The 115,725-nt window shown below is 40.5% G+C and overlaps 2 protein-coding genes across 3 annotated transcripts; one reads left to right on the forward strand and one right to left on the reverse strand.

The window, feature by feature from the left end:
* The first annotated feature begins 2,975 nt into the window (after positions 1–2,975).
* Positions 2,976–22,705, forward strand: nipal1 (NIPA-like domain containing 1). The gene is made up of 6 exons (XM_002933460.5): positions 2,976–3,105; positions 12,990–13,268; positions 13,732–13,788; positions 15,317–15,407; positions 16,118–16,278; positions 19,157–22,705. Exons 1-6 carry the CDS (start codon positions 3,057–3,059, stop codon positions 19,783–19,785), a joined length of 1,266 nt encoding a protein of 421 aa, XP_002933506.3. The 5' UTR covers positions 2,976–3,056; the 3' UTR covers positions 19,786–22,705.
* A 1,946-nt stretch (positions 22,706–24,651) lies between these two features.
* On the reverse strand, positions 24,652–89,941 carry tec (tec protein tyrosine kinase). Of its 2 annotated transcripts, none has more exons than XM_031895401.1 (18): positions 65,746–65,833; positions 65,356–65,545; positions 42,766–42,870; positions 39,666–39,747; positions 39,191–39,319; positions 37,632–37,672; positions 35,781–35,962; positions 34,750–34,815; positions 34,095–34,149; positions 33,257–33,336; positions 32,092–32,222; positions 30,495–30,569; positions 30,075–30,246; positions 27,818–28,034; positions 27,426–27,490; positions 27,182–27,300; positions 25,458–25,615; positions 24,652–25,068 (listed from the first exon to the last, which is right to left on the reverse strand). In XM_031895401.1, exons 1-18 carry the CDS (start codon positions 65,751–65,753, stop codon positions 24,997–24,999), a joined length of 1,947 nt encoding a protein of 648 aa, XP_031751261.1. In that variant the 5' UTR covers positions 65,754–65,833; the 3' UTR covers positions 24,652–24,996. The 2 variants fall into 2 exon arrangements, with proteins under 2 accessions (XP_031751261.1, XP_002933505.2); XM_002933459.5 differs by lacking the exon at positions 65,746–65,833 and adding an exon at positions 89,711–89,941 and having other exon boundaries at positions 24,654–25,068.
* Between the last annotated feature and the right edge of the window lie 25,784 nt (positions 89,942–115,725).

Raw genomic sequence — 115,725 nt, forward strand, 5'->3', positions numbered from 1 at the left:
CAGTTACCCCCATGTGAAAGCTGGAAGGATGTAGACAACAAAGGTGAATAATTCAATAACTATAAAAAAATCAACAATTAAGACCAATTGCAAAGTTGCTAGCAATAGTACATTCTATAACATACCAATGTGCGGGAACATTTACTTTACCACCACTAGGAAACAAAGTGCAAATCAGAAGTCATGTAGTTAGAAGTGAGTAGAAAGCAATAGAAGAAGCTGTTTGTATTCTGTTCCTGGAAAACAATTCTGAGGAGCGCAGAGGGCCTTGTTACTGAACAGATGGAGAAGTCAAGCCTAGAGGTTTCTGGACCAAAAGGGAGCAAGGGGACTAATTAGGAAACAAAGCCACATGGTAACTGATAGGCGGCAGTTTTACATGCTAATTATTATAGCAATCTGTGCTTACAGCACACGCTAGCACAGTAGCACAATAATAATGCTCACTAATTATGGGCTGTAGCAGGGCACTGAGCGCATCGTTTGTATGCCTGGGGACTTGGTACATGAAGTCATAAAAAATAGTATAAACTAATGCTGCACTCAATCCAGGATTCGGTTCCGTATTCAGTCAGGATTCAGCCTTTTTCGGCAGGGTTCGGATTCAGGCAATTCCACAGTCCTGGCCCAACCGAATCCTAACTAGCATATGCTAATTAGGATTTGAAAGGGTTAATATTGCCGCATAAACACAGAAGTGTAAAATTTTTCGCTGCACACTTCACACATTTAACCCTTCCAAATCCTGATTAGCATATGGTAATTCGGATTCGGTTCGTTATTCGGCCGAATCACTTAACATGGATTCGGGGGTTTGGCTGAACCCAAAAAACTGGGTTTGGTGCATCCCTAGTATAAACATGATTCTCTTTACATAAAATGTCACAAATAGTTTATTAATTTGGTCGATAAAGTAAATATATTTAATCTGATACACTGGGGCTGACACCTGGGTGAAGCTTCCTATTATTATACATGTTGGTGTACTGCTCAATCTATTGCCTCGTGTTATTGTACTAAAGAATGTGCCCTGTTTGTGTTCATTTAACACCAAGTTCATGGTGAAGAATCACTGGAGCCCTTTCTTTTGTCTAATACAGTATTAATGCTCTCATTCAACCACATCATCACCCTTTCCAAAGATACTTGCAGCTAGGGCTCCTGGTCAGCAGCCAAATTAAAGAAGGGATTTCACGTAAACACCCATTCTACCCATTACAACAGCATCACTTTAATGTAACAATCCTCCTGTACAACAATAAGTTGTCCTAAAATCACCAATTACCTTACTTTTTTATAGCCTTTTAACCAGGGAAGAAACTAGTGGCAGGAAGGTGCCTAGGGAGCAGTTTGAGGGTGGTGCAATTCGGGGTGAGGGGTCGGGGCACTACCCTGGCTACCTCTCTGCACAGAGCACTGGGGATGGGGGGAATAGCATGAGTGGCGGCAGCAAATAAAGAAGGAGGGCTCATTATATGTGAATGCCCTGCCCAGAACTCTGCCTTGAGGATGCCACTCTGTCCGTGCATAGATCAGATGGTCTGGAAGGCAAACTTGGAGATGGGGGCTAGGGCTGATATACATAGGAAAGTGTAAACACACAGAAATATATAACTTTTTTCTCTGAGCTTGCCACCCTTTCAAACACGGGTATGACAACTGCCACCATTTCTGAAATAAAATACGATTTTTGTTTACTATAAAAATATATTGTATCTTTCTTCCATATTCTTAACCTTGGCGTGAAGCATCATTTTTACCCTCCAGGTGCCAACCTAATGGCTAGCCAAATGGCAATTATTACTAGTACTGCTATTTTATAGCACAATGTGTTCTAAATTGCAGTTGCTCCTAGTAACTAATCAACAATAAGTTTCCATTGGTTTACTACCATAAGCTGGAAAATGAAAGTGAAGCCCTGATTGGTTGCTAGGGGCAACTGCACTAGTGCAATTTAGCACACTGTTAATCATCCCCAAGGAACACTGATTCCTAGCCATAGGTACATTAAAATATAGCTATGTGTCAGTTTTATAGTAAGACAGAGATGACTCTCAAGTGGAGAGGGACCACCTTGGCCCTGATTTACAAAGTTTTACTCCTCAGATTAGAATTAAACATAAAGTGATTATCACCATCATTTTTTAATATAGCACCAGCAAGTTACACAGCACTTTACATTTATTTGTAATAAACAGGGGGTCTTCCAATAATTACAAACACGGTTAGAGGGTAAAAATGGGATTAGAGGACCCTACTCAACTGGGGGCCACCATGCACCCACATCTCTCTCACTTACCTAGTCTCACTATTATGCCTTGTGACCCTGGAATCTTTTTAAAATTCCTTAGGTCACATGTTGCAGCTGGCTCCCCAATATGCTGAATAAGGAACTAATCATGTCAGAGAGAGCTCACTTTCATTATTTATTATTATTATTTATATAGTGCCATCAATGTACGCAGCGCTTTACAGAACAGAGTTTATGAACTACATCTCCCAGCTTCTTCAGATAGTAAAGGGTTTTCTGAGGATGCTGGGAGTTTTAAGGCACCCTAAAGCAACCTGAGCTTTAATATTTTATTAATTTCATTTTTATTTCATTTTTTATTTTCTCTGCTTGGGGTGTGGAGTTGTTCATTGTAAACGGGTATTTGATTGCTATATGGGCATACTGTGAAACAGCATTCGGGTATATGTCACAATGAAGAATGAAGGGGCGGCTTTGTGGTTGCTAGGCAGGATCACATACCTTAGCAACCTGATACCTTTTTAAGTATTTATGTCTGCTAAGAATCCTATAATGTCACTGCTTTCTACAGTCACTTGTTTCTTTTACATGAGTACAACGAACAGTATCACTAGAGGACCAGCAAGTACCCACACACCTAAACATGCCTGTGCTATGTAGTAAGCAGCCAGGCCCTCCCCACTGCTGGGACTTCAGGTGGGCGTTACCTGTCACTGACAGGAGAAAAGGGGCGGGGCTGCACGGAGCTCCCAGACAAGCACAGGGCGCTGCCGGACTCACACTGATACCTGTGCTGGGCACAAACATGGAAGCGCAGCCTTTACTGGTGCCAGCAGGAACCCTCTGCCATACAGGTGAGTAACAACTCTATCACTATAAATAACAGCAGGGATCTTGCCTGGGAGGGGGGAAGTTTTAGAAAGTTTATCCCTAATGATCTGGGAATCATTTTAAAACTCCAGAATTTGGAAATGTGCTAAGTAGGAATGAATATCCAGCGTGTGGCCCTTTAAAAGTCCTAGAACTACTGCTCCCAGCAGTACTGGGTAATCATGATAGTGGGGTGCTTGGAGTTCCAGTGTAACAGCTAGAGCCAGGTCAGACATTGCTGAGGGGCCCCTGAGAGAGAATAAAGCTAATGCATTTTCTGCTCTCCCCTTTAACCAGTCCTTGGCTGGACATCCATGGGTTAAATAGAAGGAATGCATTTGTTAGAGTGACTCTTTTACTCCCTGAGTAACCAGGTAGCAGCAGGCACAGCAGGGTGTTATGGTGCCCCCCTAGGGGATGGAGTTAAATATGGAGTTAGAGTGTGTTATTCTCAGGGGAATGTTACCTTTTGGAGTCTGTGCCTGTTGTGCATCTCCACCCCCAAATTAGTGACACAGCCTGTTATTTACATGGTTTCTGTGGGTGTCAGGGTCACTGTCAGCTGCTGAACTCTCAGCCGAGAGAGAAGGGATGTGAGGCTTGTGTGCTGTGGGAATCTGTTCTGTACCTCTCTTTTTTTACACAGTTGTACCCCTCTTATGCTCACTCACCTACAGTACCTTATAGCCCTTTATCCCCTGCACCTTTCCTACAGTCACCTCCATCACTACAGTACCCTACTGTACCGCCTTACACACAGTGCCCACTGTGCCCTGCCCTGTGATAGACACCTGTACCTCTCCTGCAGCCACCTACACTGCTTTGTACAGTCACCTCTATCACTACAGTCCCTACTGTACCGCCTTGCACACAGTGCCCCCTGTGCCCTGCCCGGTGATAGACACCTGTACCTCTCCTGCAGCCACCTACACTGCTTTGTACAGTCACCAGTCACACACATGTACCAGTGACTTTAAAAATCAGACCTGATGACTGTATAAAGCAGTGAAGGTGGCTGCTGGGGAGGTACAGGTGGCTAACATTATTGCAGGTCCCTGTCTATAGTGTGGTATAGTAGGTTATACGAGAGGGTGGAGGTGACTGTAGGAATAATGCAGGGGATGGAGAGCTTTAACATACTGACAGCAGAATAATATTATAAATGAGCAATTCTGTGTAAGAGAAAGAGGTACAGTGCACTATTTAAGGCATCTGAGTTACGTGATTCTGACTGTAGTGGAGCTTCAACTGACTAGAGAGGAGCAGGGGCTTCAGGAGGGGAAAAATGGCTTTATATAAATATTATTAATAGTGAAGAAAAGGTAGAGTAAATGATGAGAGTAGTGCTAATGAAAGTTAAAAAAGATTACAGGAGTCAAACACAGCAGGAGAATATGGGAGAGATGCAGGCAGGACAGTGATCAGCAGCTGTATGGAAGGCTGTGGGCAAGGTATGGGTGCCTGTAGCAGGGTGCAGGGAACCCCGGTAGATGTGCAGGGAAAGTAACAGCTATAGGAGTGGTGCTGGTTGCACAGAGAAATGTTGACATCATGAGCTGTGTGACTGTGTGTAATGTGTACACAGCTTAGATGTAGGCAGGGTGAGGCCAGGTGATTCACTGTGTGATCTGTAGGTGACTGATGGAAAGTACAACTTGCACAACTTCACAGACATTATTCAGAATATAATTTTTACTATAAAGACCCTTTGCAGTGCAGAAAACCCCTCTAGCAAAGCATACACAGGTGTCCCACAGTGCATTTTGGGAACATCTACCAGAATTCAACAGGTCTTGCTGTTTCTTAAATAACCCGCATGAAGCAAAATCTTGGCACATCAGCTATTCAAGAGTTTCTGCAGCAGTTGCTGTCGATTTTCAACACTCAAAAATGAGTGATTGTAGAATTTGGCTTCATTATGTGATTCTTAGCAGACATAAATACTTAAAAATGTATTGGGTTGCTAAGTTCTGTGACCCTAGCAACCAGACAGTCTCCTTTAGATTCTTTAGACATTTAACCAAATGTCTGGTTTCTAAGGTCTGTTAATCTTGCAACCAGCTCCCTGTCCATAGTAAAGGAAAATAATTAAAAATTAACAACAAATTAAAGCCCAACCTGTGGCTAGTCTCTCATCCTGCAACAAGGGGGACTGGTCACCATCCCTCTGTAGATCAAAAACATATTCAAAGTGTTGTTTATCCTTAAGCCATCCCTTACAGCTATTCGGTATTCATAAGCCCAATTCCAAGATGGCTTCTTGCCCAAGCAGCATTTCTAAGGATATAAATTATATTATATATATATATATATAAATTTTCCAACCGAGTCGCACTCCAAATTCGTTAAAAAGAATCCTTTATTAGCACATTTTTAAAAAGTTCCATATGATATCATCCAGTACAGCAAATATGAATAGTAGTTAGACATACCACCTAAGCGCAACGTTTCGGGAAACTTTGTACCCCCTTTCTCAAGCGCAGCGGCGTGGCCATCTTACTTTTTCAAAGCACGTCAACTTATCATTCCATACTTAAAGAGAAGACGGAAGTGACGTAGCGAGTCACCATGGAGACCAAATACAACAGAGCATTCAGCCTACATGGAAGTCGATACACCCATCCATCAAGACAGCTTATACATTAGCGAAACTAATACAAAATATTCCATTTGTGACATATATATCATAAGGGAAAGAGCTCAGCACTGTATACTCATTCAACCTCCATATTAGGGATCGCTTAAAGAGTAGCAAGATATAGTACATAATTAATTTAGGTAGAAAAAATCAAATAAATCACAAAAATAAATGTAGATCAAAATCTCTATTTAACCCCTTAGGGGCAAGTGTATTTAATCGATGTATCCATTCAACCTCAGTTCTTTTTAGAATAGAAACACGATCACCACCTCGTTTAGGTGGAGGGATATATTGTATAACACGAAATCTTAGGTCTTCTGATGTATGTCCCATCTCAAGACAATGTCGAGAGACGGGTAAAGTGGTGTTACCCGTATTAACAGTTGATCTGTGCTGGGAAAACCTATCCCGAACCTTTTGGGTGGTTTCACCAACATAGATCAAATTGCATGGACACACCAACATGTACACTACAAAGTTAGTGTCACAAGTATTGTGACTACGGATTTTATACACTTTCCCAGAAACAGGATTTGTGAAGTTGGCACCTACCAATACAAAACGACATTGGGCACAGCCTTTACATTTATACATGCCCTCTTTAGGCGGACCAAGAAAAGTGAATCTTTTTGGAGCAGGGGGGACCTCGGCACGTACCAACTTACTGCCTATAGTATATATATATATATATAATACACAGGGACCATTGATATTCTGTAAATTATATTATTATAAAGGTCCTTTGTAATCTCTTTAGTTATTATCTATGCTTAGTGATGTGATATCTGTCACATGACTCACTAAAACATGTGTAATAAAATAAATAATGTACCCCCTATTGTCAAATAGAGATATTACAAGTGGTCTCAGAGTAAAGCAATCGGGCTTGAGACTTGTACCTTTATATAGTCATGGAATTCCTCTGTGACCTATTATTGCCCTATATTTACAATAGGGGGTACATGAATCACTGTATCCTGTAAATCATACTTAGACGGGGCTTAGTAATGTCATAAGTTATAATCAGTGCTCAGTGATGTCATTTCAGCCACATGACTCACTGAAACATATGTATTATAATGTACCACCTGGTGTAAAATGTGAGTATGCTTATATGGTCATGGATCACCTTAGTAACTAAGAATGCACTTATATTTTACAGTTGGGGGTACATTATTAACTATTTAATACACAAGATCCATGAATATCCTATAAATTATATTCTTGGAAATGGTAATTATCAACCATAATCGGTTCTTAGTGATGTCGTTTCTGTCACATGACTCACTGAAACTTGTGTATTATAATAAATAAATACCCCCTGTTGGAAAATATGAAGATATTAAAAGTCACTTTGGAATACTATAACCTGTATAAAGCACTCAGTGACTTTGCATTGTATAGTGAGCAGAGCATAGGCTAACACACACCCAGGAAAGGGCTTCTCTGCAGAGCCTGGTTGCGCCCAATGATAAGGGCTTATCTCTAAGAGGCAGTTACTTTTGCTTGCAGATAAGGTCTCTTTTCCATGGGAGAGGCATGCCAGCTTGTGCCATAAGCATTACTCTTTGGGAGACGCCTTCCTTAGTGTTCTGTGGGGCAGTATGAAAGGCATTAGAGCGCTAAAGGAAAGCCTTGCTTCTCATTAACTGTTCCCTGTGGCCTCAGGCAACTCAGTCTCCCGGTTACAGAGGCACGACTCTGATCCTGGAAGATGTGAGGTTTCTGATGTGCATGGAATCTGGTTGTGTCACTGTAAGTTGCCATACACACCTACTTTGTGCAGCACAACCATCAGGCAGAACTAGCTCTGCAGGAACTAAGTCATCACTCCCGGCCCAGGGAACCAAAGCTAACCCTTTCAGTGTCATCACAACGCATTGATGTTACAGGAATGTGGCATCGGAATAACTTCAGAGTGAATCATGGTGACATTCAATACCAAAGCAGTGATTACATTTTTGAGGGGAAGGTGCCAATATAAATATTTTAAACGGAATTTACAGTTAGAAACATACTAACCGCATTGGAGTAAAGGTATAGGATCCGTTATCCAGAATGCTCAGGGCCAAGGGTTTTCCGGATAAGGGGTCTTTATGTAATTTGGATCTTCATACCTTACATCTACTAAAAAATCAAAAAACTTTAATTAAACCCAAAAGAATTGTTCTGCCCCCAATACGGATTAATTATCTTAGTTGGGATCAAATACAAGGTACTGTTTTATTTTCATGGAGAAAAAGGAAATCAATTATAAAAATCTGAATTATTTGATTACAATGGAGTCTATGGGAGACAGGCTTTCCGTAATTCGGAGCTTTCTGGATAATGGGTTTCCGGATAACGGATCCCATACGTATATGAGATGATATTCTCTAATATATACCATACTTCCCCTTCAACCCACTGCACAGGGCACATTTTATTTAATGACATGGCTGCTGATGTTTTTATTTGACATTTACCTTTTATAGTAATGAAGAGACCTTTGGTGCCAAAAAATGTTGGTCTCTTGGCGTACAATACATTTATTTAATTGTTGCCACATTCCAACATACTGTACATTCATTATTTGTTAATGCAATTGCTACTGAAAGCAGCAACTTTCTATTCTTTTCACTGCTAGTTCTGACTTTTAAAGCAATGTAGGTGAAGTAAGTTGAATCACAGGAGGGGAAACTAACTCAAAGAACAGACAGGGATAAACAAATACTGCTTTTACCCACAAACTACTTTACTCAAGCAAATAAAGGTTTTTAAATCTTTACAAGACTCCTCATGTCTTCTCACCAAAAAAGTTAACTATCAGTACAATTCTATTCTCTCAGGCTTATTTCCCTCTGTAAGCTTCAGTTATGGAGGCATTTAAAGGCACAATAGAAATGCAATAAGCATGACTATTAGTTACAGTATGTTAGGCACAGTGGGATTAATAATTACACAGAGTAATTAGTTGTGAAATATGGGGTTTGAGTTATTTAGTATAGTATTTTTGGGTTAAACTTGCTCTGACATGTGTGTGTATAACTGCCTGCCTACAAATTTGCACATACTGTATAAATATACTTTCCAGCTAATTGACCTGCATTGCATTCTTCTAGCCAGGGTGTGGTTTACGTTAAAGGCCAAGTAAGCCCTCAAAGTTTAGGCCACAGTGTCACTACAATGGTGCTTTTTTTACCCACTGGCAACAGGGTCTTCAGTCCAACTCCTATTGCACAGATAGTGCAGAGCTTAATCTGGAAGTGTCAGGGAGAGTTCCTTGTGGCACAATTCAAGTTCAAGGTTTGGCATTAAGTAATGATACAGTAATTACAGTCCAGTCACTAGAGGCCACTGTTTCAGTAAAGTTGTTTCAGAGTGTAGAGAGGTAGCTCTGATATGGAATAATATGAATGCTCCCAGTAATGTTGAAGAAAAACATATTTTGTGGATTTGTGTAGAGAAATTAATGATATGAACGTTACTAAAAATGAAGGTAACCTTCTCAGTAAAATATGGCAAACCCCTGGTTAGAAGCTAGATACTGGCCAAGGACACGCTGGTCTCCCTCCCAGGCTTGAAGTGTTTGCTTTCATGGAGTTGCCCTTTTTACTCAGCAGCCACGTGCTGCTATCATTCTTTAATGTTTGAAAGGTTAATTGTACCTTATTCTCCTATTTATCAGTCACAAGGGAGAACTAATTATTTCCCGGACAGCAGCTACTGTTTCATAGTTTAATATTCACTGATTAGGTTGTTCAAAAAAAAAGAATGTTGCAACAAGGAACAAAGCAGCATCAAAGATATATATCATCTAATTATGAATAAGGACGCTATAGAATAGTTTGTCAAAAGCCTGAAAAAAATAGAATGATGATAATTCCACAAAGCTTTGAGTGCAATAAACAAATCAGAAAATCTAACCAACTGAATAATGCAATTATCTTATAGTCAGACTAGGTAAGTATGGACGAGAGGATGCTGGGAAGTGTAGTCCTGCAGGAATGTCAGTACACCCATGCCAGTACTCTTGTCATTCAGGTCTTTGAGCAAATTGACTTGTGATTCTCTATAATAGCTGTCACTTTGGCAACAGTCCATCACATCACCTGTTCTACCTGTCAGCATGTAAGTTACTACTGAGGCCTGATCAGGATAATTGGTGATTCTCGTCGCCCTATTGAAATTATGGCCAGGCCCTGTAACTATTAGAGCTCATTAATATGGCATTATAATCCACCAGTCCAGACACTTGATGGTACCCATGTGTCAGGTATATCTGACAAACAGAAAGTGTCTTTATATCTTCAGTGGGTAGCACCTCACAGCCTGGGATTCTGAGCCAGCCACTTCTCTGCACACGCAGCTTTAAAAAGAGTGCAGAAAGGATAATTTTTGTGCACACAGCCAATAATATATATTATTGTATGTATTTAAGACTTAAGTGGATTTCCCAGTCACACCCTGTACAAGTCAGACAAATTTAAGTTTCCACTTCTAAAGTATTTCATTAGTTAAAAAAAAAAAAGTGTATGTTAAGAACCCCTAACCCAGACCTTGGTTGTGTCCTTGAGGTCTGTATATAACCGTATTGTGTCCAGAAGGAACAACTGCAGTACAGACAGTTTTGACATGGCAATAAAGCGTATGTAATCTTTGGTCTTCAGGGCCCAGTTTAGCACAGAGCAATTCTGACTGCAATGGCAGCTAATATTTACATTGAAGGAAGAAGAGCATTCATCTGCAGACAGACACTAGGGCATAGTGATTGCTAACATAGGAAAGGTTCCCCCACATCAGTTATATGTGCACTAGGCATTCACCTGACACTCATGCAAAGAACAGTTGCATGTTATACCTGTTAGTCCTATGTTGTTTTCCCATACATAAGTGCATTAATGAAGGTTATACAGTTTGCATGTTATTCCAAGCAGAGATTATACTCGTTTGTTCTAAGAAAATAAGAGATTTAGCCCAAGGGAATGACAAACACGCACAGTGACGAGTATTTCAGGGTAGAAATAAGTCACTGTCAGGTCTCTTCTAGGGACAGGTGTTAGATTACTGCTCTGAATCTAGAAAAACTGGTAACAAATTGTCTGACGTTTTCTGTATCCCTCAACAAGAGGAATGCTTACTTAACATTATAGCCTACCCTAACCTTGAAAAATTGTAAAGTTTATTCAGTGCAAAGAAAGAGGTGTTTAAAGGGGGAAAAATGCTCCTATTTTCCTTTCATTGTGTACAACTTCTGAGTGACAGCTTATCTGTATTCAAAATATATCTTGTGTCTTGGGACACCATTAAGGTCAGTGACACACGAGGAGATTAGTCGCACCGCCACGAAGTTGACTTCGGCATATCACGGTGCCGCGTATGCCAGCCCACCGACGATTTACATTCTAGCCAGTGGGATGGCATTGCGGGGAGATTAGTCGTGTGCAACAACGGGGATTTGTTACAGATTTGTGCAGGTTTTAGGACACAGAGAATGCATTTGCCCTGGGCCCTCAACATTCAGTTGTCCCCTTATCATTATTTGATTATCTGGCATATGAAAGGCCTAGTTCAAATATTTGTCATATTTGGGGTTCAGTCCTCATCTGTTGATTTGGGGTGTCCTTTTCTAAAACCACATTTGGCACTACAGGCTTACGTCCTGTGTTGCCCTTACTTTCTTCATGACCCGTGATGGTTATCACTGGGGAGTGGGTTGGGAAGGGAAAGATACAGAGCTGGCTCAAGATATACAGTATGGATTTATGTATTCATAATGTTGTTCTTATTTCATTGTTTCGCACATTGTTGAAAGAGATGTCATACCCGATCCCTGGGATATGTTAAAAAAAGTATTGTGCTATCTTATTTCCAATATATAGAAAGTTGCATGGCCTTTGACTTTTGGTTAGCTTAAGAAGGAGTGCTATGGTATTGGTATGGCATAGGTGAGCAATGATATACTTGTCTTGAAAAGATACAGGAGCTAGAATATATATCAAGAAAACATACTGACTTGGTCATTGTTTGCGTGGATAAGTGGCTATTGGAACAACATTCTAGGTGGAATATTGCAATAGCACCTTATGCTTTAAGCATTCACCTGTATAAGCATCTAAGCTTAATCAAATCACAGACCCAATACATAATATGGTTATCTCCAAAAACTGGCTTTCGAGCAACATGTTGATCACCAACCTCTTGGCTGTTCCTCCCAGTGGCCCCAAAGCAGATGCTTATTTTTGGATTTCTGGCTTGGATGCAAGTTTTGGTTGCATAAAACCAGATGTACTGCCAAACAGAGCCTTATATAGGCTGCTAGTCCATATAGAGACTACCTAATCCCTTTAGATTAGAGGAACATAACTTTCATTTAAAGCGGTGTAGGTGGTTTTCACAGTGAGGGCAGTGAGGTTGGGGAATGCCCTTCCTAGTGATGTTGTAATGGCAGATTCTGTTAATGCCTTTAAGAGGGGCCTGGATGAGTTCTTGAACAAGCATAGTATCCAAGGCTATTGTGATACTAATATCTACAGTTAGTATTAATGTTTGTATATATAGTTTATGTATGTGAGTGGATAGATAGGTCAGTATGGGTTTGTGAGTGCTGGGTTTACTTGGAAGGGTTGAACTTGATGGACTCTGGTCTTTTTTCAACCTATGTATGTGTACGAAGCTCTGGAGCTAGCATACTGTAACCAGCACAATCCTTTAGCTTATATAATGCCCTAATTCTTGCTTGAACTTACTTGATGACAATTTAATGGCTAAAATGAACAGAGGCAGATAAAACTGGATACACCTGGAACTGAATATGAAAAAGCACAACTTGATGCATGCCATGGTCATGAGCTAATTAATAATACCAGCTCCAGTTAAATTATATTTTCCAATTATGCTAGTTTAGAAGAATGACGTAAGTCATACAAGTATCGTCTATGAAGTATTTAATTTCTTGCAGCAACACAGTTAAAGGAAAACTATACTTCTAGAATGATTAATGAACCAGCAGATAGTGTTTATCATATTAACTGGTCTATTTAAGAATGTTTCCAAACTGGAAGGTATATATATATATAGATAGATAGATAGATAGATAGATAGATAGATAGATAGATAGATAGATAGATAAATATTGCCCTTTTACATCCTTTCCCTTGAGCCACTGTTTTGTGATATGTGTGTTTACAGTTAAGCTTTAAGCCCATGTAGTATACTACTCAGGACTCTCTTCATCATTCTTTCTAGGAGCTGTTTTACCCATAATGTGTCCTCCAAACATTTCCCAAGCATGGTGCCAGATCTTGAACATTTCCCAGGATTCCCCATCCTACATTCCATTTACAAGAGACACAAGAGACTCCTCCAATGAAACAAATTTAGATGTTGCAAAGACTTTAGGAGCCAAGTATAATCTCTACATAGGCCTTATATTGGCCGTAAGTTCCAGCCTTTTCATCGGCTCCAGTTTCATCATGAAAAAGAAAGGGCTTTTACGGCTGGCAGAAAAAGGAAGCACCAGAGCTGGTAAGCCTACATTGCGTATTGACATAACATGTTAAGTTTGTGGGCAGTTTACCTTTAAATAACTGTAAGTGTGCCACAGGCAGTTCTGTTTCAAGGCTATTTGCAATTGGTATTCATTTCTTAATTGTTTTGGCTTTTAAATTATTTAACTTTTTGATCAACATCTCTCCAGTTTGGTATTGCAGCAGCTATGTGGTAACTAGGGTCATAAAAGGTAATAAAACGTAACAATATCAATAAAATTGTAGACTCACAGATCAATGGTTTTTTGGCTGCTGGGGTCAGTGACCAAGCTGCATAGAGTCAGGAGAAGAAAAAGATAGATGATACATAGATAGATAGATAGATAGATAGATAGATAGATAGCAAGCCAGTAAATACAAGCAGACTTTACCATCTATGGCCAAATTAATTAACGGATCTTATAATAAAATAACAAATATAATATGTGGTTGCTTTGCAGGGCAAGGTGGATTCTCATATCTCAAGGAATGGCTCTGGTGGGCAGGATTGCTCTCAAGTAAGTCTCACTCTGGGTACTAGTAAATGTTTATTTGTATTTAGCCTTTGTTTATGTATAGCACAAACACATTTAACCTAGCGCTTCACAAAGGGTATTTGCCATTAACATAATTTGTTGCCAAAACAATAAAAGTTCTCTATCACATTCACACACACATTAGGGTCAGTGGTTAAGAAGCCATTAAGCCTGCCTGTATGTTTATTGAATGTGGGAGGAAACCCAAGTGTTCACAGGCCAGTCCTTAAGGGTGAAGACACACAGATCTACTACAGTAGTAGCAGTTACTTGTCATGGCTACTAAAATAGACAATGCTGATCATTTACTGATAACTGTGTCTATGTGTGTTTAGAAGAGGCAATTCTCAGTATTGTCTATGGCAGTGTATTTTCTGGAGTTTAGTAGCCATAAATAATTAGTTGCTACTAGTAGCTCAGTGTGTCTTCACTCAGCTTCCATGTGCTTTGATGTCCAAATTGCATTGTGTTCCTTGGGATCTGAGAAATGTGGCCCTTGGGATCTTTAGCTGCCTGGTAATCTATTATATGCACCAATGGGAAGCACTGTCTGACAGGATTATGCCTGGCACAGGTTGTGTGTTTGGTATGTATCCACTACTCAGTCATTGCCCATCTTCCGTTTCACAGATTTATGGTACATGCACTGCATATAATAACGCAGCACAGCTTGAACACAGATAAACTAGATAACAAAGATAAATGGACAAGCCCATGTGTCTGTTATCTATGTATCTTAACAGGTTATGTAATATCTGTTGTATTGTCGGAACAGCTGTTTTATGAGATCACTTTTGGCTGTGCATAGTCTTACACTATAGCACGTTATACAGTATGGTGGAAAACCCCACAGTACTGAGCCATAAAATAAATGATAAGATAGACACATAGACACAGTCACATGCACTTGCTTAGTGATAACCTTGACTATCTATGGAAAGTGTTGCAATAAAGAGAGGTACAGAGCTCCAACCACTGCTATATTTCACTCTAGTGTAGCGCCAGGCTCTTAATCTGATTACCCTTACCTGCCATAGGGCCACAGTATACGTCTAATAACATCCAGTACATGTATGGGACCTGTTATTTAGAATGCATCCAGTAAGGATTAATTATATCTTAGTTGTTAATATCAACACAAGCCCTATTTAATGTATACTGTCCCTTTAATGCACTCAGTATGCAAACTATGTTTTGGTCCCTAAAGAAGCTAAAGCGAGTAGGGAACAGCCAGAGGGGCAATTGGCCTGCCTTCCTATATATATTTCTGCATCTATAGGTCCAGCAGCAGTTATATGTTAAACACATCCTGTTTCCACAATAATCTTATACACTGCAGTCTTGTAAACACTACAGTGCTGGATACTATACTAAAGCATAATAATAAGTATTAATATGATTATGAATAATGAGTAAAGTGTTAGACCCCGGCTTGCTGTGACCTGTGTCCCAGGGTCTACAAACTTTTCTTTCCTTCTTACATAATGTTCTTATATCTATTTTTGTTTAGTGGGAGCAGGAGAAGCCGCCAATTTCGCCGCCTATGCATTTGCTCCAGCGACGCTGGTAACACCACTTGGCGCATTGAGTGTGCTAGTATGGTGAGTCGGTTGCAAAAATAATTTTATACAAAAGTCGGGTCCTATTGGATTATTACTTTTTATTTATTTACTTTTTTATTGTTTATTATAAATGCATTGCAGTATTGGCCTTTTATACCACTGTATTGGTCACAGCAAGAGTACCTGCACTTATAGAAATGGGGTTTACTTGATACTTATACAATGGAGTTCTGTTGTTCCAACAAATATATGGACATCTAGCCTAGATTTGTACCAGTGATCCCCAACCAATGGCTCAGGAGTAACATGTTGCTCACCAACCCCTTGGATGTTGCTCCCAGTGGCAAGTTTTGGTTGCATATAACATAGTCTCCTGTAGCCAATCACAGCTCATATTTGGCACCGCTGGGAACTTTTTTGTGCTTGGGTTGCTCCCCAACTCTTTTTACATTTCAGTGTGGCTTATGGGTAAAAAAGGTTGGGGAAGCCTGATTTATATGTTCTTTCCAAGATGGAGGAGTATCCATAGCAATGTGTAGGCCTTGGCTTTTCTTAAGTGCTTATCTGCTCACATTGCTAAAATTTACAGAATTTGGCCAATGAGAGTGACAGGAATGTGATTGGTTGCTTGAACCTTGGTTAGATATTTTCAACATTTATTCTCCCATGTCAAAGAACACTGTGGATATTCCCACAAAAATCTTTTGAAGGTTGTTTTGCTAACTGAACATTTTGTTTTTCCTAAACAGCGCTGTGCTGTCATCACATTTCCTTAATGAGAAACTAAACATGCATGGGAAGCTGGGTTGTCTGTTGTGCATTTTGGGCTCCACAATGATGGTGATCCACGCTCCACAAGAGGAGGAAGTCACCTCTCTGCATGACATGGAAATGAAGTTGAGAAATCCAGGTTAGTCAATCTAAGCACTAGGAATACAAGTAAAGTCTACTATGCTGCGCTGGTACTGGGAATATTCCAAAGTGCTGGGTGCTGCTACAGTATAAAACATGTATTTCTGGTTTTGTGTTATTTTATCACCAGTCAGTTGCTCCTGGCTCACTTAACTATACCTTGCAAGTTGTAACTGCATGGCTGCATCACCCTGCCTTGTCATTGGATAGGCCAGTAGGATATTGAAACTTCTGCTGTCTCATCCAGTAGAGAGTAGTGAGAACATTAAAGGGTGAAGGATGAAGAGAGCTGCAAAAGAGCAGGGAGACCAGAAGAGAAACTGAGAGTTGTTGGAGGAAAAGGCTTGAGGTAGAAACTAGCTGCAGAAGTGTTGGAGGCTCTTGAGTCTAAAGCAGTAAAGCAGAGCCTTTGCAGAATGTCACTGCCTTAAGCCTTCTTCTATGCCTCTTGTTTGCTCTTTATTTAACTGGTTTATACATTTGGCACCCAGGGTGGTAGTACATGTGTCTGTGAGTACTGGCTTTTAGGACTTCACTTTACAATCAACCTCTCCTCTAGTTAAGAAAGTGTACAAGTGAGAGAAGGAGAAAAAAAAAGGAGAGGGAAGGAGACTACAGAAGAAAAAATGGAAGGGGTGAAAATGGAATAAGTAAGAAAGGGGAGAGAAAATAAGAGGGGCAAGGTGGGCAGAAAAGCAGAGAACAAGAAAGGGGGAGCAATGGAAAATTAGTAGGGGCTGTAAAAATGGAGAAAAGAAGAGATAAGCGAAAAACAGAAAAATAAAGGCGCAAATATGCCTCAGGTGTCTTCGGTTGCCTTGTAGACTCTGGAAGTCTCTTATGTCTTCCATCCCACCAATATTATCTCACTTGTGTCATGTTAGTTTATACAAAATAAAATAAAATGCATGTTAACAGAGATATAAATCAAACTTGTCAGAAGATGTTTGTAGCTGCAGTGGTTCAGCTGCTCCACTGCAAACTGTCTGCAGGCCCATATACGCTGTATCCTTCAGTAGGGTTAGCAGCAGGAAAATTGCCATAGGGTTAGCAGCAGGAAAGTGGCCTCTTCTTACAAATACTGTATTTATGTAATTAACTCCAGAAACTATATGCGTCAGTGGGTGTTACAAGTTCTTCTTTTACATCAATTTCTTAGAAATTTAAATGATTTAATACTTGCACGTTATCACAAACCAAACAGTTTCCTATCAGATATTTCTGTTTTACACCTTGAACTCTCTCTACTGCGAAAAACACAGCATTGATTTTGTACTATGTACTGTTACCAGGTAGCATGGAAATCCCACCAACACTTTCTATTATTCCACTAGCAGTACAGTTCTTAACTACTGTCTTTTTCCATACAGACTCAGTGAGCCGTATTTATATATTTATGCATTATTCCAATAGGAATATATATAAGGAACCAAGGCAGGCGACATAATGTATTAAAGTGAAAAACTGCTGATTATGTTTTCTGAGTGTTCGGCTGTATAGGGATAGAAGCAAGGGGGAACAGTGTAAATGCAGCATGCAATGTCTATTTATACAGTGTGTGTATTTTGGCAAAGGACACAAAGGCACAAATAGGTCATAGAAAAGGCTTTGCTTTAACCCATTATTGACTTATACAGTGATTGTATCTAGAGTATTGTTTTTATCATTTTAGGGCAATTTTCTAGTAATTAAATAAATAGCTAAAATATAGGTTTGTAGTAAATACTGACCTCTATTCGGGAGTCCTTGAGTCTTGTTTGGAAATATTTTGATAGTTTGTTGATGAAAATATACATTATTGTGTTATTTACTGTATTATACATGGCAGATTAAAGGAACAGCAATGTCAAAAAAGTATCAAAGTAACTAAAATATTATATACTGTTACTCTGCACTTTTAAAAGTTGTGTGTTTGCTTCATAAACATTACTATAGTTTATATAGTAAGCTGCTGGGTAACCATAGGGGCAGCTATTCAAATTTAAATAGGGCTAAATGGCACTGATTACATAGCAGGTAACAGATAATCTCTGTAAAACACCATTGTATTCTACAGAGATCTGTTATCTGCTATGTAACCTGGGCCTTTTTCTCCAGCTTGAATGGCTGCCTCCATTGCTACACAGCAGCTTATTTTTTTAAACTATAGTAGTCTTTCTGAAGAAAACACACAACTTTTAACAGCGCAGGGCAACAGTACATTATACTGTAATTACTGTTACTGTTCCTTTAAGTGCAAAGTGGTATCATAGCTGATTATTAAAAACCATCAGTAGGACCCCCCATCCCCCAAAAAAGGTGTAACTGAAATGTTCCATAGTGTAGACACACTTCATTGTTCTAGTTGAAGCTGATGAAGACAAGCTAATCACCGATTGGTTGCTATGAGTTACTGCCCAGGTGCAAATTTGCCCAGTGTTTATAAATAATCCCCACTAAATTTACCCAGTAGCAGTAACCCATAGAACTGCTTTTTGTATTTAAACAGGTGACTAGAAAATTCTACCTGCTGATTGGCAGTTATGGGTTACTGCAACTTACAGCCTTTTGTTACATAACCCCTATGTTGTGCAGTAGTTGCGTTTTCTTTCATAACATGGGCTGCTGTCTCATTTATACACCCTTGCCGTGTATAACGCAATACATTATTGTATAAGCATAGTTCCATTAATATATTTATATCCATTTCCTCTTTGGATGGAATGAGTTGCACTAAGTGGCGGCTGAGTCACGTCCTACAGCTCTGACATCAGTACTGGCTGGAGATGACAGGAGGAGGCTGCGTGGGTGCCTTATTTTACTACCATTTGATATCATCATGCAAGAGCTTTGCCCTGTGTTTTTAACTCATTATATGCTGTGTTTTCTACCCACAGGGTTCATCACATTTGCCACTCTGGTCGTTGTGGTCGCTCTGTTGCTCATTTTCTTCGTTGCCCCTAGCAAGGGCCCGTCCAACATTCTCGTCTACATCTCTATCTGCTCAGTCATTGGCGCTTTTTCCGTATCATCCGTGAAAGGCCTGGGGATCGCTATTCATGACTTTATAGAGAGTAAACCTGTTTACAAAGACCCACTCTTCTACATCTTGTTGGTGGTCTTGGTCGTGTCTGTGGGGACGCAGATTAATTACCTGAACAAAGCCCTGGATGTGTTCAATACGTCCATCGTGACGCCTATCTATTACGTGTTTTTCACCACCATGGTTGTGACCTGCTCTGTCATCTTGTTTAAGGAATGGAACAGCATGGATGCCAGCGATATGATCGGGACCCTGAGTGGGTTCCTAACAATCATCATAGGGATTTTCCTGCTGCACGCCTTCAAGAATACCAATATCACGTGGAGCCAAATAACCTCCAGCGTGCAGAAAGAAAAGCTCAGCCAGGCTAATGAGGCCAATGGGCAGGAGGATCAGCACAGTTTGCTGGGGAACCTGGAACATTCTTTGTTGGGGTACGAGGAAGAGAACACTGGTTTCAGCAGAGCAGTTCAGCATCACTAACACAAGTACATTGTTCCTACATGGAACGAAGGAGACCTGTATTTAATCTCATTACCAGAGTGTTGGTCCCATTGCGTTACTAAATATAGTATTGCAGCGGGGACACACTTCGAAAATGTTTATAAGCAATGTAAATAGGTAATACAGAGACAGATATTTTATTTAACATGTCATTTTTTTTATTTAGAAATATTTTTTTATTTAAGGGAAATATTTCACAATGAATCAGTAGTAAAGGCAAAGTACCCCTTATTTATAAGCAGGGTTTATCATCGTTTTGTTGGGTTCAGAAGCTTCATGTCTGGGAAGAACATTTCTACCTTGTATAATTAATGCTATATACATTAGGTGGGGGCTGCCATATCTTTTTTACCTTCTCCCTAGACAACATATAACAGCACCTCTAGTGGTTATAACATGATGGTGCTGCTGCTATTGCATTCTAGGTAGAATGCCTCTAGATGGGTACAAATATGGCAGCTTTCATTATAAAGGATAATTTCATACATATTGGTGTTATGCCCTCATACTTCACTTATATATATATAAATATTTGTAAGCATGGGGCATTTTCTTTTTTTTCTGCCACAGTAAATGTGGTTGTCTTGGGCCAAAGCAAGGTGGCAGTTTGTATTAACAGACATACAGGGGTCATTTTTTTACTTGCAGGGCAGGGTGCTAAGTCCATGTTTTTGCACTTTGCACCCTGACAAATTTTACCCCTGGACTCAAGTGATTTTATAATGAACACTAAGGGGCACAGGTTTGTGCCTTCATTTGTATCCGGGGTAATTGTTAATAATCCCGTTATGTGTTTGTATTTAAGGCATGCATTAGCTCCTGCAGTGATGCACCCCTTCCTTTTATTATATACTGTTAGTGCATGGGTGTTTGTAGGTCTGTAGTTGATGTTAATTCCTGGGGCAGAGAGAGGTGCACTTCACGTTCCTTAAACTTGCCTCTTTCCTTAATCCTAAAGCACAAATCACTTATTACTTCTCCATTTGGACAGTTTTGGAAAAACCCTGACATGGATTGCACTACTTCATACGGAGCTAAGGGCAGGCAGGGCATCCCAGGCACTGGGAACCAACTACCTCTATAAAATACACATGGGAATAATGCACTTCTTTAATTGTATTTTCAGTTTTATGTTGAGGATTGCTCTGCATATATTTATAGTGTGTGTGTGTCTGTTTTGAATCAGAAATCTATTTATTGATAAAGAGGAAATCATTGTATCAAAGCTGTATTTATATTTACCTGTTATAGGTCTGTAAGTGTTCTAATTGCAATGGGAAGCATCGGACACAACATCCCTTTCTAAGCCTGGCATTTGTGTACAAAAGCTATGGCATCCGTTATGGGCGCAACACAAGGGCAAAGGCAAAGCGCATGGTATTTTGTGCAAGTTTACACGCCATTCACAAAGGTACTTGTGTCATTACACTCTCCTCACACTTGGGCCTTGTGTCAGCTTGTTGGCTTATTGTCCTTTGATGAAGGTGCAAAGAGCAGGGCAGACAGACGCAAGTCAGCCTGCATAGATGGTACAGGGCTCACTTTGCATGTTGTACCTACTGTATACTCCCAACGGACTTCATTTCTAGCAATTGTTGCCCCAAACTACAGTAAAACCCCTATCCAGAAAACCCCAGCTTCTAAACTTTGAGGATAATAGATCCTACATGACAAACCATAAGATTCTCACAGGATTTTTTTCCTGCATGTGTATATATATATATATATAGAGAGAGAGAGAGAGAGAGAGAGAGAGAAAGAGAAATCATATGAAAGCTGCACTCCCTTAAAAAATGGGTGCCCAGAACCAAAAAATATAATACATACAATGAAAGTGGTCTGCACTCCAAATATCTGTGCTTTATTCCATTAATTTCACCATTTCGGCTCCTGCTTGGGGCTTTTTCAAGGTTAACCTCGAAGCAGTAGCCAACACATTGAAATTTATGGAATAAAGCACTTTGAGAAACATGGGTATTTGGAGAGCAGACCACTTTCATTGTATATATATATATCTGTAGGCATGGCAGTGGCATGTCCTTACTAGGTCCCTCTGCTCCCCTGTGTATATATCAGTGATACCCTACAACCATATGCCTTGAAAACTGCAGAATTCCCCAAAAGAGGAATACCTGCTTGATGTTCTTCACTTGGCTTGTGCTTATGGCAGAGAGAAGTCTTTCCCGTATCAGCATGAGGCCTTACAGTGATTTCATGCATTTTGCCTCTGCTGAGGGATATTCACACTAAAAACACACAGCGGAAGTGCTCAAAATTGCCTTTAATCACACCACACACAGCCCACTATGGGAACCTTGTGATTCATGGTTATCTCCTTGAGCTTTAATTGGGATAAAAAAGGGGGCAAAATCCCTAAATTGCTATGTGCTCCATAAGCCTTAACTGAGCAGATTATCCAGACCAAAATATTGAATGCAGTAGATGATTGCATTACAATCACTATATACTGTAAATACGTTTATGACATTTATTATGTACTATATACTGTATATATGTTTATCCTATGACTTTTATGGGGCAGTATAAGTGGAAAAATATGCACAATGCAAACACGTTTGCTTTGCCCGTATTCAGTTTACTGTAGCTTTTCCCAACCAGCCAAAGCATTTAGTGACCCATCCACAGTCATTTGGATTTTATTACATTCCCCCAGTGTAAATGATGTTCGCCCACGTTTTGTAGACTTTGCATGTACAGATGAGGAGAGGATATATTTTTGTACTCTGTCCTGTTGCTCTCTATAAATACATTTTATACTGTGAAAAGGCCGCAGGCTCTGTAAGAAATAATGGGTGAAGTTATAACCATAAGATCCATTCAGGTTGCCACACTGTGAAAGTATTGCAAACAAATGGCAATAAATTGTATTTGTATCAATCACTGTTTTCTGCCCATATTGTTTTATCATTGCGTGTAAATGTCAAGTGGTATGACTCTTCACGGAAGACCATGGATAAAGGGATGTCAAACTAAGCTCAGGGGGCTCCACCCAGTCTATTGTGATCAGTGGAACTTTATATAATGAATGTTTAACAATTGCCTGAAAATCAAAATAAGGAACCAGACAGAATATAATTAGTCACATTTGTATAATATGAATAAAATGTGACTATTCTAGTATGCATTACTAGAATCCAGGAATCATTACAGAGCACTTCACCTTTAGCGTGTGGAATGCAGGCAAGAAGCCAATGATGCTGTAAGATGCCATAGATAGTCACTATTTAGTGGGCTGATGGGGGCTATTTGGGCCTCTGTTTACTTGCAATGCCAGGGCCTATTTTGAATCCCAGGCCAGACTCGCACTACACTAGCCCTATCTATGTCCAGATTGTGCCACCACATTTAGCCTGTGCTTGATTTCTATAGAATTGGGGTCCAGCTTTGATTGACTTCCCTTCACCAGCCTTGTGCGAATTAAAGATCACTGTTCCCAGCTATTAGGATAGCATATCAGCAAGGGCAACAGAGCACCTGCACTTTACCTAGTACACAGGCTTTCTCAAATGCTTACTGGTCCCCTTAGTAAAACTGTATAAGATGGCCTAGATATTAAATAGGGCAGAGTCGCCACCTTGTGGTAATTTTTCATGATTGCCACTAAGCGTATGTTAAAAAGTGTCTGGCTGTATCCATATCTTTATTATTATTATTATTAACATTTATTTATAAAGCACCAACATATTCCGCAACACTGTACAACAAGTGGGTTACATACATTGGACATACAGAGTAACATATAAAGCAAACATAACCGATATCTTTGGGATCTCTCCCATGCATAGGCCAAGCTGGCACGTAACATTTAAATCAGCCCAGGTATGGCCAATTTAAGGCTGAAGTTTCAAAGCCATTACTTTCCCTTTGTTCACTATACTCACATGGTTGCAGGGTATATTAAATATACTACAAATATACATGAATTACATGACAGCTTCATATTCAGAATGACACAGAGTGCACTAGTTCTGCAATACCAGCAGCACGGCCATAACTAGAGGTAGGCAAAAGTATTTAGGATTCTGTCTGCCTACCCCTCTGTAGTTGTGTCGTCTTCCCCATCACTCCACCCCCCCCCCCGCACATCACAGCTATTTGCTTACAATAAGTTCCCCCCCTGCTTGACGATGCGCTGCAATAGGGACAGAACGTGGGGCAGTCAGGCAGAAAGCATATGTGTCCTACACCTCCTCACTGTTGGGCCCAGGGCCCTGCCCCCTTTCCCTACCCCTAGTTCCAGCCGGGATACTTTCCTGCCCTGTTGTTTAGGTACAAATTATGCACTGCCTATACCTAATTCACCCATCTGGGATATCCACCTATAAAAGGTGTCAGCCCTTCTCCCAAGGAAAGTGTTAAGAAGTAGTTTCAGGTCCGGACTGGCAATCTGTGGATTCTGGCACATGCCAGAGGAGCTGCTGTAAGATGCCATAGACAGTCACTATTTAGTGGACTACTGGGGGGCTGTTTGGGCCTCTGTGTACTTTAAATGCCAGGGACAATTTTGAATCCCAGTCCCAACCTGGGTCATTTAGACCCATCTCTCACTTACTCAGCCCATGCCAGATCCCTGACCAAAACATCCTGATTTTTTCAGGAACATTGCAAAAATACATACTTTCCTCTGCCCCTCTACTGCAGCCATCTGCTTAAACCAGAAACCCACAACATCCAGGTCCTCATAGTCTCCAGGACAGACGACTGTAACTTATTACTAGCTGGTCTCCCAGAATCACATCCCCCCCCCCCACTGCAACTGAGACTGAGAGTAGCCATTTATATATGGAGGTCTTGTGTTCATTAGGGCGCAGTAAGAAGGCATCACAGTAGTGACAATTTTTATTTTGTATAAATATATTAAATATATACAATTTACATATTAAATATACTTGGTTCATTAGATTTTAACAGCTTGGCAGTTTTTTTTGCCACTTGGATTTAAAAGATTTCTTTCAGCGAGCTGAAAATATGTTCAGAATGACTTTTAACCCTTACAAGTAACAGTGCTAAGGTTTCTCCTCCCAATACAGATCCATGGTCATTCAGCCTCTTTGAACCACCACTGGTTTGTTCTTAGTGTGCCAACACCATGTACTACTCTCAGTGGGCTAGACGTTCTGTTTGGAAATACTTGTTTCCGTTGTCATTAGAATGTCTGAAATGTTCTGTTCATATTTCTCCTTCTAATATTAATCCTATTTGTTTCATCAGATCAAAGAATTTTGGTCGTCCTTCAGGCTTCTAAAATTAAAAAAACACACATATATATATATGTATTACAATTAATGACCGTAATGTTTTCTTGAAAACATATTATCCATGGAAACCAATCAGCAATTAGCTTTGATCTGTCTAGTGTCCTGTTCAGCTCAAATAGGGTAGACCTAAATCCCACCCGCATATTAAACTTAAAACCCCACATTTTTACCCACTCAACCTTATTGCCCCAATCTGACTCCATTCCTAAACTTACTGTCATACAGTAACAATCGTATTACAATCAGGTGATCCCCATTGCAGAAATGCCACTTTCCCTTTACAGAGAGGTTGGGCAGCCATCTGCTTAACCATAAACACACAGCATTTTCCTTTAGGATACATTTTGCAAGTGAATAAGCAGCAAGCCATACCTCGTGCCAGCAGGCCACCATCACACTGTATATGATTTTGGTGGCCAGCTTTGGTCGATACAGGCGTTCTCCTCTTGTCACCATCTCTACCACTTCCACATTTGAATATGACTCAAATGGCATTTTGCCCTCAGTGAACACTTCCCACATTAACACACCTAAAAAAATTGAATGCAACCGTATTCAACCTTCTGAAAGTTTGTAATCATGGTTATTTTAAAGAGAGTTTTAGAACCAGTCCCCTTTACACCCCCCCCTCAACGCTACTAATGCCCACATACACCCATGCACAGGTATCTATTAGAGCAGCCATCATGTAACATTACATTACATAGTATTTTACAGAAAGTAATGCTTCCAGAGTTCAAGCCCTTGTTTTGGTACAACATTTAGTACAGCCCCCCAAGTCATAGGTACATGATCATAATGACAGCCCTGTTATATTATTGCAACTAATCCCTTTAAATAGCCATTGGATTGATACCTCTATCCTCTACAGCAGTGCTGTCCAACTTCTGTTGTACCGAGGGCCGGAATTTTTCCGACCTACGTGGTGGAGGGCCGATAATGGAAGCCAGTTTTGACCACTCCCCTTTTTGAAACCGCACCCACTTGAAACCACACCCATGTTATCACATGACCATACCCATATTAATGGTTGTAGGACAGCAAAAACCTGCCATACTCTGCCTGCCCTACCCTGCCTGTGTGCCATACTCTGCCTGCCCTACCCTGCCTGCGTGCCATACTTTCACTGTGTGTGCCATTCTTGGCTGGTTTGTGCCATACTTGGCCTGTGTGTGCCATACTCTGCCTGCCCTATCCTGCCTGTGTGTGCCATACTCTGCCTTCCCTACCCTGGCTGTGTGCGCCATACTCTGCCTTCCCTACCCTGCCTGCGTGTGCCATACTTTTACTGTGTGTGCCATTCTTGGCTGGTTTGTGCCAAACATGGCCTGTGTGTGCCATACTCTGCCTGCCCTACTCTACCTGTGTGTGCCATACTCTGCCTTCCCTACCCTGCCTGTGTGTGCCATACTCTGCTTGCCGTATGCTGCCTGTGTGTATGGCACACACAGGCAGCCTACAGTGACACAATGCTGGCACTGCTACAGTCTGCACAATAACTATATATTTAAAAACTTTTTAATTGCAGTACCACCTCAGTATATGTTCTTTTTGTAGTGTGTAGCGTTTATTTGTGGGTTTCTACTGCTCCTGAGGTGTGAACAGGGGAACAATGGGGGTGATTACAGCCTGAGCCTGAGGTGTGAACACTGCAGAGGGTGAACAATGCAGAGATTAAAAGGTGTGAACAGTACAGGGGATTACATATTTAAACAATACAGCCTGATTACAGCCTGAATCTGAGGTGAGAGCATGCAGGGGGGGGCAGTTAATCACAGTACTGATACCATTTAAAGCTTACACAAAGGTAAGCCATCAAAGCAGCCAGATAGGTGGGGGGCCACACAGAGGGGTTTGTGAACCTCTGGTTTACTCATTAACCTCAAGCCAAGAGGTGAGTTCGTGGACTTTGGAAGCAAAATAGAGCAGAAGAACCCCATACCCTGGTTGGAATCAAATCCAGGAGCCTAATCTCCGTGCCATAATGCTACAGCCTGGCTTTAGGTCAGATACCCCTAGACTATACAGGATTCTGTGTTACAAGAACAAAATTGCGTAATCACTGTTCCAAGTGTAAGAAATAAAGCTTGTCTTACCAAATGACCATACATCTGATTTACTGCTGAATCTGCTGTAGTTAAAGACCTCTGGAGGTGACCATTTTACTGGAAATTTTGCCCCGCAGGAGCTTGTGTACTGGTCATCAAGGACATACCTAGGAATGCAGAAAAGTGTAAAACTCAATGCGATCTGACAGGTTAGTGAATAGAAGCACATGCTTCATATATTGCCCACATCTCATCACACAAACAGATCGAACATACGTTAGTACAGCCGTACCTTGTCATTCCAAAATCAGATACTTTTACTACCCCAGCGTCATTTACTAAGCAGTTCCTTGCAGCCTGTAAAAGAAATGTTGTGTTTTAAGGTTCTGCATCTGACCAGCAAAAAAGGCAGTGGGATCAGTGATAAAGGCTAAGGAGATCCTGTTATTTCCTAATGTCATAATAAGCCCCTCAACTAGCTGTGTATACATACATCTATATGTACATACTCCCAAGCAACATCGTACGGGTCAGTGCTTCTCTACTTTCTTTCTATACTGCTAGTGTTTACAGAACAATTTCATTTAGGGTTCCTCAGACATAAGTATACAATAAGTCTGTCACCCCCATCATCACCCAATCATAAAATGCCAATCTGAAATATATTACATATAATATCCTTACCAAATCTCGATGAATGAAATTATTCTGCTCCAGGTAGCTCATGGCTTCACATACATCTTGGCACATACTGAGCAGAATATCTGGACTGAACTGCCCGTGCCTTTGGCGCAAGTAATTAAGCAGGCAGCCGTGTTCCATGAATTCCGTCACTATGTAAATTGGCCGCTGCTGTGTGCAAACACCATACAGCTGCACTAGTTTAAGGTGAGTCAGTTTCCTGCAAGAAAAACTCTCCAATCAGTATAATAGCAATAGGAATGGAAGAAAGAACTCCAATTTAAGGACCGCAACAGATTTTATGTGCAGCCATGCATCTAAATGGATTGCTTACTAGCCTTGCAGGATATGGATTCAATATGTGGCTGGTATTAAAGAGTTGGTGGAAACCCTAAACCCAGGAACACAAACTCTATGGTCAATTGGAAATCTAGTACCTTTACCAAGATCATTTTATTTGACCAGGTGGCCCCCTTGGTATTGAAGACCCACAGCACATTCCGTCTGTGCACAGTTATCCCTAGCGGACTTCTGTCAGACACATTTTATTTCCTGATTTCTACAAGCACAGTCAAACACATTAGCAGACAACTGAGAAGCCCTTTATATAAATAAATCCCTCCCTTTCCTCAACTGCAGCCTGTTATGCTTTCCGATAAGCAGCAGATTAAATGTGTTTTGCTGGTTTGTTTTTACTGTGTTCTTGTGAACAGGAAGTAGAATGTGACATTACTCTCAATTTCAGATGTTGCTCGGTTTAGTAAAAGAAAACAAAAATAATAGGCAAAAAGTATGTTCGGCACAAGCCCTATTCATTGGCCTAATGCTGAAAAGGGGGTGTACTGTTTAACTGTTTAACCAACAAAACCTAAAATGTATTTCTTTTATTTCCATAAAAAAATGTAAAATGAAATTCCTATATGTGGAGCTGCTGAGTTTATAAAAGTGCTTATTTACTTATCATACACTTCAATGGTCTTATCATACACTTCAATGGACATGGAGAAGTCTAGTGACGTATATGGGGAGAAACCTAAACAAGTCTATTCAAGTTTTAGAAACTGGTAAAATTGTGTGAGAAGTTATGTATGTTTTGATGTTTTGCATTGTTACTAGCACCACTGGTTTCCATACAAATTTACCAGCCCAACACCAGTTTCTGTGCAAGTTTTTGCTAGCAGTGTCACAGCAGCTGCCAAGCTTTCACACAACAATGAAAAGTGCTTTTCTGTGCTGCAATTCTATATATTTACTGTAAATAACAAGGGCCCTCCTCAAAACTCCTAATAAGCATGCCTCCGACAACCAGGGCATTACGGTTTCTACAGAAGCTGCCACATAAAGAATGAAGTAGGGGCAGTAATGGTTAGCACTACTGCCATGCAGCCCTGGGGTCCCAGGTTTCCTTCCAGCCTGGGCACTGTCTTTAAGGAGGTTTGTATTTTGTTCCCATACTTGTGTGGGTTTCCTTTGGGTACTCTGGGTTCCACTCATGCCCCAAAACATAGAGGAAGGTTAAGTAGCTCTTGATAAAACTGACCATACTGGTTGTGAATGTGATAGGGGCCTTAGATTGTAAGCTCCACTGGGGCAGGGACTAATGTGAATGGTGTGTAACTCTGCGTGCTGTGGAATATGGCTCATGAATAGAATATAACTTTAAAAGTTACAAGTTAACCATTTATGCAGCAGATTTAGATGTAGTGTTGCTAGAGCAGAGCCAACAGATAAAAAGCCAACTTTCCCTCCCAACATCCCAGCCCCACAGTCTATGACCCCCCAATCGTTGCCAGAGGGCTCAGTGTGGAGGGAGCAGTAGGAATCACCCCCCCCCCCCACACACAGTTTTGTACCCCTCTCAAGCATGTCTAAAGCATTGGAATACATCTAATTCCAGCCCCAAGTGTATAGTAGTATATACATAGTATAATACTGCATGAGTAATAGTGGTTTATATGTGGAACATTCTTCTGAATATAGTGCTTGACTCATATACAAGTATGCTGGAAGAGTTGCTAAGTGCTAAGCAACCTGCATATCTCATGATATTGTTGAATTACACTGGAAAGTTCAAAAACACCTTTATGGTAGCGGGGAGTCCATGCCTCCATCAACACACTTTCAGATAAATCTGCAGGAGAAATTCTCTCACAGAGGTGAACAAGATGAGAATCTTCCAGAAGACTAGACTGACAGTGGTTTGATTGCTAAAGCATTTCTTGGGAAACGTTAAATTTTTTTGTATTTGCTAAACACTCACATCATCACTTTTGCTTCCTCTATGAAATCCTCTTCAGACATTGCACCTTCTCGAATCGCTTTGATGGCCACTTTGTACTGGGCCCGCCATTTTCCAAGACGTACAACACCAAACAAGCCGCTTCCTAGTTCCTTCATGAAGGTGAGCTCAGAAGGGTTTATTTCCCATTTATCTGCATGGAAAGAAAGTGTTTAAGCCTTTAAAATAAACCAATGTAAACCTGATCAGCGTGCTGTTCCTAGCACCTTTATATTCATTTTTTAATTTAATATTTGAATATATTGAGAAAAAATGATATCAGTAAAATAATAAATTTCCAACTTTAAAGACAGTTTGATAGAAATTTCAGTTGACCATTATAATACATAATAATGTATAATTTTCTAGAACCGTTTATATATTTATTACTGATTGCCATACCATAGCTGAATCCTGCTGTTGTTGGTGCAGACTTGTTTTTTGAACATACTGGGTAACGTAGCCTGGTGACAAGACCTTGAGGAATAGAGACAGTATGTTTAATGAACATGGCTAAGGTTACATGGATTACCTTTTAGAATAGAGGTTATGAGCTACAATTTAGGATTGCCACAAATTAACCACCACGCTTTGCTTGCAATAAATTACATTTCCACTATAGCAGTGCTGTCCAACTTCTGCGGTGCTGAGGGACGGAATTTCTCTCGCATACATGGTGGAGGGCCGCTAATGAAAGCCAGTTTTGACCACTCCCCCTTTAAACCACACCCACTTTATCACAATGGTGGTAGTGCAGCAAAAACCCAAATGCTTCGTCCTCACTTACACCATCATTCATATGTGAAAGAATTATATTATGTCATATTAAGACACACCCTTAAATCCATATGCCTCCTCCCCTGTGGATAGCACAGCAACCCCCAGCACATAATTACACACCTTAGGGACCATTTCATCGCTATTTCCAACTGCTAACAAACTCCCAAAAACAAACCCCTGCCAGGTTCACCTCCCACAGGCAGCATAGGGTAGGCAGAGTTTGGCACACAAAGGCAGCACTCTGCCTGCCCTATGCTGCCTGTGTGTGCCATACTCTGCCCGCCCTATGATGCCTGTGTGTGCCATACTCAGCCCTACCCTGCTTGTGTGTGCTATGCTCTGCTAGCCCTATGCTGCATAGGCCAGGCAGTACATACAATGTCTGAGGTGTGAACAGGAGAACAATATGGGTGATTACATTCTGAGCCTGAGGTGTGAACACTGCAGGGGGTAAACAATGCAGAGATTAGAAGGTGTGAACAGTACAGGGGATTAAATTTTTAAACAATACAGAGGGATTACAGCCTGAATCTGAGGTGACAACCATGCAGGGGGCCAGTTAATCTCAGTACTGATACCATTTAAAGCTTACACAAAGGTAAGCCATCAAAGCAGCCAGACAGGTGGGGGGCCACACAGAGGGGGGGTCGCCAGTTGGACAGCACTGCATTATAGAAATGGCATAGAATGACAAAGAGAAGCACAGAAAATCAGAAGTCACCCTGTCCCCAAATCAAGCCTTTGCTAGTTTGGGCTCCATTAGTAAAAGCTGCAATGCCAACCAAAACAAAGAGGGTACAGTGTCAGAGCCCTCCTACTCACTCTATCCTTTGCCTTGTATACCTACACCATGGCCATTCCCTATTTCTAAATTCTAAATTGATGACCAATAGAAGGAATGGATGGAAGGATAGATAATAATATGTAAGGAAAAGTGATTAAGAGAAATAAAGTTAGTGAGATAGAAGGGAAAATAGTAGCAGCCCAGTCCTGGTCCGTTATTTGGCACTGATAAACAATATATATTTCCATAAGGGTGTGACCACTCAATCCAAACATTGTTCCAGACATTTTAGCAAGATAAGGGAGCATCAAAAGTCACTTTTATAAAGTAAAATCTGGATAGAATATTCCTGGGACTATTGCTAATGATGCTTACAATGGTACAGTTCTTCCTTTCCCACCCATACCTTTTCCACAGAGAGTTGGCCATGCTTACCAGCTGCATTGTGCTTATGGTACTCAATCATCTCTGGAATTGTGTTGAAGACATGTTTTTCTGCCAAGTAGTACTTTTTTGGATACTGTGTTTCTTTAATATGGTAGTGTCTTATGCACGTGGAGCCTTCTCTGTAAGCCAACATATAACAAAGTTATAGCCGAAGAAGAGTAACAGTATACTGTATATATATACATGAAATGGTATTTAGGTGATTATGCTTGAAAAGACAAAGAAATGTAATATTGGGACAAACACAATTTTTTGACTTCTCTATAACTGTCCCCAATATAATATAATACATTGAGAAGAATTCTAATAGCTTCTAGAAATTTCTGAAATAAGTAAATTTTGCTTTATCAGGCTTATGTAGACCTATACAAAAACAGTAAATACAGATAATCTATCCCACTGCAATAAACTAAGAAACCAATATTTGCCTTTAATTATTATTATTATCCCATTCAACCAATGAAATCTTATTGATGGTTAATGACTTTGAATGTCTGTGCTGGGACAGATTTCCATCATGTTCATAGTTAAGCCCATATATGCTATAGATATAAAAGATGCTGCGCAGTGTATCTTGTACTTGATCCAAAATAAGATATATATTAATCATTATTGGAGGCAAAACACTCCTATTGGGTTTATTTACTATTTAAATTATTTTTTTAGTAGACCTAAGGTATAGAGATCCAAATTACAGTAAGACTCCTTATCCAGAAAACCCCAGGTCCCGAGCATTCTGGATAACAGGTCCCATACCTGTACAACTAAACCAAATTTGTGAAAATAACCACATTTGTGCCTAACAGACACAACTGCCAAAGGTGAGTAACATTGTGGGCTAAATCATGATACACTGAACCTGTAACACTTTGCTCCCTATTAGTTGTTTTTGCACCTTGCTTCCTATCAGTAAATGAGCCTTATGTCTTTGTATTGTGAAACCATTCCTGCCTGTCTCTTTGTAGTAGTATGAGCCTCTCCTTGAGAGCAGTCAGTAATTTACTTAGTACAGTAATTAGCAAGCGTGAGTACATATTATTGCCTTAGTGTATTATTACAATTTATTTATGAACTAATAATTTATGTATAAGTAAATACTGCATTATGTATAGAGAACAATACTGTTTTCTCTAAAAGAAAATGACTAACTTACCCTCCGTATTTTGTATAAAGGGACACCGTATATAGTCCAGCTTGACTTGAGTTCCTTACAATAAAGCCCCCTTCTTTATCCTACAAGTTAGACACCTGAGATTAGTTATTATTCACACAATTTGAAGCATTTGCATCTGTATATCTGTGTACTGTTCATTAACCAGGCAGCTAATTACTGGCACACAGGCAACTGAATATGCAGAGCATCCCATCTTGCAGATTTTCCAAATAATTATTGTGCTATTGCAGAGACAGCGGCACTTTAATGGTGAAATATGATAAAAAGCAAATTTTTATACCTAAATTCTGCAAACAAATTAACGTAAAATTGCTCTGCTGAGTATTTTTGCATGAGTTTTCTCTTCTGTTTGTTTTCATGCTATAAGGAGTTTTACACAGCTAATACCATTCTTTTCCCCAGCAGCACTGAGCTGATACTGTATGCCTTATGGTCAGAGGGCCCACTGATTGATGTAGGTGGCCTCTCCCAACACTATTCTGCATAGGTCTCTCCCTCTATCATTTACATTTTAAGGTTGACATCCATAGATGCTGCTTGCTGTAGTGATTTAACCCTGTGGGGCTGGCTGGTAAGCATAGCACATCTGGGGCCTATACAATCACCAGTACAACCATGGTACTGCCCAATTAAGGTTAAAAAAAATCTAATCATCCATTAGTTGACTGATGTATTCTTTCTTTCTTCCTTCAACTTCTGCCTATTCTACCCCATTGTTGAATGGCCCTTCATCATGTTTTCCTCCTTTCCTTCCTTTCTTCTTCTGGGCTTTCCCACTTCCCCGCCATTACCACCCAAGTAATACCAGAATACATACCTCACTTTTAAGTAGCTGCTCTGCTTTACTTCGGTTCATATTTCTGCTGTACCATCTGAGCAAGACATATGGACATGGTTACTTTCAGGTTTCAAAGATGTACAAAGAGCCAAGCACTGGGCCCAGCACAATGCTCTTGTACATGAATTCATGTCATGCAACTTGATCATGGAAAGAATCCATCCAAGAAACCCACTAAGCTAATTGGTGTGGCTATATACAGTATTTTCTTCAATGCCAGACTAACCACTTCAGACTTGGCATAACTCATTAAAGTCAATAAGATAAATTCAGTTGGGAAAGATTTTCTGAAAAGTGGTGTAAAATGGGGTATAAATAGGGTAGTGGCACCAGTTATTTTGAGAGTGCAATTTACACCGACCTACACATTCATATAAAATCACTTTACAGCTTTATACATTTAAGTGATCTTACACTTTGTACCATGGCATTAAAATAAAGATTAATTGCATGGTTTAGATAACACTTGCTTTCTTAGTTGCCAGTGTGTAATTTTCCTAAAATATAGCCAATATATTAACATTATTCTCATCCACTTTTACTTCACTTTCTTTTGTAATAACATTATGTAACCACACTGCTGGTATTATTGCATATTATCATAGTGTTATGTTCTATATTAAAGCATACTCACTCATACTGATATAGATTGTCTAATTTTTTCTCTGTTACATAGTTGCTTGGAATATAGCCTTGTTGTCTGTAATGAGAAAACACACAAACGCCTTTTGGTTATACGTGTGCACTGTTTACACTGAGAATCATGGTCCCTCACATTGAGTAGCAGAGTCACTGATGCTGAGAAAGGAATTTACCTACAATAGGCAACTATGCATTCAGATGCTCATGCTAGGAAGTGCCAGGGTCCACAAAGTGCAGGAGAGCCTCGAATTACGGCCTGCCTGTGGGTATATATAATACGCTATGGGGTGTAGAGACCAGCCATTGCCTCCAAAGCATGTGCTTTCTGCATAAACACAATGAGGTGCAAATTTGCTCCCCTTAATGACCTTGCACTTTATTTGGGGCAATAATAAATGAGCTCTACAGTCACATACAATGAGAAGCACATTGAATCACATTAAGGGTAATGACACAAGGTACATTTCATCACCTTCTCTAAATCTCCTCCAGTGTAGGTGACAAAATGTCAAAAAATACCTTTGTAATAGTACTGTCAGCGGGAATCACCAATGGTAAAACATTTGAATGGTTTCTGCAGCTAAAAGTTAATATAAGAATAGCACTAACTTATAGCTTACACCAGCACTGCATTATAGCTAGATCACAGGTTTAGCAATAGTTAGTACTTTAGGAGTTTCTTCAGTGGCTGCACAGTATTTTCATTTAGCAGTTTTACATTAGATTCATGGATTGGTGTATTGTTAGGCCTATACCAATCATCGCACACACATGGAGTTCATTATCATACTAAAATAACTAGACACTCCTTAACAGCTACACATAATTGTGAGTTCCTGTACCATTTACTAATAAAATGCCAAGTGACTATAGAAAGCAATGGTTCCAGAGAATCTAATGTGCCTCTGTCTATCCTAGAGAATACAAACTGCAGGCCATAATGTATTAAAGTTTAGATAACTACATTATTAACCCAGTTTATAGTAACTGTGCTAAAACTGCACAAAATGCCACCCTACTTACCCATATGTATTCCTTGCTTTCCACCAGTGGGCATCCTTCTTTTCCAATACAAAATATTCTTCACCAGTTACTAGCCGGAGATCATGTGGCTCGACTGGATGGAAGTCAAACATTGCTATTACAGTTTCTTCTCCATTATCCTCAGGTTCTGGGTCTGGAGGACGTGGAGGTGGGGGTCTTGCCTAATGCCAAGAGACATGTAAAAAACAATGCTATGTTTTTGTTGGGCTAATGCAGATCCTTGTAACTCATTGCTAACTTTAGGATCAAAAAGTATCAAAATTGATTCCATATTAAAAAAGTACTTCACTTTTAAGGACTATTTACATCATAGTACAGATTTGGACTAGATAATGAAGTCTGACTTCAAACACTTCCCCTACTATCTATAAGAGTTCATTAGAACTGCCCCACCACTGACTGCAATTGTGCGTTTGTGATTGACACTCACAACCTATTACATATATATAGGGGCACATTTACTAACCCACGAACGGGCCGCATGCGTCCGATTGCGTTTTTTTCGTAATGATCGGTAATTTTGAGATTTTTTCGTATTTTTTGCGATTTTTTCGGCGTCTTTAAGATTTTTGCGTAAAATCGCAAGTTTTTCGTAGCCATTACGAAAGTTGCGCAAAGTCGCGATTTTTTCGTAGCGTTAACACTTGCGCGCAAAGTCGCGCCTTTTTCGTAGCGTTAAAACTTAAAAGGCGCGACGTTTCGCGCAAGTTTTAACGCTACGAAAAAATCGCGACTTTGCGCAACTTTCGTAATGGCTACGAAAAACTCGCGTTTTTACGCAAAAATCGTAAAGACGCCGAAAAAATCGCAAAAATACGAAAAAATCGCAAAATTACCGAAAAAGTCGCAAAATGTTCGTTTCCAATCGGAATTTTTCCAATTCGGATTCGAAATCGTGTCTTAGTAAATCAGCCCCATAGTGTGACTCACATCCAATTAAATTAAATGTAATATGGTCAAATCTGATTTGGCCTATTTATTTGTATATGAATGTATAACTTAAGTTACATAAAGTGTTATCCTGTTTTATTTTAGAACACCCTAAGCTAAAAAGGCCATATATAAGTCAACTTCTGTGATAATTTCACAAACTGGCTCAAAATCTACATCACTGGCGGACTATAGACACTGCCCACATCAATAGTAATTTGTTCATTGCTAAACAGATTTTGATAAGTTCAATATAGTCACTTGAGACCAACAGATACAATGATGGCACAGAAATTATAGGATTAGCTAACTTTATTGATTCCTGTGTGAGCAATTTAGGGATCCTGCAAGGCACACAAAGTATACAACCGCACAGCCCCTTGGATATGATGTTGTGGTGCTTGATCCCCTAGACATTGGCCACATTCAAAACAGTACATAGGATAGAAGAATGGAGATATTAATTGGTGTAAGCTCCCCAGGTATAATTTTAGTGTGTGCGGTCTCCATTCCTCTATCCATCCCACAAGGCACACCAGCCTCGTAGACAAGCTAAGATAAGACACAAATATGGCCCTAGACTTGGGATGCACCAAATCCTACCAATAAAATTTGGCTGAATACCAAAATGTACCCAAATTCTAATTTGCATGTTTAAATTTTAAAAAATAAAAATGGCGTGTGAATTTTATTGTTGATTCAAACTGAAACTTGAACTGAAACTCCAAACTTGAAGTAATCCTGAATGAATGCCAATCCTGCAATAAGGGCTACAATTTGAACAAAACCCAAACTCAGTCTTAGATTTGGTGCTTACTCGTCCCACACAGTTTCATTAATTCGTTTTTGATTTTGATTTAATTTAACAATCCAGGTTTTGGAAACCTGTATAATTCTTACCCTAATAGCATCTGGTGTGGGAGGTAGCGGTTTCTTTGTAACTAGACAAAAAAAAATTGATGGTTAGTGGTGAAAAATTAAAACAATGCTACATATAAACACATTAGGGTCAAGCAGTATTTGCTTCTAAAGTTGGCTCTGACTCTCAATCTGATTCTATGTACTGTACCCAAGATAGAAGCCTGGGTGGGGCAAGTGGCCAGTTGTTTGGGGGAAATCTTGCTAAACAATTACATTTCTATTTAAAGAAAAAAGTTGAAGGTCAAGTTTTACATCAACAAAATCTGAGTCACATTTATTGCTTAAGGTCTATAGTACCTGTGGCCTCTCAGGGAGAACTGCTGTGGTTAAAATCCCAACTTGTCACCACCAATATCTGCTATAGGCTGACTGTTTTTCATTCTTTTAAAGGAGACACGGTGACAGGAGAGGAAATCTGTTTCCTCTGACACAGTTCTCCCACTTGCCATCTGTTCAGTAGTGTGATCTTTAGTAGTTCCCAGAAAAGGGAATCATATTAAACTATTACATACAAGACACCTAAAGCAACGTAATGAGAGTAATTTAGAAATACCCAAGGGCAGTTAATAAGGAAAGGGCCTCATTGCAGCCTGCTTCCATCACCACTACCTAACCTAGACATCTGAATGGCATGCAAGTGGATGGGTAGGAGATGGGAGTGGAGACACCTACATACCTCCTCCCTCATGAATACAGTTTTACTGAATGCAGAGGATGCTGTATTCATGGGGGTGGCAAAGGGAGCACAGAGACCAGTGGCTAATGAAGGAGCATGGAAGGCAGTGTGTGTGGATTGTGCCTGTTTTTTGTACTTTGCACACTGCCTTCCTGTGTCTAAAAAGACCTTTATATATGTATATTACACCCTATAAAATGTATCTTTGTAAATGGAGCTAGGTGTTTTCATCAGTTATAACAGATCCATAACCCATGCATTTAAAAGAAAACATTGACTTTTAACATTTTTCACTCACTTTGGCTTTACAGGAACCAATACATAGCTTTTCAGTTAATTTACACTAAAGGGCTGCCATGGGGCAATGAATTGCAATAGGATCCCAGTGATGAAGATAAGAGGTCCAGCTAGAATTTGCTTACACTGGAGAAAGGGGTAATTATTCTCACTTACAATATGTATGAATATTTATACAAAAATGCCCTGTGGGTGACTACAGGTATTTACTGAAAAAAGATATCTACTGGAAAGGACAGACAGACAGGCTGGAGTGGGCATGTAAACACACAGCATCCTGTTATAGGCATGGGTACAGGAGGAAGAAGGAACAGGAGGTGTAAAAAAATATCTATATAATGCAAAAATGCTTAAGACAGAATTATAAAACCATATGGATGTGTTTACGGAGTTATTAATAAAGACAGAATATGCTGCTATTTTATTTTTGTCTCCAATCCAAGAAGAACATTAGAATATACAGCAGGATATACTTACTGGAAGTGTTGTGTCAGTAATAATAATAATAATAAATAACCAGTATATCAGTGCCATTTGTTTCCCAATGAAATATAAGCACACTTACTGTCTCCAAAAAGGTTGTACTCCTCACACCCCGGTGCCAGTTTTTCCGTTTGCCTGCAACACTGATAAACCCCGTCTGCCCAAAACTGCGGGTGGTATTTAGACATGATGAAACTGTTGTTCTTTACTTCTGCAAGTGGAAACATGTCAATATATTACAGCTGAACACTTCACATATGTAATTGTTGGGAATAAAAAACATATAATGTGAAAAAAGCAATTATCTGATTAAAAAAGTAATCAGTCGTAATGGCTGTTGAAATGGAAAGCATGGGATATGAAATTTGGGTTATTGGCCTCATTTCAGTGGAAAGAGACGGATGCATACAACAGAGAGTGTGTAACAGAATATGTAGTGTTGATGGGGATCAGCCTATTTAGTTATATAGTATATATATATATATATAGAGAGAGAGAGAGAGAGAGAGAGAGAGTATAACAGAAAGAAAATACAGAGAATGACACCAATACATTACCCTCTTTAATTAATTTCACCCATTTAAATCGACTTTCTGCGGTCGGTGCAAACACATAAAGTGTGTTTGATTCATAAACAATCTGGAAAGAGGGAGAAAAGAGACTGTAATACAAATGTGTAGATGAACTTTACATTTATACACGCTGGCGGTTGTATGAATACTCTTCAAGTCTCTGACACTAAGTAAAGTAGCTTTTGTGGCAATGACTTGGGTGGCATTCCTGTATACCAAATCCTATACTTTGTGACTGCTTAGTCTTTATAAGCTGGCAGGCCCACATACAATACACTATAACCATCTTTAATCTGAATCTTTTGCACATAAAGGATATAGAGGTCACACACATACACAAACAAAAATTGGTGACCCCTCCCCCCCCAAAAAAAACAGAGTAGGAGTTTTTCATACCTCCTACTCTACTATGGTGTCTGACATACCTTTAGCCCATACTGTAGCACCAGTTGGAGGCTTCAGCATGTGACTATAGATGACCATACATGCTAAGATTTGCTTGTTTGGCAAGGTTGCCAAACCAACAAATCTTTTTCTCGTATGCCCACTTTGGGTGGGTAATATCGGGCTAATTAGATCATTTGGCCCTAGGGGCCAACTACTGCATAGGAGCCATTGGACCAAGGACTGCATCATTGAGCCGAAGCGGACCCCAGTCATCAGGAAAATCCAATCTGCCCTATCAACACCTGGCTTTTTTTTTGGCCAGATATAGGGAGGCCCATCGGAGGTCCAAATACACAGGCAGATAAGCTGCTGAACCGGTCTAAAGGAATCGAATTGGCAGTTTAAACCTGCCCATGTATGGCCACCTTAAAGGAGAAGGAAAGTCAAAATCTATTAAGCACACTATTAAACAGTACTACTATTGCTGTGTAAAACGCTATATTCCTGGCTTGCCTAATGACAGATTTACAGAGATACACTTACTAGAACCTACATACTTGTTTCAGTGAACGGCGCCGCCATCTTGTCCAGCCTGTCTGTATGGGCTGAAAAGCACAAGCCAGCACCCCCCTCTGCTCCCCGCTCCTGACACAACGTCTCTGCCACTCCCCGCTCCTGCCACAAACCACCCCAAGCTCCACAAATCCCCCCAAGCTCCCCGCTCCTGCCACAAACCCTCCGCCGCTCGCCGTACCTGCCCCCCCCCACCCTCTCCCCACCTGCTTGTCACAGAGTTCCGACGCTGCGTCGCCATGGCAACCGGACGTTCCTGCTTTGTGCACATGCGCCGCCTGCAGTAACAAGTCGCCAAGTCTTGAAGGAGCGATGGGAATTATGGGAATCTACTCTACACTGCTCAGCATTTTTTTTTCCTGTGTTGCTTCTGATCTTCTGAAGTATGGGGAGACTTAAGGGCACTATTGAGAGAACTGAAGGTATGCCTGCAGCTTGAGATGAACTCTTTATTAGCCTTTCCTTCTCCTTTAAGACATTACTGCTGGTCAGCCTTGTCTTTCATGACACACATGTCTCCCACATCACCCATATTTCTTCAAAGAGCAGACAGGTCAGTAATTGGTTATGTACATGCACTAAACCAAGGGCTTGTGTGGGTGGGTAAGAGAGCTTGTGGGTTAGGCAACTTCCAGTGATGCTTCAAGCACAGTGACTGAAGGAAGTTGAGTAGACAGAAGAGTGTCGGAGATACACTCATATGATGTCTTTTTGGAAAACTGTGGTTTCAGGGGTTTTTTATTGCCTGTGTCAGTTGCCCATAGCAGGCAAGCAGCAGTTACGGTGGATCAGGTTAATGCATGTTGGAAAATTAAAGCAAAGATCTAATTGGTTGCAATTGGTATAGAACCTACAAACAAAAACATAGGCAATATCATTGACAAAATAAAGTGTTATTTTCTGAACATAAAGTACATGGTTTCTTGTATCTGATTAAATGCCATGGAGCACACAGTGATTTCATCATGATACTTACCTTTCAATTTAGTTAAACTGGAATTGCCATTGGTTCCTATCAGCTGCTACTAGAAACACCAACTCGCATCTAAAAAGGTCTAGGTGCATCTTGGCCACAGCCATTCTGTTCCCGGTCACACCTTGCTCTGCCCATGCCACACCCCCAAATCAAACTCCCCACTCTAAATACCCTGCACATCTATATTTTTTAATAGAACAATAAGCAGAAATTCGAGCACCAATTACCAACAGCGGGTGACTACCTGAATGGGGTAAATCAGGGTAACTCACAAAAATCAGGATTATACTTGTATTTGGAAACCAGTGAGTTAGTAGTGGGTGCCAGGCAAACTGCAGTTCTTCCCATTCAACAAATGGGATTATTCTGGATCATGTTACTGTTTTTTGCCACAGGAAATGCACATTGGAACCTTTTCTGGACGTAAGTCACGGTTACTCACAGACAAATCCATTCAAGTAAATGACAGGCTGCAAGGGCTGGACTGTCCTAGCAGGAAAACAGAAAAATCCCAGTGGGCTCCAGTTCTGCTGCCCCCCCCCCTAGTTCTGCTGCCCCCCCCCCCCCGCTAGTTCTGCTGCCCACCTACTGGCTACCTGCCTGCAGCATTGCTGAAAGGGGGGACCTTGGCCAAGCTGATAAGCAGGGGCTACCATCCCTTTTGCTATGCTACAGAGTTGAGAAGCCATAAAGAATTCTAGGGAACCAGTAACAGCAACCAATTCAAACTAACTATACATATAACATTCATATCTGTAGCAAAGGCAGACATAAGTAACTATTTAATCGTACATACACATAAATACAAAATAATATCAGCAGAGGGCAGAATATACAAACAAAGCAGATTGCTTTTATTTATCTATATATTTATATAACATAAGTAGAATATTACAAATGTGTATTTTCCCTAATTTGCATAGTTTTTTTTCATAAAGTTGGTGGTCCCAACATTGCCTGTGCCCCCCCCCCTCATGTCACTCATCATTGCTGTATCTGTCAAAGACCCATTCTGTTGTATTCAAACAAAATACCTCAGTTCTCAGCATTACATTTTTTAAGCATAATGTGGAAAGGGCACAGAAGATTCATTATTTCATAACATTTGGTGCTACTTTAATTCAGGTTTAAAAACAAGACAGTTCTTACCTGAAAAGCATATTTATATTGGCACGGAATATTTTCAGATCCATTCTTTACAAATTCTACACACTTGACTTTTGTAATGTCAACAGATCCTTTCTTGTTCTTTTTCTGCAAAGCAAAAATAATCAAATTTAGTGAATAGAAGCAAATCTATGCTACACACATATAAGCATTATTGTCTCAGGCCATGTTGCTTTTATAGAGAACATAATGAGCTTGTGTGGTTGTCTCATACACCACTACCCCCTTGGATGTTATCATAAACTGTGTGAGAAAGGAAAGGTATTTAATTAGATTCCCCTGTGAAGTAAAATAGGTTAAAACGGTTAGGGCTCTGGCACACGGGGAGATTAGTCGCCTGTGACAAATCTCCCTGTTCGCGGGCGACTAATCTCCCCAAGTTGCCATCAGTTACCATCCCACCGGCGAAAATGTAAGTTACCGGTGGGATGGCACACGCGGCGGCGCGATTTTGGCAAATCACCAAAGTTGCCTCGCGAGGCATTTTCGGCGATTTGCCGAAATCGCACCGCCGCGTGTGCCATCCCACCGGCAACTTACATTTTCGCCGGTGGGATGGGAACTGATGGCAACTCGGGGAAATTAGTCGCCCGCGAACAGGGAGATTTGTCGACTAATCTCCCTGTGTGCCAGAGCCCTTAAATATATATCTCGCTTCTCCTTGTGTGCACATTTGATACACTAATGGGGTGGGAGAGCAGAGTTACGAGGCGCCAGGAGAAAGTACAATTTAGCAGAAGAGGGCCCCAAGATATGTATAATTAGTGTGCATTGCTGGGGAAGACTTGTGGGGAGGGTGGATTGTGGGCATAGTGTAAGCTTGGCTGGGGCAGACTGGGGCTGTGACCAGATCCGTGATCAGTGGGTTAATAAAAACCTTTATAGATAATAAACAATAAGCTTTATAATACAAATATTGGTTGACATATTTTATAACAGAGCCTATTTGTTAGATGACCAAAGATGGACAGTTGTGGGATTTGTATGAGTCTATACTCAGGCCAGTGTTAAGAGGTCTGTTACAGTCAAGAAGACATTCCCCCTCAAAAGCAGGCATGGTGCCCACTTGCTGTCTGCCAGGTGGACTAATGCAGTAGAAGGTGCCCACATATAGGCAGGTATACTCAATTTTTCAAGGTGCAGAGCAGGGCACAAAGAGCAAAAGAGATGGCGGACTGTGCCCTTAATAAATGACCCCTTTTGTGTTTATAACTTGGTATTATATATTTAAAGGTTTTAGCACCTAAGTGCAGTTTGTATGTGCTGCTGGATCTCAATTAATCTCTCAACAGCAGAAGCCATCATTTGTACTCACCAGGCTAGATTATTGCATTGCCCTCTATCTTTCAGGGAAAAGGCTCTGCCAACTGCAGATTTTACAGAATGTAGCAGCTAGATGGCATTGCCAAATGGCAAACTATACCACAAGCATTACATTAGCTGCCTGTAAAACAAAGTACTATTTTTTAGCTTACCCGGCTGCAGCTACCCCGGGGCACTTCTGGCTCCTTATACCACCATGTTCTTCCTTTAGTTTCATATCCCCTCCTTTCATACATGTTGTCCTTATAACCATTAGCATATTTCTCTGGTATATAAATTGGGCCTGACTCTTTATAGCTTGCCTTTAGCAGAATGTATAAACAATGGCACATATTAAATGAATGCCTTTGTCCAAGTGAAGCCAGGTCTGTTTAACATCTCCCAAGCATAGATACAGGGGTTAATGCTGCACTTGGGGTTTAAAGGGATTGTGTCATGATTTTTATGGTGTAGTTTTATTATTGAACTACACTGTGTACATTAAAAATAATACACTCTAAATTTAAAATGTTATTCTTGAACCAACAAATGTATTTGTAAATCTATTTGTAAATCTATAATGTTGGTAACATAAGAATTAATTTGCATTAAAATACATTTGATTTGGCATGAATATTAATATTTAAACAAATATATCTATATACAATCACTACGACAGGTACCCTTTAAGCAGCTTAAAAGACTTGGGGGGGGGCGCACAGATTTAACCCCTTCCTTAGCTAGAATGTAATTAGCTAGATAATTAAAGAGAGACCAAAGTATAATAAAGCAATGTGATTTACTAAGTAAAAGATGAGAAATAACACTGTTTTAACATACTGTATGTGGGTAGAGGAGTAATATAAGAGAGCTGCAGAAACAATTGCCTTTTACTTGTTACAGACTTGCACACTCAGGGCCCCCCTAAAACAGTGGTAGCCAGGGGTTACGTTTTACTAGCCAGCCCAGGGCCCCCTAATATATTGATGGTTCTCCCCGGTGTCCTCATACTATGGCCCGCTCCCCGCTGCTTCCTGATCCCCCCTACATCCTCCAACTCCATACATCCTCCAGTTCCCCCCCAGTGTCCTCCCCAGAGTCTGTCAGCTCCCCCCCAGCATCCTCCTGCTTCCTGTGGCTCCCGCTGCTGCCCCCATCATCCTCCGGCTCCCCCCAGCATCCACCCCAACAACCTCCAGCTCCCTCCCAACGACTTCCCCAGCATCCTCCAGCTCCCCCCTAGCATCCTCCAGCCCCCCCATACGTCCTCCAGCTCCCCCCAGCATCCACCCTGGCATCCTCCAGCTCCCGCCAGCGTCCTCCCCAGCGTCCTCCTGCTTCCTGCGGCTCCCCCCGCTGCCCCCAGCATCCTCCGACTCCCCCACCCAGCCACCTGCTTCTCCACCTGCCTCCTCCGGCTGCATCCTCTTGCTATGTCCCCCGGCTTCCTGCTGCATCACACGTATGCAGCCAATCAGATTACCCGCTGACCACCAATGACAGGGCCCATAATTCTTTAAAGGGGGCCCGACCTTAAAAACTGTATCACGGCCGGGCACCCTTTAAATCGAGGATCGTCTGGGCCCAGGATAACTGTCCCCCCTGTGCCCCACTGATGGCGGCCCTGCCACCCATATGTAATAAAAGGTACTAGGTTTGCCCAGGCACAGTAACCCTCAGCAGCCAATAAGTTGCTTGCTTTTAACCAGGTAACCAGTAAATGCTGCATGCTGATTGGTTGCTATGGTTGGTTAGAACTGTAGAGGTGCTTAGATAGCATTTTATAACCCTTCTTGCAATCACCCTTATAGGTATGCATAACCTTACTGATAAACAGTGCATTTTGCAATGCAATTCATTGGGTCTGGGCCACAGGTTGGAGCTGTTGGGGCAGAGGTGAATGTACAAAAAAGCTTTAAAGAAATTAAAATCAATCATAAACAGAAACTATTTTATATATTATTGCTCTTACAGCCCTGCCCCAGGCAAGCTACATCTAGATGGAGGACTGACTACATCAACAAAACAGGTCTTGTGCTTAAGATTAAGGCCAAACCCTGCTTTATAGAATTACCATCGATACTGCAGGCCTACAGCAACCTATGATTTAGGCAAGATATCAATCAGGCAGCCATCAGGAGGCCCCTCATACACGGCCAATAAACTCCTTACTCGGGCTGGAGGGGCTCATTCAAAGAGTTACATGATGGTGTTAAATATTCCTAGACCTCATAAGACAAATGATTTGTTCATATAGGTTAGCGTTGCTGTCTTGCTGCTCTGAAATACTAGGTTCAATTGTATCTGCTATGAGTTTATATGCTCTAGCCATGCTTGCGTAGGTTTCCTCTGGGTACTCCTGTTTCCTTCCAAACCCCAAAAATTATACAAAAGGGTATAAAGCTATAACCAAAGCATAATAAGATAAAGAATATAATAACTGCTATGCTGTTGTCATTAAAAATAAATAGATAAAAACACACTAAGTAGCAAAGTGGGTGCCAGGGTCTTTTGGAGCATTTAGATATGATATTCTGCTTGGTTAGATCCAAGGCCAGGCTGCTGTCAGGGGCCAACACTGTACAATGTGCTGACACCAACCTATTCAGGTTCTGAACTCAGAAATAAATAATAAAGTGAAAATTCAGATACTAATTCACTTAAGCAGGGGTCACTGGATTCTGTTTGCATGGATATAAATTCAGTGATGACTTCCTTTTCAAATATCTCCTTTCTACTTGTATCCGGAATGATATTGTGCGTCCTTCTACATCCTTAACCTCAAAGGAAACTATAACTAAATTACCATCTGTTTCTACGTGAAATATTGTGCTGTAATATTTCCAAGCATATGTTTTCATATTTCATATTCTTATGAGTGTAGTTCATAAGAATATGAACTTAACCCGGGTGACAAAGAACTTCCTAAGTCATTGTCCACGGATGTTAGTGTTACATACAGGTAAAGTTGCAGTTTGGCAGTATTGGATTAAACTGTTTTTTAAGACAATTGGGCGGATGAAGAGTTGTGAAAACCAAAATAGTGCAGATGATGTCAATTACATCCCCCAGTCCATCCTGTTTCTAGTTCACTGCATCTGGAGGATGAAAAAAAGCTGTAACAACAACTGCAGAGTGATTTTCTACTACACAGTAGCTGGAGGGCCATGTGAATATGAATTGCCCAGCACAGACCTCAGCCAAACAAAGCCGTAATAGCCAATTAACAGAGAATAGTGGAACGTGCTGGGTCCCCACATGCACTGGATTTTTAGAACATTTTCTGCAGATGTGAATCTGCTTACTCAGATACTTGTACAATAGATGGGCTAACATTAAGATCTGCAAGACCTCAAGTTTCAGAGATAAGAAAGCTACAGATAGTTAGTGGCTAGTGATGGGCGAAATGTTTCACCAGGCATGGATTCACGGCGAATTTCTGCGTTTCGCCATTGGCGGATTGTTTCGCGAAACAGATGAAGAAATTCACCATGGAAAAATTCGCCGCACACACAAAAATTGTCGCGGGCGTAAAAAAAGAATTGTCGCGGGCGACGAAACAATAGCCGTGCAACGAAATAATCACCGCTGGCGACGAAACAATAGCCGCGCGACTAAATAATAGCCGCGGGCGACGAAACAATAGCCGCGCGACAAAACAATAGCCGCGGGCGACGAAACAATAGCCGCGTGACAAAATAATAGCCGTGGGCGACAATTTTTTTTTTGACGCACAACATTTTCGCCGTTTCGCGAATTTTTCACCGTTTCGCAGGTCTTTTGAAAGATTCGCAAATTTTTCGGCGAAGCGAAACGGAACAGATTCGCTCATCACTATTAGTGGGCTGTTGTGAAGTCAAACCTGGATTCATCCAACAACTTCATAGATACTGCACTGTTATAGGTGCAACTGGCACAGATGCCCAGTCACTGGGTTCATAATATGTCCATTGTGGGGGTGAGGAATTAGTAATTTGGTGCCCAAAATTATTCTTCACTGTATTTTTCCACCACTGGATGTTGAAGTGGTTGGTGTTCATTTAATGCATTTTTTGGAAAGCAAAAATATTTTAGGTCTTTTAGCCTCAACATTCACATCTATTTGTATTACTCAGACAGTCACTGATCTACTAAAGCTTCTTTGTGGGTATATGGAAAATATGCACTATTAGTAAGACATTGAAACATGTGTGAAATTTTGTATACTTCTGCCATTTGTTGTCATTTCATTGGCCAACTGGGTAGGAAGAAAGACTAATAAAACCTTTCTCAAGGTATGATATATTGATATTGCCTTTTAGAACAGTTCCAGTTCTGACAGTGGGTACATGTGCCCAGGAGTAATGGAAGACGTAGGAAGGAGGCCAGTCACAGAACTGTACTCCTAACATCTGACCCCTTTTGTCAAAGATGGTCATACCTTCCACAGAAATATTTAGACACATAGTAAAAAGGCATTTTCAAGGAAACAGTTCAGTGCACAATAATAGGTAAAGTCTACAATTTTGCCACTTCTATTAAGTGGTCAGTTAAAGGGCAATTTTCAGCTGAAATATGAAATATGTTGGCTATGTCCCTTGTGACCAATGGTGTAACTATCACACAGCAGAAACTGGTGACCCACAGAAAGGGTGGAGGGGGGAGAGGCAAATGTTTGTGGGGTCTGCTGTGTGGCTTAACCCAATCACTACTTGCACGTGGGTATGTGACTGAGGGGTGGATGGCAGAATTTTTTTTCTTGTGGGGAGCCCAGGCAAAATGTAGTGATAAAACTACTTGCGACATTAGCTTCAGAGGGAGATCCAAAGTCGGAGATAAGAGCGTCTTTGTGACACATCAGGCATCTTAAGGTATTAGAGAGTAAAGAGGACAACTTGTGTTTTGCATTTATCCAGATAAACTAGAAGCTAAAATTGAAGGAGGGATGCCTTCATGTTAGCATGCCACGTGCTGTAATTTCCTTTTATTTTTTTAAACAAAAAATGCTTCATTCAGCAAAGAAATCCATGTTTAAATTAAGCAAAATAGTCTGTTCAGCTTTTTAACCACAAAAGTTATAAAAGCTGGAGAATGCATCAGAATTGCTGAAGCAGCTCATTGCCTTTTAGAAAACAAAGGTTAATGTGTCTAATACATGGCCCTCCTGCTATTGACTAATTATTTGTTTTTAGAGAAACAGTAGGGCTTATTTACATCAGCAGACCAAGTAAGCAAATTTCAATTTATAGTGCAATCACCGTGTTTTTTGCTACAACGCAGTCATTTTTCCAAGAATGCAAACATCATTGCACGCATAAGCATTATACTGCATCTGGCGCAGTTCAGCAAAATGCAAAAAAAACAACACAATTGTTCATGCATTATGTCACAAATTGGGCACAATGGTGTAGGTGTCTAGCATTTTTGATGTTCGGTGTACAAATGAGGTCTGTGCCCAAATCTCTAGGCACAAGGGAGCTGTGCCTGTTGATGCAGGGCACAAAGAGAGCCTTTGAGCTACCGCCACATCCTGACATCCTGACCCTGGGGCCAAACAATCGAATTATAACGAATGGAATAGACGCAGTCGGTTCAGGGACAGCATCAACAAGCCGATGCGGTCCCCGCTCAGACTGAATTTTTTAACCTTCTCGATCGATATCTGGCCGATTTCAGGCCAGATATTGGTCGGGCAGGCCAGTCGTTGTTTCCCCTACACAGGCCGATAAGGTGCCGAATCAGTCCAAGGGGCCGATATCGGCAGCCACAATCAGCCAGTGTATGGCCACCTTTACATGCAATTTCTAGTAAATATGGCACTTTCCATAAGTGTAGATATATTTATTTTCATTTATGATAAAAATGTGGGCCGAAATAATTTTCTTATTTTATTCTCAAGGAAGTCTTTTAAGAAAATATGTGGTTTTTGAAGTTACTAAAGCAACTATCCCTCAGGGTTTTTTTACCTGCCAATTTTACCCTTGTAAAAACATAGGAAAAAGTTAAAAAAATTGGGGTTTGCAATTTTATGGGTCCTCTACAATCCTCTAGTGTCATCTTATCAAGTGTAACTGGGTTTTGATGAGATGACACTAGATACTAATCTATGGCTCAAGATTAAAAAATTGATCACCAAGCTATTTAAGTATCCCCTATAACAGCGCTGTCCAACTTCTGTGGTACCGAGGGCCGGAATCTTTCTGGCCAACACTGTAGAGGGCTGATAATGGAAGTCAGTTTGACCACGCCCCCTTTTTAAACCACACCCACTTAAAGCCACACCCATGTTATCACAAGAGCTTTTAAGACTATACCTACATTAATGGTGATAGCACAGCAAAACCCCAAATGGTTGGTGCTCACTGCAGGGATATCAGCCTTCATTCATATGTGAAAGAATTATATTATGCCATATTAAGACACAACCTTAAATCCCTATGCCTCCTCTTCCCCTGAGGATAGCACAGCAACCCCCAGCACATAATTACACATCTTAGGGACCATATAATGACTATTTTCAAATGCTAACAAACTACCAGAACAAACTCCTGCCAGGTTCACCTCCCACAGACAGCATATGGCAGGCAGAGTATGGCACACACAGGCAGAGTAGGGCAGGCAGAGTATGGCACACACAGGCAGGGTAGGGCAGGCAGAGTATGGCACACACAGGTAGGGTAGGGCAGGCAGAGTATGGCACACACAGGCAGGGTATGGCAGGCAGAGTATGGTACATACTCCGCCTGCCCTACCCTGCCTGTGTGTGCCATACAACAATGCAAGGATTAAGAGGTGTGAACAGTACAGGAGTTTACATATTTAAACAATACAGGGGGATTAAAGCCTGAATATGAGGTGTGAACCATGCAGGGGGCCATTTAATCTCAGTACTGATACCATTTAAAGCTTCCACAAAGGTAAACCATCAAAGCAGCCAGACAGGTGGGGGGCCACACAGAGGGGGGTCGTCCGCGGGCCGCCAGTTGGACAGCCCTGCCCTATAACAATGTGTAATAGATAGATAGATAGATAGATAGATGATGATAGATAGATGATAGATAGATAGATAGATAGATAGATAGATAGATAGATAGATAGATAGATGATAGATAGATAGATAGATAGATAGATAGATAGATGATAGACATATATAGATTTAAATGATTGTGACTAATGAAAGCTGTCAGGAAACCCCAAACTGTCTACCATAACATGCAATAAATACTGCTTCCCTTTAGGGCAGCCACAAGCAACTATCTGTCTAAGCTTTCTATTAGTAAGTACCTGCAGTGGGTTTCAGGACCACTGAAGAAACCCATTTTCCTTATTCCTCTTTCACACCTAGAAATGAACCAACTAACCAACTAATTTCTTTTTGCTGTGTATTCCTAGAAGGTATAATATTGAAAAAAAGCTGGTTATGGGGCAGTATACACCTATTTACTACTATCTAGCTTGTAGGAACCAGGAAGTTGGAAATATGGAGTAGCTTCAATTGCTATGTTTGCCCTGTTTAGCTCCACAGACCATAGATTTTTTTTTTATATCTAAAAGAGTAGGAAAATGCCCTTTTCATTGAACTCCTGCTGAACAAGGGGTGTACTGCCCCTTTAAACACTGCATTTTTCCTTAGAATAAGTTTGAAATAAAACATCAAGTATTGTCGCAAATCAGTTCCCATTTTTTGAGAAAACAACTTTTTCTAGAAAAAAAGATAAAAATGAAATGTTACATGTGCCATAGCCCTAAGGGAACAGAATAGGTCATTCCATGGCCAAGGAGAGACGCAGTTACAACTCACAATATAAGTATAAGATGGGCAGTGGGGTTAGTAAAGGTACAACAGGACTAGACAGTTTGCCTAAACGTCACCTGGGGTTGGCAGAGGTAGATACCAGTAGGGCTTGTGTAAGGCTCATGTCGTGTGTTTTTAGTGCATTCACCCATTTTTTGCACAGTGGAATATATGGAGATTTTTAATCAAATGTATCATTATGAATTGGTTCTCTTTCCCCCATCCAACGCCCACATTGTTCCCAAGGTATCTATAACGGTTAACAATTCTACCATCACCCCATCTTCCCAGGCCCGGTGCCTTGGGGTTATCCTTGATTCTGCCCTGTCCTTCACTCCTCATATCCAATCACTTACCAAATCATGTCACTTTCACCTAAGAAATATTTCCAAAATCCGATCATTTATCACCCAAGATGCTGCCAAAATTCTTATTCACTCTCTTATAATATCTCGCCTGGACTACTGTAACTCTCTGCTAATTGGCCTTCCCCTTCAGAGGCTGTCCCCTCTCCAGTCCATAATGAATACTGCTGCCAGGCTCATACACCTCTCCAACCGCTCCTCCTCTGCCGTGCCGCTCTGCCAATCTCTGCACTGGCTTCCCCTACCATTCAGGATAAAATTCAAACTAATGACTCTCACATACAAAGCAGTTCCTAACTCTGCCCCACCCTACATCTCTGAACTTATCTCTAGATACCAGGCGAGCGGATCTTCCCATGAAATCCCCAGCTATGGGTGGGCGATATTGGGCTAAAACGGCAGGTATTGGCACCATCAGAAAAATCCAACTTGCCCAATCGAGATCTGGCAAATTTCAGGTGACTGAATTTCAGGTGACTGAAATTTCCACTGGTGACTCCCTTTATTGCCGGATTTCAAATCCAGACGCCCTGAGGCCGCCCCCCATTCATTTCCCCCCCATGCCGACGCAAGCACACATGCGCGGCCATTTAAACTACCATACGGAGCAGTGGGGAGAAGTCCCCATTGCTCCGTATGGCCGCAAAATTGTGCCGCCCTAGGCCCGGGCCTTTGTGGCCTCGCCACAAATCTGGGCCTGCCTTTGAAAAAGCTTTTTAAGAAAATTAGTCGGTAGCAGAAATGTATCATGGAAAACTAACCTCCCTGTGGGACATTACCCTAAGGGGCACATTTACAAAAGCACAAACGCTCCGAGCATATTTTCGCCGATTTTTTCGGGCGTCCGCACGACTTTTTCGTACAGCACACGACTTTTTCGTACGGCGCACGACTTTTTCGGACGTTTGCACGAAAAAATCGGAAAGGTTTTACCGCTGTTTACAATTGGTCGGTACAAAAATTTTGTGACTTTCGGATCACCAATACGATATTATCGTGACTAATACGATTTTTTCGTAAGCATTTTCGTGATATTTGCGATCTTCCGAAATTTTCGTTTCCAATACGATTTTTTCCCATTCGTGATTCGGATTCGTGGATTAGTAAATGTGCCCCTAAGTGTCTGAGCAGTTATTTGCATGGTTCCCTGTTGGTGTTCTGGTTTTTCTCTTTTATAGCCTGGATACAGTTTGAAGCAGTCTAGTGATGGACACATTCCTGTGCAGTAAACAGTGCCTTTAATAATGTCAAAGTGCATTCCGAGGTATAGACTGGATAGATTGCTGCACTGGAAAATGGAACGAAGGGGTTTTAGTCCCGCTAAGTTACTATGGTACATGCAGTGATTTGCATACGTTCTTACATGCCAGTATTTTGTGTTGAAGTTCTGTTCCTAGTGCTTAGAAACATAACTGTGGGTTTATCCTTTATACGTGGTTTAAGCTTCCAGCTGCAGATTGCATATCAGAGACAAAAAGACAAAAGGTGTAATTTAAATGTCCCATCGGCTGCTGCAGCCGTTATGGTCTGTGCCAGCATAGGGCAACATATATTTACTGTAAATGAGGGGAAATGGGACAGGCACATGGGTAATAGAAGCTCCATCTGAATGTATAGAAATGTATAGAAATCACAGCACTGCAAAGACTGAACTGAAAAGTACTGTGCACAAAAAATTCAAATAAAGATATATGGGCTGTCATAAGCTGTCAATTTGTGTCCTTTATGCCAATTCGGCAGTTAATCTGCACGTGCAGATAGATATCTGGTGAACATGGACCAGGTGTCAATCAAGCAGGTTTGATTTTCCCATCAGATCGGGACTGATCTGATCATTGATGTGGCCCTCGTTAGAACGGCTCCTATGCCCATCGTTGTAGTAAAGTCATTCGGCCCTAGGGCCAAACAATCTAATAAGATAAATATCGCCCCTTTAGGTGAGCATATTGGGAAAAGATCCACTTATTTAGCAACCATGCCAAATGAGCAGATCTTAACGTGTATGGCCACCTTAAGTGTCATTGTTGGGGCATTCTTGCTAGGAAGAAACAAAGGGGTTCATCTACAAACACAAGAAAATGCTATAAACAAATGTGCTTGTTACAAAACATGCCCTTTAATCCTTGTGGCTGAATTTTGCACTTTGCACGGAGCAGGCCTGTATTGGAATTTAAACCTGTGGCATTTCAAGTACACAGAGACCCCCACCAAGTACACAACAGCCCCCACCAATCCACTAAATAGTGGCTGTCTATAGCATCTTACAGCAGCCCCTCTGGCCAGATTGCCAGTCTGGACCTGTTCCCAACACTAAGGGGGTTATTTACTAAAGCTCACATTTTGTCACGATTCATGGGTTTTTGCATCAAAATACAATTTTGTTGCAGAATAAAAACACAATTTTTGTGTGATTTATTACACAACAAAACCATAACAAATCTGAAAGCAAAGATATGCCATCTAAAAGCTGTTCAGATCATATAGATGTCATTGGCAGGTGTCCCTTTTACAATTGGAAGATCTTTCTTTGCTTCATGGTTTTAGTAGTTTTCAGGTTTTTATGGCAATACGAAAAAGTCAAGTTTTTTGCCTTGTTCCGTGTCTTTTTTCGTTCGTGCTTTTTCAATTTGGATCTTTGGATAAATTACTGACATTAGTTGAAATGAGTTCAGTCATGGTTTCAAAAAATTCTAAAATCATGAAAATCCAAATGTTAATAAATGCCCCCATAAATGGTTCTCTTTTCCTCTTTCAGGTAAATGGAGCTCATTCTCTAATACCAACCCAACAGCTGTCACTTAGACTTATGTTACCTGGCCCTGGTGCTTATTCTCAGGCATATACAGTGAGCCCGTTGGGTTGCCCAGCACTGCTACTAAGAATGCAAACAGCTGCCTAGAGCAGCTTCTCCTTTGGAATAAATAGTAGGTGGTGTTATGGGCACTGGAATGTGTAGAATGTTATTATGTCAGCACCGACTGACACATTCTGCACAGGGCAGCTGTGGGTATGATAAATATATAATGGATACCAAAATAAGGTATTATTTTGCATGCATGCTGTATAGATATATTTTACATATATTTTCTGCAGCTGCTACTGTCAAATCTAATGTTCTAAAGCAGGGGTCCCCAACCTATCTTACTCATGAGCCACAGTCAAATGTAAAAAGATTTGGAGAGCAACACAAGCACCATAAAAGTTCATGGCGGTGCCAAATAAGGGCTAAGATTGGCTATTAGGCAGCCTCTATGCACACTATCAGCTTACAGGGGCTTTATTTGGTAGTAAATCTTGTTTGTATTCAACCAAAACTTGCCCCCAAGTCAGGAATTCAAAAATAACTACCTGGTTTGGGGACACTGAGAGCAACATCCAAGGGGTTGGTGAGCAACATGTTGCCCCCGAGTCACTGGTTGGGGATCACTGTGCTAAAGGCTGGTCTAGTCTACCATTGGCATTGCTAAGACTCTTTTTTTGTAGCTTTTCTACTTCTCTTATTAACCCACATGAAACGAGTTAGCCACAGGGGGCTTTATTTGGTAGTAAATCTTGTTTTTATTCAACCAAATAAAATGCTCGGGACCTTGGGTTTTCCACATAAGGGACCTTTCCATAATTTGGATTTCCATAGCTTAAATCTGCTAAAAATTGTTTAAATATTAAATAAACCCAATAGGGCTGTTTTGCCCCCAATAAGGATTAATTATATCTTAGTTGGGATCAAGTACAAGGTTCTGTTTTATAATTACAGAGAGCCTTTCCGTAATTCGGAACTTTCTGGATAATGGGTTTCCGGATAAGGGATCCCATACCTGTATTTGAAAACAAACAGTAATTTCTGGTGTCAGTATGTCTTTAAGGATGACTTTTCCCTTACAGTGAGGCAGAAGGGCAAGTGTGGCATAGTGGATGAATTGGATACAGAAGATTATGTTAGTGAAGTCTGAATGCACTTTCATGACAAAGAGACCTAGCTAATATTATATTCAATCCATTGAAGGAGTTTAAATTTATTTAATAAGTGGGAAAAAATTATTAGAAAGAGGCCTTATGGATGGGTTGTTTGATGTGAAAATGAGTAGCTGTATAATACATACAGACCATCTACAAAGTGCTTAAGTCCCAGCGCCCCTCCATTGGGATGCTAAAAGTCCCTGGGATAAATTTGTTATATTATAACATATCTGCATTTTTGGATATGTATTTGCAGCCACCAGATTAATGTTGTTGTCAAGGCCCAAAATACGCACTTCAGACATTAGAAGATTTTAAATGGGAATAATGGTTTAGTTGGGCGACACTTGATGTTGTGAGTTTTATTTTGGACTTATTTATTAACTCGTAATGAATAACTAATAATTTCATCATGTGCCCTATAGATTGCATCAAGCTGGACAGTGGACTTGTATTTTAATAGTTGCAATGGCGGTGATATAAGCTTACTATGAATAAAGGGCATAATGCCTTCAGCCTAAGGAGTCAGTAAATAAGACTGATTGCTAAAAGCGGAGGTAAAATAGACATTCCATTTAGATACAAGACAACCAAAGGGAATTAACTCAGTGTTAGTGGTTTCACTTGAGTTAGAAATTGATCCTGCTGTTTTTATTGGAAGATATTAGGAAGCATACTTGTTAGTACAAGTCTATACAAATTCTTAATAGATTCAAATAATATGTTTTATTGCTACTAGATATCAGTTTGAAATGACCTTTACATTGTATGACTTGGTATTTAACAGTTTACTCATCATGAAAACAGGAACACAAGCTTATCTATTTTACAATGTATACACAATGTATACATTCTATTTGTTATGGAACTGTGTATTGCGACAGCGGAAGCAGTTTATTTCACATGGTTTGGAAAAATGTATATATAACAATTGCACAGGGAAAATACAAGTTGCCTTATTTCATGCATGAATTTAAAATTTTTGGTATGTTGAATTCAGTATGGGTTGCCTATGATTATCCTTGTAATTACAAAATGCTGCTTCCGCACACTGTGCTTTATAAGTTTATCCTTACAATGGACTCAGTAGTGTAGTATCTGTTCCTCTCAGGGGGTAGATGCCAGCCCCTACTGGTGGAATGGAGAACCACTTGGTTTGACCGGAAGGCCAGCAGCTTTGAAGCCTGAGCTCTTTTGTGCACAGATGTATATCTGGCATGCTATAAGTGAGAAGTGGCACCATGATATATGCACATACACTTTAGCACTTTGCTACTTTTATTCTATTAACTCCATACCCATTGGGCATAGGTGGTTAGAGAAAAATTTGCCTTTTACAAGGTGAGTTTAACTAAGCAAATGGCCTGAGACATGTGCACCCAGGTCTTGGAGTTTTATTAAGCGAGTGCCCTGGGGTCTTATAGTGTAACTTGTTTTACCTTTATGCAGAGCCACAGATATCTTGTTATCCTACATATTGTACATATTTGAATGACAGTTTTTTTGCTGTGCTGAAGGCAGAATATTTTCTAGGTACCTGAAATACTGTAAAATACTCTAAGTGACGCATACCCACACAAACTAAGTTCCTGTTTCCTTCCTGACTATACTTACACTTTTAGGCAGAGATGTGAATACTGTACCTATATGTTTTTTCTTGCTGTGTGTGCCTGTCTAACAGCTTTAAAGTGATAGAAGAGGTGTTATTAGCTTTTGTAAGCTCAAAGGCACAGGCCTACTACTAGGGCCATATATGCAGCTTAAAAAAAATATATCAATTTTAAATGCTTAATGATACCCCTGCACCGGGCAAATGATCTGGGCCCCTGCCTAATATTAATGTCCTAGCAATTCCCATGCTAGACTAGACCTGCCTGTAGAATGCTAGATTCAAAGGTTTAACAGTAGCAGCTGCAACACATGTAGGTAAAATGTTCTTTTATACCAAACAGCATGCATGCAAAATAATACCTTATTTTGGTATCCATTATATATTTATAATATCCACAGATGCCCTGTGCAGAATGTGTCAGTCGGTGCTGACATAATAACATTCTACACATTCCAGTGCCCATAACACCACCTACTATTTATTCCAAAGGAGAACCTGCTCTAGGCAGCTGTTTGCATTCTTAGTAGCAGTGCTGGGCAACCCAATGGGCTCACTGTATATGCCTGAGAATAAGCACCAGGGCCAGGTAACATAAGCTTAAGTGACAGCTGTTGGGTTGGTATTAGAGAATGAGCTCCAGCTATTTACCTGAAAGAGGAAAAGTGAACCATGGGGCAGAACTATTATTCTTACCTTTTTCCCCAACATGTATATCTGAATGCAGTGTATACAACATTTAGTTTGTAAAAGAACTGAAGATGGACATAGAAACTAAGTATTATCAAGGCTTTAGGCTATATAGGGTGCAGTCTATGCCTGTTAGGGTAGTGCAGTGGCACAGTTGTTATCACTCCTGCCTGGCTTCAATCTGTTCACTGAGCCTATGAGTCTTTTGATCTCTCATATATGCATTATTTACCCATGAAAGCACTAGTAATGCAAATACTAAGGCCAACTTTCTTCCTCTAGTGAAGAGAATAGCAGGAGCATCTCGGGCATCTCATAGGGATTGGGAGAAAACCAATGGGAATTAGTTTGCAACTAAGAGTATTGTGAACTAAGGGATGGGGGGTAAAAAAAGGCACCATGGAGACTATAGATATGTCAGCTGGGAATGAAAAGTGGAAGAGAAGCTGGAGGAACAGGGACAGGTAAATGATACTGGGTGTGAGTTATTGTACATGTAGAGAAGAGAGAACAAGCTATAAAATAAATGTCAACAACTAAGTGCTGAGCTCAGTGCTTACGGCAAATAAATACCCAACTTCAAATTGCAGTGAGATAAAGCACAAAGCATGGAATTCATATATCAGTAATAGTTCACATGAGCAGTGCATGGAGGAAAAAGGGGAAGAAAGCAACACGGAACTAAAAAAGACAATTACAGACCATTACAGTCTGTAAATAGACCCAGCACACATTCCAGCTACTCTCTCTGCCTGCAGAAGCCATTCCCACTATCTCTCGGTATCAGCCTTCCCAATCTTACTACCTGGTGTAAATCTCAAGCAGAGAGAAAAGATTCAGAAAATGTTTTTTTATGTTAGAATTAAAAGGTCCATAGATACATAGGGTTGTAAACAGATCATCGAGTCCATATATACACACACATACTTACCTATTACTACACTTACATACATACATGGACTTTATACCAACAGCTACACTGCACACTGTAAGTTGTAGATTTTAGTATCACAATAGCCTTGGATACTATGCTTGTTAAAGAACTCATTCAGGCCCCTCTTAAAGGCATTAACAGAATCTGCCATTACCACATCACTAGGAAGGGCATTCCCCAACCTCACTGCCCTCACCATGAAAAACCCCCTACGTTGCTTCAAATTAAAGTTTTGTTCTTTAAGTCTAAATGGGTGGGCTATGGTATCGCATCTACCACTCCTACATGAGACACATGTGAGCGGGGAGATGCATGCAAGTGTCACAACATGGCTGCCAGCACCCGTAGCTCCCTCCAAGTGTGGGAAGCCTAGCAATAGAGGGGGCTATGTTTTAAAAAAAAAAATAACCTATTGTTTCCCACAACCAGAATGAGGGCCCTATTAGCCGCACCTCTGGTATGGGAACTAATTAGAGGGCAATAAGTGCATTGCCCTGAGGTTTTCATTGTAAGACACCTTTTTATCTGCATGTTTTTGATAAAGGTGTTCACTGTGACTACACAAACTGGATGGGTCCTTTTTATATGGGAATGCCTGAACCAATATGCATTTCCTTCAAAGGCTTTGAATTATTCTTTGGTTTCTTTGACTTAATATTGCTGTCCCTGTGAAAACCCCTCTTCAATGGTGAAATCCAACATTCCTTCCTTAAGGTGGCCATACAGGGGCCGATTGTAGCTGCTGCCTTAGACCGATTCAGCAGCTTAGACGGGCCTGCCCAACCGATATCTGGCCTGAAATTGGCCATATATAGATTGGGCAGGTTAAAAGATTTAGTCGGTACGTGGACTGCAGCGGCTAAAATTCGCCTGATATCACCCACCTGTAGGTGGGAATATCGGGAGAAGATCCACTTGCTTGGTGACCTCGCCAGGCGAGCGGATCTTAATGTGTATGGCCACCTTTAGTCTCATTCATTATCTTAACAGATAATCTCTTGTTCTTTGTTTTTTCCTGCTAGTAAAGAATTCCTATGAATTTCTCTGTACTGACCTTATTTGTAGCCTTATCATTCAGCAAGCAGCAATCATTTTAATTATTAATTTTTCTAATTGTCTTTAAAAATAAAGTTCCCTAATGCATTTTCAAAACTAAAAACTAAGGCAAAATGAAAGGATACTGTATATTTACATACACTTTTTTTACTCATGCTGATTTGCCCTCTACATTTGGTGTAGGTTAATGGTTGTATCTTGTATATAATTGACATGTTTAGTGTATACATTTGTTGTACAGTGCTGTGTGATATATTTTTGCTTTATAAATATGTATTACTAAATAATTATAAGAAGGCCGCAAGCAGTGACAGGATGAATCAAATCCTGATCTTCTTGGGCCATGATTAGTTAAGGGAATGCAGAGCAGTGTACCTATCGTGTAGTTCTGAGATGAACAAGCACTATTACAAATGAGTCTAATAATTATTAGAAGAGGAGCAGTTTGGAAATGTTCTATAAAAACAGGAAATGACATTTTACTCTTTGTTTCCATTTATTCAGATCAAAGTTCATTGTCAAAGTGCATAGAACATGCTCATCTTCATTAAAAAAAAACAACAAAGACTCTGTGCTTCTCAGCAACCTGCAGAAACACACCTACATGCCCTAATCTCTGTATTTTGTTTTACCTAAGTTTTATCCAATGATACCTAACATCTGATTATTTATTGCCATCTTACAACAACAAGTACAATGCGGCCCTGTATCATTCATGCCAAGTTTTCGTACCAAGTGCACAAAACACGTAAAACTATTATGCGGTCTAATTGTCTACAATATAGCGTCTTTGATTTTATCTACTCTTGCCTGCTCGTGGGATCTGTGAGTGCCTCCATGTGTATTGAAGTCATTCAGATTGTTGACTAAGATGAACAGTTTAAAGTTCTCTTTTTACCTATATGTGAGGGTTCTTGTTAGTCCATACATGATTGGGCGTAAAACAGTATTTATATTCTTACCCAGACCAACAAGTTCGTTGCTGTTTCTCTCACTAACCCAAAACTTGTGTTCTGTTGTCTTTATTGTTAACATATCCCTATTGACTCTTTCAGTGGCTGGCTGTAAAGAAAGCCCTTTGTAAGGGCTCTGGTACACGGGGAGATTAGTCGCCCGCGGCAAAACTCCCTGCTCGCGGGCGACTAATCTCCCCGAGTTGCCTTCCCTCTGCCATCCCACCGGCGAACATGTAAGTCGCCGGCGGGATGGCAGACGCGGCGGGGCGATTTCAGGAAATCGCCGAAAAAGCCTCGCGAGTCTTTTTCGGCGATTTGCGCGAAATCGCGCTGCCGCGTCTGCCATCCTGCCGGCGACTTACATGTTCGCCGGTGGGATGGCAGAGGGAAGGCAACTCGGGGAGATTAGTCGCCCGCGAGCAGGGAGTTTTGCCGCGGGCGACTAATCTCCCCGTGTACCAGAGCCCTAAGGAAGCAGCTGGGATTGAACTGTATGCTAAATATTATCTTTTAACTTCTCAAGCCACAGGGGGCTGTTTGAGTTAGTGCTGGTCTGTCCTGCTGTGGTGCTTCGCTTCTCCGTTCCTGCATCTCTTTCCTCCGCCTACCTTGTTGCTTACATGTGTCAGTGATCATGTAATTAAGGGGCTTTCTAAGCCTGCTCCTTGCAATGGGTCATTGCATTGACTTGGTTATTGTTCGCTACCTGCCCCTGACCATTGGCCTGGTAAAAAGGACTTGCGTGTTTCTTATACCTTGCTCTGAATCTATTGTATCATCTTTAATAAAATCACCTTTCTCTGTAAGCAACATGTTTCCGGATTATCACCAAGTTAAATATCTGCTTTACCCATGTTATACAGCACATAGGCTCCTACCTGCCAGCCACTTACCTGTGGTCCAACCTGACACCCTTTCTCTTTGGGGCTTTATAAAAGTCTTCCAAAAATATTTTGTATTACAGAAATTAAAAAGGGACAACTTGAGAGAAACCTGCAGAAGTTTGGCATATTTTTAAATGATAAATGGTAGCAATGAAATGCCTGCCTATATTACTTTCCAGATTCTGTGTACACAGATAGAACTTTTTGGGATTGTTTTTAGCAATTAGCTCAGGTTAGATTTCCTTTTGTCAGGTTTATCCCTTTAAAAATATTCCCAGCAATTCTGACCAATATACTCTCACCCTCCAATTAAACTTATTACAATACTCCTAAGAGACCCCAGTACCAAATTAGTGGCTTAGAATACTAGAGTATAATAAAGTCTATGGCACTATGAGCAGCATCACAATACTGCCCAACAAATGACCAGTATCCCCTAACAACATCCAGCTACTTGCAGAAGAAACAATTCTTTTTTACATCAGACTTTGCACTTGGCTTTTTTTTAACACAGCCTAAATATAAGCCATCTGGTGTATCATAGGCCTGAGTAACAATAAGCATTAGAAAGATGTATTGCATCTTAATGACTGCACAGACATATTCAATGACACATACACCACATATCTAGAGATCACAGTACAATATTTTGGGAGGTTATAATGAATGGGAATACTGTGGCCTTTGAACATAAACCTCAAACCTGTGTGTAGCAAATATAAAACATATACACTGAGAGTGAGAGAAAGACACACATAAAAGTTTCACTCACATAATTCATATTCATTACTAGCTCAACCACAGAACTCACCAGACTACAGTATTGAAAACTCACCAGTCTATGGGGCCAATTTCAAAGTTCATATAAAAGCCTGAGACTCTGGGGTGACTTCCTATCCTTAGGACTATCCTTATATACTATTCAACAGGGGGTAAATTCAGTAGCATAGCAACCCCACCCCTCCTCACACAAAAAATATTTTTGGAGGGGCCTGGCGCACACCTCCAGTAAAACTTCAAAGATCTTATTGTTTTGCCTGCACTGGAGCCATTGCTTCGGCCCGGGTGCAGGCTCACAAAGCGGAATTTGGCACAAAACTTCTCTTGTATGTCAGCTTTACAATGGATTCTATAGCCCTTCTGCACTCTACTCTTGCTATTCCACCCACACACACAGACATCTCACAAAACAAGGTCAGCCAGATAGAAGTGTTTGTGCAACCACACCAGGCTTTCATAACACAAACTGCCTACTAGTGTGACCACCAAACAGACAAAATAACATAGCTTGGTCAGGTATTGAATGAACTGCATGAGAATCTGTGGCTAGTCTAAAGTTAAGGGCAAATAAACCATAGTAATTACGCTATAACATGAATATTTTTTTTTTTTTTTTAAACTATTTTATATGTATAAATTAACTTGTAAATTACCCCAAATATAATCCAGATTAGCTTTTGTAATAATGTTACTGTTACCCAGCCTCCCAGCTACTGTTGACCTGGCTTCATATGCAGATATTCCAGCTGGGTTTTTTTGGATTTTGCACTTGCCTCTGTTTATTATAACCCAACAAGTAATTAACCCTGCCCACTTTAAAGCTGATTACAAAAAAGGAGCTCTTAGTCCAGTGTGGAGTGAAGTGGGTATAATAATAAGGTCAGATTGGAAGTTATGCACAGGGCTGCCGTGAAGGAGGTACCTGGGGTACAAAAGTCGGGGGCCCTGCGGCAGAGGAGGTCCCCATGACAGAAAGTTGAGATTCAAGGATCGCAAAATGGGATTGCATGGGATTGGTTGGGGTGGATCATTGTAGGGGTTTGGCTTAATTGGGGTAAACTGTGGCATGGCTGTGCGTGTAAGAGGCATTTATTTAATGGAAACCCATTTTATTTGGTGGCTGGACCCACCACTCAGGGGGCCAGGTGACCAGTGGACTAATAATTGGGGCCCCCTTTGGAGAGGGCCCTGCTAACCTATTTATTTATATTCCGATAGCTGCACTGTTGGCTCGGCTCAATGTAGTCAGTGGCTGGTGCAGGACATGGTAAATAAAGATTTACTTAAGATTTACTTAATGTGAACAAGGCACCAGGGCCAGATGGTATACACCCTTTGGTACTGAGAGAGATAAGTTCAGGCCTCTGTTTCTGATATTTTTAGACTCTTTAGGTAGAATGGTCAATTCTAAACAACTTTATAATTGGTCTTCTTTTCTTTTTTAGTTTTTTTAATTATTTGCCTTCTTCTTATGACTCTTTGCAACTTTTAAATGGGGGTCAATGACCCCAGTAACACATAAAATATAGCTCTGTGAGGCTATCATTTTATTTAAAGCAGTGCCTAGTAGCTAGGGTAATTTTGACCCTACCAACGAGGTAGCTGCTTAAGTTCCAAACTGAAGAGCAGCTAAATGAAGAGCTAAATACCGTATATACTCGAGTATAAGCCGATCCGAATGTAAGCCGAGGTACCTAATTTTACCTAAGAAAACTGGAAAAACGTATTGACTCGAGTAAAAGCCTAGGGTGGGAAATGCAGCAGTTACTGCTAAGTTTCAATAATCAAAATAAATACCAATAAAATTACATTAATTGAGGCATAAGTGGGGTATATGTTTTTAAATATTTATTTAGAAGAAAAACAGTAAACTAGCTCTGTAAGTAGAGGAGAGGGTCAACAAAAACAATATGGTATCAACAATGATAACTTAAGAGTGGGCCATGGCACTGGCGGGTCTGGTTACGGGTGGCCTAATTTTCACACAAAGGACAGAGGGTGCTAGTCTGGAAGGACCCATGGCACCCGACTTGAGTATAAGCCGAGGGTGACTTTTTAAGAACATTTTGGGTGCTGAAAAACTAGGCTTATACTCGAGTATATACAGTAATTAAAAAACCACAAATAAACAATGAAGACCAATCATACTAAGTTCAAGATGAACAACGCCTTTAAAAGCTACATTATTACTGTAGGTCTGCCATCCTCAACCTAGTTATAATCATATTCTAATTAACGTGTAAAAGAAACAGTAAATAGCCTTACCTCAGGGCGTCCCTCGTAGTAGGTCAGCCTTGATTTGGTTAGCACAAAAACCCTTTCCTTATAATTTAAGGGAGACGTGCGCTTTTTCTGTTGTGACCGTTTAATAAGACTCTCCTCCAGGATAATGTCTGAATTCATTTCCACTCGCTGTTCATTTGTTTTCCAGCCATTGAACATAAGGTCAGATACACTGCAAAAGGAAGAGAATGATGTGTCTCGTTAGACTTTATTCTGTAAGTAGAAGCGCCCCAAGTCAGATGAGGATAATGCATGCAAGTTACACAGGGTTTCATTTATACAGACAAATGATATAAAAATGTTACGTTTTCTAGCTAAATATTTCTAACTAAACTGCTGACAGTTCACAAACATTGCCCTCTTTAGACTTACTATGTCATTGCAGAACCTTTACATAATGTAGGTCATCCTCACACTATCCCAGTTTGGAAAAACAGGGGCATTTCGGCAGAATCTAAATAGGAGTTGAGTAGATTATTTACTTGCGTTGTGGGAGTCCTTATTTCCTTCTGTATTTGTTCATGTGTATTCAGGCATGCCTGATGGATGCATTCCTACATTATTCTGACCATCACTTCCTTGTTTCAAAAATACATTTTACTTCTGTGATTTTTTTCAAACCTTCTCAATAACCAATCATTGCATAATTTCCCTAAAATATTTTAATGTTTCTCTAGAAAAAAATATTTCAAAAATAGTGACGTGAAATGCATTGTCACCCCAACAATATGAACCCTAACTCCTGTTTTAGTCATATGCACATAATCTGTGTATTTAAACTGTACTGCTGTTACACTTGCACACCTAAGGTTTGTATTTGCCTAAGCTGTGTTATGTTTTATAAAGTTATATGCTTTTGAAGGATTTCAGAATGTTGCAGCCTTGTAAAATTGTGGGAGGGGTCTGAGATAAGCTCAGTTTTAGCCAGGCCTCTACTTCTGATATTCTCAGACTCACTTTCATCTGGTATGGTACCTATGGATTGGAGGAAAGCTGCTGTCATTCCTATATCTTAAAAGGGATTGCAATCTCAGCCTGGCAATTATAGGCCTGTAAGTAAGGGATCACTTTCAAAATTATGTTCTGGAGAATGGCATTATGAGCAGTAATGAGCATGGCTTTATGAAGGACAAGTCATGTCAGAACAATCTGATTGATTTTTATGATGAGTTTGGGGGGTGCAATAGATCTATTTGGATTTTGCCAAAGCAATTGATACCGTTCCCCACAAACGACTGCTTTCTAAACTAAGTGAAGTCGTTTGCACATGGATAGAAAACTGGATACAGGATCGGGTACAGAGGGAAGGTTCTTAATGGGGGTCCCTCTGGGTTCTGTATTTGGGGTCCCTCTGGGTTCTGTACTGGGTCCATTTTTATTTAATTTGTTCATTAATGACTTGGGGGAGGGAATTATAAGTAATGTATCAGTGTCTGCAGATGATACAAAACTCTGTAGCCCAAATAATTCCACCCAGAAAATGGCTTCCTTGCAGCAGGATCTTGACCAACTGGCAATCTGGGCGGCTCAGTGGCAGATGAGATTTAATGTAAGGTCATGCTCCAGTGATGTAAAAATATGCAGCTACTTATACTCTTAATGGCACTGCGCTAGGCGAATCCATAATGGAGAAGGGGAAGTCCTTCTATATAATAAACATGTCTGTATTCAAGAAGGGTTTTTTTTGCCTTTCTCTTGATCAACTAGCAGTTAGGCAGGTTATAAATAGGCATAAAAAGTTGAACTTTTTTCAACCTAACTTACTATATTACTCATACACTTATTGGGACTTATTTATGAACAGTGGGATAATCCAGGGGTCCCCAACCACCGGGCCGGGGACCGGGTTGTGCTGAACTGGGCCACCTCTGGTCCCAATTACCTGTGATCCCAACTCCATGACAACAATTATGTGAAGCCTAGGGAGCTTTCTACTGATCGCGAAAAGGACCAAAGTACTAAAGCTCCATACTAAGCATCAGGGGATGTCACTACTTAAGTGGGAGTAAGAAGCGAAAGGGGGCTGGGCGCATCTAGTCGCAGGGAAACAAGCTCAGGTCTCCCACTGATTTTGTATTATAATGAGCTGAATTATACCCACCACCCCATGTCTTTGGAAAAATTGTCTTACTTGAAACCGGTCCGTGGTACAAAAAAGGTTGGAGAACATTGAGATAATCAACACATGGTCAGTAACCAATAGCAAACAATCAATGATTAGCATTTTTTTTCACTACCTGCGGTGCGATTGTACTTGGGCCTGCACCCCCTTGGCGCCTACGGAACTTTGCACGTGTGAAAATGTTGTTAGGTAAGGGAGTGGGGGCCTGGCTGCACATCCTGCATACAGGCCCCGCCAGTGATAGTTATATTACTGACAATAAAAGCAAATATTCGATTTGTTTCCATGGGTAACTTCATAGGTACAAATTAGCTTTGTGTTGGTAAATGATGCTGAGTGTGTTAGGCTGATGGTAATTCCAGGGATATCCATGCATTTTTGTGTAATTAGTCCTGAAACAGGACTTCTTCAGACTTATGCCACAAAGTAGGAAGTACAGAATTGTCAACAATGTCACTTTATGATTCCAAAATTAGAATGGGTGTCCACATACTTTTGGCCATATAGTGTATCTTGCACTTGATGGTAACTAGGTTATCACACATTTGATAAAATTAGAGAGGGTGTCAGCATACTTTGGGCCATGTATAATGGTAACTAGGTTAGCACACATTTGCTAACTGGAAAACAATCCTGTTGTTTTTTTATGTATAAATGTTGCCTTCAAGTGTTGTGTTTCATATTATGAAAGAACCCTCATCTGGAAAATCTCAAACCCTAAGCATTTTGCATAATAGATATCATACCTGGCCTCAATTTGTACCATGCCCACATGCTTAACTCCTGCTCCCTGTTACTCATTATTTGAAAGGTCCACCTCACTGACATCCATACACCAGACGCAGATCCGTACCATCTGCATGAGTGGTAGCATGTACGTAAAGACGCAACACAGCGGCATGAAACACAAAGCAATGGGTTGGAATTCCAGTACAAATGTCAGTTTACATATAAACAATGTCAGTATACAGTACAATATGTATTTCTTATAGTGTATAATTGTGTTCCGTGTTTCAGGGCTTTGCATTTTATCTTCTATTACAAGATGCTCAAATACATTGTTTTCCCATAATAAATGCAAAATAAAATCCATCTCCCCTTTAGTTACGTTTATAGAATATGGAAATAACTGTGGCTGCTTATTGTTCTTAAATACTGAGCTGATGATGATGATGTTGATGAATTGGCACCCAGAAGAAAAACTGCTGGCTCTGATAAAGGCAGTAAAGGATTTCCTCTTCATATTTGTTCCCAGATAAACAATTTTGGTCGCAGAATGTTATTTCAGTTTACGGGGACTATGTTGCCTACTGTTTTGGTCTCCAGCACATTAAACTTGCGTAAGCACTGACAGATAAAATGTATTACTTGTATATATTATTTCTCACCTCATATGTCAACTGAAAGTAGGCAAAGCGCTTTCTTAATAATAAATGGAGGCTGCCCTTTCGATGGAGACTTCCGACAAGGAATGTGCATGATGGTAACCAAAGGAAAAGGGGGATGTATTATGTGGATGTATAGGAAGAAAGGTCAGCATGCTCATTTTGAAGGAAAATTATTAAAAAGACCATCATACACACTGGACAGCTTAAGGGCAATGGGGCTCATTTGGTTGTTACATGGGCGACATAAGAGGAACACGGGTTACATAAGAGGAAATCCTTTACATGGGTACTTAGTCACCAGTAATTGCTGCTAAATGCTATTTTTACTATCTTTTATGAAGGACACAGCTTATGGCACCAGAGAAATAAATTAATTGTTAAATTAATAGTTTAATTGTGAACATCCATATATAAACTTAAAATGTCTATGTTGACAATTAAAAATAAATTATCTTGAATTAGTATTATAAATTGCTAATATATTAAGGCTTATTTAGTACCTGTAATTATAGTCACACCTTTTATATAGCACCAACATATCTCACAGTGCCTCACAGAGATCATCATTATTCAGAATAGTCATTGCCCCAGTGGAGCTTACAATCTAAGTTACCTATTACATTTATACTAACTAGGGCCAATTGTCCTGCAGTTCTACTGGCCCACTGGGATACCAGGAAAAATCCTGTTGGTCCCTAGTCCTTTTTGGCCCTGCTGTCTGACCACAAGCCAGGCAAGTTTAGAAAAATTAAAATGAAATTAAAGATTGATGTTGTTCCACTGTGAAATGCATTGCCATTTTTTCCCCAGAGGTGTGGCCTGATTGAAACTGAGAGTATAGGTAGATGTGCAGAGCAAAGGGGTGAAGCAAAAAGGAATGGGCTGGGGTGTGCAAAGCGCAGGCGGCTGGGTGGTAGGCCCTTTACTGAACACAGGTGTATTGCCTTTTTAACCTATGCCCTTCTATAACCCATTCCTCTCTTAAATATAGCTGTTAGCACCCTCCTAACTTCTTGGCTGCAAGTCCCTTAGGGACCAACTTCCACAGGTAACATAAGCCAAGTAAATGCTGTTCAGTATAGTTGCCTCATCTTTTTCTCCTCTAACTATTGTAACCCTATCTTGGCACACTCAATTCTTTGGGCTGTATACCGTATATACTCGAGTATAAGCCGATCCGAATATAAGCCGAGGTACCTAATTTTACCTAAGAAAACTGGAAAAACCTATTGACTCAAGTATAAGCCTAGGGTGTCACCAGTAGGGCTGGTGCGAGTGAGCCAGCACACAAAGTGTGCTCACACTTTGGTTTAATTGAGTATCCCAAAAAGATTTATTTATTATAGCCAAAACCAAATGCACAGTTTCATTTAGAAAGTCATTTGCTCAGTTATGGTTGTGTATAAACAGCAGCTGAAGGTCATGGGATTCCAAAGTCTATATTGATTACCAAGAACAGCACATTTAAGATTAGCAGAAATAGTACAGGAGTTGGTGCAGCCATTGGTATTCTGTGATGTTCTACCAATACCTAAGGTAATAAAAACAGCAATGACAATAGCCCTTTCCAGTTTGATACTATAAATGCATGGATTACAAGTGTCGGTGAAACAAAATAATTTTTTATTAACCAGAAACCATCAATCTAAAATTCAAAGATAAAGTTTCCCCTGACTCCTACATAGCAAAATCGTTTAGGATTAATTGCATACCCTTTAGGCTCTGTAAATTGTTCTAAAAATTACAAGAGTTATTTATGATGTGGTGGCAGCCATGAAGTAAAATCCACCTCAGTTCTAGGACCAGTCTTTGAAGGAAGTATAAAATAGTCAGACTAATACAGACCAGTGTCTTTTAACACACAATCCCCCAAGTTTGTAAATGTTCTGTCTTGCAGTTCAGTTTGGATATACTGCAGACCATTACTGGCGCCCCCCGACAGACTTGTGTCCTTGCGTACCTGTGCCCGCGCTCTCCCTATGCCAGCTTCCCAGAACGCCATCCTAACCGTTCGCTCTTCTCCTGTGCGCTCTGCTCTTCTCCTGTGTACGCTTCTGATCTGCTTGGCGCCGCAGTCGCGCCAGTGACGTCACGCGCCCCCTTCAGTTACTCATGGCCTGATCTTACAAGGTCTAAGATCAGGCCATGAGTAACTGAAGGGGGCGCGTGACGTCACTGGCGCGACTGCGGCGCCAAGCAGATCAGAAGCGTACACAGGAGAAGAGCAGAGCGCACAGGAGAAAAACGAACGGTTAGGATGGCGTTCTGGGAAGCTGGCATAGGGAGAGCGCGGGCACAGGTACGCAAGGACACAAGTCTGTCGGGGGGCACATCGGGCACATCATGCCATATACTCGAGTATAAGCCGAGGGCTACTTTTTGAGAACATTTTTAGTGCTCAAAAACTCGGCTTATATTTGAGTATATACGGTACTTGCTTAGACAGGAGAATTTTTAGTTCTCTTTGCAATGTGAAAGATACTGGGAGCTGGGATTTTAGCGCAGTGCCTCCTCCTAGTGGACACTGAGGAACACACCTCAGGGGGGGTTTCCACTAGGAAAAAATAATTACCACACACTTTGCAGCAAGGATAACTTTATATTACAGTTGAAATAGAATAAAAACAACTTTACGGATAACTGATTATCCTGCCCTGAGGAACCCTTGCAATCTATGCACTCCTGGCACAGTCTCTATAGCTGTCTATTTACAGCTAGTTGCAGATTAGGACACGGGAAAAATAAATCTGGAGGACTTTGTTGGATAAAAGAAGAATCCTATTTTAGTACCAAAGCATTAGTACCAAGTCATTGGTGACTAAACATAAGAAGAAGCCACCTAAGTCATGATAAGGAGTGGCCACTTAGCCATGCCTACATAGTGCACAAATGTTGGAGAAATTAAACCAGCTGTGTTTTCTTTGGTAAGCAAGCAAATTGCTTCAATCAACATATGTATATTTTATAGAGAGAAATATGTTTAGAAGTCAAATTTGACGTTTTGACAAGTATCTCAGTAGCTCACTTGGTCAGGATGTCACACTCAGCTGTTGTGACATAGAGCTCTAGATGTATGTATGTATAACTTTATTTATAACGCGCCACAAGGGTACACAGCGTTGTACAATCTCACAGAATACAAAATTACACACAGGGAGGACAAGAGATATAATAAATAAATACAATAAATATATATATATATATATATATATATAAGTGCCATGTGGTATGAGACACAGTAGGAAGGAGGTCCCTGCCCCTGTCTCTTACAACTAAAGGATGCTGGGAGTTGTAGTCAAAGGCTTCCATGAGAACACCACTTAGGAAGCAGGATATGTCTGCTGTAAATATCAACAGTGAGGGCCAAACTGGTTTTCCCTCTAAAGAACAAAGTTCAGCAAAGCATTTGTCACAAATGAACAGAATTAGTGTGTGGAATGTTCTGAGACATGCTCTGTGTTCTATTAAAAGAGCAGCAAGTGTGTATTTAAAATAATATCCCACAGACATGTGAAAGCCTAACTGTTATCAGAAACCTGCTCTGTCTGCAGCACAATCTGAGAAGGTGATACTTAGCCTATAAATCCTCTCAACGGCCATTCCTAGCCAGTTGCTAGCACATAGATTGAATTACACTTTCAGTAGGTTCCTTCTCGTCAAATCTTGTAACCTTGGATAAGCTTACAGAAACATCTACTGTATATTATCAAACTGCCCCAAATACAAACAGAGAAGGCTTTATGGGCCCTGAACAGTATTAGAAGTTGCTGACAGTAAATGCATATTCATAAGCAACCCCATCACCACTTTCTTCATTTTTCTCTGTTGCAATTCCCCATTCTACTAAACAGCCACCTTGATTTTAAATCCAATTAACAGTAATAGTAAAATATAAGTTGTTTATATATGTGTGTGTATACAGGAGAACCCTATGCACAGGGCTGAATATAACAAATTAATTACTGAACTGAGCATAAGTACCCTCAACATTCCCCCACTCCTACTGTAAATAATAATATATAACTAAATTAGAAATCTTCTTAGACATTTTCTTCTGTTGCACAAGTCCTGTGGTGTAATGGATATTTGGCATTGTGAATGAAAAAATTTTGTGCCTGTACCCAGGCAGTGACATTGTATATTCCTGTGTGCAGAATATTCTTGGCTTATACAGTATATCTATGCATACTGTATATATTCCCTTTTGCTATATTATATATTCCATATTCTTGTCAAAGGGTGTATGTAAACCCTTCAACCTTTTTCTTCAGTTTTAGTTCTAAGAGTTGGAACCTTTCTGATCCCACCAACAAGGAAAGAGTAATATGCCATATTTCTGATGGGAAACACTTACTACTACTTCCCTTACTGTTCTGGATGTGCCAGGATAGTACCATACTCCCTTTTGTGAGGGAGGTATTCCCTATTGGTCCAGGGGCAGATAGTTCTCTAGACTCCACCTGTTCTTTCTCATCTCCACCATAGCAGGAGGTGGATCTGCCAGAGAGACTGAGATGGAGGTAGGCCTCAGTGCAGGAGACCAAACCTAAGGTGACCAGACCACATGAACAAGGAATAGCATTATGTCATAGTACACCCAAGGGGTGTAAGACAGTCAGGGCTACAGCACAATAACAGTCATGTGCTCCAGCAATAAGAAATATGCTGTGAGTATTCCTCTGCTGAAAAGGCACTCATGCTATATTTATTTCCAAAAGGTTTCCATTAGACTGGATCTATTTTGTTGTGGTGTCCATCCCGTTGGTAGACTATACTTCCGTCCTATCCATCTCCAACCCATCTATATGAAGATGAATGTCTACCTGTCTCTATACTATCAGATCTTTTTCCTCTGTGATAATGGTACAAGGGATGTAACCATTGTCCAATACTCCATTAGTTACTGTCTTAGAACCACTGGTGTCCATCTCTTAAATTCTTGTTGTCACTGTTAGAGCACCTTAAGTTACAGTTCCCCGGTTCACCCTGCCTCCAGACAATTCCAGGGAGGGCTCAGGTGAGAGGTTACAGTTTAACATTTCTCGGCTGATCAGCAGATGTAGTTCAAAGGCAAATAATTTCAGCCACCACTCCTTTTACCCTTTGCAAAACTATCCTAACATCTTAAAAGTACAACAGCCGGTTTTGATGAGAGCTAGTAAGAATACAGGTTCCTGTCTATGCGAATACAGCTTCTTGAATTTTGCACAGCACAGTATATAAAAACCCCTGCCACACATGACATAATGGGTAAGTTTATAACAACCTTCAACATTACAATTGGGAATTGTTTCCTGGTCAAAGAACAAGGAAAAAAGAACCCAGAATATTTACAGTAACAGTGGTTGAGGGTAAAATATAGGAACTGCCGTTAGAGATTAGGGGCAGGTGGCCACTGGGCTCAGCCTTATTAAAACCTTGAGCACATATGTAGTGCAGTAAATAAGTGTATGTGCATTCAAGCAGTTAGAGTCAAATACTATAGTTCCTGCCACTCCTGCACAAGCCAAGCAAAAGGTTTTCATGCCTTTTCAGAATGTAAAGTTGATAACAGATCTTCCCATTCAGCCTGATAACTGAACAAGCAGATCACTTGGCCATTAAAGGCCCAAACCTGGTATTTTGACAAAATCACACAAGCCATGCAGAGTATTGGCTTATAACCATCTACATATGTCATTGTCAGTGGAACAAATTGGAAACAATATCTGCTCATGTGGGCAGCATTATATCTGTGAACTCTGCATGTCATTACTAAATGCTTGATTGTGAACAGCCTCCATTAGTACTATCAGTAATTATCAGCTCAGATACCTTGCTATGTGTTACAATTTCCTTACAGAGTAATATCCTGTTGTGCTCTGCACTGGCCCTACTGTGTATGCCCAATTGTTTTATAAAGCATTCATAAGAGTTCAAAAACACTTTCTACCATGGAGAACATTGTGTAGTCCATGTACCCATGAGTGTTTCCTCCAGCAGTTACACCAGTCATAACATTTTAGTATTCTCAATCATTCCTCTGGGCCTGTAGCCAAAGGGACAGGCAGAGACCAATGTTAATATAGAGAAAATAGATCTCACCACCCTTGGGTACAAGCCCATTGTAATTAAAGAGGCCACCCACTGTGCAGTATGATGGAATGTGCTCAAACACATCACATCTTTTGTGTACAAAACTTAAGGCACAAGGTTTTGTTTGCCACAAAAACAGTTATTAAAACACCTTGAAGTACTGGAAAACATCTCCAATACAGCCTTATTGGAAGTGCCCTGCCAAGAACACCAGAAGTTGGAATTATTGGAGAACTTGGATGTCCACTGTCTCTTGCTATACTCATGCCATATTCTCTCCCACATTTTCCATACCCTGTAATGCCATTTCTCTTTTGTGCAACTTGCTTACACTCTTGGAGTCACTTGCTAACTGTTTTTAAAGGGCCAACCATCTCTTTATACAGGCTAACATGTTCTTTTATATTTGTTGCCATTTTTATGGACTTTTTTTTACAAATTATGGTAGCTTTAAAATGAGTCCTGACATTTAACTGTGAATATTGTGCAAGTTCTTGGTGAAACAAAATGACAAGCACTGCTATAAAGCTGAGCTTCTGACAGTAGTTGTGGTATTCTGAATGTAGTGGTTTCCCTGTGAGAAAACCAATAATGGAAACAACGTGTGCCTAAATACTAAGTATTGATTAAGCCTTCATCTGCAAACTGTACAGCAATAAAAATGTTGTCATTTAAAGAACAACTATACCCCTAGATTGAATACTTAGCCAGCAGATAGTTTGTATCATATTATGTGGCCTATTATAGAAACTACTGCCCTTTTACATCCTTTCCCTTGAGCCACAATTTAGTGATGGTTTGTGTGCTTCCTCAGAGATCACCTGACAGGAAATAATGCTCCGCTAACTATAACAAAAAGAAGTGTGGGAGTAAAAAACAGACTGTGTCCATTTATTGGCTGATGTGGCCTAGCATGTATGTGTGTGCTTGGTTTGTTTGTACGCACTGTGAATTGTATGATCCCAGGGGCAGCACATAGCACTTAAAATTCTATTTAGGATTTTTCAGTTACACATGTGCTAAAAAAGTATATTTTTATGCAGCAGGGTTTTATATGTGAGCTGTTTTATGCGCTATATAGAGACCTCGTTGTTAAGAGAACGATTACCATTTATTTATGGCTTTGGAACTAATATCCTTCTACCAGCTATATTACAGCTATGACTCAGCTGTTACCTTCTGGAACACTAAAACATTATTTTGCCCAGTCCTGCGCTTAAGGGCAAATGCCCATACCGGATACACTCTTACCTTCCAATTTGTGCCTGTATGTTACCCAACCACTTAGATTGTAAGCTCTACGGGGCAAGGGCCTCCTTCCTATTGTGTCTCATACCACATGGCACTATGGCATATATATTTATTGTATTTATTTATTATATCACTTGTCCTCCCTGTGTGTAATTTTGTATTCTGTAAGCTTGTACAGCGCTACGTACCCTTGTGGCACTTTATAAATAAAGTTATACATACATACATACTTACACAGGTCTCCAGAACTATAGACTGTCTTATTCACAGACACAGTGGGGGTCATTTATCAAAAGTAGACAAATTTGCTGTGGGCAGTAAAGGTGGCCATACACGGGCCGATTGTAGCTGCCGATATTGGTCCCTTAGACCGATTCCCATGTAGGGGCACCAGCGATGGGCCTGCCCAACCGATATCTGGCCTAAATTCGCCAGGTATCGCCCACCCATATGTGGGGATATCGGGAGAAGATCTGCTTGCTTGGTGACCTCGCCAAGCGAGTGAATCTTAACGTGTATGGCCACCTTAACTCATGGTAACCAATCAATTGTTTGCATTCTACATGCAGCTGGCTGAAAAAAGCCAGTTGCAGTGGGTTACTGCCAACAGGCACATTTGCCCAGCGATAAATGACCCCCACTGGGTATTCTGCACTTAAAAACAGATTATGAGGGATCAAATCTTCCATAAACAAGAAACATCCATAAACAAACCAGAACCAACTGGATTGTAGCCTGCACTAGTGGATGTTGGCAAGTAGTATACTAATTTGCAAATGTGCAATATTCATGCCAATTGGGTCTCAACTGTTATTACAGACATGCAGGATGAAATTTGCAGAACTGCCCCACCAGCTTGCAAACCCAGTTTATTCCTATTGCTTCCTCATTACAAGATATAAACTTGACTTTTGCAGAGTGACATGTAGCAGCTTTCTCGAGGAAGAAGTTAGATAAAGAAATCCCTTATCTGTAAATTAATACAGAACCTCTTTAAAATCAGGAGGTGCTATAGGCAATTAACAATCAGGGGACAGCTGAACTGAGGCTTGGGGTGATAGGAAGTTGTATGGAAATGTGAGGGATGAGAGGGGGCTTTTTATGAGGAAACGTGTGAAACACTGGAATACAGCTGTAACTGATATTACGGTAATATATGAACTGAAACATAGGTCCCTATACCCTGTAGCAGCAGATTTGAACACTGCATTACCATGTCACTTTTCCATCTTCTATATGAGTAGCCATCTTCTATCTTCTATATGAGTAGCCATAAGTACAATGAAGGTGACTCTAATACACATACTATATGAGTAACTATAAGAACAGTTATAGGACCCGTTATCCAGAATGCTCGGGACCAAGGGTATTCCAGATAAGGGGTCTTTACGTAATTTGGATCTCCATACCTTAAGTCTACTAAAAAATCAATAAACCATTAATTAAACCCAATAGGATTGTTTTGCCTCCAATAAGGATCAATTACAAGGTACTGTTTTATTATTACAGAGAAAAAGGAAATCAGTTTTAAACTTCTGAATTATTTGATTAAAAAATGAGTCTATGAGAGACAGGCTTTCTGTAATTCGGAGCTTTCTGGATAATGGTTTCCGGATAAGGGATCCCATACCTGTACCTATACAAAGAAGGGAACTTTGATACATGTTTGATACCTATAAGTACAAAGACGCAAATTCTAACACTTGTTTTATATATGTACCCATAAATACAAAAAATGTGAACTCTTATACAATCTCTATATAAGTACTCCTACAAAAAAGGGGGCTCTAAATCTTGACCCATATGAGTACCATAAGTACAAAGAACTGAACCCTAATACATATTCTATATGGGTACCCATAAATACTATTAAAGAAACTTAAATATGTTTTCTCTATGTGTACATTTAACTACAAAAAGGGAATTCTAAAACATGTTCTCTATGAATACCCATAAATACCAAGAAGGTTATACATGACAAACCCAAAAAAACTATTTTCCTATACAAAACAAATAAACCTGTGACAGAATACTGAGGGTCCATGGGAACTGCTCTAGTCAGCCCTACAAAGTTGGTAATTACAAATACTGGAACTTTAAGGATAATGTCACATTTTGGAGCATTTTGTTATCTGGGCAATTAGCAGCTCAGTGGGTGAAGGACAAAACATTTAAAAACTCCCCCCATTCAGCTGTACAGCAATAGCCTGGCACTCAAAAATACTGAGTGATACATTAAAAGTGACCATCCCTGGCAAGGAAGATCACCTATGCTTGCAGGTGATTGGCCCTGAATAAGGTTGTGCATTGAACCCTGTGCAGGGAAAAAATGTTCCAGATTGCATTGTATTTCTCTAACAGACCATTCACCATGTGGGATACACAGGGTAAACTAAACTGAAATTTTAGGGTTCTCATCAATAAAGCTAAATGATTTCCAAAAATTTCCAGTTGCAAGGCTAAACAAGGTGTTCAGGCAGTTAAAATAATGAAAAATAAATTATATAGAAACAGAGTGGCAATGGGCACCCTACAAAGTGTTCCTAGGAAAATGCATCTACGTCCCCTTTACACATAGGTCACCAGCCTGTTCTTTGGTAAATTTTGCAACAGAGCTGCAAATGTGAAATAACTTTGATTTGACTTCTGATATCTAATGGTGTCATTGCTCTTACCTCTGACTTTTTGTTTCTATACAATATTATTACATTTACCAATACAGTTTACCATATATTTATATATATATATAATTGTAACTGTTCATTTGACATTATAATAAAACATGTGTTATATATGGGATGGGGTTCTCTGGGGGTTCTCTATGAACCAGAAACTGAACTTTTAAGCTGCAATAACAACAGCCTAACAGAGTTAGAATCTCATCCTGGCAAATTTGGGGTGGGAATTGTTGTTTGGGGCCACTGTTTGGGAGTTTGCTTAGTTGTTGTTGTATGACTTAGTGCCACCGGTGGAATGTGGTTGTGCCCCACCAGTGCAGAGCCAGAATCTGAGGAAGACTATACCCCCAAACAATGTATGTCTCTATAAAAAATATATTGCATAAACAAGATCATATGTAAAGCCCAGCTTCATCTAAATAAACCAAAAATATACTTTTTTTAGTATTACAGGTATGGGATCTCTTATCCGAAAACCCGTTATCCAGAAATCTCCAAATTACGAAAAGCCCATCTCCTACAGACTCCATTTTAATCAAATAATTCAGAATTTTAAAACTGATTCTCTTTTTCTCTGTAGCAATAAAACAGTACGGTGTACTTGATCCCAACTAAGATATACATAATAATAAATAAATGGAGCCAAAACAATCTTATTTTTAATGTTTTATTGATTTTTTAGTAGACTTAAGGTATGGAGATCCAAATTACGGAAAGACCCCTTATCCGGAATAACCTTGGTCACATTCTGGATAACGGGTCCTATACCTTTACTTGCTATTGCGTAATCCTAAATAGAAAATTACAATTTTAAAAATTAGGGGAGACCCATTATCTAGAAAGCTCCAAATTACAGTAAGCCATCTCCCAGGGGTTTTACAATAAATGCCTAAGTTTGCCCAGGAACAGTAACCCATACCTACCAATCAACAAGTAGAATTTACTAGCTACTTGTTTAAATACAAATATCTTATTGGTTGCTATAGGTTACTGCTATTGGGCAGACTTAGTGCTGTTTTAAGCAAATCATTCTACTTTTGTTTAAAAACAAATTCCCTTTTTTCAGTTATAATAAAGCAGTAGCTGTACTTGATGGTAACTAAGCTGCATAATTCCTTATTGGTGGCAAAACAATCCTATTGGGTTTAGTTCATGTTTAAATCATTTTTTGCAGACTTAAGGTATAGAGATCCAATTTACACGAAGATCCATTAACTAGAAAACCCCAGGTCCCAAGCAGCATAGATAATATGTCCCATGAAGATTACCATAGACATTCAACCAGCAAGCATGCCATGGGACTGAAGATGGAAAGGAAATGGCATTAAAAACAATCTATCTGTGCTTTGGCTACGGCTAGTGGGAAGTTTTTAATAAAGTAAACATATTATATAAATGTAGGCAAATCTGAGCGATGGGTAGTTGTTTTGTTCCCAAGGGCATATAGGGCTACTCTGGATATAGATCATGTTGATTTAGTAAAGGAATATTTAAAAAAAAATTTAAGTGATTCCATTATATAGTATATGTTACAAATGGATTTATGATACACATGAGGCATTCATTTTCTATGAATAATAGGTTATTACTATGATATCATTAGTATTATATTTATTACCACTTTTGTCACATGGCTTATTGAAACTTGTGTAAAAAAAAAACATTTTCCCTTTACCTCAAGAAACTGCTTGGTGACTTCTAATAGCCTTTTATTTTAATATAGTGGGTACATTATTCCCTGAATATTGATTACATATCAATAGCCATTATATCACCCCCTCCCCCCTGCATTTTGGGCATCTGGTCATTTGCCTGAGTTCTAGTTTTCCAGCCTAGAAAGCAGTTCTTATTACTGTTAGTTTGTATGGCTTTGTGATTCACAAAATTTCACAATGAATTCAGCAGCTTTGACAGGTTCCTGTTGCTAAGAAGCACATTTCCGGGACTAAACCCTATATAGACCGAGAGGTCTTGAGCAATCCCAATAGCATGACTGTCTAATGTCTCTAAAGAAAAATCATTAGAGATCCTACATCTACTTATGGCTGGACTGTTGAGTGAATGGGAAAAGCAAGAGAAAATGTTAAAGGGAAGGGAGAACAATAAGATGCAGGCAACATCAACTATTTTTACAATAAAACTCCCAGCACACCCCCACCCCCCCAAGCCAAGCCTTATGGTCAATATCTAGAAAAACTGCCTCCTTCTCAAATGATGGGTAATTTGATAAATAGGGAGAATGGAGAAATTACTTGCAATGGCTAGTGGTTGATTACATGAGATGCTGGCAGGGCATTCATCATATGAGAGATAAACTGATAAATGTATCCATGTATTGCAGTACAATCCTTATATAGCATGCCTTTCCCCAAGCAGTAGGTTAAATAAAAAGGAGCTGCCCATGCCTATCTATTTAAGAGTTATGTGATTGAAACACTTTACTATAACTGTCAGTGTTGTTTACCAAACTCATGTGACAGCTGTAAGCCCTCAGCAGCACTACACTCAATGCCTGGCATCCACATCATCTGAGCAATCTGTTCTATCCTAGACATTCCATATGGGGGAGTAAGGACACACTAGCCTTTTGTTTCAGGGCAACAGAGTAACTGCCCAATGAATAAGAACAATAAGATACAATATTGCAGAGACCACTGGACTTTAAAAATCTACAAAACAATCAGCATCATATTCCCATTAATATTATTCTCTAAAGGCTTTTTCGAAACTGCTTGCTAAATGTAGACCCTAGTGGTCTGTGCACTACACAACTCTCAGAAAAACCTCAACTTGCAGTTTACAGATAGTAAGAAGAGCGAAGCCCAGGATGGACGGACAGCTTGCCTAAAAACAACTGTTGCCTCTATGACCTTCTATGGTAGAACAACATGTATCTGCATGACAGCAATACTTTAGTTTACAGTGAATTATCCTGTACATCATTACATATATATAGATAAAGATATACTGAATAAATCATATACTTCAATGTGGTATAATCAAGAGATAGTGCCAAAGTACAGAGTGCTGGGCACGTGACAGAAAAGGGGGGAGAGGGAGTCTTTCTCATATGTCTCTTGCCACAAATTCACCCTTCTGTCGAGGAAATCAGGAGTGTGAAGCCGGGTGACCATTCCAGCAATCCATTTCACAATGTTTGCAAGAGCTGAAATTTGCTGGAAAGCATAATCCATTCCACTGCGTCCTACTGATCAGATTAGCTCACTCAGAACAGGACATTTATCAATGCCAGCAGAAAGCACTGTGAAGAATAGTTGCATTTTGCAGCCTTGTGCCAGTTGCCCCTTTTATAGTGTATTCCATGCAAGGTACAAGGCACTCTCCTGCAGGAGGGAGTACTGTTATTTACACCTGCTGTAGGCTAAAGCATGCTTTCACCCATCAACCACTGAGAGACCTGCAGCGTTCCCATTTAAGTGAGTGGGAAATAATTCTGGTGGTGTATTTGTTGGCAATAGTGCGATGTGTGCCTTTAAAAATTTAGATTATTATCGGTTTGTTTGGTTTTGCCATAAGCCACCTATTTGGATTTGGGTCCGAACTAGGGCTAGGCAGAAGGGGCACCTGTCTAGGGCGCAGCATTGGGGGCGATAGGCATGTACCTCTTTTCTCTGCCTTGCCAGAGTTCAGACCCTTCCCTTCTGCAGATCCTCACCAGCCGGGCTGATCCTCCCCTAACCTGCATGCCAAGCAGGTGCCTCTTCTGCCTACACCTAGTCCGTGCTATTTTGCCCCCTTGCTCATTGTGCACAGGCAGAGTGTGGGGACAAAGTGGCCCCCAGGTTGCCTACGGGTCCTGCTGGCTTAGCCCACTTCTAAATTGGAAAGATCATTCCTAAAATCTGCCCAGAATGACAATATATGTTGATATTCTTCACTAAGCATTGTCTATTATTGTTCAGCCATCATGCAGTGTTTTTATACATTACCATATAACCTCTATATTGCCTGCACAGAATACCTGGCATATAGTTGTTTGAACTGAACCTGAACAAGTGGAAAAGGGATAGCCTTGTGTGTGTTTAGCTTGCTATGAATACTGTTTTCTTTTAAATGGTGCTGCCATAACTTGTATGTAAGTGTCTATTCTGCAGTAACAGAGGATGCACATAGATAACATAGAAGCACTGCAGGAAGTAGATACACTTGCAATACAGGGAAGTACATGAGCTGTAATACTAAGAATCATACAGTAAACGGTGTCATTGCATATAATGGCCTTGCAGTGTCACTGACAATAATGAAGTAAACATTGTGTAATCAGGCTGCATGCTAGAGTAATCATGACAAGGAAACACTATAACAAAGTAGACAAAGTACAGCAACCTGGAAATGACTGAAATGTAATCACATTGATTCCACTCAGTGCCGGACTGGCCCACCCCACCGGGACACCAGGAAAACTCCCGGTGCTCCCAGGTGTAAGTGGGCCCTCCTGCTCCTGAGCATTTGGCCTGCTATATGGTCATTCCCTATTTCTGAATGGGAAGAAAGAGGAGAAATAGATGGAAGAATAGATGCTAGCATGTAAATAAAAGAGACTAGGAGAATAAAGAGGTTGGGTGAGGAAAGGAGGAAAAATAGTTTGGAAAGCGGGCCTATGATATAAGGTTTTCTGGTGGGCCCCTGGGTTCCCAGTCCACCACTGATTACACTGCAGTGAATAGAAGAATTAAGGGCCAATTTTAGGGTAGGGCAGAAATGATAGATGCCCTGGGGCGCTGGCATCACAACCACCCTAGTGTTAATTCTAGTGATGAGCGAATCTGTCCTGTTTTGCTTCACCGAAAAATTCGCGAAATTTACTTTTTTTTGTACACAACAATTTTGTTTGAAATGGGCGACCATTTTTCCGCGGCACATGTTTGCCTCAGATGAAAGTTCTGTTCCTCTAATCCAGGGGTAGGGAACCTATGGCTCGGGAGCCAGATGTGGCTCTTTTGATGGCTGCATCTGGCTCGCTGCCAAATCTTTAATAAAAAAAATAATGGGGGGCGTGGCCTGTGCTCGGCGGCTAGAAGGCGTGTTCTAAGCCTTAGAACACATCTTCTATCCGCCAAGCACAGGCCACGCCCTCCTCCGCATCCGGCATCCTTACCGGGTTCCACTTGAACCAGGGCCCAGGAAACTGAGAGGGACATTGGAGCAGAAACCTGTGACAGTTAATGCTTGAATTGAAAATAAAATGTGGCCAATATGTCTCTGTTGGGGCTACAAAGAGAAGCCAACTGTGCACTGTGCTAGGTAGCCCTCTAGTTATACCACTAACAAGCCATATTGAACAGCTAAAGATGACACCCACCCTTCCTTGCCCCCCAGCATCAGCAGTCGAACGGGCCTGAAGCCGCATCGTCCTCAACAGGCAGCCGCAAATTGAGGCCCTGGCTTTGGCCTAGCTCCCGTCTGCCATTGTATGGCTCTCACGGAATTACATTTTAAAATATGTGGTGTTTATGGCTCACTCAGCCAAAAAGGTTCCCGACCCCTTCTCTAATCTAAAGGGGGGCCTCTGGTTCTTTTCTATGGGAAATATATAATGCCCTCTAATGTACTTATAAAGAGTAATCATGTTACCTTGCAGGTCTCTTTTCCACAAATAAAACAACCCCAACCCTGACAGTCTTTCCTCATAGTTTAAATCTTCTATTTTTTTACCAGTTTAGTTGCATTTTTCTGTGCTCTCTTCAGCTCATTAATATACCAAAACTCCACTGCATATTCAATATGAGACCCTTCCAGAGACTTATAAATAGGCAAAATGAATGTGTTTTTTTGTGCAGGACATTACAATGCAGATATGATGTAGTGGGAGTGCTAGTATTGTACCTACCACTGCAGATATGCTGATGGGAGGTGCTGGGACTTGCAGCTCCACCAAACAAGCAACCCATTTAATTGCTATTATTTGTTTGTGAATTACGTTCCGGATAATTACATTGCATCAATATACTAAACTTAGTGCCAGGTTTCACTGAAGGCAGAGACACCTGCACTGAAACAATGACTAAGATTTACCAGGAAGGCATGAAAGTTAATGTCTTCTAGCTTGATGGGCAGGTGACTTGTGAATATTCATACTTTCTGAAAAGGATGTTAAAATAAGTCTAAAGGCGGAAATGTTAGAATGAGTGTGTGTGTGAGACCCAGAATAGCAATCTGTAGTTTCACTGTAAGATGCCATAGACATTCACTATTCTTTGGGCCTGTGGGGGGCACTTTGGGGCTTGTGCACCTGAAATGCCAGAGTGTATTTTAGTGCAAAGTGCTCCATCAGTAGAGTGCCTGGAACCCTTACACTATTTCCCAGCATGCCAGGTGGCTCACCCAACATGCCTTGGATCACAGGAACACGGCTGTCTCAAGAATTGATACAGATTTAGACATGGGTGAAGCACCTTGCAGAACAGGATATACAGTAAGGCCAGAGGTGTATCCCTTGCTACCTTTACAAAAAACCCTTGGTATTACTGGCTGCCAGTGGATGCTATTGGCGGTGCTCATATAGACACAGCTTCGGCGAGGGGAGGCTTAGCAACAAATATATTACGTGCCATGTAAAAACACCAAGTGTGACAGAAATTGGGCAGATGTTAAAGTCCTGTTCTTTGCTGTGCCACTGTGCCACTGTGCCTGCTTCCTGTTATGGTGCAGGTCAATATAAAGGAACAGGGAAGTTGGCCCTGCCTCCATCTTTATGTGCACCAGTGATACACTGCATCAGTGATACAGCTTCAAACAGAAATAAGCCCCTTGCTGGGAAGGTATTAACAACGATCTGCGTGTGTGTGTGAGCAGGAAGGCAGAACTTCCTGCATTCCTACACACTCTTTATTGCTCTGCAAGCTCCTAAACTCCGATGCACCAGCTATTTGCTCACTATTTCTCAGCAGGTAGAGTTACAAGTAACACCGTGATGACAGAATAATCTGCTTTATAACATTAACCAACTGGTGCATAATCTCTGCTTTGCCTGTGAATTACTATCCAAATCAGTTGTATTACAGGTGCATATACATACACAAACATATATGCATGTACATGTACACAGAGTTCTTGGTGAACATGTATGCACAAATCAGGTAAAAGTGAGTGAAAGAATACATAAAGGGTAAGTTAAATCAATCCAGTTATTTCAGCAGTTGATCCCGTAGCCCAGCGAAATGTTGTTGTAGGGCAACAGATGCACTTAATTAAAGTAGTGGGGTCTATTTCATATGAGGAAACAGCTGCAAGTCCATTTGTTATTATATGGTATTACTGAAGCCTTTCTTACAAAAACACTTATACATATAGCACATGCCCTTGTACTAGGTTAGGTACCCGTGAAATCTCATTTACAAACATAGCACAGTGCAAAAAATGACAAATGTTTTTACCCACAATGCAGCATATTTCACATAATTACAACATCATTGTGCCTCGTCTGATTTGTTCCCTGCAATAGCACCCAAAGCCTCAAAAATGGCTGGAATTCTGGGTTCGTGTTTTTCGGGCGCCATAGAAGGCGCCTGAGCAAAATCTGTCTTCAGGGCTGAATCAGCAGAAGGAGGTAGAAATCCTATTGTTTCTATCTCCTTATCTGCCGTTTCAGTCCTGAACGGTTAGTGGCCGATTGTACGATCTTTCGTGCACCGATGGTCGCATGAAAGATCTAAAATCGCCACATGTGTGGCCACCTTGAGAAACAATGCAAGTGAAGTCAGTCAACAAAGCATGCAAGGCTGCTGCTACATTGTTGAGTCTAAACCACCAGCAACAAAAAAGACAGGCAGCTTTCCATAATAGTTACATCTACAGATAACTAAAACCATTAAAACTGCTTAGAATTAATTTTTTTTATTAGACAAATCTGTTTTGTTAATTAGTTAACACTTGCATTGGGTAGATACCCTTTGGCATTAATTGCCCTCTTTAAAAGGAGGATGAGCAATAGACATGAATACATAATAGTCTACTATGCAAAAGACACTGAGGTCCTGAGTTTGATTCAAACCCGAGCACTATCTGCAAGGAGTTTGTTTGATCTCCCTATGTGAGTGGGTTTCCTTTGGGTACTATTGGTTCCTCCCATTCTCCAGAAACATACAGGCATGTTAATTGGCTCCTAATAAAGCTATTCATAGTGTGTGGGAATGTGATAAAGACTTTAGATTGTAAGCTCACTGGAGAAGAGACTGATGTGAATTATATATAATCTCTGTAAAGGCAGTGGCACTGCATAAATGTGTCAGCAATATAAAAATGATCAAATTCGATCAATGTACAGGTGGAAACGATGGCCAGCAGCTTGTACTGAAAGCAGAAGCATTTTCCTTTGGTTTGCTACTTTTTTCTTTTCCTCTTACAAGGAAACCACAATATAATATGTCTCCTGTCCTCACAGTAGATAAGGTTTAAGTGAAAGTCATGCTAAAAGCCTTGCTTTGTTAAACATAAGTCATACCTTTTATTGGCTAAATAAATAGCTATATGGGCATGGGTCAATCAGCAAGCGGTAAAATTCCAGAGAATGTCAAGACTGGTAATGAAAAAATGGCTGAAAAAAAACTGCTGTACTGTACATAGCACACCATGGTCTCCCAAATGGAACTGCAAGTCAGTGGCATGCTGGGAGTTCTACAAGGTAATAAAAGTTATATAAAAAAAAAATACAGTATTTGGAAATTACAGAAACTGAATGTTTTGGCACTTTGGGAAATGCTTCCTATGATATGATAATTCCTATTTATCTGAATATTGTTTATGTACAACTGTATTAAACTGCTCTGGGAAGATATAATTCATTAGTGACTTGTGAATACTTTTTAACATTGAACACTGAAAAGTTACTGAATTAATATGGCACTGTAAGCGTTATTGTTGCTACTTTTAGGAAGACATTAAAAACTGATTCCAGCACCAAATTGCAGCTAAACAGAAAGCAGTTTCAGTAGTGCAGTCACACTGAATAGATATTTACAGACCAAGTCATAGACTTAGATTAAGCTGACTTCATTATGAGAACATTTAGATCCAGGCAGGGGCAATTCAGGGTTGAGGGGGCCACATGGCTAGTGCAGTTGCATATTCTGCAGTAATAGAGCAGAAAATTCTAATTTTACAAAACAGAAAGTTACCGGAAGTGGCTTTTTGCTTTGCTTTTTGGCTAGTACAAAGTTTGCCCAGGTGCAGTAACCCATAGCAAGCAATGAGATGTTTGCTTTTAAACAGGTGACCAGAAGATGGTTGCTATAGGGGGTAATAACTGTAGCAAACATTACAGCCTACATTTCATAAACCCTCAACTCCTCCATTAAGGATTCCCTTCTCATTTTATGTTCTGCACCTCTCAAACCTGTCATTTACACTGCTGGGTTGCTAGGGATTAATTACCAAGCAACCAAGCAAATGCTTGTAAGTGGCTTGTCAGACTGTAAAGGTCACCATCAGTACTGGAACTAGGTGTAGGCAGAAGAGGCACCTGCCTAGAGCGCAATGATGAGGAGGTGCCTGGGAGGTACCTCTCCTGCCTACCCCTAGTCTTCGCTCACTAGTCATTGTCCCTGCTGCTTGTCATAGTGTGGCGGGGCAATGACCCCCCCCCCCCCCCGTGATGGCATTGTGAAGTCGCACACGTTGAGGGGGGATGCAGGGGCGAGGTGGCCAGCTGGTCAGCTTTGCCCACCCCTGGTCGCCATACATTATAAGAGTTGCTCATTTGGCGAGATCTCAAAATAAGCAGATCTTTCCCTGATATGGCCACCTAAGGATTGACAGAGATAGGAGTAGTCAGAGCAAGGACCGCATCAATGAGCCAAGGTTTAAAACCTGCATGATTGACACCTGCCCTATTTTTGACCAGATATCGGTTGGGTAGGGCCATCGGGGGTCTCTATACATGGGCAGATAAACTGCTGAATTGGTCTAAAAGACTTAAATGATGGCTTAAATTTGCCCATGTATGGCCACCTTAAGAGGAATAGACAGAGCCTAAACTGAAAGAGATACAACAACAATAACATTTTTGCCTTACAGCATTTTTGGTGGAAAGTTGGAGAAAGGAAGAACTGAAAGCTTAACCTTTCAAAACCCAAGACTATGATAACCATTGGTTAGATTGCATCTAATTGGCAGGATGCTGTTACAGCATAATAATAAATTATGATTATGATCTATTGCCAGATCATAATCAACATTTTGGCAAGGCTGTATTGTGTATTGTGCTCTGCTTGTTGTCGTGCATGTGGATCAGTGGGTATGTCATTTGATTTTTCACACATTCATACCAGAAGAGCTCCCGGTTGTATTACCAGCTGGTGACCTCAGGTGCCCATGAACAGTCAGACAATGCCTGCCAACTTGCCCACTCTTATTGAAATAGAGATCCCACTGGCCCATGTTTGCAAATGATCCCTCCCTAACAGATATACTATCAGGGCTAATTTAGTTACTGGCTGACCCATGTGGAAATTCATACAGTTAAGGGCAGCACTGGATGCCACTTGAATGCCATACCTGGTAATGGGTTTGTACAGGACACCCACATAACCTGAGAAACAATCGTTATACATTGTGAAAAGTATTGTAATTTGGTATCTTCAGGGTCCCCCATGAACCAGTGATGTTTGGGGGTAGGAACACAATATTGACAGGTTCTTACTAGGTGTCCATTCTCTTTTGATCCACACAACATTGCGTGTCTAAGGCACTTTCACAACATAGTCACAGAGTTGGTACAGCCCCTGGCACACAGCTGCCCCACTGACAGGAGAAACATTGCACACAGTAAAGAGCAGACTGGAAATATGTGTGAGTGCACTTACCCCTGCCAGCTCTGCCTCTCCACTTGCAGCTCATACGGTCGCCTCTTGCAAAATAGTCACTTATTGACAGGGCAGACAGCCCTGCAGCAGCTTCCCTTTCATTTCCTCCCTCCCTTCAAGAATCTTCAGCACCTCCTCTTCCCTCTCAGGTCTCCCGGCTCAGCTAAGGGACCAGGGAGGGATCACAGGGTACCCTGGGCTGACCTCCCCTCTGGCAGGTGCCTGGCTTTCTCAGCAGAGGAGGAGGAGGGGGTAATTTTTGTTTGAGGGGGTGGCCTATAGAAGGCTTTCCATTGGAGAGCTTATATGAATATATAGGTTAAACCTCCCTAAATCTTCACTACTCTCCGCCTATGTGACAGTTACACATGGCAGCTGCTAGATCAGTGTGCTGTGCGGAAGTGTGTGTACCTTTAGCATTCAACAAGGGCACAGAAAAAGCTTCTTCCTACACCCCCACCCCCAAATGATAAAGAGAAGCAGAAAAAACTCTCTAAAGTGTAACTATATCAGCAGGGACATCACAGAACAGGTGGCACCGTGGGCACCATGAGTCACCGCTGGCATTTCTAATCTCTTATTCCACCTCACACCAAATAGTACCATGAAATACAGTCTGACAAACACCCATGCTGAATTCTCTCTCTCTCATGGCATGCAGGCAGCTGGCATCTGTGTAAAAGCTGTTTGTCACTAATACAGTCAAATTCCTTTTCAAACACCCTTACAGCCAAACACAGCTGGACAAAGGAGCTTTGGTGCCCAAGGCAAGAGTTGCAATCTGCGTCCAACACCAGGGTAGCACATGGTGTAAGGTGAAAACCTTGGCTCAGGGCACTTTATCGGGGGTTGGAAGAAAGCCCCAACCCCCTTTTATCTGCCAATGACATTGAATCTACATAGCTGGAAAAAAAGTTGAGACAGTAAAACAGATCTAAAGGATTTACTTTTTTTTTTGTAAATGTTCAGTGAAATTTGTTGGAATACATTATTCAGTGCAGTGTTTGTTTATATAATGAGGACTTTAATGGAACAGTGACCCCTACTGGACAATTTATCACACAAGACAATGGAACTCTTGTTTATTCCCTAGGAAATAACTTTAGAGCTAAGCATGGCATAGACAGGTGGGTTCCAGTTTTACCCTGCAGAATGGCTTATGCTGTCTGCTAACAATATAGTTCAGCATAACATCTACATAGTGTATATATATTATAGTGTGTAAGGAAACATCACCAGTGATCCATTGCAACCAGTCAGATCTTTGCTTTGTTTTCTATTCTATTATGTAGGTGACCTTTCAAATCTAATTGCTGATTGGTTGCTATGGGCAACATCACCGGTGATGTTGGTTTACACGCTATAATAGTTATGCCCGTAAGTCTGCTTCATATATGCTAAACAAACATTCAAGGGGCCCTAGCTGTTATTAATAGATGGTTCTCTTATCTGGAAGATTATAGGAGAAAGGGTATACAGGTTTGTTTTCAGTCGGCAGAAATGAGCAGCAGGTGGTGCTGTAGTTATGATATTAGCAGTTTAGAAACTGCTAATATCTTGAAAACTATATTAAAAAATTTGTAAATTTCAAAAGAGCTTAGAAGAACGCTCTGACCAATTTTACCTTAATTTGTTTTGAGGGTTTGCATTGCCTTTTATAAATAAGAGGCAATGTGCTGTAGCAAACTTACAGCTTAGGGTGCAACCACTGAGGATATTAAGTAATGACAGAATTTAAAATTTTCCACAAAGTTCTCCAAACCAAATAAAAAGGGATGTGTTAAATGAGTTGTTTCAAGAGAGTCTTGGTAAAAATCTTCTTTATTAACCAAACCAGCCTCCTATAAGGTAGAAAAATGCTGTTGCTTCTTCCCATATACTTGAATAGGAAACCTTAGCATTAGTGCTGTCATGTAGTGATGAGCGAATCTGTCCCGTTTCGCTTCGCCGTAAAATTTGCAAATCTTACAAAAGATTCTCGAAACAGCAAAAATGTTGCGTGTCCAAAAATTTTTTTTTTTTGGACATGCAATATGCCAGCGGGGAACGTTCCCCATGAGCTATTGGCCATATTTCTTCCATCAGTACTGTACATACTTCCAGACAGAAACTGGACATACACACTGTATAACAATTAAACATATATCATTAGGGTTGCCACCTTTTGACCAGCCTTTAGGTTGGGGGGATGGGCAGTGACATCACTTGGGGTGGGGAAATGGGCAGGCCAGGCAGGTGATTGGGCAGTTGGGGCAGTGGGCAGTCGGGTGGGAGTGAGTGCTGCAGGGAAAGTCAAGGAAGGGAGGGATTATAGATATGGTTGCCACCATTACAGATTTACCAGCTATATTACTGGTAAAATTGAAATACTGTAAACCAGTGGTCCCCACGGAACGGGGGGGGGGGGGTGCATTCATTTGTGCCTTTATACATGCGACACGTTCATTCGCACCTTCATATGTGCCTAGTCTTTATATGTACGGCGCTTTCCTCCGAGCCTCTATATGCTTGGCGCATTGATCGACACCTCTAAACCCCCGGCGTGTCCATCCACATCTTTATAAGCACGGCGCTTTTATACGCGCCTTTCTTCTGGCGGCGATTTGTGTACACCACATATTCACCACGCCCGGGAACCGAGGCGGCCCACTAGAAAGCAGCCTGCGGCCCGGCACTGGTCCACGGACCGGCAGTTGGGGACCCCTGCTGTAAACAATGGCTGGTTAGCAGCCTTATATTTCACTCAGGAAAGTGGAATTCAGCTCTCCTGAGCATTAAATAGCAAAACACTAGTGCCATAGGGCAGCTATTCCCACTTGCTAGCGTCAAAGGGTATTTTAATTACTGCATAGATGGAAAATTTAGGGAAGTTTAGCACCCCAAAAGGAAACCAACTGCTGTATATTCCTATTTAATTATAGGTCCTGTGTGTAGGCTTCTACTGGAAACAAAAGTATCCCCCACCTCCCCTTCCTCCCTTACCACAGATTTGGTATGTTATCATCTGCATCCCACTAAAAGACCTCTGTGCCCTTGGTTGCCACCCATAACCCATACTGTAATCTGCAACCCATTCTGTAGCCATTAAAAGCAAACCATTCTGTTAATTGCTATGGTAGTTGTTTTTTTTTTCATAGATATGGAGTGATCACATTTGCCCCAGCTCCGCATTATTTCATGGCCACCATGGCAGCTGCCAGTTGTTGTCATAAGTGAGACCTTGAGGCTCTGAGCAGACATATAGCAGGGAGGTATCTAGTGCTTAGGGGGCAAGTCCCAATTTTTTACGAGAGGTCAATGGATTATTACTAAACAATGACGGCACAGTCCTATATTGACTTCAGAACAAGTTAGAAGGGGTTGAATGGTGGGAAAAATAGCTATAAATTTACTGGTATGTGGGAGATACAATGTGCTTTGTTTCTTGTGTATCACTGCAGTTTAAAAAGTTTTCCCACCACAGAACATCTTCATTTTCTATTTTCCATCTTGAATTGTAGTTAGATTAGGATTTTAGGCTTATGCCAGACGTGGTGTATGGCATTATTTTTGGCAAGTGATTTTCGGCTTGCCGAAAATATATGCCAAATGCCACATCTGGCATAAGCCTTAAATTATTAAATCATTGGTATTGAACAGAATTTCAAAACTGGAATAAATTCAATCAAATTAAAACTATAGTGGTCTGCACAGCTACATTTCAGGCTACTTCTGACCTTTCTCATTAAAGGTGGTTTTAATTTAATGAATTGTTTAACTATCCTCTAGAAAGAGGCAGGTGGGGGGTGCACAAATATTAATGGGGTCTTAATATCATGTAATTAAAGCTGTAATGTTTTGGTGCAGACACATAAAGAAGATATGTTATAGATTGGCATGAACATTTGAGACACATGTCATGGAGAATACATCTTTTAAGAGATTCTCATATAGGCTGCTGGGCCTTAGATCTAATAAGCAAAACAGAACCTCAACAACCTGCCGCTTAAAAAATGATTTGGGGCTTGAATTGTGCCATGCACCATACATGCTGTAAGGCTGCCCCTAAGGGTCCACGTACGGTTTGGTACTAAAATATACAGTATTTTAGTGTAATCATAACACTTTATTTTGAAAGCGTTGGAATTACCCACTAGTGACAAGCAACATTTTTTGCCAGGTTTCCCTACGAAAAAACACCCATAAACTTCAAAGGCTGAAAAAAGTTGTCTGGTACAAAATAAGTTGGCATAAAAAAATATCAGTTGACTTGAAAGTGCTTCGCAAATTTTTGACATTTAGTAAATTTTCCAGAAAATCAAAATGGGAAAGATTTGGTCATCACTACTCACAGCATAGAACTGGGATATTTTGTTTAAGGATTATGGCAATACCTCAAGAGAAACTAGTTTATCAAGACATTTGTCTCCATGGATATAATACCAGCTGGCAGCTCTACAAGACAATGCCTGTTCGATAAAAGTTGGCAGCAGTCTTTGCACAGAGCTTACTGGGTGGCATTTTATCTGAGGCAAAACCATCTGATGCCATGGAACATTGTTTGAAGCATGAGTAGACATACCTTCAAAATTACATTGCTCCTAGGGTACATCTGCAGTCCGCTGATGTAAATGCCTGGCATAATGGGTATGATTATCCAAAGCAGAATAAAGCTCTGATATATGTCATGTTCACCCAGGACAGGGCAATGAGCACTGATAACATATATCCCTGGCAATGCCACTTACAGCAATGCTATTATTGGCATGTTGAGAAGTGAGTGGCAGGAAACCAAATCCATAACTCATTCCTTTAAAGCCAATCAGAAACATTTTTTTATCTGATATTGTGACTGCCACATTGATATCCCACTGATACCATCTCAGGTAAGACTGGAAATCACTGAATGATAGAACGCTGGCCCTGAGAATCTCCCACCTTCTCTATAACATCTTACGATTGGGGCACACTAAAAGCTAGTCTGTGATACCGGACATCTATCCAGCTACTAAGTACATAGGGTAAGTAAGCAGCAAAGCTTGAAAAATACTTTTAGGACACTGTACTTCTACTTTAATACTCTGATATTTTTATTGGGTTCATAAAGAAAAATCAAGACAGTGTGACTTTGTTACCGCTATCTGTGCCCATGTAAATATACAGTCTTACTTTATCTTAGTTTTATATTAACTTTCATTTGGACTTTTGGATGCATTTCTAAATCAGAGAAGCACATTTAAGGTTTAAAGTCCTGACTGAAATGAAATAAGTTAGGGTAAAGCTGGCAGCATAAAGTACAGGTATGGGACCTGTTATCCAGAATTCTCAGGATCTGGGGTTTTCCGGATAAGATATCTTTCCGTAATTTGGATCTCCATAACTTAAGTCTGCTAAAAATTATTTAAATATTGAATAAACCCAATAGGCTTGTTTTGCTTCCAATAAGGATTCATTATATCTTAGTTGGGATCAAATTAGGTGAAGTATTGTCAAAGGCCAGCAGAACACCATGTCTTACAAAATCCCTGAATGTATTGCACAATTATACTGCCCCCCAAACCCTGGCCACATTGGAGTAGGTTTATCTCTTTTTTGGGTTCATCAGATCTGGCCTGTCCTATATAAAATAGGTGGAAAATGATGCAATGTGCGCACCCTAGTGGGAAAAAAAGTAAGGTGCCAATCCACAGAAACCAGCGCACTGAACAATCCCAAATCATTAATACATTTACAAAATGTATTAATAAATAGTTACATAGTTTAAAAAAGCCCAACACATTTCAACCATTTTGTTCTTTGTCAGGGTGAAAATTTGAAAATTACAAAAAGAAAAACCCAAAAAGGCTTTTTTTTCCCTAACAAAGACCTTAATGGTTTAAAGATGTTGAGCATTTTTAGACCATTAATAATACATTTGTCTATATGATTTTGGAGTGTGCAATCCCTTTGTAAATCTATATAAAATAGGGGTAGCAGAGTGGAATGATATGCTTATACCAGCATCAGCACCTTTTATTTGTAAAACATATTAAGCATTTGTAACACTGCTGCCTGGAGAGGCCTCTGTAACAGTAGCTGTGTAGCTCTGCAGCTGTGACAGTGGGAAAGTGTAGCTGAAACAGAGCAAACAAAAACTTTTAAAATAAAATGCACAGTTAAACAACAAAATTACAAAATATTTGTAACAAAATATTTATTTGTTGCAAATAAATATTATAGAAAATGAAAATTGTAGAGGAATATAGGTCTAAAATGCTTTGGTACTCTTGCGCCGTGGATCTCTTGTGCTGCAGAACACTTGGCTACCACTTGGTATATCTCTTATACTGTTTAACTGCTCAGGGAAGAAGAAAGCAGAATTTGTTTTTCAAGGGAATTTCCCCCCAGATGCTAATTGACCTCAGGGCTGCTTCCATTTCTGGCACAGAAGTAACCAACTCTGGTTTTGTCATGGTATCTATCTCCTGTATTTTTCATTGTAAGGGCATTTATTATTGTAGCCCTACTGGTACATGGGATATCTCATTCTCAGTCCCATAATGAAGGGCTTGCCAAACACCTATTTATCCCCATAATTCACAGCTTGCCACCATGTAGTATGAAGGCTTTCTTTTTAATAAATTCTAGTAATATAACTACTGCTGCATGAGTCACTCAGGTGGAAATTCAAAAGAGACTTGAACATGTAAATGCAAACAAAGGTCCAGGACTGGATGGTATTTATCCCAGGGTACTTAACAAGCTTAGCTCTGTGACTGCCAAACCAGTAATTTTTTAGCTTTCATTGAGGTCTGGCATGGTGCCAAGAGACTGGTGTATTGTGAGTGCAGTGCCACTATTCAAAAAGGGATCCCGTTATCAGCCTGAGAATTATAGGCCTGTTAGTCTGACATCAGTGGTAGGAAACAATTTGGAAGGGGTAATAAGGGATAAGGTACTTGAATACATTGCAAATCACAATGCTATACATTTGTGCCAGCATTGTTTTATGCACAAAAGACCTAACTTAATTTAATTGCCTTTTATAAGGGGTGAGCAGGAACCTCGACTCTGGGATGGCAGTGGATGTCATCTACTTTGCTAAAGCATTTCATACAGTACCGTGCAGAAGGTTAATGATAAAAATAAGGACTATTGGCCTGGAACATAATATTTGTATTTGGATAGAACTGGCTGAAGGATAGATTACAAAGACTTGTGATAAATGGAACATTTTCTAATTGGGCCAGTGTGGTTAGTGCAGTACCGCAGGGGTCAGTCCTTGGTCCTTTGCTTTTTAACTTGTTTATTAATGACCTGGAGGTGGGCATAGAGAGTACTGTTTCTATTTTTGCTGACGACACTAAATTGTGCAGAACTATAAGTTCAATGCAAAATGCTGGCACTTTGCATAGCGATTTGGAAAACTAGGCAGCAGAATGGAATATGAGGTTCAATGTTGATAACTGCAAAGTTATGCACTTTGGTAGAAATAATATAAATGCAAGTTATACATTAAATGGTAGTGTGTTGGGGGGATCCTTAATGGAGAAGGATCTGGGGGTTTTCTGGGGTAGATAACAAGTTGTCTAATTCCAGGCAGTGCCATTCTGTGGCTACTAAAGCAAATAAAGTGCTGTCTTGTATAAAAAAGGGCATTGACTCAAGGGATGAAAACATGATTTTGCCTCTTTATAGGTCCCTGGTAAGGCCTCACCTTGAGTATGCGGTGCAGTTTTGGGCTCCAGGCCTTAAGAAGGATATTAATGAGCTAGAGAGAGTGCAGAGACGTGCAACTAAACTGGTAAAGGGGATGGAAGATTTAAACTATGAGGTGAGACTGTCAGGGTTGGGGTTGTTTTCTCTGGAAAAGAGGCGCTTGCGAGGGGACATAATTACTCTGTACAAGTACATTAGAGGGGATTATAGGCAGATAGGGGGGGTGTTTCTCCCATAAAAACGATCAACGCACCAGAGGCACCCCTTTAGATTAGAGGAACGGAGCTTCCATTTGAAGCAGCGTAGGTGGGTTTTCACGGTGAGGGCAGTGAGGTTGGGGAATGCCCTTCCTAGTGATGTGGTAATGGCAGATTCTGTTAATGCCTTTAAGTGTGACTTGGATGATTGTCCAAGGCTATTGTGATACTAAAATCTAGAGTTAGTACATATATTGGTATACATAGTTTATATATACGTGAGATATAGGTATATATAGTTTGTATATGTGATTATATAGATAGGTTGGTAGGAGGGTGTGTGTATATATGTTCACTGGGGTTTGTTTGGAGAAGTTGAACTTGATGGACTTTGGCCTTCTTTTCAACTTAACCATGTAACTATGTACCTAAGTAACTATGTAACTATGTATCCATCATGCAGGATATGGCATGTGAGCATGATATGATTTTGTGTCCCAATGTATTCCTGCATAGCATTGCATAGCTCCTAGCAAATGGCCAGTAACAATGGCTAGGGAAATTTGCTGCCATCTAGTGCCCAGTTAAAATATTTTACATTTAATAAGATAATCAGTTCTATAGGGGTCATTTACAATACCCCATGGCGCAAGTTCTAAGTAGTAAGAGGCACTAGTTCTCACTTTGAAATTACACCCTGCTTTAAAATCCATCCTGAAGAGCAAAGCACAGCATCAAAAAGTGAGACTAGCCCTGTACTTACCAGGGACAGGGCCCTGACGCAGGCTTTGCCTCCTGACACTACATTTGTGCCAAGTTAGCGGCTATCTAGGGATACACATAATTGCCTTCCCTTTTGGACTGAGCGCTGGCTAAAGCAACCATTCTTCAAATGCCCCACGCAGTGTGCAAAGTGTAGATTGTGGCCTCTTTTTGACACAGTCAGCAGTCTCATAACAATAGGTTTCCAATTTACAGTGGCAGCCATGTTTTACTATTGTTTTAATTAAGTAATATCTATGGTTTTTGTTATTTTGTTCACTAAATGGGTCAAAATCTGAAAATGAAAGTAAAGTCATACTCTGCTTGCTGACTCATATGAGCACAATCAAACCAGCAATTCACTGAGAAGCCCTATGTATAATAAGCTGCTACATTTGCACTGCTGAGAAGCTCTTGAGTACTAGGAATACTGTGGTACAGTGGCAGTTTAAAATAGAAGGAAAGGTAAAAAATTAAGTACCGTATATACTCGAGTTTAAGCTGATCTGAATATAAGCCGAGGTACCTAATTTTACCTAAGAAAATTGGAAAAACGTATTAACTCGAGTATAAGCCTAGCAGTTACTGCTAAGTTTCAATAGTCAAAATAAATACCAATAAAATGACATTAAATGAGGCATCAGTGGGGTATGTTTTTAAATATTTATTTAAAAGAAATACAGTAAACTAGCTCAATCAGCAACCAAGCTAAAACACAAAGTTAAAATCATTCAAAACTATATATAGATTATATAGAATATAAAGTGCAATGTATAGTGCAGAATGGGACGGTAGATGAAGATGAATTTGGGAGCCTAGGCCAGGGCACTGCAGGGTCTGGTTGCGGGAGGCCTAATTTGCACACAAAGGACAGACGGTGCCTGTCTGGAGGGACCCATGGTACCTGACTCGAGTATAAGCCAAGAGTGACTTTTTCAGAACATTTTGGGTGCTGAAAAACTAGGCTTATACTCGAGTATATACAGTAAGCTTTATCAGAAAGGTCTATATAAATACAGCCATAAGCACTCACAGAAACGCTGCACTGACTTCTCTGTCAAAAGATTTCTTGTGTCTGTTTTCCTGACATGCAGCTCTCTCCTCTCCCCCCTCTCCTGCTCCCCCCTCCCTCAAGAATGCTAAGAACTCACTCCCCCCCCCCTTGTGAATGTGGATCTGAGCCAGCAGGAAGCTTCCTCATAGTCTAACTAACTGAGCATGTACACTGGTCTGGTTCTTGGTGCCGGAGTGATGCATTATGGGAACTTTCTTTACACAGCTCAGCGTTTTTTCTTCCTGTTTGGCTTCAGATCTTCTGAACAGGTGAAATATGGGGAGACTTAAGGGCACTATTGAGACAACTGAAGGTATGCCTGCAGCTTGAGATTAACTCTTTATTAGCCTTTCCTTCTCCTTTAATAACATTTAAGGCATCTGTATAGGCACACATTTTAAATTGAATACTAATGGCATTTATGTCCAAATGCAGTCACACAGGCATGTCATGGCTGTTCTCTAACACATCTCTGAATTTAACGTACAGTCAAAAGCTGGTGAAAAGTACAAACACTTTACCTTGCTCCCCTGTCACAATAATTAGGTGCATCACTTACTGCTACAGATGCAAATTAAGATGTATTTTTGCACCTTGTACAGTATTTGCATTTAGGCAATGAGGCTCACAATCTCCTGAAGATCCTGACACTTCTCCCCAGCTGGTCACCCACAGCATTGAACTAACTGACCTAACATTGGTATCATTAGACAAATGAATTCTGTAGAGGTGATGTCTGTGTATTGCAAAGCATGCAGTACAACCTGTAGCCACTAGGTGGGGTGCTTGAATTAAGCAAAAAGCTACTGCATTGATGGCAATGACTTGACATTAATGGAATGCATCAAGTAAGCATGCATAAGAAGACATTTGTCATTTAAATACAATGCATAGTGAGTATAGACACTGTGTCCTTTCTTCTAGGAGTAACTGTGCAAAACTTGTTTAAAAACACATTTCCTGTTGTAATTAGGCAAGACCATTGCTTTATCATTAGCAGGAAGTAGGGTATATCGAAAGAGAATCTGTAATATATGGGAAAAGTATGTTGCCTAATCTGTGAGGCCATGCCTGCTTGTAGAATGCCCACTTTCAGATCTATAAACAAATAGCAGCCTATCAGCAGTTAGCACTTGCTAGACTCAGGGACGGGCCAAGCTGATTGGGTGCCCTAGGCAACCTGGTCGGCCACCTCGCCCCTGCACCCCCCCCCCCACCCCTCGCGTGTGCGCGCATGTGCGCGCATGTGCAGAATCCATCAAGCGGGGGCGGGGGGAGTCATTGCCCCCACCGCGTAATGACAATCGGCAGGGGCAATGAGAAGGGAGCGCATGCTAGGGGTAGGAAGGAGAGGTTCCTGCCTGGCGCCCCCCACTTGTTGCGTTCATTATAATCAAATCAGATTTTTAAAGAAGATTTCCTTTCTCTCTGTAATAATAAAACAGTAGCTTGTACTTAATCCAAACTAAGATTTAGGTATAGGTATAGAGATCCAAATTATGGACCCTCCTATTATGAACACCCCTTATCCAGAAATGCCCAGATTCAGTGCATTCTGGATAACAGGTCCCATAACTGTATATGTTGCCAACAGAACACAGAAGACTTTAAGAAAAAAAATGTTACTCATGATTAAGAAATAGAAAATGAAGGGAAGGGATTACCTGTGTCTATTATAAAGACTGATCCTCCTAATAAGAACTGTGCTGACTAAGATAAAGAGATAAAAGTAAGTGCCAGCTACATGAAGAAGAGAAATAAGCTGACAGTTGAGAGAAGCTGCATTAGGTCAGGCAGTGTAACACAATGGCAAGTTAAGCACGACTGAATGTGAAAAGCTAGGGTAAAAGAAAACAACTATAAAACTAATAAAAAAATAATAAAACAGAAGAAAAATTAATTCGGATGTGGTAACCCTTAGTAACCAAACATAAATTACCATTTGCTAATCTGCTGTTTAAAAGCTGTCATCTGATTGGTTCCTATGGGTTTCCCCTGGACAGGAAGCCCATCATTTTTTAAACTGTTAAAACTTCATGTTTCAGGTGTCAAAAAAACTCTTTGTAAAGAAAATGAAAATCAAGGGAAGGAACCTTGTCTTCTAAAAAGACTGAATCCCCTTAACAGAAGAGTGTTGAAATAGATAAAGATCTAGAAAAAGGAAAGCGCAGATTAAGTGAAGTAGAGAAATGAGCTGAAGGTTGAGAGCTATAAAATGATTATTCAATCCATTAGACAGCTACCAGTTTTCTTGGATAGAAAACACCCATAGACTCCAATGGCTGAAAGAAAAAGCTGCATGGTTAAAAAAAAGTTGCCTATTGATTTCAATGCATTTTGTGAATTTTTTGCCGTTTCTCTAACTTTTCAGCAAAACAGGACAGATTTGCCCAACAGTATATTAAAGTGCACCGAGCGCATTAATGAAAGGGGTGCATGCAACATGCAACTCACTGCTGGGAAAATCATGGGATCAGAGTTGCGGATGTAAATGAGCCCTAAGGTCTTACTGTTGCCTTCTTACTAAACCAGATATCCCTCACTCTTCCTATCTACAGCTACAGCCTACTACAACATACTATGCGTAGGGTTTACCATTGCTCCTCCTTTGCCCCACCCCCAATGCAGACAGCTCTGTTTGTGGTAAATGAGGACAAGGAATAATGAGAGATGCCTTAGGATATATAAGATGAAACACAGTACTGAACAGTTTTATGTTTTATGTGCCAAGGCAGGAAAATATATAAGTACAGTTCAGAAGAAAGGAGTTCAAGAACAAGAACGAAACAACTCAGAAATCAAATGAGAACAAAAATCAATGGAAGGAGAGAAAGGAAAGAGGAAACAAAAAGTAGAAATGACAGTTCTCTGGGAGAATAAAACGTCCAGACTATGACTGCTATGGTGCTTTTTGGGAGGACTGTGCACAGCCAAGAAGGGGAATTAGAGGGAACTTTGTGATACAATCTGCCAATGTCATACACTGACAAGGGGTCACTGCTCGGGGATAGTGTTCATATTCTATGTCCACTGCACACAAATTGTTATGTACGCAAAGATTTTTTTGTGAAAAAACATAATTTTGTATTTCTTCTGTCCCACCCACTTATTTTTTGGAAAGGAACATTACTTTATGTGCCCATAGAGACATCATTTTCCATGTTTTTCTATGAAAAACTGTTTCACTGCTGCAGTTCTGCCTGGGGATTGCAGCAATCAGATTGCTAAACTCATACTATCGCCAGGATATTTCAATATTAATAATGATTTCTTTTTTATTTTTGAGTGATGTTAAATTTAAATCCAAATATAGTGTTATAGTGGGCTTTCTCTCTATAGCAGGGTAAGTACATAGAATCTATGCAGCTGTCAGACTGCTACTTTTTGATCCTGCATGTAAAAGGTTAATCGTTTTTTTCCCCCAATATGACCACATCTGTGCTAGGCAAAATTAGGCAGATAAGACTGTTTGGCACTTGGGCACTGATTGGATTATTATGGGCACAAATGCAGGCCAATGGGAGAGGATCACATGGGACCTCGTACCAACAAGATTTCTTAAGCCCAATAGATATCTCAATAATGGGATTTTTAAACCCATAAATTGCTGACTTGGTCTAAAGGGGCTGAAGGGCAGCTTAAACCAACGTGCGTATGGCCAGAACCCACAGAGTGGTTAAGTCACCCATGAGAGATGTCTGCTATCACAGGCGATAAACTGCTCTCAAATACAATAAGAGGAGTCGCTGGTGGAAAGCCCTTCACATTGCTTCTTTTCCCAAAGTTGTGTGAAGTTGCCTGCAGGGGGAAATTTCGTGTGACTTCAGATTACCAAAGTGATGCGAGGGGCTTTCCACCAGTGACTCCTATTGTTGCTGCTGAAAAGCCTTTTCGGAGTGGTTTGTTGCCCGTGATAGCAGAGATCTATCGCAGGGAACTCAGCCGCTCCGTGGGTTCTTACCCTTATGCAGTCAGAGAGGTTAATGTGCGCCTGCAACAGAATCCATTTATCTAAACTTTCCTTCCATATCAGTGCAAGGGAAAGAGCACCAGCTATTTATGTCTGACATTGTGTACACCGAATAATGCACTACCATGGGACAGAACACTTCAGGTGCAAACACAGGAAATTTACAGTTAAATTAGCCACGATAACCATAGTACACAATAAGTAATTTCACAATCAAGTCCCTACCCTTTGTTCCCAAGAGTTCTCCAGCACACAACAAACAAATGTGAATTGTAATTTATACCCCAGGGTAAATAAAGAATCTGTACAGCACATCCAAGATTAAACAACTTAGTCAAGGCTCACAATGCAACCCTATAAAACATTCATCTGATAGAGGCAATGCTATTGCACCCAGTATTCATTGTGCGGTGTCCCAACATGTTTGGCACTCTCACTAGGTGTATTGCTATGGTGCTGGGACATGCATTGTTATATTAAGGTTTAGATCAAGGCAAGATATTGTTTCATGATCTACATAATTATACCAATTTAGGAATTTGGTTTCATTATTCTCAGTCCTCCCACATAATCATCCTGTGTTTTTCTTTCTTAAAACTGAGAAAGTAGCAATAAATAAAGGTATACACTCCTAAAACAACTGCACGTTCATCAGCACGATGTAGGAAGGGCCTCATTGGTCAATGTAAAATATTTGTTCTCTGCAGGTTTAGTAGCAGTATTACTGTACAGGTGAGCAAACACATGCAGCAAATATGGAATGGTGATACATTAGTTTTATTTCTCTGATGCTGATGAGAAATGGATTAACTAATAAGTCGTTTTTTAACAGCGTAGTCCTTGATATGTCTTACAGAACTTAGATGAGAGGGAGGGGAGTAATAAAATTTATTTTTGGAAGGGAAAATGTAAACATAGAAAATAAAAGGTGACAGAAGGAAGATATTTGTGGTAAAGATGAACTGCAACTTCTCTGCTTTCATAGGGGAAGTTAATCTAATAGTTATGATATATATTACAGATACCCCACGGAGCAATAGCACAGTATGTTATGCAACCTAGGCACCAGTGGACCAACCATGCAAACCAGGACCCCCAAGGTCTAGTGCGACTTTTTCGGATTGCCCTTGGGTACCTATATAGAAAACAAATCCCCTAGCTGACTGTGAAATCACAATCTGCAGAACTGTTGATAGATTTAATATGAGGGGTGATAAATTCTGCCATTACCAGGAAGGGTGTTATTGTGTGGTAGCACAGATTGCTACCATTGCCTTGGGCGTCAACGTTATTTGGCCCAGTTCTATTTAGTTCCTAGTCCTCAGTAGCTCCAGAAATTTGAGCAGTGAAAACTGAAAGCAGCTACATAATTATTTATCTGGTTGTTGCCCTTAAAGGAGAACTAAACCCTAAAAATGAATATGGCTAAAAATAACATATTTTACATTTTGTACTTACTGCACCAGCCTCACGTTCCAGAAACTCAATAGCAGCAATTATCCAGGACTTGTCACGGGAGCTCCCCATCCTAAAAAGTGTCTGTGACACTGCACATGCTCAGTGTGCTTTGAGTAGCTGTTGGGAAGCTAAGCAGGGAAGGTTGCAAATTATCAAGCAGAAAATTAGGATTAACTGTCATATAAGATGATGCTACAGGGCTGATTATTAAATTCTGATGCTAAATGCACTGGTTTCAGAGCTGCCATATAGTAATTATCTGTATTAATTACTAGTCTGCCTTATATTGTGATATTCATATTCTATATACACAGTATATTGTGATATTAATATTCTATATATACAGTATATTGTGATATTAATATTCTATATATACAGTATAGTGTGTGTGGGCCCCTAAGCTCAGAGCATGTGCAGTAAATCAGCAAAAAAGAAAATGGGGGGGCTACTGGGGCATCTTGGGCACAGATCTTTCCTGCTAAAGGGCTGTGGTTACCTTGAGCTGGTACAGAAGCCCAAAACATAAAGTATAACATTTCTGCCCTACTTTTTAGTTAGGCTTTAGTTCTCCTTTAAAGGCATTAGGGTTTCTCCCCCAGCATATTTCAGCTAGAGAAGTGGTCAAAACTGCCCCTGCAGCCTCCCATTCACTCAAATAGGAAATGATTGACAGCACCTCTGCTGCCATATTTGAGTGAATGGGAGCCAGTATGTGCAATTTGGGAACTTTTCCGCTGGCCTTGAAGGCAACTGGGAGATATAGCTATATAGGTACATTCAATGCATACATTTTTGCACCAAATTGCTTCTCTGAAATTCTATGAAATTGGCCTGACATGGGAACATTATATAATATTAGTTTGAAACTGTACAAAGATAATTCAAAAGTACGGTATACTGAATTTGTAGTTACACTATTGTCACTATTGTTTTTGGGTGTGCAAGCAGGGAAGCATTTGCAACTTTCCAATTTTCTAACAATAAGGTACCTTCCCCAGGCAATGCCAACCTACTTCCTCAGATTTCCCTGTACTGTAGCACATAAATACCAGGCCATACTTCAATCAGGTGAGGCAAACAAGTTCTACAAAACAGTAAAGCTCCAGGGCAGTGATGAATATGTCTGGGTTTACACATGACATTATAGTGCCATAAATACTGATTTTCCTACCTACATTCATATTTTCCACAAACATTGGGGCACTTCTGTTTAGACTAGTTATGCATAAATTAGAAAATTATTCATTCAAAAATACCTCCAAAACTTAACATTAATTCATCCTGTCTTACATTTTGTTAATCAATACCCGAACAGCACCTGTGCATACATGTCTAGCCTCGCGTACATATTTGTATAGCAACATCAGGGATATAACTAATATGTTCACAAGCTCAAGCAAACACCAATAAGCTCACTTGTTTACTTGATGAATTGTGGAGTTGTGCCATTTAGTTAGAGACTGGCTTGGCTGACTAGAAGAATCTGTGGGGTCTGCGGACTAATTCCGCCCATGGTGTTCTGTTATAATCAGTGTCTCTGGGAAACAAGCATTTTCACAAAACATTTACTCCCACTCTTCAAAGCAGCCCAGCATAGGGAGGCTTTTGTCATCAAATGAATTCAGCAACGGCAGCTTGGGAGGTCATGTAGTGTAGTTGCCTACACAAACCCCCTCATCATACCTTCCCTTTCCCATAGCACATAGCACATTAGAATTGCTATCCCTTCTCTATAATGTCCATATTTTAAGTTATACCAGGTGTGCATAAAGTGTGTTACACTTCATTGAGTGCCATGCACCAGTTATATTTCTTAAAGCCAATGGCTGGGTGGAGGCTCCTGGAAGCTGGGCATCACAGACATCTGGAGAGGTCCTCCCAACTTTTTGGGAATCATAAAATCCTGCTACTAATGTTTATTTAAACATACAACATGAGCTACATTTTGACCTACAGTACAAAAAAATGACTTATTCATAGGCAGATTTTGTCTGCTGATTTTGTCTATGAATGGGGCCAAAACAGCTTTCTATCCAGATCATTCAGATACTTCTCTGGCGAGGCACAAGCTGGCCCAGACTGGCAATCTGTGGGTTCTGGCAAATGCCAGAAGATGCCATACACATTCACTACTGGTCAGCTAAGGACAGCACTTGCCCTTGTATATAGTTCACATCCACAGACTCTACAACAGTCCAACTGGAGGCCCGCTGGCTTCCACTGAGTTCACTATATGACATCATCATTTTAATTGAATCTTGCCCTCCAAAATGCTATTTGAGATATAACTGGCCCACTACTTGTTAAAGGAACAGTAACACCAAAAAATTCAAGTGTATAAAAGAAATTCCAATATAATGTACTGCTGCCCTGCATTGCTACAACTGGTGTGTTTGCCTCAGAAACACTACTATGGTTTATATAAAGAATGCAGCTGTGTAGCCATGGGGGCAGCCATTCAAAGGAGAAAAGGCACAGGCACATAGCAGATAACAGATAAAACACTATTGTATTCTACAGAACTTATCTGTTATCTGCTATGTAACCTGTGCCTTTTCTCCTTTTTTCCAGCTTGAATGGCTGCCCCCAGGGCTACACAGCAGCTTATTTATATAAATTATAGTAGTGTTACTGTAGCAAACACACAACTTTTACCGGTGCAGGGCAACAGTGCATTATATTTCTTTTACTTTAAAACTCTTTAACTTTTTGTTGTTACTGTTCCTTTAAGTAGTTGGACAGCACTGCTCTACAGTGCCCCCTATGATTCGTTATGAGGATCAAATGTTTGAGTCAGCCCAATTTAGCTGAACAGGTATATACTAAAGAGGTATATATTGAATCATTCCGTCAGTGATCTTATAAATGATTAGATGCTTACACACATAATTGCAGCTTTCCTGACGTTTCCTGCCAAGTCATGTCCAGCAGGTTAGTTTTGTTTGCATGAACACAATCATTAGCATGAGAAAGGGTGCAAACACACCAGGGTTGTTCAAAAAGGCGCCCTGTAAGATCAAAGAGGGTGCTATAAAGAAACAAACTGAACCAGAATGTGCTGTTTTTGAGAGTTTACAACGGAGACCCTCCACCCCAAGGTGTGACTAACTGCTGCTGGAATGAAGACTCCCCCAGTCGGAGTCCTGCTGTGAAGATTTCACTGACTGTGGTGCATTGCTGGGTATAATGTCATTGGCAGATTATTCCCAACATTTTTTTTTAATAATTTGCTTTTTTTATATTGAATATTTTTATTGTTCTGAGTCAGTTTGCAATTGGTCTTAACTTTGATTTACTTATTAGGTTTGTTCATTTTCAAATGTAAATGCTATCTGCCTGCTATGGTCATTATCCCTAGCAACCAGGCAGAGGGTAAATAGTAATAATTAATTAATTAATAATAATAAACTAGAATCACAAATCTGCTTTCTCTTTGTGAGAGTAATGGCAGAATAAAAATGCAAATAATAAAAAGTTGCGACTGTCACAAATTGCATCAGTGTTCTGAAATGAACGGCATCAATAGGAACATGTGCAAGATTCATTTGGCACAAGTTAAAGCATCTGTAGGTGGTGTAACGTATAGGTGTATATATGTATATACGTGTAACGTATAGGTGTAACATATAGGGTTCCCTTGCAACACAGTGTGCTGCACCTTGTGCCATATTCGGCAAACTGTGCACAAACAATAAAGTATCAGCAATGTTGTGCCACATATCCTTGCAAGGAGCACCAGTTTCAGGGCTGTCACATTAACCTTTTGGGGAGATTTGTACCATTATACCTCAGAGAGAGGGAATTATTCCAGGTTAGCATTACTAGGGTTTTGGCACAGTAATTTTATCCCATGATGATCTGATAAAATTTGTATCCGCATTAAATAATGGGAAAAAGTATTTAATGGCATAATTGCAGCTTTCTCTTTTTCTCTTCATCTAGTTCTATTTTTATGATAGTTGGCCACACATTTGATATTCCAGAAGTATATGAAACCCCCTGGCAGTCACATTCAGCATTTTTCCAACAGGATTATGCAGTGAGCAGAGGAAGGTCCCATACATCACCACCCTATTTGTCTCTTCTGTAAGAAAGTAATTTGTCACTGCTTGTGGGTTTTTTGGCCAATAATGCAAAACTTTTATAGTTCTTTGGCCAAAAAAAATGCTATAAGTGCTGAAACAAAGTTTCCATTCAAATCATTAATAAGCGAGATTGAGGTATCAACTATTTTTCTCCATGAAATTTGCCACCTGACCTGAGTAGGGTTCAGTGTCGGACTGGCCCACCAGGATACAAGGAAAACTCCCGGTGGGTCGAGGTGTCAGTAAGCCCTCCTATTTACCCAACCATTTGCCTTGCATGCCTATATGAGAACAAAGTGAAAAGATGGAAGGAAGGATAGATAAGTGATTAAGAGAATAAAGAAGGTGAGTGAAGAGAGAAGGAAAAATAGTTTGGAAACTGGGGCCACAGTCTAAGGCATTCTGATGGGACCTTGGCTCCCCTGTCTGACACTGGTAGGGTTGCCCCCTTTATTGGAAAAAAATACCAGCCTTCCTATCTTTTTGCCTGTTTTTAATAACATTGGCATGAAGCATAATTTTTAGGATATAAATACAGCCAGGTGGCAACCCTTTCGCTGAGAAACCCTACGTGTGAGATTAGCTGAACAGTCTGGTTCAAAAAGCAGAGGCAAACACTGTTTACAAATCTGGGCTAGGAATACAGGTACATCAAAGGGCAGTGGTACACGGGGAGATTAGTCGCCCCACGACAAATCTCCATTGTTGCGGACGACTAATCTCCCCGCAATGCAAATGGTATGTGCAAAGACAACTTGGGGCAACTGCGGGACATCGCAGCAGCACGTATGACATTCCACCAACACGGGGTGACTAATCTCCCCGCAATGCCATCCCACTGGCTAGAATGTAAATCGCCGGTGGGATAGCATACGCATCACTGCGATGTCCCGCAGTCGCCCCAAGTTTCCTCTCAAGACAACTTTGGGCGACTGAGGGACATCGCAGCAACGCGTATGCCATCCCACCGACTAATCTCCCCGTGTACCACTGCCCTAAATGAGTAAGTGATATGTTATATATAAGACTGAATGAGTAAGTGATTTGTAATATAAAAGAAAATGCAAAACAGATGTTAAACTTGCTGAGGTATGCTCCCTTCTCCCTCAGCGACAAGCCTTTATAGCTTTATAGATATATGTGTGTGTTGTGATTATATTAACCCACTGGGAATGGCTTTGTTATGTCCATAATCAGATTAAGTTGGTAATGCACAGACTTTTTATGCAAGTTGGCCAGTTCCCAACCAATCTATATCATTCTCCATGCCCTCTCACTGGAGAATTGGTCAGTTAATAAGAAATATGAAGTGCAAAATAATTTCAATTTTAATGTACGAAGTCAGAATCCTTAGATATTATTTAAAGGGGTTCTAAAGGATGTTGGCAGGACTACTACAGGTTAGTTTTTAGCTTTCAGGGGAGACAAAGGGAAATTGCACTGCAAAAGTTTGTTGTTGTTTTTTTTTTAGAGAGAAGGTGCTGATTAAATGATTTTGCAAATAGGCTTCCTTTTAAGTTTATACCCAGAAAATGGGCTATTATTTTTTTGCCTTTAGAACCTCTTTAATGAAAAGATATCTAATTCCCCCCCTCTCCCTTTTAGAACTTTGTGGACCTCATAATTGTTTCTGTGCAGTGCCACTTCCTATTGTTCCTATTCCTATAACACCACAATGCAGCAATATAAACTACCAATAACCAGTCATAATCAGGCAGGTTTGACTTTATCATCAGGTGAGGACGGCATTGCGTTTTTGATGTTGGTCCTCTCCCAACTGCCTGCATTTTCTCATGTTTATCATTAACCCAAGGGCCAAACAGTCTGATCAGCCCAGTATCACCAGGCTCAAGGTAGATGTTTGGTTGGTGATAAAGTAGTTTCAGGTCTTCTGTTTGCCCTCTTAGGTTGCAGCTACACCAGGCTGATTCTGTGGATAAACACAGACCAACAATCAGCCCCTACACATAAAGCGGATTTTGACATTGAATGCATACTCATACATTTCAGCGCCGATATTCGCTCTGCGTCTGCACCCGGGCTGCCACGGTACAGTCATGGGGTGTAGGCTGATTTCCACAGGTCAAGAATCACCCTGGTGTGGCCATAGCCTACAGCTCAAACAATAACAACAAACAAAGATTTTTCCTTAATTGAAACAATGGACAAAAGTTGTGTCCAGCACAAGCTCTATTTATTAAACTCATGTTGAACAATAGCACTGGCCCTTTTAAACATACTCTCCTGGTTACAGCAGAGGGAAGGGCTTCTTTATACAGAGCTCAAAATCCCTGTCTAAACAGAGGGAAGGGGTGGTATAAAAGGTAAAAACCATGTTTTGTTTTGATCCTGTGATCCTTCACAGACTGCACTTCTCACCAAAAGCAGAAAACCTATTGATGTCAGGTGGGAGGATGGAGCTAACGCATCACTGGGCAGGACAGAATTCTTGTTCTTAGACACAGTGATGCCTCACTACAATGGGTTAAGTAAACACTTTTTCTTATGGATGAAAACCCATTAACTGCAGTAGCAGAGTGTTGTACCGTGCTAGCCGCAGAAGGGACCTAAATTGCCCTGAAAGCTTGCATTTTCTAATCTACTAAATTAGCCAATAAAAGGCATTACTTACGCTATATGGCCCATTAACTTTCATATTTATTTCAAGAGAAATTGAAGCTTTTCTGTGAATAAACTGGTAGTATTAATGCAGTAATGGAATTTTGGGACATGCATTAGACCAGGAGTCCCCAACCACCGGGCCGGGGACCGGAGCAGGGCCGTGGGCTGTGCTGAACTGGGCCACTTCTGATCCCAATTACCTGTGATCCCAACTCCATGACAACAGCTATGCAAAGCCCAGGAAGCTTTCTACTGATTGCAACAAGGACCAAAGTACTTAAAGCTCCATACATAGGGGGCTGGGCACATTAATTTGCAGGGATACAAGGTCAGGTCTCCCACCGATTTTGTATTATAATGAGTATTATACCCACCATTCCTGATCCTCTGAAAAATTGTCTTGCTTGAAACCGGTCCGTGGCTCAAAAAAGGTTGGAGACCACTGCATTAGATGATCCCTATAAAATAAAGGACAAGGAAAGTGCTATTCACCAGGGATGCCAATTTATAAGGCGTACCCCAGAGAATATAGTTGCTACCCTTGGACTCTATTGCCGCACTGCCACCTTCTAGCATCTCCCAAAGATTCCTTGTGGCAGGCCTGGACTGTCCATATGCACATTAATGTCAAATTTCATTATACTGCACAAGGCAAGGATTTTGTACTGCACATGCAAACAGCTTAGAACTGCCACAAGTAATCCTTGGGAACAAGGACAGACAAAAGCACAGCACCCCTCAAGCCAACACCCTTGCCCCCTGAAAAAACATAACCATTTTTAAGATCAATGTCTGTCTCAATAGAGCCTAAAGTCTTGTGATCTCTTATAACATGCACAGTAAGTGGTGATTCATAACAAGCCAGTTGTTTTGTTGGTATGATGATCAATAATGAATAATTAAGAATAATGGCTCATAATTTAAGAGACTGATGAACCAGATCCATGGCAATGAGCAACACAATTCATGGGAATGAGCAACACAAAGTTAAGTGAAATCATGTATTTCACTTATAGCCTGTTTTTGAAACCAAAGTAAGTTTAGGAAAAATGTTTAAGTTAATTTTATTCTAACAAGGCCGAATACGGGACACTGCCTTTAGCCCTAGTAGCTCTTATACTGTCCATTTTCACTTTTCATAACAATAATTGGTTTGTGGTTTCTGTTGGTGAGTAAACCAAAGCACTCTCACATTTATATATATCCTGCCACTAGAAGCACAATTCATTAGAAATGCTTTGTGGATGAGACTTTATGCTGCTTCAGCAGAGTATAGCAACTCCTACCCATTTAATTACGTATTTGTGGAAAATATGGCTCAGTGTGCAGGATGACCTAAGCCTCTATATTTTATTTCTTACTGATGAGTACACGTGTCATTTTTAGAACAACAATTAACTGCTAAGCAACTGACATGTTACAACTAGAGAACAACTAAGTTTTATGAAGCATTATAATTCATCAACGAAGTGTGAAAGCATGGATATGTTGGCAGAGCTAGATTTGGGAGACAATGTCTGCACACCCTGTTTTAGTCACTTTGGGAATTTATATTGCAGGATCTGGTGTGGTTGGGCCTTGAGAGGAAACTTCCGCGATTTCACTGAAATCGCGCCGCCGCGTATGCATTTTGGGGAGATTAGTCACCCGCGAACAGCGAGATTTGTCGCGGGCGACTAATCTCCCCGTGTGCCAGAGCCCTTAAGAGTAAAGACACACTGAGCTACTAGTAGCAGCTACTTGTCACAGCTACAAAAATAGACAATGCTAATCATTTTCTGATAATTGTCTCTGTGTGTGTTTTAGCAGAGGCAATTCTCAGTATTGTCTATGTCAAGGTATTTGTAGCTGTGACAAGTAGCTGCTACTAAGTAGCCATGTGTGTCTTCCCCCTAAACCAGAAGGCAGTGATTCTAACACAGCTTGCCAGTAGCTAGCTTTCTATAAGGATATCATTGTGTATACTGCTTCATTCCATGCATTGCACCTATCCAAGTCAATGGAAGGTGTTTCTGACTTAGGAGTAAGAATTTGCTGTCTATGCATGAACTTTAATTCCACTAAATGCAATCCTGCCAAAAAAGAACAGTTATCTGTGGGGCTGCCACAGCTTGCTTGTGAATGAAAGGTATTTAACATGTATTTACCCATAGTCTTCCCCACTGTCTAGACTAAAACAAATTACCTAATTAATTAAGTTTTTTTTTATATTAAGTTTTATTGAACTCTTCTTACTTATATGAATGATTGGGTTTATTATAAAAAAAAATCCTGTTTTTGTGTGTATATGAGCATAAAGTGCTTCAGCCTGCCATTAAAAATGTCAAATGAATCAGCTTGCTATGGACAACCAGAGTCTACCATATATCTGTGATCAACAACCTCCAGCATCTATATCTGGAGGGTTATATTTCCTAAATAAAGCACTCTGCATTGCAAAACACTTTTTTACTGTAAAGCAGGCTGATAATATTTATTGTTTTACAAATTTTACTGTTCAAACTACTGGACATGCAATGTAAAGCTGACCGTGGGAAAAGGTCAATGTTGGCTCCCAGAGACACTGCCCTTGAGTTTTGTAGATGGCGTCAAAAGGCAAAATGCCATGTAGATTGTATATGTTTCCACTGAAACTCATATCCATAAAGACCTGCAGTATCCACAGTAAGTACATCCTCTTTGGTAAAGCCTATTAAGAAGGTTGCTTTAATTACATGAGGCTAGCTAGTACTATTGAATGCTATATAGTTTGCCAATGCTAAGGAATGCTGCAATGCCATTGGTCAGACAGGCAAATGGAATGCATAACCGAGCTCAGTTTAATTCTTAATTCTGGTTTTTGGACACCATCTTTTATATACATGCTTGTTAGTCTTGGGTTACTTCAACTGAACTGAAACAACAAAAGGGTGCTTTTTGTTTTTAAAATGTGATGGTGGGGTAACTAGGCATGCACTGAATCCATGATTTGATTTTTCAGCAGGATTCGGCTGAATCCACACTCCTGGCCAAAATGAATCCAAATCCCTAAAACCATGTGACTTTTTGTCACATAAACACAGAAGTTGAAAAATTTTCGTTGTGTGCGCATTGTTCTCTTTGACCCTTGCTTATCCTAATTTGCATATGTAAATTAGAATTCAGTTCGGTGTTCTACCAAATTTTTCAGGGTTTTCAGGGTTCAGCCTAATCCCTAGGGGTACCAGTACTGGTCTTTGCAGTGGATTCCTGGCAGTTGCTGTCATTTTATGCTGTCTTCATATGCTGGGTCAGAGTGTAATTTATGCTGAGGGTTGCCATTTGCCATAAGACCCCTTATTGCAGTAACCCCCTGCCACCAATGGTGGCCCTGGCTGCCCCTAAAGCTACCACCCTAGACACCCTGAAATCACTATGAATCAAATTGGGTGTGGCCAAATATGGCTTAGAAATTTTCTGCAAAGAAACAGTGACAACACAAAATGCTTATGTTGGTAAGTGTCCCTAAAAACTTAGAAGGTGTACCTCATTTTTATAACCTGAATATTAGTACTTATAAATCTCTCTACACAATATACAATGCCATGACAAATTAATAGCAAGCTGCACTGTTTGTTGTATAGTGACAAGAAAGTATTCTGATAATACCTATTTGGAATACTGCAACTGCAAACTATAGAACAGTGGTTCCCAATATGTAGGGCCCCAGGGGACCAGAGCAGCATCCCGCCACCATTTAGGGTGGGAAGAAGATGGGAAGAGTACCTACAGGCTCTCCAGGTTAACCGTGGAAGCCAGTTTTAGTTAGTGTAGCTCAGTGCCTGCTATGGTTTTGTGACTTATCTAGTGAGGGGCATCTGGGAGTTTGTTGGCCCCAAGTTACACCTCTGGGTGTATAGTTTGCAGTTTGTTATGTTGTTGGAACTCAGGCTGAACTGCTGACAGAGCAATGTTTTTACATATCTATGACCATTTTATGGGCTAAGGGGTACTCTAGCCAAACCATGGACCTCAAACAGGGGCTTGAAATAAAAAATGTTTAAAACCACTGGTCTGAAAGGTGGTTTAAAGGGAGGCCTTCAAAGGGGCAGAGGTTATAAACCTATTTTAAGGGGATACAGCAATAACAAAACCATTCCCCTTCTTAATCTAATTTCATTTATTTCTATGTGTTAAAAGCTCAGATTTCATATATTTATTCATTCTACAAT

The sequence above is a fragment of the Xenopus tropicalis genome, chromosome 1 (genome assembly GCF_000004195.4).
Source record: "Xenopus tropicalis strain Nigerian chromosome 1, UCB_Xtro_10.0, whole genome shotgun sequence".
Classification (NCBI taxonomy): Eukaryota; Metazoa; Chordata; class Amphibia; order Anura; family Pipidae; genus Xenopus; species Xenopus tropicalis.

What these genes read in the sequence shown, in the direction of transcription:
- nipal1 (XM_002933460.5), top strand. Translation starts at nt 3,057, where the DNA reads ATGGAAGCGCAGCCTTTACTGGTGCCAGCAGGAACCCTCTGCCATACA. An exon ending in AGGAACCCTCTGCCATACAG is followed by an intron (nt 3,106 to 12,989) that starts GTGAGTAACAAC and finishes CATTCTTTCTAG; the next exon opens with GAGCTGTTTTACCCATAATG. An exon ending in AATGAAGTTGAGAAATCCAG is followed by an intron (nt 16,279 to 19,156) that starts GTTAGTCAATCT and finishes TTCTACCCACAG; the next exon opens with GGTTCATCACATTTGCCACT.
- tec (XM_031895401.1), bottom strand. An exon ending in AGCAGCTACTTAAAAGTGAG is followed by an intron (nt 33,337 to 34,094) that starts GTATGTATTCTG and finishes TCTAACTTGTAG; the next exon opens with GATAAAGAAGGGGGCTTTAT. An exon ending in GAGGAAGCAAAAGTGATGAT is followed by an intron (nt 28,035 to 30,074) that starts GTGAGTGTTTAG and finishes TTTTTCTTGCAG; the next exon opens with GAAACTGACTCACCTTAAAC.